Below are 144,179 nucleotides of genomic sequence, written 5' to 3' on the forward strand. Positions count from 1 at the left end.
GTTAATTTTCAATATATGTAGAGTGCTCATACAACTCAACAAAAAGAAGACAAAAAAAAAAACAATTAAAAAATGGGCAGAGGAACTAAATAGACACCTCTCCAAACAGGACAAACAAATTGCTAAGAGACACATGAAGAAATACTCAACATCACCAATCATCAGAGAGATGCAAATTTTTTTGTTTGTTTCTGTTTATTTGTTGTTGTTTTTTTACTTTCTTTCGTATTTTTTTTATTAATTAATTTTTGTTACAGATGTTTCTCCTTTTTCCCCCACTGATTTTCCCCCCTCCTTGCTCTTTCCCAAGTTTGTTGTCCATATCCACTGTTCATGCATACATGCATATAAGTTCTGTGGTTTATCTCTCCCCCACCACCCCCTCTTTAGGGGATTCTCAGTCTGTACCCCACTTCCATGTCTCTGGGACTACCCCATTCCTCAGACTGTTATGTTCATTATATTCCACAGATAAGTGAGATCATAGGAAACTTGTCTTTCTCTGTTTGGCTTGTTTCACTTAGAATGATTCTTTCCAGGTCCCTCCATGTAGTCTCCAAGGATAAGAAATCTACCTTCTTAGAGCTGCGTAGTACTCCATTGTGTATATGTACCACTGCATTTTTATCCATTCGTCTACTGATGGACACTTGGGCTGTTTCCAAATCTGAGCTATTGTAAATAGTGCTGCTACAAAAAAGGGTGTACATATATTCCTTCTGATTGGTGTTTCAGACTTCTTAGGGTATATTCCTAGAAGTGGGATCACTGGCTCAAATGAAAGTTCAATTTTTAATTTTTTGAGGTAACACCATATTGTTTTCCACAGTGGCTGCACCAGTCTGCATTCCCACCACCAGTGCACTAGAGTCCCCTTTTCTCCACACCCTCGCCAACACTTGTTGTTTGATGATTTGTTGATGGTGGCCATTCAAACAGGTGTGAGGTGATACCTCATTGTTGTTTTAATTTGCATCTCTCTGATGATTAGTGATGTTGAGCATTTCTTCATATGTCTCTTAGCCGTTTGTATGTCCTGTTTGAAGAGGTGCCTATTTAGTTCCTCTGCCCATTTTTTAATTGGATTCTTTGTCTTCCTTTTGTAGAGTTGTATGAGCACTCTATATGTATTGGAAATTAACCCCTTATCTGATATATCATTGGAAATTATGCTCTCCGATACAGTGGGTAGCCTTTCTGTTTTGATGATTGTATCTTTCACTGTGCAGAAGCTTTTGAGTTTGATGTAGTTCCATGTGTTCATTTTCTCCTTTGTTTCTATTTCCTTAGGTGATGTGTCAGTAAAAATTCTGCTATGTATGATGTCTGAAATTTTGTTGCCTATAGTTTCTTCTAGGATTTTTATGGATTCATAAGTTACATTTAATTCTTTTATCCATTTTGAGTTCATTCTCGTGTAGGGTGTAAGTTGATGGTCTAGTTTCATTTTTCTGCAATTAGCTGTGCAATTTTACCAACACCATTTATTAAAGAGGCAGTCCTTACCCCGCCTCTTGCAGCCTTTGTCAAATATTAACTGAGCATATTGCCTTGTCCATTTCTGGGTTCTCTGTTCTGTTCCACTCGTCTATATGCCTGTTCTTGTGCCAGTACCAGGCTGTTTTGATTACAGTAGCTTTGTAGTATAACCTGAAATCTGGTATTGTGATCCCATCAACTTTGTTCTTTCTTTTCAAGATTGCTGTTGCTATTCAAAGCCTTTTTTGGTTCCATATAAACTTTTGAAATAATTGTTCTAATTCTGTGAAGTATGCCATTGGTATTTTGATGGGGATTGCATTGAATCTATAGATTGCTTTGGGTAATATGGACATTTTAATGATGTTAATTCTCCCATTCTATGAACAGGGTATGTGCTTCCACTTTTTTACATCTTCCTCTATTTCTTTTTTCAATGACCTGTAGTTTTCTGCAAATAGGTCCTTTATTTCTTTGGTTAAGTTTATTCCTTGGTATCTTAATTTTTTTGCTGCAATGGTAAATGGGATTGTTTTCCTAGTTTCTTTTTCTGTGAGTTCATCATTGGTGCACAAGAATGCCATCGATTTTTTGACATTAATTTTGTATCCTGCTAATTTGCCAAATTCATTCATGAAGTCTAGAAAATTTTTGATGGAGTCTTTGGGGTTTTCTATGTATAGTATCATGTCATCTGCAAATAATGACAATTTCACTTCCTCCTTTCCAATTTGGATTCCTTTTATTTTTTCTTCCTGTTTGTTTGCTGTGGCTAAGACTTCCAGTACTATGTTAAATGGGAGTGGCGAAAGTGGGCATCCTTGCATTGTTCCTGTTCTTAAGGGAAATGCTTTTAATTTTTGCCCATTGAGTATGATGTTGGCTGTAGGTCTTTCATATATGGCCTTTATTATGTCTAGATATGATCCCTTTATTCCCACATTGCTGAGCGTTTTTATCAGAAATGGATGCTGAATTTTGTCAAAGGCTTTTTCGGCATCTATTGATATGATCATGTAGTTTTTATTCTTCATTTTATTTATGTGATGTATCACATTTATGGATTTGCGAATATTGTACCAGGCTTGCATCCCTGGGATGAATCCCACTTGGTCGTGGTGGAGAATTGGTTTGGTGTATTGCTGGATCTGATTTGCCAGTATTTTGTTCAGGATTTTGGCATCTATGTCCATCAGGGATATTGGCCTGTAGTTTTCTTTCTCAGTTCTGTCTTTTTCTGGTTTTGGAATTAGAATTATGTTGGCTTCATAAAACGAGTTTGGAAGTCTTCCTTCTTCTTGAATTTTTTGAAATAGTTTGAGGAGAATGGGTATTAGTTCTTCTTTGAATATTCGGTAAAACTCCTCCTGAAGCCATCCAGGCCTGGGCTTTTGTTTGCTGGGAGAGTCTTGATTACATCTTTAATTTCTTCTGTTGTTATTTGTCTGTTCAAGTTTTCTCTCTCTTCCTGATCCAGTTTTGGGAGACTGTGTTTCTATAAATTTGTCCATTTAGCTTAGATTGTCAAATTTGTTGTCATATAATTGTTCATAGTAGTTGTTCACAATCTTTTGTATTTCTGGGGTGTCAGTTGTTATGTCTCCTCTTTCATTTCTGATTTTGTGTATTTGGGTTCTCTCTCTTTGTTTCTTGGTGAGTCTAGATAAGGTTCATCAATCTTGCTTATCTTTATGAAAAAACAGATCTTTGTTTTATTGATCCTTTGAATTGTTTTTTTTTGTCTCTATGTCATTTATTTGTGCTCTGATCTTTACTATTTACTTTCTTCTACTTGCTCTGGGGTTTTCTTTTTGTTTGCTCTCTAGTTCTTTAAGTTCTTAGGTTAGATAGTCTATTAGAGATTTTTCTTCTTTTTTTAGGTAGGCCTGTAGTGCTATGCACTACCCTCTTAGAACTGCTTTCGCTGCATCTCATAGATTTTTTGTTGTTGTGTCTTCATTTTACTTGGTTTCCAGGAAGATTTTGATTTCTTCCTTGATCTCCTCGGTGACCCATTCTTTGTTTAATAACATGCTATTTAGCTTCCATGTGTTCAAATATCTTTGTATGTTCTTGTTGCAATTGATTACTAGTTTCATGCCATTGTGATCTGAGAAGATGCTTGATATAATTTCAATCTTCTTGAACTTGTAGAGACTTAGTTTGTGCCCTAACATGTGGTCTATCTTTGAGAATGTCCCATATGCACTTGAGAAGAATGTGTATTCTGTAGTTGTGGGGTGTATTTCTTTGTAGATATCTGTTAAATCCATTTGGTCTAATGCTTCATTTAGTGTCTCTGTTTCCTTGCTAATTTTTTTGTCTAGAGGATCTATCCAGTGAGGTCAGCGGGGTGTTGAAGTCCCCTGTTATGATTGCATTGGTATTGATTTCTCGTTTGAAGTCCTTCAGAAGTTTTTAAATATATGTTGGTACTCCTATATTGGGAGTATATATGTTTATCAAGGTTATATCTTTCTGTTGGATAGATCCATTCAATATTATGTAGTGGCCTTCTTTGTCTCTAACTATGGCCTTCATTCTGAAATCTATTATATCAGATATAAGTATTGCTACCCCAGCATTTTTCTTTTCCCTTTGCTTGGAAGATTTTTTTCCATCCCTTCACTTTCAATCCATGTGACTCTTTTGTTGTGAGGTGCTCTCTTGTAAACAACATATAGATGAGTCATGCTTTCTTATCTAATCAGCTACTATGTGTCTTTTTATGGGAGCATTCAGTCCATTCACATTTTAGGTGATTATTGATATGTACTTATTTATTGCCATTTTTGTTTAGTGTGGTTCTATATTTCTTCCCATTTCTCCTGCTAATTACAGCAGTCCTTTTAACATTTCTTGCAGTACTGGTTTGGTGCTAAGGTATTCCCTTAGCCTTTTTTTTTTTTTTTCCTCTGGGAAGCTCTTTATTTGACCTTCTATTTTGAATGATATCCTTGCTGGATAGAGTAGTCTTGGATTCAGATCCTTGTTTTTCATGACCTTGATTACTTCATGCCATTCCCTTGTGGCCTGTAGTGTTTCTTGTGAGAAGTCAGCTGAGAGCGTTATGGGGTTTCCTTTGTAGGTAACCTGTTGCTTATCTCTTGCTGCTTTTAGGATTCTCTCTTTGTCTTTAATTTTTGGCAGTTTGATTACTATGTGTCTTGGTGTGGGCCTGTTTGGGCTCTTCTTACTTGGAGCTCTCTGTGCTTCTTGAACTTGAATGCCTTCTTCCTTCACCAAATTAGGGAAGTTTTCTGTCACTATTTCTTTGAATATATTCTCTAACAGAGAATATATTTTCTTCTTCCGGGAGTCCTATCATGCGAATATTATTCCTTTTCCAGTTCTCCCACAGTTCTTTTAAGCTGTCTTTTTCTACCCTGTCTTCTAATTCATTGATCCGGTCCTCAGCCTCCCCTACTCTGCATTTTAGACCTTCCAATGTGTTTTTCATTTCTGATATGGCATTCTTTATTTCTTCCTGTTGGTTTTTAATTTCCAACTGGTTGATTTTCAACATTTCTATGACTTTACTCATGGTGCTCATATCCTTACACATGCTGTTGAGCTTCCTCAACATCATGGCTCTAAATTATAGTTCTGTTAACTTGCTTAACTGCACCTCATTTATCTCATCTTCCGTAGAGGTCTCTTGTTCTTTCATTTGGCTTTTGTTTCTGTTTTTTACCATTTTGGCTATCACAGTGGGCTTTGGAGTCTTCCAAATTTTCCCTGTGGGTGTTGGTGTTCTGCTGTTTGTCAATCCCTCTCCTGGTTTTGGATGAGCCAGGGAGGACCCCCTTTAAACACCACTGTCAAGTCTTACCTTTTCTGGTTTGTGTTGCTAGCCCTGGGAATGGTAGTTATCCTCTAGCTTTTTTTGCCTGGAGTCTATTAGTATAGGTCTCCTGAAGACCCTTTGTTTCTGAGTTGCCTGAAAATCTCCCTCAGGTGCTCAGTGTAAGATGATTTCCCGAGTTTGGGGTAGCTGCTGGTTGTTAATGGGCCTCAATTATCATTTCAGTGGCCACCAGGTGGGGTTAAATCTCTGAGGGAGGGGCCTCTGCCTCTCCCCAGGGTCCTGGGAAGAAGTAACATGACCACAGTCCTGCCTGGCTGCACTCAGCAAAAGCTCTTAGCACCCTCCAAAATCCGAGTGTCCCCACACAGTTCCAGTCCAGTCTGCCTTCCCTCTGCCAGAGTCCAAGGTGAGTGGCTGCTGCCAATATAGCCTGTCTAGACTCTGTGTCGTGGAACCACCTGGGACTTTTAACCCGAGGGCTCTGCTTCCAGCCAAGGGAGGTTGCGACTGTTGCACTAGCCAAGGGCGTTGCACTCAGCAGAAACCTCAGGACTAAGCCGTGGTAGCAGGACACTGCCAAGGTGGTAGCAGCTTCCTGCAGAGTCCCCTGGTCCTCGCGAGTCTGTGCGGCACCAGCCGAGGGCTTAGCACTCAGAGTTCGCAGGAGTCAGCCTGGGTAGCAGCGTCCCTCCGATTCCCCTGGTGCAGCCCGTCCATGCCAGTGTGTGCGGCACCAGCAGAGGGCTTAGCAGGCAGCAGAGTTCGCAGGACTCATGCAGGATTGCAGCGGAGGTACCAGCCGCAACTTCCCGCTGAGCCCCTTGGTCCCTGCCCAGGCTGCTGTGCACCGTGTGCTCCCAGCCCCCTCTTGCATCCTCACAAGCCTACCATGATTGAGTCGGTGTCCCTGGTTATGTGGTTCTCCAAGGTGTCTTTCAGTTGCCCCTTCCTGAAGATTTGCCTTTATTTTCGTTGTAAATCCATTTTGGTCCTGGGAGATGGTCTGTGTAGCTCCATTCACTCTGCCGCCATTTTTCCTTCTCTTGAGATGCAAATTAAAACAACAATGAGGTATTACCTTACTCCTATGAGAATGGCAACCATCAACAAATCATCAAACGACAAGTTTTGGCATGGGTGTGGTGACCAGAGGACTCTAGTACACTGTTGGTGGGATTGCAGACTGGTGTAACCAGTGTGGAAAACACTATGGTGTTACCTCAAAATCTAAAATTGGACTGCCATTTGACCCAGTGATTCCAATTTTAGGAATATACCCTTAGAAGCCTGAAAAACCAATCAGAATAAATATATGTACCCCCCTGTTCATAACAGCACTATTTACAATGGTTAAGATCTGGAAAGAGCCCAAATGTTCATCAGTAGACAAATAGATAAAAAAATTTGTTACGTATACACAATGGAGTACTATTTTTGTCCTTTGAGCTGACATGGAGGGACCTGGAAAGTATTATCCTAAGTGAAATAAGTCAAACAGAGATAAACAAACATCATATGATCTCACTTATTTGTGGAATGTAATGAACTTCACACTCTGATTAATGAGGTAGTCTCAGAGACGTGGAAGTGTGGTACAGACTGATAATCACCAGAAGAGGGGATATTGGGGAGAAATAAACCATAGAACTTATAAGCATGTATGTATGAACAATTGACCTGGACAAGAAAGCTGGGGACAGGTTGGTAGTAGGGGAGGGGAAGTCATTTTGGGGAAAAGGAGAAACATCAGTAACAAAATTAAATAAATAAATTAATTAAAAAATTAAAAAAATAAAACTTAATTTTCTTTTTTATAAAATGCCAGTTCATGACCTTTCATATTTATATGTAGCAATTCTCTATATTTTCTGGATACTATTTATTCATGTGATTTTAATAAGATTCACATATATTTTTTATTGTCCCACTTTTCTTATGTTTTTTTTTTTTTTTTCCTCACCCGAGGGCATTTTTGCATTCATCTTCAGATAGAGTGAGATGGAGAGAGGGAGGAAGAGAGAGAGAGAGAAACATTGATATGAGAGAAACACTTCGACTGGGCTGCCACCCACATGACTCCATCCGGGTCTGCAGACAAACTGCAACCGAGGTACATGCCCTTCTTGGGAACCAATCTCAGGTCTCTCTGGACCGAAGGCTGATGCTGTAACCGCTGAGCTGAACCACCCAGGGTTCTTATGATGTCCTTTAATGAACAGAAATTCTTTTTTACATATTTTTATTTATTTATTTGAGATAGTACGGTGAGTGAGAGAGAGAGAGAGATTGAGAGAGATTTGTTTCACTTCTTTATGCATTCACTGGTTGCTTCTTGTATATACACTAACTGTAGATCAAACACACAACCATGTCTCATTGTGATGACCTTATAACCAATTGAGCTACCTGTCCAGGGCTAAAGAGAAGTCTTAATTTTCATATAAAACAATTTATTATATTTTTCTTTTATAGATAGTACTTTTTGTGTTGTGAGATAACTTTTTTTCATTAATCCTTACCCAAGTATATTTGTTCCATTGAATTTTAGAGAGAGTGGAAGGGAGGGAAGGCAGGAGAGAGAGACATATCAATGTGAGAGAAACATATTGATTGGTTGCCTCCCACATGAACCCTACCTGGGCCAGGATGAAACCTGCAACCCAAGTATGTGCCCTTGACGAGAAATTGAACCCATGACATTGTTGTCCATGGGCTAGTGCTCTAACCTCTCACCCAAATCAGCCAGCACTGTAAGATACCTTTCTTTCCTTAATTTGAGCATGAACATATTTTTCTATATTTTATTATAATGGAACTGAATTTCTTCTATTGGAACTAATTTCTATGTCTGGTATACATTAGATTTAATGTCGTTTTCCTGTCCCCCGTCCCATAAGGACACTCAACTCTTCCAGAGCTATTTATTGAAGAGATGCTCTTTTCCTTAAATCTTCTTTTATTCCTCAGTGTTTCTCTTTGCCTGGGCTTATTTCTGAGGTCTTCAGTATTGACTTATTCAATTTTTTTATAACTTTATTATGTAAATATTACTTAACATTATATAATTATTTATTAGTATTTCATAATATTGATATTATTATATGAACATATTACATATTTATACTTTCTGTCAACATATGACTGTATTATTATATAGGTATATAAAATATTAATACAATAAAATTATTTATTATATTATAATATGAATATAATATTATTATATTAATGTCTTAGATTCAATATTTAAAATTCCACAGACACAAACACACCATATATACACACTCATACACACTCTCACATCCTCATGCAAACAGTGGATTTTTTTATTCAGATTATGTGAATTATAGTTTAATTTGAGGAGAAATGATCTATTCATGATATTGACTGTAAGATTTGTTCTTTAAAACATAAATACTTAAAATTTGTACTTCTGGTTAGGATTAAAAAGAACACAAGATCTCTGGACCTATACATCTGAATCTTATTTCTCTGTCAATAACTTTCTTTTTCTTAAATTATTTTATTTTTGTTACAAATGTTTCTTCTTTTTTCCCCATTGACACCCTTTTCCCCATCTCCCCCACCCTGTCTCCAACTTTGCTGTCCCTGTCCCTTGGTTATGTATACATGCATGTAAGTTCTGTGGTTTATTACTTCCCTCCCCACACTACCCCCTCTTCTCAGGGTTGTCAGTCTGTACCCTACTTCCACATCTCTGGGTCTATCCTATTCCTCAGACTGTTATGTTCATTACATTTCACAAATAAGTGAGATCATGGGTGTACATATATTCTTTCTGATTGGTGTTTCAGGCTTCTTAGGGTATACTTCTATAAGCGGGATCACTAGGTCAAATGGAAATTCTATTTTTAGATTTTTTGAGGTAACAACATAGTGTTTTCCACAGTGGCTGCACCAGTCTGCATACCCACCAGCAGTGTACTAGAGTCGCCTTTTCTCCACACCCTCACCAACATTTGTTCTTTGATGATTTGTTGATGGCAGCCATTCTGGCAGGTGTGAAGTGATACCCCATTGTTGTTTTAATTTGCATCTCTCTGATGATTAGGGATGGTAAGCATTTATTCATATGTCTCTTGGCCATTTGTTTGTCTTGTTTGGAGAAATGACTATTTAGCTCCTCTGCCCATTTTTCAACTGGGTTCTTTGTCTTCCTTTGGTTGAGTTGGATGAGTACTCTATATATTTTGGAAATTAACTCCTTATGGGATGTATCATTGGCAATGATGCTCTCCCATACAGTGAGTTGCCTTTCCATTTTGATGGTCGTTTCTTTTGCTGTGCAGAAGATTTTTAGTTTGATGTAGTCTCATGTGTTCATTTTTTCCTTTGTTTTTGTTGCCTTAGGTAATTATTAGTGAAAATTCTGCTATGTATGATGTCTGAAATGTTGTTGCCTACATTTTCTTCTAGGATATTAATGGATCCATGGGTTACATTTGTGTCTTTTATTCATTTTGAGTTTATTATTGTGTATGGTTTAAATTGATGGTCTAGTTTTATTTTTTTGCATGCAGCTGTCCAATTTTCCCAACACCATTTATTAAAGAGGCTGTCTTTACTCCATTGTGTGCTCTTGCCTTTTTTTTGTCAAATATTAATTGAGCATGATGTCTAGGATCCATTTCTGAGTGCTCTGTTCTGTTCCACTGGTCTATATGCCTGTTCTTGTGCCAGTACCAAGCTCTTTTGATTACAGTAGCTTTGTAGTATAACCTGATATCTGGTATTGTGATCCCACCTACTTTGACCTTTTTTTTTTTTTTTTTTTTTTTTTTTTTTTAAGATTACTGTGATTATTCAGAGTTATTTTTGGTTCCATATAAACTTTTGATGTAATTTTTCTAGTTCTGTAAAATATATCATTGGTATTTTGATGGGGATTACATTGAATCTATAGATAGCTTTGGGTAATATGGACATGTTAGTGATGTAATTTTTCCAACCCATGAACAAGTTATGTGCTTCCACTTTTTTATATCTTCCTTTATTTCTTTTTTTTAGTGACCTGTAGTTTTCTTCGAATAAGCCCTTTATTTGTTTGGTTAAGTTTATTCCTAGGTATTCTAATATTTTTGCTGCGATGTTAAATGAGATTGTGTTTTCAGATTTTCTTTCTGTGCCTTCATCATTGGTGTATAAGTATGCCATTAACTTCTTGACATTAATTTTGTATCCTACTACTTTTTCAAATTCATTTATTAAGTATAATAAATTTTTGATGGAGTCTTAGGGATTTTTATGTATAATATCATGTCATTTGCAAATAATGACAATTTCACTTTCTTCTTTCCAATTTGGATCCCTTTTATTTTTACTTCATATCTAATTGCTGTGGCTAAGACTTCCAGTACTATGCTAAATAAGAGTGGTGAAAGTGGGTGTCCCTGTCTTGTTCCTGTTATTAAAGGAAATGTTTTTATTTTCTGCCCATTGAGTATGATGTTGGCTGTAGGTCTTTCATATATGACCTTTATTAGGTTGAGATATGATCCCTCTATTTTCACATTGCTGAGTGTATTTATCAGCAATGAATGATGAATTTTGTCAAATGATTCTTCAGTGTCTATTGATATGATCATGTGGTTTTTATTCTTCATTTTATTTATGTGTTGTATCACATTTATTGATTTGCAAATATTGTACCAGCCTTGCATTCCTGGGATGAATCCCACTTGGTTGTGGTGAATAATTTTTTTGATGTATTGCTGGATCTAATTTGCTATTATGTTGTTCAAGATTTTGGCATCTATGTTCATCAGGGATATTTGTCTGTAGTTTTCTTTCTTTGTAGTGTCTTTTTCTGGTTTTGAAATTAGAATTATGCTTCATAAAACAAGTTTGGAAGTCTTCCTTCTTGGATTTTTTGAAATAGTTTGAGGAGAATGGATGTTATTTCTCCTTTGAATATTTGGTAAAATTCCCACATAAAGCCATCTGGGCCTGGGGTTTTGTTTGCTGGGAGAGCCTTGATTACCTCTTAAATTTCCTTAATTGTTATTGGTCTGTTTATGTTTTCTATCTCTTCCCAGTCCACGTTCAGAAGACTATGTGTTTCTAGAAATTTGTCCATTCTGCTTAGATTGTTGAAATTGTTGCCGTATAAGTTGTTATTGATCTTTTGTATTTATGTGGTGTCAGTTGTTACTTTTCCTCTTTTATTTCTGATTTTGTGTATTCGGGTTCTCTCTTTGTTTCTTGGTTAGTCTAGCTAAGAGTCCATCAGTCTTGTTTCTCTTTTGGAAAAACCAGCTCTTTGTTCCTTTGATCCTTTGAATTGGTTTTCTTTTTTTTTTTTATTTTTTTTTATTTTTCTCGTTTTTGGTTCTATGTCATTTATTTCCTCTCTGATATTCACTATTTCCTTCCTTTTACTTTCTCTGGTTTTTGTTTGTTAGTTGGTTGGTTGGTTTGCTTTCTAGTTCTTTAAGATGTGAGGTTAGATAGCCTATTAGAAATTTTTCTTGTTTCTTGAGGTAGGCCTGTCGTGCTATGAACTTCCCTGTCAGAACTGCTTTCAGTGCATCCCATAAATTTTGTGTTGTTGTGTGTTCATTTTGATTAGTTTCCAGATTTTTAATTTCTTTCTTGATCTCCATGGTAACCCATTCATTATTCAATAACATGCTATTTACCCTCCATTTGTTGCAATGTTTTTGCATGTTCTTGTTGCAACTGATTTCTATTTGCATGCCATTGTGATCTGAGAAGATGCTTGATATGATTTTAATCTTCTTGAACTTGTAGAGACTTAGTTTGTGCCCTAACATGTGGTCTATCTTTGATAATGTCCCATGTGTACTTGAGAAGAATGTGAATTCTTCAATTTTGGGGTGTAATTCTCTGTAGATATCTATTAAATCCATTTGTTGTAGCACTTTATTTAGAGTCTTTGTTTCATTGCTAATATTTTGTCTAAAGGATCTATCCAGTGATGTCAGCGGAGTGTTGAAGTCCTCTGCTGTTGATTTCTCTTTGGAAGTCCTCCAGAAGATTTTTAATACAATGTTGGTGCTCCTATATTGGGTTAATATATGTTTACCAAGGGTATATCTTTCTGTTGGATAGATCCTTTCAATATTATATAGGAGCCTTCTTTTTTTTCTACTTATGGCCTTCATTTTATTGATTGATTGATTGATTGATTATTATTATTATTTTAAATTTTCTTTTTGGTACAGATGTTTCTCATTTTTTACCCCATTGACACCCTCTTTGCCATTCCCCATCCCCCATCCCTGGCTATGTTGTCTATGTCCATTGGTCATGTATATATGCATATAAGTTTTATGGTTTGTCTCTTCCCTCACCCCACCACTCCCTCTTCTGAGGGTTGTCAGTATGTGCCCTACTTCCATGTTTCTGGGTCTACCCTATTCCTCAGACAGTTATGTTTATTATATTCCTCAAATAAGTGAGATCATGTGGTATTTATCTTTTTCTGCTTGGCTTGTTTTACTTCAGCATCTCTTTTCCTTTGAAATGACAAGGCCTTCATTTTGAAATGTACTTTATCAGATATGAGTATTGCTACCCCAGCTTTTTTATTCCTTTCTGTTTTCTTGAACGTTTTTTTCCATCTCTTCACTTTCAACCTATGTGAGTCTATTGTTGTGAGGTGGGTCTCTTGTAAACAACATATATGTGAGTTATGCTTTTTTATCCAGTCAGTTACTCTGTGTTTTTTATTGGAGCTCTCAAACCATTCACATTTAAGGTGATAATTGATTTATATATATATATATTTATTTATGGCCATTTTTGTGTAGTGTGGTTTTATTTTATTTTTTCTATGTCTTCTACTAAGTACAGAAGTCCTTTTAGCTTATCTTGCATGCTGGTTTGGTGTTAATTTATTTCCTTAGCCCGCCCTCCTTTTTTTTTTTTTTTTTTGTCTGGGATGCTTTTTATTTGACTTTCTATTTTGAATGATAGCCCTGCTAGGTAGAGTAGTCTTAGATTCAGATCTTTGTTTTTCATGACCTTGATTACTTCATGCCATTTTTTTTCTGGCCTGTAATATTTCTGTTGAGAATTCAGCTGACAGCCTTATATGAGTTCCTTTGTATGTAACCTGTTTCTTATCTTTTGCTGCCTTTAGAACTTTCTCTTTGTCGTTAATTTTCAGCATTTTAATTACTATGTGTTTTGGTGTGATTTTGTTTGGGTTCTTCTTACTTGGGGCTTTTTGTGCTTCTTGAACCTGAATGCCTTCTTTCTTCACCAAGTTAGGAAAATTTTCTGTCACTATTTCTTCAAATATATTCTCTAACACTTACCCATTTTCTTTCTCTTCAAGGACTTCTATTATGCAAATGTTATTGTTTCCAGTTGTGTCACAGTTCTCTTAAGGTGTCTTCCTGTTTTTTAATTGTTTTTTCCTCTTGGTTTTCTGATTGGTTGATTTTTTTCTACCCTGGCTTCTAATTCACTGATGTGATTTTCAGCTTCCTCCACTCTACTGGTTAGTTTTTCCAATGTGTTCTTTATTTGTGCTATGTCATTCTTCATTTCCACTGGGTTGTTTTTTAATGTTTCTCTATCTTTACTCATAGTGATAATGATTTTACTCATGCTGTTGAGCTTCCTCAAGATCATGGCTCGGAACTCTACCTCTGATAATTTGCTTAACTGCCTTTCATTTATATCATCTTTGATAGAATTTTCTTGTTCTTTCATTTGTGATTTGTTTCTTTTTTTCACCATTTTGTCTTTCTCAGTGGGTTTTTGAGCCTGCCAAATTTTGCCTGTGGTTGTTGGTGTTCTGCTGTTTGTGGCTCTCTCTACTGGGTTTGAATGAGCCTTGGTGGGCCCATGTTAAACACCACTGTCAAGTCTTACTTTCCTGGGTAGATTAGCAAGCCCAGAAAGGTACAGTTATCCTCTAACTTTTTTCTGTTGGCTATTAGTCTCAGTTACTCAGTGCCTTGGAATGTATTTCTGGTGTTCTGCATAAGAGGATTTCCAGAGGATGGGATAGATGCTGGTTGTTAGTGAGCCTCAATTTGCATTACTTTGCCTCACCTGAAAAACTCTGCATCTTGAAGAGGTGGGGCTGCTGCTTTTCTCCACAGCTCTGTGAAGGAGCACACTAGCCATCATTATTTGTGACCACAACTCATCAAAAAATTTAGTGCCCTCCAAATCCTGGGTGTCCCCACAGAGTTTCAACACAGTCTGCCCTCCATCTGTCATAGCCCCCAGGTGAGTGCCTTTGGTCATTTTAGCACTCTGTTTCATCTCTCTGAGCTGTGGAACAGGTTTTGTCTCTGTTCCTCAAGGGTGCTGCTCACAGCTAAGACTGCTGCTCTCTGTGGGCTCCCAGCCTGCCACCCTCTCAGGCCTCTGCAGATCCTACAGGTGTCCTTGATTATATGGTCCTGTCCTGCTGCTTTTCTGTTGTTTTTTTCTGATGATTTTTCTTTATTTTTGTTGTAATTCCTGTTTAGTCTTTGGAAATTGTCTGTGTAGCTTCTATTCACTCCTCCTCCTTTTTCACATTTTCTAAGCCTGTCTTGTGAGCAGCTTGGTCGCACAGGCCTCTCTAGTGCCTCTGTTCCCTGCAGATCCTGTGGGTAACTGGATTGCACAGTCCCTTTGGGAATCCAGCTCTATGCTTATGTTATGGGCTGCTGGTTCGCACAGGCCTCTCTGGTGCTTCAATACCCCACAGGTCCTGTGAGTAACTGGATAGCATAGTCCCCGCTGGGTCATGCAGGCCTCTCTGGTGTTTCAGCACCTCACAAGTCTTGCGGGTAACCAGATTGCACAGTCCCTGTTGGGTAGCACAGGCCTCTCTGGTGCTTCAGCACACCACAGGTCCAGAGGGTAACTAGAGCGCATTGTCTTTGCTGGGTTGCACAGGCCATTCTGGTGCCTTCACGCCCTGCAGGTCCTGTGGGCAGGCAGCTCGATTGCATCAGTCTCTCTCAGGCCCTGGTTTCTTACCGCTCTTGTGGGCTACTGGATCGCAGAGGCCTTTCTGGTGCCCCAGCACCCTGCAGGTCCCATCAGCGGGCACCTGGATGGCACCAGTCCTTTTTTGGCTCTGGCTTTCCATAGCTGTTGTACCACAGGTTTTTTAAAGTTATTTTTTTCTTTATTAATTTTAGAGAGAGAGGAAGGGAGAAGAGAAAGATAGAAACACTGATGAGAGAGAACATTGATTGGCTGCCTCCTTCATGCCCCCCACTGGGGATTTGGCCCACAACTTGGGCATGCACCCTGACCAGGAATTGAACTGGCGACCTCTTGGTGCTTGGGTCGATGCTCAACCACTGAGCCACACTGGCTGGGCATGTAAGACAGCTTTTAATGCATTCATCTACTGATGGGTACTTGGGTTATTTCCAGATCTTAGCTATTGTAAACAGCGCTGCTATGAACATAGGGGTGCATATATTCTTTCTGACTGGTATTTGAGGATTCTTAGGATATATTTCCAGCTGTGGGATCCCTGGGTCAAATGGAAGTTTTATTTTTAATATTTTGAGGAAACTCCATGCTGTTTTTTATAGTGGCTATAGCCTTCTGCATTCCTTCCAGTAGTGTACTAGGGGACCCTCTCTCCATATCCTCGCCAGCACTTGACATTTATTGATTTGCTGATCGCAACCATTCTGGCATGAGTGAGGTGATATTTCAGTGTTGTTTTAATTTGCATGTCTCTAATGAATAGTGACGTTAAGCATTGTTTCATATGTTTCCTGGCCAATTGTATGTCCTTTTTGGAGAAGTATTTATTCAGGTTCTCTGGCCATTTTTCAATTGATTGTTTGTCTTTCTTTAATTGAGTTTTGGAGTACTTTATATATTTTGGAAATTAACTCCTTATCTGATGTATCATTGACAAATATGTTCTCCTATACAGTGTGTTCACTCTTCCTGTCGATGCTGGTTTATTTTTCTATTCATAAGCTTTTCAACTAGATATACTCCTCTTTGTTTATTTTTTCCTTTATTTCTCTTGCCCTAGGAGATCTGTTGGTGAAAATTCTACACTGTGAGATATCTGATAGTTTGCTGCCTGTGGTTTCTTCTAGGATTTTTATGATTTCACGACTTACATTTAAGTCTCATCCATTTAGAGCTTATTTTTTAATATAATTTTTATTGAGTATTTTTTAGAGCATGGAAAGGAAAAAGAGTTAGAAACATCAATGTAAGAGAAACACATCGATCAGCTGCTTTTTGCACTCTCCTTACTGGGGTATGAGCCCGCAAATTAGGCATGTGCCCTTGAACCAGGACCTCTAAGTCCATGGTACAACACGTAATTCTCTGAGCCATACCGGCCAAGTTTAGAGCTGATTCTTGTGTATGGTGTAAGTTGGTGGTCTAGTTGTATTATTTGCATCTTCCTGTTCAATTTTCACAACACCATTTATTGAAGAGACTGTCTTTGCTCCATTGTATGCTCTTGCCTCCTTTGTCTAATATTAATTGAGAATAATTACTTGGTTCTATTTCTGGGTTCTCTATTCTGTTCCATTGTTCTATATGCCTATTCATGCTCCAATACCCAGCTGTTTTGATCACAATGGCTTTGTAGTATAATTTGATATTTAGTATTTGATCCCTCCTACTTTGTTCTTCATTCTCAAAATTGCTGTATCTTTTTGGATTACTCTTTGGTTCCATATAAAATTTTGTAGTGTTTGTTCTAGACCTGTGAAATATGCCATTGGTGGTTTAACAAAGATTACATTGAATCTATAGATTGCTTTGGGTAATATGTACATTTTTATGATATTAGTTCTTCTAATTCATGAACATGGTATATGCTTTCACCTGTTTATATCTTTTTCTATTTCTTTTTTCAATGTCCTGTAGTTTTGTGATAACTGTCTTTTTTCCCTCCTCTGTAAAGTTTATTCCTAGGTTTCTTAATTTTTTGTTGCAATGGTAAATTGAAGTTTTTTTGTTTTTTTTGTTTTCCTGAGCATTTATAATTGGTGTATAAAAAATACCATCCATTTCTGGATGTTAATTTTGTATCCTGCTGAATTGCCAAATTCATTTATTAAATTTAGTGGTTTATTGGTGGAGTCTTCAGGGTTTTCTTTTTCTTTTTTTTCAGTTTTCCAGGTTTTATTTTATTTTATTTATTTATTTTCAAATCTTTATTGTTGGGTGTAAAATGTATTACAGATGTTCCACATTTTCCCCCCATTGACCCCCTCCTCCCCACTCCACCCCACTCCCACCTTTTCCCACACTATTTTCTGTGTCCATTGGTTATGCATATAAGTTCTTTGGTTTATATTTTCCCACCCTCCCAACCCCTTTTCCTTTGAGGTTTGTCAGTCTATCAATGAATTTGTGCTTCTTAATCCCTTCACCTTTTTCACCCATTCCCCCAACCCTCCTCCCAACTGGCAACCAACAAAATGTTCTCTGTATCTATGAGAATGTTTCTGTTCTTCCTGTTCATTTTGTTTGTAGATTCCATTGTTGATAGATATGTATTCATTGCCATTTTGTTTGTTCATACATTTTATCTTTTTCTTCAAAAAGACCCTTCATCATTTCATATAATAATGGTTTGGTAGTGATGAACTCCTTTAACTTTTTCTTGTCTGGGAAAGTTTTTATATGTCCATTGATTCTAAATGACAGCTTTGCAGGATAGAGTAATTTTGGTTGTGGTTCTTGGTTTTCATCACTCTGAATATTTCTTGCCACTCCCTTCTGGCCTGCAAAGTTTCTTTTGAGAAATCAGCTGACAGCCTAATGGGAGCTCCCTTGTAGGTAACTAGCTGCCTTTCTCTTGCTGCTTTTAAGATTCTCTCTTTGTCTTGAACCTTTTGCATTTTGATGATGATGTGTCTTGGTGTGGGCCTCTTGGGGTTCATCTTGTTTGGGACTCCCTGTGCTTCCTGGACTTGTATGTCTGTTTACTTCACCAGGTTAGGGAAGTTTTCTGCCATTATTGTTTCAAACAGGTTTTCGATTTTTTGTTCTCTCTCTTCTCCTTCTGGCACCCCCAAGATGCGAATGTTGGCACGCTTGAAGTTGTCCCAGAGGCTCCTTACACTATCCTCCTTTTTTTGGATTCTTTTTGCTGTTCTGATTGGGCATTGTTTGCTTCCTTATATTCCAAATCGATGGTTTGCTCCTTGGATTTACGTACTCTATTTTTGAAGCTGTGTAAATTATTCTTTATTTCAGTTAATGCCTCCTTCAATTCTAACTGTGTATCCATGATTTCTAACTGGTCCTTTTTTATGCTCTTGAGGCCCTCCCTAAGTTCACTGAGGTTCTCACTAAGTTCATTGAGCATCCTTATAAGCAGTATTTTGAACTCAGTATCTGTTAGGTTGCTTATCTCCATTTCGCTTAGTTCTTTTATTGGGGTTTTGTTCTGTTCTTTCATTTGGGACCTGTTTCTTTGTCTCCTCATTTTGGCTGCCTCCCTGTGTTTGTTTCAGTGTATTACTTAATGAGGGGTATGGGGCTAGCTGAGACCAGATGCTGCTCGTTTGAAAGAATTTAGGAAAACCTGAAGCAGGATCCAAGACAGGCCAATCCTATGGTTAAGCAAGTGGCAACAGCTTGGGTGGGCCTGAAAGTTGGGTGGGGCTGGGCTTGGCCTCAGGGAGTCAGCAAGGTGGGGCTACCAGTGTGAGCCAGGTTGCTGGAGTCCCAGATATGGCTGCTGTCTGCCGCCCCCGGGAAGGGCTCACCAAAGGAACAAAGGCCTCTGACAGCACGTCTGTCCCGGAGAAAGCCCCATCTCCAGCCCTCACTCCAGTGCCTGTATGTCTCTGGCACCCCTGGAGCTGCCTCCCCTCCAAGCTTAGAGAAAGAGAGACCAAGTAAGTCTGTGCGCAGGCCCTTTAGGGAGCTGCCTGGGGCTCCAGCCGCTTCAGCTTCCCTGAGCCTCAGTTCCTGCTGGTTTTTCCAGCCAGAAGTTATGGGGAATTCTCTTCCTGGCTCTGGAACCCTGAGCGGGGCACCTGGTGTGAAACGGGGACCCCTCAGTCCTCAGGAAGGACCTTCCCAGCCATGGGAGCCTCCTGATTTTTATCCACCACAGGTGGGTGTGGGACCAGCCCGGTGCGCTGCCACTGCCCCTTATGCCGCCGCCCCTCCTACAAGCCTGGATGTGGCTGCTGCTTAATTTCATAGTAGTAGGACTTCCATTCAGCTTGATTTCAGGCAGTTTTGAATGATGGTTCTGTAGTTTAGTTGTAACTTTGATGTGCTTGTGGGAGGACGCGATACTGCATTTACCTACGCCGCCATCTTCACCGGAAGTCTGAGGGTTTTCTTTATATAATATCATGTCATCTGTGAGTAATGACAGTGTCTCTTTTTCCTTTTTAATTTGGATAGCTTTAATTTTTTTATGCTGACCTGACCTCTGTGGTAAGACTTCAAGTACTATGTTGAGTAAGAGTGATGAAAGTAAACATCCCTGTCTTTTGTCTTTTCTTAAGTGTATCAGTTTTAATCTTTGCCCCTTGAGTATGAGTTTCGTTGTATATTTGTCATATATGGCCTTTATTATATTGAGGTATGATCCCTGTATTCTGACTTTGCTGAGAGTTTTCATCAAAAATAGGTGTTTGATTTTGTTGAATCCTTTTTATGTAACTATTGATATAATCATATGGTTTTAATCTTTTGTTTATGTAGTATATAAAATTTATTGCCCTGGCCGGTTTGGCTCAGCAGTTAGAGCGTTGGCCTGCGGTCTGGAGAGACCCGGGTTCGGTTCCCGCTAAGGGCATGTACCTCGGTTGCAGTTTGTCCCCGGCCCTGGTTGGTCGTGCAGGTGGCGTCCACTCAATGTGTCCCTTTCATGTCGATGTTTCTCATTCTCTCTCTCCCTCCCTCCCACTCTATCTGAACAAAAATTTCGAAAAATGTCCTCGGGTGAGGATAAAAAATAAAATTAAAATTTATTGATTTGTAAATATTGTACCAGTGTGGCATTCCTGCAATACATTCAACTTGGTTATGGTTATGATCTCTTTAGTATATTGCTTAATATAATTTTCTAATGTTTTTGTGAGAAATTTGTTATCTATGTTCCAATGTTATTTATGATATTGGTCTGTAATTTTTTTTATTTTAAGAGTATTTATCTGGTTTGGAGTTTAGGACCATGCTGGCTTCATAAAGAGAGTTTTGATGTCTTTCTTCCTTTTAAATTTTTTGGACTAGTTTGAGAAGAATAGGTGTTAATTCTTTGCATGTTTCATAAAACACCCCTCTGAAGCCATCTGGACCAGGGCATTTGTTTACTGGGAGGTTACTGATTACTCCTTCAATATCATTATTTGTATTGTTCTGTTCAGGTTTTCTGAATCTTCCTTGTTGACTTTTGAACATTGCATAAATCTAGGCTTTTGTCTATTTTGCGTAGTTTGTCCAATATGTTGACGTATAATTTTTTCATAGTATTTTATTACAATCCTTTGTATCTCTTTGGTGTCAATTATTACTTTACTTTTTTAAATTTTATTTATTTGGGTACTGTCTCTTTGTTTGTTGATGAGTCTGGCTAAAGGTTCATCAGTCTTGTTTATCTTTTCTAACAATCGACTGTTAGTTTCATTGACCTTTTTTTTCTTAGTCTCTATTTTGTTTATTTCCACTCTTTATTATTTCCTTCTTCTTACTCTGGACTTTTCTTGTTGTTCTTCCTCTAATTCTGTAAGTTGTACAATCAGATATTTTAATAGAACATTTTCTTGTTTCTTGGGGTAACCCTGCAGTGCTATAAACTTCCCCCTCCAGGACTCCTTTTGCTGTATCTCATAGATTTGGTTTTGTGTGTGTGTGTGTTCATTTTTATTTGTTTTCAGAACCTTTGTTACTTCTTTATTGATGCCATTTGTAACCCATTTATTTTTTAAATAGCATTCTATTTAACCTTTATTGACTTTAATGTTTTTGAATGTTTTTATTGTACTTGATTTCTAGTTTTATGCCACTGCAATTTGAAGAGATGTTTGATATGATTTAAATCTTCTTGAATTTGCAGAAACTTTGTGTCCTAACATATGGTTTCTCTTTGATATTGTCTTATGTTCACTTGAGAAGAATATATATTCTGCCACTTTGGGGTGAAATGTTCTGTAATGTCAATTCAATCCATGTGATCTAGTGTGTCATGTAGGGTCACTGTTTTCGTGTTGATTTATTTTTCTAGAAGATTAATCCAGTGATGTCAGTGGGGTGTTAACTTCCTCTACTATGATTTTATTGCTGTTGAACTCTCCTTTAAAGTCCTCCAGAAAATTTACATATATTTTGGTGCTCCTACATTAGGTTTATACATTTTTACCAGGGTTATATGGTTTTAGTAGATCAATCCTTTTAATATTATATGATGGCCTTCTTTGTCTCCTGTTATAGACTTCATTTTAATTTCTATTTTTTTCAGATATGAGTATTGCTACTCTTGTTTTTTGTTTGTTTGTTTCCATTTGCATGGGAAAAATTTTTTCTATCTTTTCACTTTTATCCTGTGTGTCTTTTGTTCTGAGGTGGTGCCTTGTAGACAGCATATATATCGGTCATGTTTTCTTATCCATTCAGCTACTGTAGTTCTTTTGATTGCAACATTTAATCTATTTACATTTATGGTGATTATTATTTTTTTTATCCTCACCTGAGGACATTTTTGCATTCATCTTCAGATATAGCAGGAGGGAGACAGGGAGGAAGGAAGAGAAAGAAAAATAGATGAGCAAGAGACACATTGAGTGATTGCCACTCACACAATCCCAACCAGAGCCAGGGACAAACTGCATTCGAGGTACATGCCCTTAGCAGAAACAAAACCCAGGACTTTCTGGTTCATGGGCTGATGCTCTAACCTCTGAGCCAAACCAACAGGGCTTAAGGTTATTATTAATAGGTACTTGTTTATTGCCATTTTTGGTCTTTATGCCTATGTTTCTCTCTCAATTTCTTCTTCTAATTACAGCAGTCCCTTTAACATTTCTTGCAATGCTGTTTTGGTGATAATAAATTTATTGAGCCTATTTTTTGGGGGGGGTCTGAGAAATTTTTTATTTCACCTTCTATTTTGAATGATATCCTGCTGGATAGTGTAGTCTTATATCAGATCTTGCTTTTCACTACCTTTAATACTTTATGCCATACCCTTCTGGCCTGTAGTGTTTCTGCTGAGAAATCAGCTGACAGTTTTATCAGAGCTCTTTCATAAGTAACACATTGCTTTTTTCTTACCACCTTTAAAATTCTCTCTTTGTCTTTAATAGTTGGCACTTTAATTATGATGTGTCTTGGTGTGGACCTCTTTGGATTCTTCTTGCTTGTGACTCTCTGTGCTTCCTGAACTTTTGTGACATTTTTCTATACCAAGTTAGGGTAGTTTGCTGCCATCATTTCTTCAAACAAGTTCTGTATTCTTTGCTCTCTTTCTTCTTCTTCTGGTACTCCTATGATGCAGATATTGTTATGTTTTTTGTTGTCCCACAGCTACTTTTAACTGACCTGCTGTGTTTTAGCTGTTCGTTTTTTCTGTTTCTCTGTTTGAGTGATTTCTTCTACCCTGTCTTCTCATTTGGTGATTTGATCTTTGGTTTCTTCTAATATGCTGTTTATTTCTTCTAGTGTATTCTTTATTTCTGCAATGCTCATCTTCATTTCTGACTGGTTGCTTTTCATAGTTCTTATATTATTTTTTTTGCCTTTGAGCATCCTTATAATCATTATTCTGAACTCTATATCTGATAAATTACTTATTTTCATTTCATTTCTCTTCTGGAGAATTATGTTGAACTTTCATTTGGGCTTGTTTCTTTGTCTTCCCATTTTTGCTACTGTTTGGGTTTATATCTTTGTATTTTGTAGATCTACTATGACTCCCAGTCTGGGTAGGGTGGCCTTTTATTGTAGTTGACTTGCGAGACCCAGTTTCTCAGGCTCCCTGGTCCATATACCTGGGTGCTCGGATAATGTCATTTGTGCATGTCGTGTGGGTCCTCTTGTTGTAATTGAGTCTTGATTGCTATTGGCTCATCTATGGGTGGCTTTTCCCTCAGACTAGCTGACAGTAGGTCTCAACCTCTAACACAGCATGCAGGCTGTTATGCAGGTACTTATCATGCAAAGTGTAATTTGCCTCAGGAGAGTTTGAAGCCTGTGAAAATCTCCCTGGGAATTTACTGTTCATGGAACTTATTAGGTCCTGCTCTATTGTTGACTGAATCTGGCCACTGGGTTTATTGGTTTTGGGCCTCATCCAAAGGTCTCTAATATAGGCCCATGTCAGACGTCGTTTTTGACTGGCACTGAGCATTCTGTTTGGAGCTATCAGCATTCCACAGCTTGTAGCTTCCTCTGCTGGGCTGGGTGCATATGGAAAGAATGGAGCTGAATATCAAGGTCTGCTTTTACTAGCCCCAGGCAGAAGAGCTGTTCAGGCAAAGACTCAAAGCACCCAGAGATTCACCTTTGCCTGAGGGCTGACTGTTGGTCTCAGTCACTTAATAAGCACCAGGTTGTAGTCTTCAGCCAGGTGTGAACTCCACCTGGTGAGTTGAGATAATTTCAAATGGGAGTAGTAATTGTTTCCCCCCTGGGCAAAAGCTGCATTAATGTGAAAAATATTCCTGCAAAAATGGCGTCTGAAGCATGGGAGAATGACTCAGCACCATGGCATCATCCTTTCCAGCTCTCTCTCCCAAGCCACAAACCCCAGACTCTCGTCATATAGCTGTAGTTCACTCTGCCCTCCCTCTGCCAAAGCCCAAGGTGAATGGCTGCAAATAAAATTTAATGTGTTGGCCCTTTAAGAGGGTGCCTGTGTTTCTAGCCATCTCTCCCCGGTAGACATAACCACCATTCTTTTCACCACTGGGTGAAATGTATAGTCACATTTCCCCATTCTGTTACTCTGGGCTGGGGAGCTCAGCTTTGAATTTAGACCCCAGACTTCTCCAAGGGAACCCCCACAGCTGAGATATCTCTTCTGTACTTCAGTTGCTGCCTGTTGGAGCCCAGCAAGCCCTATCCTGCCTCTGCACTTCCTATCAGTCTTGATGTGGGCTCATCTTTACATTCTTGGTTATAAGGGTTTTCTCTACATAGTCTTCAGGTGATTATTCTGGATGGTTTTTCTATATATTTTTTTTGTAATTCCAGTTTGTTTCTGGTACAAGGTCAGTGTAGCTTCCAGTTAATCTGCTACCATCTATCTTAGAATCTCATATTATTTTATAACATTTTTATTTTTCTAAGGTTGGTTGAAAGGTTCATACTTGCATTTCTGATTTCAGTTGTTTGCATCTTATCTCTGTTTTTAAAATTAAATTTATTGAGGTGACATTGGTTAATAAAATTTTGTAGGTTTTAAGTATACAATTCTATTATACATCATCTGTGTATTGCATTGTGTGCTCACCACCCAAAGTCAAGTCTTTTTCTGTCACTATATATTTGAACCCCTTTACCCTTTATTCTAAGCTAGTCCATCTAAAGGTTTGTCAGTTGTTGACTTTTTCAGAGAATCAGGTATTTTTATTGTATTGTTTCTCTGTTTTCCATATCTTTTCTCTTTACTCTAAATTTTTTTTTCTACTCCTAGTCATAAATTTAGTTTGCTGTTTTTTATTGTTCTTTAAGTTATGAAATTAGATTACTGACCTTAGATCTTTCTTCTTCTTCTTCTTTTTTTTAATGTAGACCTTACAGCTCTAAATTTCCCTAAGTATTGTTTTTTATGCGTCCCATACATTTTGGCATGGTATACTTTTATTTTATTTTATTTTATTTTAATATTTTATTTTATTTTATTATTATTTTTCCCATCGCTCTTTGTCCTTTCTAAGCCCTCTTCCACCTCCAGCTTCCCCCTCTCCCCCAACATCACTATTCTCTTGTCCATGTCTATGAGTTCTCTGTCTGTTTTTTTTTTTTTTTTTTTACTCAGTTTCCCCTGCCCCATCACCAGAGCTGTGTGCCTGTGCTCTGAGTCTGTTTTTATATTGCTTGGTACTTCAGTTTGTTCATTAAATTCCACATGTAAATAAACTCATATGCTACCTTTCTTTCTCTCAATGGCCATTTTACTTAGAATTATGTTCTCTAGGTCCATACAGGCTTTCACAATGGGTAAAATGTTCATTCATTTAAAATATTTTGAAATTTTCCTTGTGATTTCTTATTTTACCCATTGGTGAAGTTTGTTTAAATTTTAAAAAATTTTTAGTTAGTTAGTTTGTTTGTTTTTTTTTTGTTTTGCTTTCTAGCTTCATTTCATTGTGATCAAAGAAGATACTTTGTATAATTTAAGTATTCTAAAAATTATTGAGAATTGTTTTGTGGCCCAACATGTTGTCTGTACTGGGAAAACATTCCATGTACACTTGTAAAGAGTGTGTGTTCAGCTCTTGCTGATGAAGTGTATTTTATATGATTACTATCTCTAGTTGTTTATTTTATTTTATTTTATTAATTTATTTTTCTTACAGATCTTTCTCCTTTTTACCCCACTGATTACCCCCTCCCACTCCCTCCCAGCCCTGTCCCCAGCTTTGTTGTCCATGTCCATTGTTCATGCATACATGCATACAAGTTCTGTGGTTTATCTCTCCCCCACCACCCACTCCACTGTGGATTGTCAGTCTGTACCCCACTTCCACATCTCTGGGAATATCCCATTCCTCAGACTCTTATGTTCATTATATTCCACAAATAAGTGAGATCACACGATACTTGTCTTTCTCTGTTTGACTTGTTTCCCTTAGGATAATACTTTCCAGGTCCCTCCATGTCGTCTCAAAGGATAAGAGATCTTTCTTTCTTACAGCTGCATAGTACTCCATTGTGTATATGTACCACTGCTTTTTTATCCATTTGTCTACTGATGGACATTTGGGCTGTTTCCAGATCTTAGCTATTGTAAATAGTGCTGCTACAAACATGGGGGTACATATATGCTTTCTGATTGGTATTTCAGGCTTCTTAGGGTATATTCCCAGAAGTAAGATCACTGGGTCAAATGGAAGTTCAATGTTTAATTTTTTGAGGTAACACCATATTGTTTTCTATAATGGCTGGACCAGTCTTCATTCCCACCAGCAGTGTACTAGAGTCCCCATTTTTTCACACCCTTGCCAACACTTGTTGCTTGATTATTTGTTGATGGCAGCCATTCTGACAGGTGTGAGGTGATACCTCATTGTTTTTTTTAATTTGCATCTCTCTGCTGATTAGCGATGTTGAGCTTTTCTTCATATGTCTCTCAGCCATTTTTGTGTCTTGTTTGGAGAGGTGTCTATTTAGTTCCTCTGTCCATTTTTTAATTGGGTTCTTTGTCTTCCTTTTGTTGAGTTGTATGAGCATTCTATATCTATTGGAAATTAACCCCTTATCTGATGTATCATTGGTAACTATGCTCTCCCATTCAATGGGTAGCCTTTCCATTTTGATGATTGTATATTTTGCTGTGCAGAAGCTTTTGAGTGTTGCCTACAGTTTCTTCTAGGATTTTTATGGATTCATGAGTCACATTTAAGTCTTTATCCATTTTCAGTTTATTCTTGTGTATGGTGTAAGTTGATGGTCTAGTTTTATTTTTTTGCATGTAGCTGTCCAATTTTTCCAACACCATTTATTAAAGAAGCTGTCTTTACTCCATTGTATGCTCTTGCCACCTTTTCAAATATTAATTAAGCATATTGCCTTGGGTTCATTTCTGTTCTGTTCCACTGGTCTATATGCCTGTTCTTGTGCCAGTACCAAGCTCTTTTTATTACAGTGTGTTTGTAGTATAACATGAAATCTGGTAATGTGATCCCTCCTACTTTGTTCTTTTTTTCAAGATTGCTGTGGCTATTCGAGGTCTTTTTTGGTTCCATATGAACTTTTGAAGTATTTGTTCTAGTTCTGTGAAGTATGTCATTGATATTTTGATGGGGATTGCATTTAATCTATAGATTGCTTGGGGTAATATGGACATTTTAATGATGTTAATTCTTCCAATACATGAACAAGGTATGTGCTTCCATTTTTTTTTATAACTTCCTCTATTTCTTTTTTCAATGACCTGTAGTTTTCTGGCAATAGGTCCTTTATTTCTTTAGTTAAGTTTATTCCTAGGTATCTTTATTTTCTTGTCGAGATGGTAAATGGGATTGTTTTTTAGTTTCTCTATCTGTGAGTTCGTCATTGCTGTATAAGAATGCCATTGATTGTTATGTTCATTATATTCCGTATATAAGTGAGATCATGTGGTATTTGTCTTTTTCTGCTCGGCTTATTTCACTTAGGATGATACTTTTCAGGTCCCTCCATGTAGTCTCAAAGGATAAGAGATCTTTCTTTCTTACAGCTACATAGTACTCCATTGTGTATATGTCCCACTGCTTTTTTATCCATTCATCTACTGATGGACACTTGGGCTGTTGCCAGATCTTAGCTATTGTAAATAGTGCTGCTTATTTATATATGGAATATAATGAACATAACAGTCTGAGGAATATGGTAGACCCAGAAACATGGAAGTAGGGCACAGGTTGACATCCCTCAGAAGATGGGTTGGGGGTGGGAAGAGATAAACCACAGAACTTATATGCATGTATGCTTAACCAATGGACATGGACAACAAAGCCGGGGATGGGGCAGGAGGGGGGTGGGGAGGGGGGTGACAATGGAGAAAAAAAGAGAAACATCTGTAACAAAAACAATTAAAAATTAAAAATTAAAAATAAATAAATAAATAAGAAAGCTCCAGCCCCAGTTGGTTTAAATAGCAAGTTCCAAAGTATATTTAAAAAAGAAATAATTCAAATCTTACAAGAACTCTTCCAGAGAAGATAAAAAATAGGTACACTCATCAGCTTATTTTATGTGTCTAGCTTAACCCTGATAAAACCACCAATCAAAGACATAATTAGAAAGTAAAATCATAATCAAAGCTCACTAATGAACACAGGTAAAATAATCTTAAATAATATGTTATCTTTTCATAAAAAAAAGAATGCCATTGATTTGTTGACATTAATTTTGTATTTTGCTACTTAGCCAAATTTATTTATTAAGTCTAGTAAATTTTTGAAGGAGTCTTTGGGGTTTTCTACATATAGTATTATGTCATCTGCAAATAATGAGAGTTTTACTTCCTCCTTTCTAATTTGGATTCCTTTTATTTTTTCTTCCTGTCTGATTGCTGTAGCTAAGACTTCCAGTACTATGTTAAATAAGAGTGGTCGAAGTGGGCATCTTTGTCTTGTTACTGTTCTTAAGGGAAATGCTTTTAATTTTTGCCCATTGAGTATGATGTTGGCTGTAGGTCTTTCATATATGGCCTTTATTATGTCAAAATATTATCCCTCTATTCTCAAGTTGCTGAGCGTTTTTTATCAGAAATGGATGCTGTATTTTGTCAAAGGCTTTTTTGGTATCTATTGATATAATCATGCGGTTTTTATTCTTTCATTTTATTTATGTGGTGTATCACATTTATTGATTTGTGAATACTGTACCAGCCTTGCACCCCTGAAATGAATCCCACTTGGTCATGGTGAATAATTTTTATGATGTATTGCTGGATCCGATTGGCTAGTATTTTGTTCAGGATTTTGGTGTCTATGTTCATCAGAGATATTGGCCTGCAGTTTTCTTTCTTTGCAGTGTCTTTTTCTGGCTTTGGAATTAGAATTATGCTGGCCTCATAAAACGAGTTTGGAAGTCTTTCTTCTTGAATTTTTTGAAATAGTTTGAGGAGAATGGTTGTTAGTTCTTCCTTGAATGTTTGGTAAAATTCCTACATAAAGCCATCCGGGCCTGGGCCTTTTTTTGGCTGGGAGAGCCTTGATTATGTCTTCAATTTCCGTAGTTGTTATTGTTCTGTTCAAGTTTTCTATTTTTTCTGGTTCAGTTTTGGGAGACTATGTGTTTCTAGAAATTTGTCCATTTTGCTTAGATTGTCAAATTTGTTTCCATATAATTGTCCATAGTAGTTGTTAGTGATCCTTTGTATTTGTGTAGTGTCAGTTGTTACTTCTCTTCTTTTATTTCTGATTTTGTATATTAGGGTTCTCTCTTTTTGTTTCTTGGTGACTCTAGCTTAGGGTTCATTAATGTTTACCTTTTCAAAATCCAGCTCTTATTTTCATTGATCCTTCGAATTGTTTTTTTGGACTCTATGTCATTAATTTCTGCTCTGATTTTTAGTATTTCCTTCCTTGTACTTACTCTGGGTTTGTTTTGTTATTGTTGTTGTTGGATCTCTAGTTCTTTAAGTTGTAGGTTAGATAGTCTATTATAAATTTTTCTTGTTTCTTGAGGTAGACCTGTAGTGCTATGAACTTCTCTCTCAGAAATGCTTTTGCTGCATCCCATAGATTTTTGTGTTGTTGTGTGTTCATTTTCATTGGTTTCCTGGAAGTGTCTAATTTCATTCTTGATCTCCATGATAACCCATTCTTTGTTCAATAGCATGCTATTTAGCCTCCATATGTTGAAATGTCTTTGCATGTTCTTGTTGCAATTGTTTTCTAGTTTCATGCCATTGTGATCTGAGAAGATGCTTGATATGATTTCAATCATTTTGAACTTGTAGAGACTTAATTTGTGCCATAACATGTGGTCTGTTTTTGAGAACGTCTCGTGTACACTTGAGCAGAATGTGAATTCTGCAGTTTTGAGGTGTAATAATCTGTAGATATTTATTAAATCCATTTGATCTAGAGCTTCAATTAGAGCCTGTGTTTCCTTGTTATTTTTTTGTCTACCCAGTGATGTTAGTGGTTTTTTTCATTCCCCTGCTATAATTGTATTGCTGTCGATTTCTCCTTTGAAGTCCTCCAGAAGATTTTTAATATATGTTGGTTCTCCTATAGTGGGTGCATATATGTTTATCAAGGTTTTATCTTCCTTTTGGATAGATCCTTTCAATATTATGTAGTGGCCCTCTTTGCCTCTATTTACGGCCTTCATTTTGAAATCTACTTTTTCAGATATGAATATTGCTACCACAGCTTTTGATTTTCCTTTTCATTTGCTTGAAAGATTTTTTTTCCATCCCTTCACTTTCAAAGTATGTGAGTCTATTGTTGTGAGGTGGGTCTCTTGTAAACAACATATATGTGAGTTATACTTGCTTATCCAGTGAACTGCTCTGTGTCTTTTTATCAGAGAATTCAAACCATTTACACTTAAGGTGATAATTGATATGTACTTATTTATTGCCATTTTTGTTTAGAGTTGTTCTCTTTTTCTTTCTATTTCTCTGGCTAATTACAGCAGTTTTTTTTTTTTTTTTTTTTTTTTTTTAAAATTTCTTGCAGTGCTGGTCTGGTGCTAATGTATTCTCTTAGCTTTTGTTTGTCTGGGAAACTCTTTATTTGACCTTCTAATTTGAATGATAGCCTTGCTGGGTAGCGTAGTCATGGATTCAGATCCTTATTTTTCATGACCTTAATTACCTCATGCTATTCCTTTATGGCCTGTAGTGTTTCTGTCTAGAAGTCCGCTGAGAGCCTTATGGGGGTTCCTTTGTAGGTAACTGGTTGCTTATCTTTTGCTGCTTTTAGAATTCTCTCTTCGTCTTTAATTTTTGGTATTTTAATTACTTTGTGTTTGGTGTGGGCCTGTTTGGGTTCTTCTTACTTGGGGCTCTCTGTGCTTCTTGAACTTGAATGCCTTCTTTCTTCACCAAGTTAGGAAAGTTTTCTGTCATTATTTCTTCAAATATATTCTCTAACCCTTGCCGATTTTCTTCCTCTTTGGGTACTCCTATTATGCGAATGTTATTACGTTTCCAGTTGTGCCACAGTTTTCTTAAGCTGTCTTCCTGTTTTTTAATTTTTTTTTTTTTTCCTTTCGGTTTTCTGATTGGTTGATTTTTTTCAACCCTGTCTTCTCATTCACTGGTTCGGTCTCAGCTTCCTGTACTTTGCTGTTTAGACCTTCCAATGTGTTCTTTATTTCTGATATGCCATTCTTCATTTTCTTCTTGGTGGTTTTTGATTTCCAACTGGTTGATTTTCAACCTTTCTGTGTCTTTACTCATGGTGCTCATGTCCTTACACATGCTGTTGAGCTTTCTCGAGATCATGGCTCTGAATTCTATTTCTGTTAACTTGCTTAACTGCACCTCACTTTTCTCATCTTTGGTAGAGTTTTCTTGTTCTTTAATTTGGCTTTTGTTTCTGTGTTTCACCATTTTGGCTATCACAGTGGGCTTTGAAGCCTGCCATATTTTCCCTGTGGGTTTTGGTGTTCTGCTGTTTGTGGCTCCCTCTACTGGGTTTGAATGAGCCAGGGAGGACCCACGTTCAACACCACTGTCAAGTCTTACTTTCCTGGTTAGAGTTGCTAGCCAAGGTGTGGTACAGTTATCTTCTTGCTTTTTGCCTGGAGGCTATGAGCCTTGGCTCCTAGTTGAATGAACAACTCCCTCAGGTGCTCTGTCTAAGTGGATTTCCTGAGGTTGGGGCACATGCTTGTTTTTAAGGGTTCTCAATTTTCATTTCAATGGCTACTGGGTGGGGTTGTATCTCTGAGGGAGGGGCCACTGCCTCTTCCCAGAGCCCTGGGAAGAAGTAAGATGACCACAGTCCTGTGTGGCCGCAACTCAGCAAAATTTCTGAATGCTCTCCAAATCCCATGTGTCCCCACACAGTTTTAGTCCAGTACATCCTCCCTCTGCCAGAGCACAAGGTGAGTGTTTGTGGTTGTTTTAGAGTCTATCCTGGTTCAGTGCTGTGGAGCCACTTGGGAGTTTACCCCGAAGGAGCTGCTCACAGCTAAGGCCGCTGCTGTCTGTGGGCTCCCAGTCCCCCTCTTGCGCCTTCACAATCCTACCAGGATAGATTGATGTCCCTGGTTATAGGGTCCTCCAAGGTGTTTTTCTGTTGCTTTTTCCTGACAATTTGTCTTTATTTTCGTGGTAATTCCAGTATGATCCCAGGAGATGGTCTGTGTAGCTTTCATTTACTCCACTGCCATTTTGGAATCTTGGCTTATATTTTTAAAATAATGTGTCATTTAATAGTTATCACTATATTTATATAAAGTTATGCTTCATAGAAGAAAGCATGTTCATATCTGAACACAGGTACTAGATGCGTAGAATCTCAGGTAACCACGTTTAAGGCCAAAGTAGTATTACAAAGCTAATAGGAGTTTAATCCAGTTCTCTCTAAACATACGTGATTATATACCCCTCAAAAAAGTGTATGCCTGCCCTGGCCGGTTTGGCTCAGCGGTTAGAGCATTGGCCTGCGGTACAGAGAGACCCGGGTTCGGTTCCCGCTGAGGGCACGTACCTCGGTTGCAGTTTGTCCCCGGCCCTGGTTGGTCGTGCGGGTGGCAACCACTCAATATGTCCCTTCACATCGATGTTTCTCTCTCTCTCTCTCTCTTCCTCTCTCTCACTCCCGCTCTGTCTGAACAAAAAATGCAAAAATATCCTCGGGTGAGGATTAAAAAAAAACAATTAAAAAAAAAAAAAACGTGTATGCCTAACAATATATATGTATTAATTTACAAAGTGTTACAAATAATACTGATTTGATGTACTTTGAGCATTCTAAAACATACAGAAATAGAAATTAAAATAAGTTATATATGTAGAAATTTTAATATTCTCTCCCCAAGCCACAGTGGATTGATTGTTACTGGTATTTATGGGTTATCTGCAAACTACTTTTGATACCACTATTTTTTTCCTGTTTAGTTCCAAATTTGGATTGAGCATTAGAATCACCTTCAGATATTCAAAAGGCAGTTGAATTCTTGTGCCCTACCTTAGGTTTATTGAGTTAGAATATCCATGGCTGGAACTTTAGAGCATATATTTTTAAAAATTTACCTCAGGTAATTCTGATGTCCAGTCAAGCTGGGGAAATATTGATCTAACACTAGAGGTCACCTAGTGGCATTTGCCCTCTAGGAAAATTATTCTCAACCATGGCTACTCATTGAACTACCTGTGACACTTTAAAATGCTGATATATGGGTCCTATCCCTGGAGACTTAAATTTGGTCTGAAGTGTCACCTGGGCATTGGGATTAAAGCTACCCAGGTGAATCTAATACGCAGCCAAGATTGAAAACCACTACTGCGGTGGAGAGAGTAAAACAGGTTCTGAGAAGCTGTATTAGGATTATTTTAGTTACAAGTTACACAAACCTAAGCTAGCTTAAGCAAAAAGGAATTTATTGGTTCACCTAAAATGTCCAGGAATTGTCTTATTTTAGATATACCTCGATTTAGGTGCTTAAACAATAGGTTCAAGAATATTACTCTATCTCTCTTTATACCTCTTGACTCTCCTTTCCTCTATATGGTTAAATTCATAGGTAAACTTTCTCCTTATGGCTGGAAATGTTGCCACAACAGCTCTAGGTTTATATAATCCTTACATCTTGCAGTCTTTGAAAAAGAAAAAAAAATGTTTACACTATAGTTTATATATTAACTCTTAGGGGAGACTCTGATTATTCTAACTTGCTTCAGGCACCTATCTCTGAAATAATCATAGTGGCCAGATAAATAATCTGGAAGGTGGGGATTATGAAGTGATGGTCTCACTTAAACCTCATGGAATGAGTTTCCCATGGGAAGGGAGGTTTGGTTATAAGAAAGGGGAAAGAAATATTATGCTTGGCAAATGATATCACAATCTGCTACAGATGTGTCTGTCTAAGGGTGAACACTATATAAAGCTAGTATTGCTGGAAATCAAGTTATAGATTTTTACATAAATTAACAGATTTTTTCCCATTCTAATGGTAGTATCAACTGAATCCTGCTTCATGAATTGGCTAATTGTTCTTCTGCTAAAATCTTGTGAGAAGTTGAATTCTTTTAGGTGAGTGACTGTGTTTGATGAAAATCTTGTCATTCAGTTGTTTAGCATTCAGTTTCATAGAAATATTTTTTAGACTGTTGGTTTACAGACTGCTAAGGCATTGCTCTTGCAATAGTGCTTAAGGTAGTGAACATTGTAGAGCTATTAAAATTCTGATATTGTCAGAGTTCTATAGGAGAACCCAGCTCACTCTCTTCTCTGAGACAGTGCAATATATTCATAGTTGAAGCCCTGGCCCTAAAAACCTGATTGTTAATTTGGAAAAGCACTTTTAGGGTCAGCCTCTTTTGTACCTGGTTAACACTCTTCTTTTCCCATGAAATCAAGTAATAAAAAATAAATGCAAACTAAATAGAATTTCATGCTTGTGCAAGTTATTGACAAAATCATCCTTGGGTTATCCAGGGAGAGATGTTTTGTTCAGAAGAAAACTATCTGGAAGTGAAACACTTCATTTCAATCGCCTTTCTCTTATTTACCTTATTTGAAAATTTTATTTTAAAATAATGATTATTTGCATAAAGATATACTGGGAAGAAAGGTATTTGCACCTGTTCTAGGGATCAGATGAGCTATTGCAGAATAAACAAATAAGTGCATTATTCAGGTAGATTTTGAATATTAGAAAACACCTCCAGGAGAATGTAAAAATGGCCATGGAGTGAATGGAAACTACACAGATGATCTCCAGGACCAAATGGGAATTACAACTAAAATAAAGACAAATCTTTGGAAAAAAGCAAGGGAAAAGCAGCGGGACAGGAACACATAACCAGGGACAATGGTATCATCTGTGGAGGCGCAAAAGGGTGGTGGGCTGGGAGACAAGGTACAGCAGTAGTCTTAGCTATGAGCAGAGCCCTTGGGGAATAAAGACCAAGCCCACTCCATAGCGCAGAGAGCTAGGACAGAGCGCTAAAATAGCCACAGCCACCCACCTGGGGGATATGGCAGAGGGAGAGCAGACTGGGCTGGAACTCTGTGGAAACACGCAGAATTTGGAGGGAACTCAGAGTTTTTGCTGAGTTGTGGCCACAAAGGATGGTAGCCAGTGTGCTCCTTTCCAGAGCTGTGGGGAAAAACAGCAGCCCCTCTCTCGAAGATTCAGCCTTTTCCAGGCAAGGCAAATAAATTCAAATTGAGGCTCATTAACAACCAGCCTCTATCCCACCCTCTGGGAATCCTCTTATGCAGAACACCAGGGCTACATTTCAAGTTCCTGAGTAACTGAGACTACTAGCCTTCAGGAACAAAGCAAGAGGATAACTGAACCTTTCCTGGGCTTAAAAATCTACGCAGGAAAGTAAGACTTGACAGTGGTGTTTAGCATGGGCCCACCCAGGCTCATCCAAACCCAGTAGAGGGAGCCACAAACAGCAGAACACCAACACCCATAGATAAAATTTGGCAGGCTCCAAAACCCACTGAGTTAGCCAAAATGATGAAACAAACAGACATATCTCAAATGAACAAACAAGAGAACTCTATCAAAGATGAGATCAATGAAATGTAGCTAAGCAAATTATCAGAGGCAGAGTTCAGAGCCATGATCTTCAGAAAGCTCAAAAGCATGAGTAAGAACATCAGCACCTTGAGTAATGATTTAGTAACATTAAAAAACAACCAAGTGTAAATAAAGAATGACATAGCAGAAATAAAGAACACATTGGAAGGACTAACCAGCAGAGTAGAGGAAGCTGAGGACTGAATCAGTGAATGAGAAGACAGGGTAGAAAAAATCAACGAATCAGAAAACCGAAAGGAAAAAAAAACAATTAAAAAACAGGAAGACAGCTTAAGAGAACTGTGGCACAACTGGAAACGTAATAACATTCGCATCATAGGAATCCCTGAAGAGGAAGAAAATAGGCAAAGGTTAGAGAATATATTTGAAGAAATAGTGACAGAAAACTTTCCTAACTTGGTGAAGGAAGAAGGCATTCAAGTTCAAGAAGCACAGAGAGCCCCAAGTAAGAAGAGCCCAAACAGGGCCACACCAAGACACCTAGTAATTAAAGTGCCAAAAATTAAAGACAAAGAAAGAATCCTAAAGGCAGCAAGAGATAAGCAACAGGTTACTTACAAAGGAAATCCCATAAGTCTCTCATCTGACTTCTCAACAGAAACACTACAAGCCAGAAGGGAGTGGCATGAAATAATCAAGGTCATAAAAAACAAGGATCTGAATCCAAGACTACTCTATCCAGCAACGCTATCATTCAAAATAGGAGGTCAAATTAAGAGCTTCCCAGACCAAAAAAAAACAAAAACAAAAACAAAAAACAAAAAAACAAGGCTAAGGGAATATATTAACTCCAAGCCAGCATTGCAAAATATGCTAAAAGGACTGCTGTAATTAATAGAAGAAATAGGAAGACAAATAAAACCACACTAAACAAAAACGGCAATAAATATGTACATATCAATTATCACCTTAAGTGTGAATGGTTTGAATGCTCCAATAAAAAGACACAGAGAAGCTGACTGGATAAGAAAGTATGACTCACATATATGTTGTTTACAGGAGACACACCTCACAACAAAAGACTCACATAGTTGAAAGTGAAGGGATGGAAAAAAATCTTTCAAGTGCCCTGGCCGGTTTGGCTCAGCAGTTAGAGCATCGGCCTGTGGTCCGGAGAAACCCAGGTTCAGTTCCCGCTAAGGGCATGTACCTCGGTTGCAGTTTGTCCCCAGCCCTGGTTGGTTGTGCGGGTGGCAGCCACTCGATGTGTCCCTTCACGTCGATGTTTCTCTCTCTCTCTCTCTTCCTCTCTCTCCCTCCCACTCTATCTGTACAAAAAAAATCTTTCAAGCAAAAGGAAAGCAAAAAAAAAAAAAGCTGATGTAGCAATACTCATATCTGATAAAGTAGATTTCAAAATGAAGGCCATAACAAGAGACAAAGAAGGCCACTACATAATATTGAAAGGATCTATCTAACAGGAAGATATAACCTTGGTAATCATATATAAATCCAATATAGGAGCACCAACATATATTAAAAATCTTCTGGAGCACTTCAAAAGAGAAATCAACAACAGTACAATCATAGTAGGGGACTTCAATACCCTGCTGACATCACTGGATAGATCTTCTAGACAAAAAATTACCAAGGAAACAGAGACTCTAAATGAAGCACTACACCAAATGGATTTAATAGGTATCTACAAAGAATTACACCACAAGACTGCAGCATTCACATTCTTCTCAAGTGCACATGGGACATTCTCAAAGATAGACCACATTTTAGGGCACACATGAAGTCTCTACAAGTTCAAGAAGATTGAAATCATATCAAGCATCTTCTCAGATCACAATGGCATGCAACTAGAAATCAATTGCAACAAGAACACGCAAAGACATTTGAAAACATGGAAGCTAAATGGTGTGTTATTGAACAATGAATGGGTTACCATGGAAATCAACGATGAAATTATAAACTTCATGGAAACCAATGAAAATGAATACACAAAAACACAAAATCTATGGGATGCAGCGAGAGCAGTTCTGAGAGGGAAGTTCATAGCAGTATAAGGAGTTCTTAACTATCCATTAGCTGCCACAGCCCTGTGGAGTTTAACTAGCCTTTCATGTGAACCCAATTTCTGGGTCAAATAACTTTCGCTAGTAAAAAGAAAATCCAGTACTTAAATTAAGGTCTGAGTGTTTATGTCACTTTCACTATATCACCACAGGCCTGTGAAACTGAAATCTTGGATCCAAAGTTCAGCTAACAGTTTGTGTTCCCTTGGAAAAGTCATGTTCACTTTCTGAGGTTTAGTTCCTCATCTTTAAAACAGGAAGGCTAGATTAGTTTTTAAAGGCCTTTTAACCTCAGTTAATATGACATTCTGTGACCTCTCCATACACTACTTGGCAAGTACAACTGGAAGTTGTAGTACGTCTTGCTTCTTTAAGACAGGACCTCATTAAGATCTGGACCTTGGTTTTTATTTTTTTTGTCCCTGAAGTTGATAACTTATGTGCAATTTATTTATTTATTTTTATTTTGGAGATTAACTAGGTTTTAGATCACATGGTTCACAATTTTTTTTTTTTTTTAGAAGTAGGATTCATTTACTTCCGATTCCATTTTATTTTCCGAGTTTTAAAATATTTTTTAACTTCAAGGATTTCCGGTCAAGATGGCAAATAGGTAAATGTGGTATCGTGTCCTCCCAAAACCACATAAAAGTTACAACTAAATTATAGAACAACCATCATTCAAAACCACCTGAAATCAAGCTGAATGGACATCCTACAACTACAAAATTGAAGAGGCAGCCACATCAAGACTGGTAGGAGGGGCAGAGGTAGGAGGGGCAGAGGTGCGATGGGCTGGTCCCACACCCATGTGTGGCAGATAAAAATCAGGAGGAGTCCTTGGCTGGAAAAGTCCTCCCTGAGGACTGAGGGGTCCCTGTCCCACACCAGGTGCCCAGCTCAGGGTTCCTGTGCCAGGAAGAGAAGTCCTCATAACTTCTTGCTGGGAAAACCAGTGGGAACTGAGGCTCAGGGGAGCTGACACCGCTGGAGCCCCAGGTAGATCCTTAAAGGGCCCATGCATGGACTTATCCTTATCGACTCACTCCCTCTAAGCTTGGAGGGAGCCAGTTCGAGGGCGCCAGAGACATACAGGGAAGAACTGAGATATTTGTCACTGGAGCGAGGGCTGGAGAGGGGCCTTTCTCGGGATAAACGTGCTGTCAGAGGTCTTTGTTCCTTTGGTGAACCCTTCTCTGGGGTGGCAGAGAGTCACCATATCTGGGACTCCAACAACCTGGCTCACACTGCTTGTCCCGCCCTGGTGATTTCCTGAGGCCCTGCTCCACCCAAATTTCTGGCCCACCCAAGCTGTTGCCAGTTGCTTAATCATAGGATTGGCCTGTCTTGGATCCTGCTTCAGGTTTTCCTAAATTCTTTCAAACAAGCAGCATCTGGTCTCAGCTAGCCCCATACCTCTCAATAAGTAATACACAAAAACAAACACAGGGAGGCAGCCAAAATGAGGAAACAAAGAAACAGGTCCCAAATGAAAGAACAGAACAAAATCCCAAGAAACGAACTAAGCGAAATGGAGAAAAGCAACCTAACAGATGCTGAGTTCAAAGTGTTGCTTATAAGGATGCTCAATGAACTTAGTGAGAACCTCAGTGAACTCAGTGAGGGCTTCCAGAGCATAAAAAGGACCAGTCAGAAATGATAGATGCACAGTCAGAAATGAAATAGGCATTAAAAGAAATAAAGAATAATTTACACAGATTCAATAGTAGAGTACGTAAATCCAAGAAGCAAACCATTGATTTGGAATATAAGGAAGCAGAAAATGTCCAATCAGAACAGCAAAAGAAAAAATAATTTAAAAAAATGAGGATAGTGTAAGGAGCCTCTGGGACAACTTCAAGCATGCCAACATTTGCATCTTGGTAGTGCCAGAAGGAGAAGAGAGAGAACAAGAAATTGAAAACCTGTTGGAAACAATAATGGCAGAAAACTTTCCTAATTTGGTGAAGGAAACAGACATACATGTCCAGGAAGCACAAAGAATCCCAAACAAGATGAACCCCAAGAGGTCCACACCAAGACACATCATCAAAATGCAAAAGGTTCAAGACAAACAGAGAATCTTAAAAGCAGCAAGAGGAAAGCAGTTAGTTACCTACAAGGGAGTTCCCATAAGGCTGTCAGCTGATTTCTCAAAAGAAACTTTGCAGGCCAGGAGGGAGGGGCAAGAAATATTCAGAGTGATGAAAAGCAAGAACCTACAACCAAGATTACTCTATCCTGCAAAGCTGTCATTTAGAATTGATGACCATATAAAGAATTTACCAGACAAGAAAAAGTTAAAGGAGTTCATCACCACCAAACCATTATTATATGAAATGATGAAGGATCTTTTTGAAGAAAAAGATAAAATATATGAACAAACAAAATGGCAATAAGTACATATCTATTGACAATGGAATCTACAAACAAAATGAACAGGCAAAACAGAAACACTCTCATAGAAACAGTGAACATTTTGTTGGTTGCCAGATGGGAGGGGGTTTGGAGGGATGGGTGAAAAAGGTGAAGGGATTAAGAAGTACAAATTCATTGCTAGACTGACAAACCTCAAAGAAAAAGGGGTTGGGGGGTGGGAAGAAATAAACCAAAGAACTTATATGCATAATCAATGGACACAGACAATAGTTTTTGAAAAGGTGGGAGGGTGACGGGTGTGGGGAGGAGGGGGTCAATGGGGGAAAAATGAGGAACATCTGTAATACATTCAACAATAAAGATTTAAAAAAATACCATAAAATTATATATATATTTTAAATTCACCTTGAAATGGGAAGTCTGGAGAGTCCTTGCAATGATAATGAGTTATATGGGAACCCTGCCTTTGGTTATAAGAAGAGTATAAGAGATGTTCAGATCAGCAAATCTTATTTCCTTGATCTTAGCTGATAGTCCAGAACTGTGAAGGCTGAACAATAATTGCCTAAAATGCTGCTATCTCTTCCAATGTCTGTGCTGATATGGTAGGGAAGGCCAAAGACAAAGATACCCATTGTCATGATAAATACTCAGACCAGGCTGCATAATCACTATGACCAATGGAAAGGTAATTGTGTAGCTTTAGGAAGCCTATATGTGGTAAAGAAATGTCACTATATAAGATGCTACTGAATCGTGGGTTTGGTGGCTAGTATTGGCTAAGTCCATATTCATTTGAAGAGGAGGAGGTAGGAGGAAAAGATACAGGGTTCTTATTTGGATTTGGTTGAAAAATAGAGGAAGAAAAAGAATTTTTCAGGGAAAGGTGCTAGGTCCTGTGCTTATTGTATACAATTCAGTTACTTGGGTTATGCTATCCCTGGCTGGCTAATCTTCCTTCAAAAAATAATGATAATAGATCCTACTTGAGTTTACAATGCTTAACTTAGGTTTATAGCGTATTATCTCTTTTCATCATCACAACAACCCTAGATAGATAGACATATAGATAATACATAGATAGATAGATGATAGGTAGATAGATAGATAGATAGATAGATAGATAGATAGATAGATAGATAGATATTATTGCCAAAATTGTACAGAGGAGGAAGAACCTGAGGCTCAGCAAGGTCAAATGACTTTTCCAAGGTCATACAGCTAGTAAGTATCTGAACCAGAATGTGAACTTAGCCCTTTTCTCTTCCTTTCCATTCCCTTCCCCTTTACCTACTCTGCTTATACCATCCCCTCTCAGCCTGAACGTTTATTTATTTATTCTTGTTTCAAATTGCTTTTATTTTTATTATTATTTTTAATCCTCACCTGAGCATATTTTTCTGTTTATCTTCAGATAGAGTAGGAGGGAAAGAGTGAGGGAGAGAGAGAGAAACATCAATGTGAGAGGGACACATCGATTGGTTCCTCCTGCATGACCCCAACCGGGGCTGGGGATGAACCGCAAGGGCACAAGGTACATGCCCTTGCCTGGAATCAAACCTGGGACTCTTTGGTCCACAGGCTGATGCTCTATTCACTGAGCCAAACTGACCAGGGCTCAGCCTGAATGTGTAGTGATCACCTTGTGGAACCATTTGTGAAATAGTTTTCAGGAGAGTGAATACCAGTGGGCTAAATAAATAAATAACAGTAGACTGCATAACAGATCACATAATTAAGTATTCATTGAATACTTACTATGTGCAGGCACTGGGGATACAGTGATACAAAAACACCAAAGTAATTCTTGCCCTCATGAATCACAGAATCTCATTACTGGTGCTGTTTACAATGATAGCCACTAGTCATGTGAAGAAATTTAAAATTAAATTAATTAAAATTAAATACAATAAAAAAACTCATTGTCTTGGTCACAGTAGCTACATTTCAAGTGCTCAATAACTACATTCAGCTAGTGGCCACTGTACTGGACAACACAGACATAGATCATTTCCATTATCACAGAAAGTTCTATTGCACAGTACCTAGACAATGACTGACAATAGTGTTGAGTGGAAAAGAGGACACACAAGGTGTTCAAAAATTATTTCATGGCTGATCTACTCTGGGAGGATTTCCTGAGGAAAGTAATATCTGAGCTGAGCTTTTGGTCAGAAATAACTAAGCCAATATTCCCAGCTATGACACTTCCATAGATACTCCCTGATATGAGGTAAAGTAACTCTCATAGAATGATAACAGTGAAGTGGCCTTGTTCAAATTGTCCAGGGTATAAAGGCACCTACCTTATTCTCTCAATAAACCCAATTTTTGCTAAGCAAGAGAGAACAAAATAGAGGAAGGTACAGAAATATATCACATTCGTGCCTGTTAAAGTCAGGCTGGTAGAACCAGGTGCTATGAATTATTGCAAGTAAGGACCTACATACATTTTTGATGCTTTATAAAGCATTTATATATCTTTTAAAAATATTTTGGAGAGTTCTAAGCCTAGGAATCAATATTAAGTTTGATAGAACAATGATATGATTCACAGCATCCTAAGCAAAGACAGAGAAAAAGGATGAACAGGGGAGAGGGTGTTTGTGTGCTTGGGCGCATGTGCTGTGTCAGGAGCTCCATGCTCCATGAGCCTCTCTAGCTTATACTGGAGAAATGAAGGTTATTTAGATACCCATGTATCTACAGGCAGGAAGTTCAGTTCAGGTTCACAAGCTAGACAAAATGAAATCTGTGTCACAATTTCCTGAGTCTTCAAATTAAGTAGAATGAATTGTGGTAGCAGTCCATTTCTCTCTATCCATCCTTTTTTCCCTCCCTCCCTCTTCTTTCTCTGTGTCTCGTTTTCTCCCTCCTCCTCTCTATATCATCTATTTCCAACTCATTATTTATATTGTCACTATCCCTATCACCTATCATTATTGTCTATCATCTATCTATATGTATACTCCAGAAGTCCTAGGCAGAATGTCCAATGCTATATATGCTACAAAACTCTTATTTCTGTGTGCTCCTCTAACACCATGGTTCTTTCTCTGACTAGGGCACCATGGAGTAAGATGTGGGAAGTCCAGCTTGTTACATCTCCAATGTCAACATAATGAACTAGAAATATTTTACATTTACTCTGCACAAAGAGAAAACAAAATCTCTGAAAAATGAACTGAACTAGACTGATAGGTTACATAATATCATTACAGCTGGTCATGTCAGTATACACTGCAATGGACATTACCTCTTGGTGTCATAGAAATAGGCAAAAATCATGTTGATTGCATGTACTTCTCAACTCTCAGACAGCTATATTAGTATCACTTAGATGTCATAATACTGAGAATTGGAATAACTTCAGTTCTCCACATGCTTCCTAGAAACAACTATGGCATTCTCTGTACATCTGCCTGTTGTTTGTCTCATTGCATATTTAAGTGCTTTTTCTGCATCCCAATGCTACTATTTTTTTTGTGGGGAGGAAAGGGGTTGTTTCTGGAGACAATAATCTCTTTACAAAGTACTGCTTCTTCCTCTTTGGTGTAGCATCCTCCTTGCAAGCTGCCCCTCAGAGACCTTGACTCACTAGTTATGGCTGGAATCCAGGTTCTGTCTCAGTTTTCATTGCATGTTCTGAGCTTTGTCTGAGCTATTCTACATTTAATTTGTCTTCTGCCAGGATGGTGGCTCAATATTCAATCTGTATACCAAGTGATTCTGAGGCAGGTTTTCCAAACCAGATAATTTAATTTCTCCATTTTCAGAAAGCAAAGAACAAGACACCTTATTAACTGGAAATATGCTTATTAGGTGTTGCATGGGGGCTGGCATTATCCTCCTGAAACTTTAGGAAGCTCATCTTTTTTGCAAAGTTTAATTCTTAAAATCTCTCCTCAATTCTTCCATCCCCATCCCCACACACATCCTCAGACACAGACACACATACATACTTACAACTTTTCAAGTTCTATCAGTTCTTTGAAACTCAGTTTAAGTCTCATCCTCCTCAAGACTCTTCCCCAGTTAGGGAAGCTTCATTGTTTTTAATCTTCTCCTATGGCACCTATTGGCTGTAACACACAATTTAACATTTGCTTATTTTACTGTCTGAGGGCTTAGCCCACAGCTTATAATTCTTCTCCTGGTAATTATTTATTTATTCATCTATTCAACAAATATTTATTGATTACTTACTATATTAAGTCCTGTGCTAGGCACTGGAGCTTCAAAGATAATGGCTAAGACATGATTCCTGCCTTTTAGGAGTGCCCAGTCTAGTAGGGGAGATAAATAAACAAACAAAAAATACAGTAATGTATTTAAGTGCTAGAACAAAAATCAAAATAGAGTGAAGGAAAAAACACAAAGGAAGGAGTAGGGGCTAGTTCTACTTGCAGGAAGCAGGAAAGCATAAATAAAGTGATTAGTGATTGAGTTCAGTTTTAAAAGCTTAGTCCATATTTACTTAGTAGAAAATAAGTGTATTACAAACAGTAAAAGCATAAAAAAAGTCACAGGGGATTAAAAAGTATGAAACATTAGACAGACTGTAAATGATTTGGCATGACTAAAAATTGAGTGGAGGTTGGTAGAGTTAACTAGTAAGAGATAGAACTGGAGATATATTAGGGACCAGATTATGGAGGGCCTTGTCAAGTTAAGGACATTTAATTTTAGGCTGCAGGCCATAGTGAACCATTGTAGACATTGGCATGGAGGAGTTACATAATCTGATTAGTGAGTGAAAAAGATTACTTTGGCAGATGGCATGGAGGCTGATTAGGAGGTTGAGATGGAGTGAGTACAATGGAATGCCATGGCAGTAGGAATTGAAAAAAAGCACTGATTTTAGATGTGTTAGGGAGTAAAACTGATAGGACTTAGTGATTGGTTGAATAAGAAGGTCCAGAGACAGGGAGAAGTCTAGAATGACTCTGAGGTTTGTGGTTTGGACCACTGGGTGCATGGTAGTGCTACTCACTGAGGCAGGAAAGACAGAATAAGAAGCAAACCCATTCCTGCATAGCTCTCCTACCCTCTTCCCTGCAATCCCATATAGGTACACAGTCAGTACTCAAAAGTGGATATTTATTTAATTTTTCTCTATTAAGGGAGAGGAGAAGGTCTTGCATTTCTTTGTGTCCTGCCTTAGCTTATATAAGATACAGTAAAAGTGATAACTTCTTGGCCACCTTATTTCTGCAACTTAATGACTCCTCTGTTGCTATGAACTATTTTTGTATTTCTTTATCTCTGATGCAGGTTATGGACTCACTACTCAGCTTGCCTTTCTATATAGTTCCACATACTTCTGTTCCTTGTCCATACACATAATTTAATAACAGTAATCTCTCACATTTGAATAGTGAGTTGGAGTTTACAAGGATGTTCAGATATATTTTATATCCTCTGATTCTTGTTACTCCTACTGTGAACTAGGTAATGAGGTAGGTTTAATTATCCCTGTTCCATAAATAAAGTAATTTACACAGTGGTGATGTGACCTGTGAAAGATCACAGATGTAATAAGTGGCATAACTGGAACTCTGATTGCCTCCCCATCCATTGTACTTTAATTGTGCAATCCTGATCCTTGCTTTGCCATCTGGTACCCATGTGCTTCTAGACTCCTCATGGTTTAATTTCTGCCCTCTGCCATCTTCTGAACTCCAGTGCTTATCTGTTCCTCAAGTCCATTGTGACCTCTGCTTACAGTTATCTACCTTGCTAAGGTCTACACCTTGCACTGTACATCCAACTCTGCTTTGGCTTACTCAGTCCAGGCATCTTGTTCTGTCTCTGTAATCCTTGTACCCACAGTCCTGGCAGTGACATGGAAGAACTTGCAGATGGATTTGTATCACTACAAATTTTCTTCTCAACAAGGTGGAGGAACACCCACTTTCAGCCTGTTGGGAGAAAATCTCACCTGAGGAAGTGCTGGCCTTTGGACTATATCACTTGCAAAATATTTAATTTGTGGATATGATGCAGTAAAAGAAGACATAATGAGCAAGGTAAGTTTTACAACCTATAGCCTGCCTTCTCTCTGATACAGATCTTATTTAAAGTTCTCAATGGGCTATACTGCTTTAGCCTCAGTTTCCCTGTGAGCACACAAATTTCCTGACTTAAATGTATGAGACTGAGCATTTTGAACCATGTTTTCATTTATATGGTAGCAAAAAACAGTTTTCAGGATCACACAAATTGTTGGTGCCTTCTTCTCAATACTGAAATGATTTAATTGGTGGCCCTGTGCATGTGAGTTTTTGGATCCAGTGAGATCCAGGATTGCTTAAACTTCCTTAGCATTTCAGCATTTTATCGTTAAGTGGCAAGGTCTTGTGAAACACCTACTGCATAACAGGGATACAAGCAGACTCCTTGCTCTTAACCCCACCATCTAGTTGCAAAGAGAAGCCTTGCTGTTTTTTACCATGACTGAGCAGCACACAACACAGTTATAAATTCATTCTAGGAAGTTTGGGACAAAAACGAGATATGGCTCCATTTACTTGAAGAAACTTTTTAAAAGATGACATTTGAACTGGGCTATAGCGAATGGTTAAGATTTGGATTACAGAGTGTGTGAAAGTCAGTGTTAGTGCTAATATTCTGAGATGGCAGAATGACAGGATATAAATCCGGTATTTAATTCTTTTTCAAAGAGTGTTTCTCAGGTGACAAGTTCAGGAGGGGACGTTTAAAGCAGGATTTTTTAACAGTGCCAAATCCTGCACTCTAAGTTCCTAAAAATCTAGACTTTGGTCATTTTGTTTTTGTTTTTTTTGTTGTTTATGGAGTTCTTATTTCATTTTTCATTGTTGAAAGTATTACAGATGTCCCACTTTTTTCCCCATTGACCCCTCCTCTCCACTCTCATCCCCCTCCTGCTTTTCCCAATCTAATGTCTATGCATTTGTTGTGCATATATGCATATAAGTTCTTTGGTTTATCTCTTCCCACTGCTCCCACCCCCCCATCCCTCTGAGGTTTGTGAGTCTCTTCCCTACTTCCATAATTCTAGATCTCTTTTGGTCTACAGCTTATTTTGTTCATGATGTTCCATAAACAAGTGAGATCATGTGGTTCTTGTCTTTCTCTGACTGGCTTATTTCACTCAGCATTATACTCTCCCGGTTATTTCATGTTGTCTCAAAAGGTAAGAGATTTTTTCTTTCTTACAGCTGCATAGTATTCCATTGTGTACATGTACCATAGCTTATTTATTCACTCCTCTACTAACGGGCACTTGAGCTGTTTCCAGATATTAGCTATTATAAATAGCACTGCTATGAACATAAAGGTTTATATATTCTTCCTGATTGGTGATTTAGGCTTCTTGGGATGTATTCCAAGAAGTGGGATCACTGGACCAAATGGCAGTTCCATTTTTTATTTTTTGAGGAAACACCATATTATTTTCCATAGTGGCTGCACAAGTCTGAATTCCCACCAGCAGTGTACTAGAGTCCCCTTTTCTCCACATCCTCACCAGGACTTGTTGTTTGAGGTTTTATTGATGGCCCCCATTCTAACAGGTGTGAGGTGATACCTCATGATTGTTTTAATTTGCATCTCTCTGATTATTAGATATGTTGAGAATTTTTTTATATGCTCTTGGCCGCTTGTATGTCATGTTTGGAGAAGTGTCTATTCATGTCATCTGCCCATTTTTCAATTGAATTGTTCATCTTACTTTTGTTGAGTTGTATGAGTACTCTATATTTAGGATATTAACCCCTTACCAGATGTATTATTGGCAAATATCGTCTCCCAGAGTGTGTGTTCACTTTTCATTTTGATGCTGGTTTCTTTTGCAATGAAGAAGCTTTGTAATTTGATGTAGTCCCATTTGTTAATTTTTTTTTTCATTGTTTCTCTTGCCCTAGAGAAAGTATCAGTGAAAATCCTGCTACATATGTCTGAGATTTATCTGCCTACATTTTCTTCTAGGATGTTTATGGTTTCATGAGTGACATTTAAGTCTTTTATCCCATTTTGAATTTATTCTTGTGTATGGTGTAAAATGGTGGTCTAGTTTTATTTTATTTTTTTGCCATGTAGCTGTCCAATTTTTCCAGTACCATTTATTGAAGAGACTATCTTTTTTCCTTTGTATGTTCTTGCCTCCTTTGTCAAATATTAATTGTGCATACTATCTTGGGTAGATTTCTGGGTTCTCTGTTCTCTTCTATTGATCTATATGCCTATTCTTATGCCAAATTAATTTATTAAATCTAGGAGATTATTGATGGAATCCTTAGGGTTTTATATGTACACTATCATGTCATCTGTGAATAATGACAGTTTCACTTATTTTTTTTCCAATTTGGATCACTTTTAATTTTTCTTCTTGTCTAATTCCTGTGGCTAAGAATTCCAGTACTATGTTAAATAAGAGTGGCAAAAGAGGGCATCCCTGTCTTGTTCTTGTCCTTTAAAGGAAGTGCTTGTAGTTTTTGTGCATTGAGTATGATGTTGGCTATAGGTTTTCTTACATGGCCTTTATTAAGTTGATATATGATGCTTCTATTCCCACTTTGCTGAGTGTTTTTTTTTTTTTTTTTTTTTTTTTTTAATCCTCACCCGAGGACATTTTTCCATTTTTTTTTTTTTTTTTTGTTCAGGTAGAGCGGGAGGGAGATAGAGGAACAGAGAGAGAGAGAGAGAAACATCGACGTGAAAGGGACACATCGAGTGGCTGCCACCCGCACGACCAACCAGGGCCGGGGACAAACTGCAACCGAGGCACGCGCCCTTAGCGGGAACCGAACCCGGGTCTCTCAGGACCGCAGGCCGACGCTCTAACCGCTGAGCCAAACCGGCCAGGGCTGCTGAGTGTTTTTATCAGATATGAGTGATGGATTTTGTCCAATGCTTTCAAGCATCTATTGGTATGATCATATTATTTTTATCTTCCATTTTATTTATGTGGTCTATCACCTTTATTGATTTGCTAATATTGTAGCATACTGGCATCCCTGGGATGAACCCCACTTAGTCAGGGTGAATAATGTTTAAATATATTGCTGGATCTGATCTGCTAATATTTTGGCGAAGATTTTGGCATCTATATTCATCATGGATATTGGCCTATAATTGTTGATTTTGGTTTTTTCTTTGCAGTGTTTTTATCTGGTTTTGGAATTAGGATTATGCTGGTCTCATAAAATGAGCTTGGCCTTATTCTTTCTTCTTGCATTTTTTGAAATAGTCTGAGAATGGGTGTTGGTTCTTCTTTTCATGTTTGGTAAAACTTTTCATGTGATGTCACCTGGACCAGAGTTTTGTTTAATGGGAGTTTATTGATTATACATCAATTTCCTTAGTTGTTATTGGGCTGTTCAAGTTTCCTGACTCTTCTTGATTCAGTTTTTTGAGACTGTGTGATTTCAGAAACATCTCCATTTTGCCTAGGCAGCCAAATTTTTGGGGTGTATAATTGTTCATAGTATTTTCTAACAGTTCTTTGTATTTCTGTGGTGTCCGTTGTTACTTCTCTTTCCTTTCTTATTTTGTTTATTTGGGTCCTCACTCTTAGTTTCTTGGTGAGTCTGACTAAAAGTTCATGAATCTTGTTTATCGTTTCAAAGAACCAGCTCTTTGTTTCATTGATTATTTGAATTATTATTATTATTTTTTAAATCTTCATGTTGTTTATTTCCATTCTGACCTTTACCATTTATTTCCTTCTACTTGCTCTGGATTTTTCTTTTTTGTTTGCTTTATAGTTCTTTAAGTTGTAGGGTTAGATAGTCTATTAAAATTTTTTATGTGCCATGGGATAAACTTGTAATTCTATGAACTTCCCTCTCAGGACTTCTTTTGCTGCATCCCATAGATTTTGTGTTGTTCTGTGTTCATCATAATTGATTTCCAGAAAGTTTTTATTTCTTTCTTGATCTCCTTAGTAACCCATTCATTATTTAGCCTCCAAGTGTTCAAATGCATTTACGTGTTTTTGTTGTAATTGATTTCTGATATTATGATATTGTGATCTGAGAAGATGTTTGACATGATTTCAATCTTCTTGAATTTTTAGAGACTAGTTTTTATCCTAACATGTGGTCTATCTTTGAGACTGTCCCATGTGCACTTGAGAAGAATGTGAATTCTGCAGTGTTTGGGTGTAATTCTCTGTAGATATGTGTTAAATCCATTTGATCTAGTGCATTATTTAGAGTCTCTTTTTTCTTGTTAATTTTTTGTCTACATGATCTATCCAGTGATGTCAGTTGTGTGTTGAAGTGCCTTGCTATTATTGTATTGCTATTGATTTCTTCTTTGAAGTCCTCCAGAAGTTTTAAAATATATTTTGATGCTTCTATATGAGGTTTATTTATTTAAATTTTTTTTTGCCAAGGTTATATCCTCCTGTTGGATATATCCTTTCAATATTATATGGCCTTTGTCTCTTGTTATGGCCTTCATTTTGAATTCTATTTTATAAGATACGAGTATTGGTTCCCCAGCTTTTTTTTTTTTTTTTCATTTGCTTGGAAAGTATTTTTCCATTCCTTCACTTTCAACCTTTGCGGGTCTTTTGTTTTGAGGTGGGTCTATAGTGATAAACATATATATGGGTCATGCTGTCTTATCCATTCAGCTATTATATCTTTTAATTGGAGTATTTAATTCATTTACATTTAAGGTTATTATTGATAACTACTTACTTATTGTTTTTTATTTATTATGGCCTTTTTTCCCCCTCTATTTCTTCTGCTTATTACAGCAGTCCTTTCAACATTTCTTGCAGTGCTGGTTTGTTACTAAAACCTTAACCTTTTTTTTTTGTCAGTGAAGCTCTTTATTTCACCTTCTATTTTTAATTATATCCTTGCTGGATAGAGATCTTGGATTCAGATCTTTTGTTTTTTATTACCTTGAATACTTTATGCCATTTCTTTCTGGCCTGTAGTGTTTTTGTTGAAAATCAGCTGAGATCCTTATGGGGGCTCCTTTGTATGTAACATACTGATTTTCTCTTGCTATCTTTAAGATTCTCTTTTTGTCTTTAATTTTTGGCATTTTAATTATGATGTGTCATGGCATGGGCCTCTTTGGGTTCTTATTTGGGGCTCTCTATGCTTCTCGAACTTGTATGCCTTTTTCCTTTACCAAGTTAAGGAATTTTTCTGCCATTATTTTTTGAGATATATTCTCTAACCCTTGCTTATTTTCTTCTTCTTCTGGAACTCCTATGACATGGATACTGTTATGGTTTCTGTTGTCCCAAGCTCTCTTAAACTGTCCTTCTGCTTTTAACTTGTTTTTTCCTTTTTGTTTCTCTGATTGAGTGATATATATATATATATATATATATATATATATATATATATTTTTTTTTTTTTTACCCTGTCTTCTAATTTGCTGATCTGATTTTTGGTTTCCTCTCATCTGCTGGTTATTCCTTCCAATGTGTTTCTTATTTCTGCTATGTCATTCTTTATTTGCACTTTGTGGTTTTTCATTTCCAATTGGTTTATTTTCTTTGTTTCTATATCTTTACTCATGCTGTCAAGCTCTTTACTCATACTATTGAGTTTCCTCATAATCATTACTCTGAACTCTACCTCTGATAACTTGCTTATCTCCATTTTGTTTAGCCTTTCTATAGAATTCTCTTGTTCTTCCATTTGGGATTTGTTTCTTTGTTTCACCATTTTGGCTGTCTCAGCAAGGTTTGGAGCCTTCCAAATTTTTCTTGTGAGTGTACGTATTCCACTGATTGTGGCTCCATTTGCTGGGTTTGGATGAGTATGGAAGGAACCACACTGCACACCAATGTCTAGTCCTTTTTTACTGGATAGAGTCACAGGCCAAGACAAAATTCAGTTATCCGAGAGCCTTTGCCTTCAGGCTGACTATTAGTCTCAGTTACATTATGAGCCTCTGGGTGTAGCCCTCAGTTGAATAAAAAATATCCCATGTGGGCAGGGTAGCAGAATTTCTAGCAGGTGAGTCAATTGCTTTCCCCTGGGCTAAAGTTGCTTTGAGAAGAAAATGGTTTCTGAAGTGTGTATTAATGGCTCAGCACCAGGGACCCAGGTTTTATTCTTCACAGTTCAGTCCCCAGAGTCATGACATCTCACACTGAGAGCTAGGTCCAAGGATCAAAGCTTTCAGAATCTTCTTTCTGATAACTGGCTTGCTTGTAGTCTCTCGCTGGTAGTGAGCCTAAACCTGCAGTTCTCTGGACTGGGTGGTGTTAAATTCCTGATCAAGCGACGTCTTCTCTCCCAAGTTAAACCACTCTTATGGGAAGAGGTTTCTTAACAGAGATTGCTACTGAAGCATGTAGGGGAAACTCAGCATAGAAACCCAGGCCTCAGCCTTTACAGCTCAGCCCTCAGAGCCATGGTACCCAATAGTGAGAACCAAGTCCAAAGCTCAAAGCTTTTTGAGGCTCTTCTGGGCTTATTGGCTGGCAGGTAGTCTCCAGCTCTTAATGAGCCTCAGGTTTCACTTCTCCAGGCCGGGTGGTATTAAATTCCTGAAAGAGGGGCAATTGCTTCTCCCACATGCTAAAATCACTGTGTTGGGAAAGGGCTTCTTGATTGAGATGGCTGCTGAATATGGAGGAGTGACTCAGCATAGATACCCAGGCCTCAGCATTCACAGCTCAGTCCCCAGAGCCAGGACATCCGACTGAGAGCCAGATCCAAAGCTCAAAGCCTTCGGAGGCTCTTCTCTGCCTACTAGTTGGCAGGTCATCTCTCTCTTTTTTAAAATTTTGATAGAATTTTCAGGTAAAATTTTCCAGGCCTGGGTGTCTCTTTTTTTTGACAAAGTCTACAACTAAATATTTAATTTCTTTAATAATTATAGGACTATTGAGGTTATTTTTTTTTTTCATTTTGAGTGAGCTTTGATAGTTTGTGTTTTTGAGAAATTGGTTTATTTTATTTAAGATATCAAATTTAGGTACATAGTGTTATTCATGTTATACTTTTAATGTTTGTGAGACTGTCAGAGACCAGAGGTTCCAGAAAAGGTTTCTGTAGTGAGATACTCAGAGTAAAGAAAGCACATAGAGGCAACATCAGGAGGTTCAACAAATGGCAGCACCATCTTTATTCTCAGGGGCAGTGGCAGTGGTGGCTGCTGCAGCAGCAACCCCCTTATTTAATACCTCTAATAGCTTCTGTAGACTCATGCAATGGGATGATCTACACAAGGCAGTGTGGGGCACATGTGTCCTACACCTTTTCTGTGTCAAACTGATGTAATAAAGCAGTGTCTGCACCTGTGCAGCCAGTTCAGGGTCATGCCTCGAACCACAGCCTCTATCAACTACAGGCCACGTTCCCAGGCTCCACCCCCTTGAGTCTGGGATGTCAGGACATGACTCAAAAAGCATTTCCCTGTGCACAGAGCCCACAACAGCAGTACAGGGTGCAACATATAACCAAGAGACCTGCAAGGGCTTATGCTCTGATACATGGTAAATCACCACTCCTTTTGGGTACCGTTTCCAAAGATCATGCTACATATCTTTCTCCTACAGGGGTTGGTGGCCTATAAGCCACTCCCAGGTGCCTAGTGAGGCAGTCATAGAGTTAGACCTCTGTACAACACCTAACCATTGTTGCACACATCATGTACACAGCCAGACTCTTTCATTAACACTATCCACATAGCTGTTAGTCTGGCCCATTGACTCAAACATCCAACTCCTGTATCATACCAAAAAGTATCCACAGCCATTTTCTGGGCTACTGCTGCCCACGTTGGCCATTGGGCTCAGCAAGAACCATCAGTATACCAGGTATCTGCCAGAGGAGGAGGCTTTTATTTTATTTATTTTTTTAATCCTCACCTGAGGACATTTTTGCATTCATCTTCAGATAGAGTGGGAGGGAGAAAGGGTGGAAGAGAGAGAGAAAAACATTGATGTGAGAGGCACACATTGACTGGTTGCCACCCACATAACCCCAACTGGGGCTGGGGACAAACTGTAATTGAGGCATGCGCCCTTAGCGAGAACTGAACCTGGGTCTCTCTGACCCACAGGCCGATGCTCTAACCACTGAGCAAAACTGACCAGGGCTAGAAGAGTAGGCTTTCCCTCCTCAAAATAGCTGGGGCTTTACTCTGTTTCTGCAGAGGGCTTCTCCCATTCTTATCTAAACTGTATAGGTTCTAGCAAGGAGTGCAGCTCCTGCATCAAAAGTGTGGTAGAGAACCAAACACTCTGCTCCAAGTAAGCTCCCCACTTTGTCAAAGTGGGAGTTTGTGCCACCCCTGTGCATGGTCGAGTAGCCCAAGACCGTAACCACCCCTTTACCAGGTAGGTGGTTTGCACTGTGACAGGACAAGTACCAGTGATACTTTCACTGGCCAATAAGGCTGTGTACATCGCTGCCAACTGCTTCTCAATAAGGGAGTGATACCTCTCATCTCCCTTCTATAATTGGGATCACAACCCAATAAGACTTTCCCTAGCTCCTTGTTTCTGCCAGAGACCCCAGCCAACTACCGAGTTGTCCACTTGTACATCAGGAGGAATGACAAAGCTGGATCCATGACTTGCAGCATCTGTGTCTTGGCTTCTGCTCATTTCATGGCCATCAACTCTTGCTCTACTTCAGGCGATCAGTCTAAGACCTCCCTTTTCCAGACCATGAAGTGGAGGGGTTTCATCAGCATGGCTAAATGGGGTATAAAGGATTGCCAGAACTCTAGCTGTACCAAATACGTCTGCAACTGTCTCACTGTTTCTGGTTGGGATAGGCCTGTATCTTATCTATAATTGTCTCTGGCATGATCTTTGTCTTACCTCACCAAACAACACCCAAGTGTGTTTGTTGACAGCCCCACCAGCCCACCAGGGCTTCCCAAAGGCAGCATGCTCTGGCTTCTAGCTCTGCAACAGAGTTAGAGGTTAATATTATATCATCAATATAACGGAACAAGTGTACATGTACATAGCCTTGAGGTAACACTTGTACCATCCATTGCCTTCCTTCCCAGGTACAGGCAATTTTCCTGGATCTCAGAGTCAATGTCTTATTCAGCTCCCCATAGTCCACAGTCCTCAGGGTCACTGAAGGAGGGCACGTGTGTGTTGCCATCTCAGAGTGCCATCTGTCCTTTTGGACCTGGCTTCTGGTACTGTGTCCTGGGTCTGCTTCACCAGGGACTCATTTGCAGCCCAGGTGGGGGTGATGCTCAGGCAGCGATGAGGATGTGCCAGGGGATACACAGGTTGCCTTCTCCTCCTGGGCTGTGGGCTCGGTGGGTGCTTCAGGCCCTGGCCCACCCCCCGCCTCCTCATTCTCACCTTCAGCAGAATTCCTGAGTGCCCAGCCCCCTGGGCCAAGTTAGGTCCTCCCCAGGAGGTGGTAGGCTTCTGGTTGCTGCTGTCTGGGCTTGGTCTGCTCCTTGGCTGTCTCAGGCTACTCTATGTTCTCCGCATCCTGCAGGGGCCTGCTGCTTCTATAGCACCAAGGACTGGACTTGTCATATGTACTAGTCGGGCCTGCAGGAAAGGGAAGTCATAGCTGACTCTGCCGGACCCTGGAGAATGTGCTCAGCTGCGGCCAGGCGCTGCTCCAAGTCTCCCTCATTCTGCTATAGTTGCACCACTTGGTTTGTGAGGTCCTGGATGTCTTGACTGGAATGATGCAAAACTGCCAAGAAGATCCAGGCAACTCAGCCCTGCAGCCTCCCAGTGCACCACGAGAATGTTCACTTCCAGCATTTCCAAAGCCTTCTGCACCTTATCCAGCCAGGGACATACAATATCCCAATCTTCTGGCAATGTCCAGGCCATTAGGTACACAACCACTGGATACTAGAGGGATGCTGGGTGCCACATCCCATCCACCCGGGCTGCTCCTCACTAGGTGCTGTTGGAGTACCCACCTCATCCTGCTAACTATGCCAAATGTCAGAGACAGGTGTTGCAGGGTAGGTTTCAGCGGTAAAATACGCAGTGTAAAGAAAGCATACAGCCCTGGCCGGTATGGCTCAGAAGTAACAACATTGCCCTTGGACCAAAGAGTCCTGTGTTTGATTCTGGCCAAGGGTGTGTACCTTGGTTGCAGCTGGTCCTCAGCCCCAGTTGGGGTGATGCAGGTGGCAACCAATCAATGTGTCTCTCTCACATCAGTGTTTCTCTCTCTCTCTCTTCCTCCCTCTCTCCCTCCAGCTCTATTTGAAGATTAAGGTAAAAAAAAAATGTCCTCAGGTGAGGATTAAAAAAAAAGCACACAGCCCTGGCCGGTTTGGCTCAGCGGTTAGAGCGTCAGCCTGCGGTCCTGAGAGACCCGGGTTCGGTTCCCGCTAAGGGCGCGTACCTCGGTTGCAGTTTGTCCCCGGCCCTGGTCGGTTGCGCGGGTGGCAGCCACTCAATGTGTTCCTTTCACATCGATGTTTCTCCCTCTCTCTCTGTTCCTCTCTCTCCCTCCCACTCTACTTGAACAAAAAATGGAAAAATGTCCTCGGGTGAGGATAAAAAAAAAAAAAAAAAAAGCACACAGAGTCAACATCAAGAAGGTTCAACAAACCGCAGCAGAATTTTTATTCTCAGTGGCAGCGGCAGTGGTGGCTGTTGCAGCAGCAGCAGCCCCCTTATTCAATACTTCTAACAGCTTTTATAGACTCTTACAATGGGGTGATCTACAAGAGGCAGTGTGTGTCGCATGCATCTTAAGCTTTTGCTATGTCATGCTTATGTAAGAAAGCAGGGTTTGTGCCTGCACAACCAGTTCTGAGTCATGTCCCAAGCCAAGCCTCTATCAAAAACAGGCCACTTTCCCAGGCCCCAACAGAGCCCTATTATAACATACTCTTTTAATTATTGATATTAGTATTTCTTTTCTCATGTTTTTATGTTATTCTTGCTAGAAATTTATCAATTTTATGGATCTTTACAGTAGCATAAAAAAACATCAAGATCTAGGAATTAATATAATAAAAGATGATCCAATAATCTAAAAAAAACTATAATTCTTGGAGAAATACTTAATAAATGAGGGCATAATATGTTCATGGTTTAGAATTCTCAATATTTTAAAAAGTTAGTTTTTCCTAGATTGAACTATAGATTGAATGAAAATCTAATCACTTTCTCAGATATTTCTAAAATCCATGAGCAAATACAGAAACCCTAAAAGTAGTTAGAAAAAAGTTCTTGCAGAACAGCTAGAGAATGTGTACTACCAAATATCAGGGTTATTAAGCCTTATGGGTTAAAGTAAAATATAGTGTGATATTGGTCAAGAATGGAGAAATAAACCTATAGAACAGAAAACAAAATTGAGAATAAACTCTCACATATATGGAATTTTGATATATGACAGAGCTGGGATGGAAGTTATAGGATAAATGAGAATTTATTAAATACATGAAGCAGGAAACATTGGTTATTCATTAAGGAAACAATATGGACTTCTACCTTTCATTATTGTATATGAATGCTAACTTCAGGAGAACTTATATATGTCAAAAATAAAACTAAAATTTTTAGAGAAAAACAATGAACACTCTTTTGTTTTTGAGGTAAAAAACTATTTTTTAAATAAGACACATAAATCAAAATCAGAAAAAAAACTAAGTTTGATAAAATAAATCACATTCAAATATAAATTTTTTTTTTATCCTCACCCGAGGACATTTTTCCATTTTTTGCACAGATAGAGTGGGAGGGAGAGAGGGGAAGAGAGAGAGAGAGAGAGAGAAACATCAACGTGAAAGGGACACATCGAGTGGCTGCCACCCGCACGACCAACCAGGGCCGGGGACAAACTGCAACCGAGGTACATGCCCTTAGCGGGAACTGAACCCGGGCCTCTCCGGACGGCAGGCCGATGCTCTAACCGCTGAGCCAAACCGGCCAGGGCCAAATATAAATTTTTGTTAATAAAAAGATTACTTTCCAAAAATAAAAAGACAAGCTACACTCAGAAGATATTTGTAACACATATAAAATAACCTCATAACTACATAATATTAAAAGGATCAATCCAACAAGAGACTATAACTCTGGTAAACATATACACACCAAATACGGGAGCACCAAAAATATATTAACAAAACTTCTGGAGGACTTCATCAGAGAGATCAATAGAAACATGATTATAGTGGGTGACTTTAACACACCACTGACATTACTGGATAGATATTCTAGAATAAAAATTAACAGGGAATTAAGTCCTTACAAGACAAACAAGATCACTTGGACTTCATTGACATTTACAGAACATTTCACCCCAAAGCTGCAGAATATACATTCCTCTCAAGTGCACATGGTCTATCTGAAAGATAGACCACATATTAGAACATAAAGCAAGTCCCTACAAATTCAAAAAAAATGAAATCATAACAAGCATCTTCTCAGATCACAGTGGCATGAAACAAGAAATCAATTTCAAAAACATTCAAATACTTTGAGGCTAAATAGCATGTTATTAAACAACAAATGGGTTACTAACGAGATCAAGAAAGATATTAAAACCTTCCAGGAAACCAATTAAATGAACACACAACAGCACAGAACCTATGGGACACAGGAAAAGCAGTTCAGAGAGGAAAGTTCATAACACTATAGGCTAACCTCAAGAAACAAGAAAAATTTCTGATTGACTTTCTAACTCTACAACTTAAAGAACTAGAAATAAGCAAAAAACAAAATCCCAGAGCTAGTAGGAAAAAAAAATAGTAAAGGTCAGAGCATAAATAAACAACATAGACACTAAAATAAAATTCAAAAGATCAATGAAACAAAAAGCTAGTTCTTTGAAAAGATAAACAAGATTGATCGACCTTTACCCAGACTCACCAAGAAACAAATAGAAAGAAACCAAGTAAACAAAATCATAAATGAAAGAGAAGTAACAACTGACACCACAGAAATACAAAGGATCATCAAAACATACTATAAACAATTATACACCAACAAATTGGAAAATCTAGGAGAAATGGACAAATTTCTAGAAACACACAGCCTCCCAAAACTGAACCAGGAAGAGAAAGAAAACTTGAACAGACCAATAACAACAACAGAAATTGAACATGTAATCAAGAAACTCCCAGCAAACAAAAGCCCAGGTCCAGATGGCTTCACAGGGGAGTTTTACCAAACATTCAAAAATCTAATATCCATTCTCCTAAAACTCTTCCAAAAAATTCAAGAAGATGCAACACTTCCAAACTCATTTTATGAGGCCAGCATAATTCTAATTCCAAAACTGGATAAAGACACAACAAAGAAAGAAAACTACGGGCCAATATCCCTGATGTACACAGATGCCAAAATCCTAAACAAAATATTAGCAAATAGGATCAAGCAATACATCAGAAAATTATTCAGCATGACCAAGTAGGTTTCATCTCAAGCATGCAAGGATGATACAATATTTGCAAATCAATAAATGTGATACACCACACAAAAAAAGCAAAGAAAAAGCCATATGATCATATCAATAGATCCTGAAAAAGCATTTGACAAAATCCAGCACCCATTTCTCATAAAAAGGCTCAGCAAGGTGGGAATAGAGGGATCATATCTTGACATAATAAAGGCCATATATGAAAGACCAACAGTCAACATCATACTCAATGGGCAAAAACTGAAAGCATTTTCTTTAAGAACGGGAACTGTAAGGTCTTATAGAGTTAAGCCTTGTTATTCTGCACACAGATAACTCGGAAGGAGCCCAGATGTCTTGCAAACAAGCTCTGGAATGTTCCCATAACCTTGGAGAGCACATACCTTGCAAACAAGTATGTTACAACATATGCCTGCAAATGGGATTGGGTTGACTCCCAAGGAACTCATTGACCTTACAGATTAAGGAATAGTTTGATTATAACAAGAGTGAAGTCAGTGAATTCTTGGGACCTAGCCTAATGTAGATAGAGAATATAAAAATAAAATGACACATTACTCGGCGTTGCATTCTTGTACCCTGTCTTTTGTGTTTGTCTGTTTCTTTGTTCATTCCCTTTCCCCCCATCCTGACATACGGGAGGCAACAAGTGGCATAGTTGGCAGGATCCGAGACGCAGGATTCCGTAAGTAAATTAAGGGGAAAGCGGAACCGAACAGGTTGCCCCTGGAAAATAAGGGGATTTTAGGAATCAATAATCATGGGAAATTCCTCATCGAAGGAACAAGAATATAAAAATATACTTAAAGGGTTGTTATACTCAATAGGAGTAAAAACAAAAGAAAAGACGCTAGATCAGTTGTTTCAGCATATAGGGACTCATTGCTATTGGTTTGCGTCTCAGCACAAGGTTCAGCTTAATCTTAGAGAATGGAAAGAACTCCTTAGGACTCTTCGTAAATGCCATCAGCAAGGCAAAACTATGGATTTGAAATTATGGACATTGTGTGGAGCTATGACTCAGGCTCTTAGGTTACTAGATAGTTCATCTGCAGATGCTGCTTCCTTGCTCCCTAATCAGGAAGAACAGGCTAATCAAGGGACTTTACCTGAAGAGCAGGGAGAAAAAGAGAGGGTATATGAGGCAATTCCTGAGTCATTGCCTGATCCCGATCCTCCAGATAGTGAAGAAGAGGAGGAAAATTTAAATCCAACAATTTCTGAATCATCAGAGGGAGAATATGAAACGGGTGCTATGGAAGAGTTAGTTTTGCTTTTTAAGAAACTGGTGAAACGAAAGTATAAACGCAAGGAGTCTAAATCTAAGACTGTTGTTCCCTCGGCTCCTGTTTTACCTGCACTCTCCTCTCCTCCTCCTTTTACTCCTGCTGCGTACCCTATAGATTCTCAAGTGGCAGCGAAAGCACAAGATAGTGAGAGACATCGGTTTCTCTTGGCAGCCTCAATGCTCGATAATGAGGCTTCGCCAGAGGATGGTTTATTAGCATTTCCTATAGTCCGTCAGCGCTTTGCTGCAAGGGAGGGGTATCCAGATGGAGGATACAATGTTAACTATCAGGCTATTGAATACAAAGTTTTGACAGAGTTAAAGAATGCTATTACTCAATATGGCCCTCAGTCTCCTTTTGTAATAGGATTGCTAGAAGCTTTTGCAACAGGGAATTTATTAATACCATTAGACTGGGAAACTGTGGGGAAGGCAGTACTAGAGGGATCTCAGTGGTTGCAGCTCCGAAGCTGGTGGTTAGAAGAGGCAAAAATTCAAGCCAGAAATAATGAGAGACAGAATCCTCCCGGGCCTGATTTTGATGAGTTAACTGGACAAGGGCGTTTTGCAGTGCTAGCACAACAAGCTGGCATGGTAGATGGCTCTTTGAATCAAGTAAAAAATATCGTACTCAGAGCATGGAGACACATTTAAGTTCCTGGACAGCATACTTTGCCTTTTGTTAAAACAATTCAGGGACCTAATGAGTCATATAGAGATATTTTGAGCAGACTGAAAAATGCGGTATTTAAAGGTGTAGGAGGTGGAGAAGCAGGAAGAATTATGCTTGATTCTCTTGCTTATGAAAATACCAATTTAGAGTTTAAAAAGATTCTTCGTCCATTGAGAGGCCAAGGTGCTGGAGTTGATGATTATATTAGGGCTTGTGCTGGTTTCGGAGGAGCAGAACCTAAAGCCAATGTTTGTCTGTTTCTTTGTTCATTCCCTTCCCCCCCTCCCGACATACGGGAGGCAACAGGGAACAATACAGGAATGCCCATTTTCATCACTGTTATTTAACATAGTACTGGGAATATTAGCCTCAACAATTAGACATGAAGAAAAAATAAAGGGGATCTAAATTGAAAAGGAGGAAATGAAACTTATTATTTGCAGATGACATGGTACTATACATAGAAAAATCCAAAGCCTCCATCAAAAATTTACTAGACTTAATAAATAAATTTGGCTAAGTAGCAGGATAGGAAATTAAGGTCAAGAAATTGATGGCATTTTTATATACCAATAATGAACTCACAGAAAGAGAAATTAAGAAAACAATCCCATTTACCATTGTGGCAAAAAAAAAAAAAATTTAAGATACCTAGGAATAAACTTAACCAAACAAAAAAAAGGACCTATTTGCAGAAAACTACAGGTCATTGAAAAAAAAATAGAGGAAGATATAAAAAATGGAAGCACATACCTTGGTCATGGATAGGAAGAACTAACATCATTAAAATGTCCATACTACCCAAAGTGATTTATAGCTTCAATGCAATCCCCATCAAAATACGAATGACATACTTCACAGAACTAGAACCAATACTTCAAAAGTTAATATGGAACCAAAAAAGACCTCAAATAGCTACAGCAATCTTGAAAAAAAAGAACAAAGATGGAGGAATCTCATTACCAGATTTTAGGATATACTGCAAAGCCACTGTAATTAAAAGAGTCTGGTATGGGCACAAGAACAACCATATAGACCAGTGGAACAGAACAGAGAACCCAGTAATTGTCCCAAGTCAATATGCTCAATTAATATTTGGCACTGAATGCAAGAGCATACAAAGGAGTACATACAGCCTCTTTAACAAATGGTGTTGGGAAACTTGGACAGCTACATGCAAAATAATGAAACTAGAACATCAATTTACACCATATACAAGAATAAACTCAAAATGGATAAAAGACTTAAATGTGACTCATGAATCCATAAAAATCCTGGAAGAAACTGTAGGCATCAAAATTTCATACATCATACACAGCAGAATTTTCACTGATCCATCACCTAAGGTAACAGAAACAAAGGAGAAAATGAACACATGGGACTCCATCAAACTCAAAAGCTTCTGCACAGCAAAAGATACAATCATCAAAATGGAAAGGCAACCCACTGTATAGATGAGCATAATTTCCAATCATATATTGGATAAGGGGTTAATTTCCAATATATATATAGAGTGCTCATACAACTCAACAAAAGGAAGACAAAGAACCCAATTAAAAAAATGGGCAGAGGAGCTGAATAGACAACTCTCCAAATAGGACATACAAATGACTAAGAGTCATATGAAGAAATGCTCAACATCACTAATCAAAAGAGAGATGCAAATTAAAACAACAGTGAGGTATCACCTCACACTTGTCAGTATGGCCGCCATCAACAAATCATCAAACAATAAGTGTTGGTGAGGGTGTGGAGAAAAGGGGAGTCTAGTATACTGCTGGTGGGAATGCAGACTGGTGCAGCCACTAAGAAAAACAATATAGTGTTACCTCAAAAAATTAAAAATTGTCCTTCCATTTGACCGAGTGATCCCACTTCTAGGAATATACCCTAAGAAGCCTGAAACACCAATCAGAAAGAATATATGTGTCCCCCATGTTCATAGCAGAACTATTTTCAATAGCTAAGATCTGGAAACAGCCCAAATGTTCATCAGTGGATGAATGGATAAAAAGCTGTGGTACGTGTACACAATGGAGTACTATGCAGCTGTAAAAAGAAAGATCTCTTATCCTTCGAAACAACTTGTAGAGACCTGGAAAGTATTATCCTAAGTGAAACAAGCCAAGTAGAAAAAGACCAGTATTATATGATGTCACTTATTTGTGAAATATAATGAACATAATAGTCTGAGGAAAGGGTTAGTCCCAGAGACGTGGAATTGGGGTACAGACTGACAATCCCCAGAAGAGGGGGTGGTGGGGGAGAGATTAACCACAGAACTTATATGCACATATGCATGAACAATGGACATGGACAACAAAGTTGGGGACAAGGCGGGGATAAATAGGGAGGGGGGAATTAGTGAGGGAAAAAGAGACACATCTGTAACAAAAATAAATTAATTTTAAAAAGGTGATAATTGATATGTACTTTTTTATTGCAATTTTTGTTTAGTGTGGTTCCATTTTTCTTTCTATTTCTTCTACTAATTATAGCAGTCCTTTTAGCATATCTTGTAGTGCTGGTTTGGTGTTAATATACAGTGATACCTCGGTTCTCGAACGCCTTGACTTTCGACCAAATCGGTATTCGACCAGGAGATTCGAGAAACTTTTGTCTTGGAATCCGAACAAATATTTGGAACTCGAACTTCCGAGATGAGCCGAGTTGAGCCGAATGCCGTTCATTCGGCCCAGCGCGCCTTGCTTGCGTCATCAGTGTGAGGGCAGAGAGAGAGTCACGCTTTGTGGAGAGAGTCACGCTTTGTGGAGAGAGTCACGCTTTGTGGAGAGAGTCACGCTTTACACTGAATTTAACCCTTAGACATACTGTACACTTTTATTTCTTGTTGAGACTTATGTTTTTCTACATATTATATACAAATTAGGCCAGTAAATAGGCATTTTCTGGGGCTTGGAACGAATTAATCCAGTTTCCATTATTTGCTATTGGGTTTCATTGCTTCGGTTCTCGAACAATTTGGTTCTCGACCGTCCTCCTGGAACGAATTATGTTCGAGAACCGAGGTATCACTGTACTTCCTTCACCATTTTTTGACTAGGAAGTGCTTTATTTGACCTTCTATTTTGAATGATAGTTTTGTTGTATAGAGTAGTCTTGGATTCAGATCCTTGTTTTTCATGACCTTCATTACTTCATGCCACTCCCTTCTGGCCTGTAGTGTTTCTGTTGAGAAGACAGCTGAGAGCCTTATGGGGTTTCCTTTGTAGATAACCTGTTGCTTACCTCTTGTTGCCTTTAGGATTATCTCCTTGTCTTTACATTTTGGCATTTCAATTACTCTATGTCTTGGTGTGGGCCTGTTTGGGTTTTTCTTACTTGGAGCTCTCTGTACTTCTTGATCTTGAATGCCTTCTTTCTTCACCAATTAGAAAAGCTTTCTCTCACTGTTTCTTCAAATATATTCCCTAACCCTTGCCCATTTTCTTTCTTTCCAGGGACTACTATGATTTGAATGTTACTACTTTTTGTGTTGTGCCGCAGTTTCCTTAAGCTATCTTTCTGTTTTTTAATTGTTTTTTCCTTTTGATTTTCTGATTTGTTGATTTTTTTTCTACCCTATCTTCTAATTCACTGGTCCAATCCCTCTACCCTGCTGTTTAGTCATTCCAATGTATTCTTAATTTCTAGCATGTCATTCTTCATTTCTACTTGGTTGGTTCTCAATGTTTCTATATCTTTACTCATGGTGCTGATGTCCTTACTCATGCTGTTGAGCTTCCTCAAGATCATGGCTCTGAACTGTACCTCTGATAATTTGCTTAACTGCATTTCATTTATCTCATTTTCAATAGAGTTCTCTTTTTTTTCATTTGGGATTTGTTTCTTTGTTTCACTATTTTGGCTATCTCAGTGGGTTTTGGAGCTTGCCAAATTTTCCCTATGGGTGTTTGTATTCTGCTGTTTGTGGCTACCTCTACTGGGTTTGGATGGGCTTGGGCGGTCTTAAGTTAAACACCACTGTCAAGTCTTCTTTTACTGGGTAGATTTGCAAGCCCAGAAAAGTTTATTTATTTTTTTTATTTTTATTTTTTCATTCTCTAGCTTTTTCCTGGAGGCTAATAGTTTCAGTAACTCAATACCTTGGAATGTAGCCCTGGTGTTCTGCATAAGAGGATTTCCAGAGGGTGGGATAGAGGTTGGATGTTAATGAGCCTCAATTTGCATTTCTTTGTCTCACTTGGGAAAGGCTGAATCTCCAAGGGGGGGGGGGGCTGATGGTTTTCCCCACAGCTCTGGGAAGGAGCACACTGGCCACTGTTCTTTGAGGCCACAACTCAGCACAAGCTCTGAGTGCCCTCTAAATCTCGGGTGTTTTCACAGAGTTTCAGCCCAGTCTTCCCTCCTTCTGCCGTAGCTCCCAGTTCAGTGGCTGTGGCTATTTTAGAGCTCTGTCTTTGCTCTCTGCACTGTGGAGCAGACTTGGTCTTTATTCCCCAAGGGTGCTGCTCACAGCTATGACATTTGCTGTCCTTGCGCTCCCATCCTGCCACACTCTCATGCCTCCACAGATCCTACCACTGTCCCTGGTTATGTGGTCCTGTCCTGCTGCTTTTCTGTTACTTTTTTTCCAAGGATTTGTCTTTCCTTTAGTTATAATTTCCATTTGGTCCTGAAAGATTCTTTGTGTAGCTTCTATTCACTCTGCCTCCATTTTCACATCCTCTATGCCTATCTTGTGTGCAGCTGGGTGGCACAGTCCTCTCTGGCGCCCTTGCACTCTGTAGGTCCTGCAGGTAACTGGATCGCACAGTTCCTGCTGGGTCATGCAGGCCTTTCTGGTGCTTCAGCACCCCACAAGTCCTGTGCGTATCTACATTGTGCAGTTCTGGCTGGATCGCACAGGCCTCTCTGGTGTTTCAGTACCCCATAGGTCCAGTGGGTAACTAGACCGCGCAGTCCCTGCTGGGTCACACAGGCTTCTCTGGTGCGTTAGCACCCTGCAGTTCCTGATGGTTACTTGATTGCACATCCCTGCTGGGTTGCACAGGCCTCTCTGGTGCCTCCATGCCCTGCAGGTCCAGTGGGTGGGCAGCTAGATTGCCTTAGTTTCTCTGGGGCTCCTGCTTCCCACTGCTCTTGTGGGCTACTGGACAGCACAGGCCTCTGTGGAGCTCCAGGTCCAGCCGCTTGCATCTGGGGAGTACTGCTGCCCTATGGGGCTCAACCCCTGCTTAGCTTTTTTTGTAGTTTTTGGCGATGGGTCTCAGCTGCTTGTCTGTGCTTCTGTTGCCTGGTGATGCATGTCTGCCTCCCAGCCTCTGTTGCTGGGGGTATATCTTGACTCTGATTGGGTTGCTGCTTTAGGGGATGGTGCTGGGCTCCTGGCTGTCCATGGCTTCCACAACAGGCACCTTGAGAGCTCCACTACTGTGCATCAGTCTGTGTTGACACAGAGTGTCCACTGGTCCGATGGTGCCAGGTGCGCTGGTGGGCTCATGTTTATGGGCCCTAGCCACTCCCACTGTCTCCTCCCAGGGAAGACCCGGGATCTTCCAAAATGGTGGTACCTCTCCAAGAAGCAGGGAGAAGGGTCCTGAAGAGCCTCTTACTGAGATAGCCATCTGCTCCTGTCCACATTACAGGAACCTTCTGCTCCATGTCTCTGCACTGCATGAGTTTGGTTGTCCACCTTCACATCCACTCACACTCTCTTACACACTAGCTCACTCTCTCACACACTCATCCTCCTTCTGGTCCTGCCTGAGGCCATCTTATGTTTCTAACTTTTTAAAATGCCATGAATGGCATTCATTAACTCATTAGTGTTCTCTTTTTTATCAAAGGCATATGTATTATCAGTAAGGTTTGTTTACCATTAGATAAATAGTATTTCCAAACTGCGTTAATATGAATGCTTTAAAGACAAAAACTGGATGTTTTTGTAAATTAAAAAAAAAATTGGGGGGGGAGTGTATAATGTTTGTTAGGGTGTTAGAATTAGTAAATCAGATCACAGGCTTTTATTACTACTGTTATCGACCCCTGGGTGTTAGTAGCCTTTACTCTGTGAACTACTGCCTTAAAATAATTATCCTAAATTCAGGAGATAAGTTACAATTTAAAATTCAACAATGGGTCAGGCATTAGGAGGTTTTCATTGTACATATAGTTGTGCCAGTAAAGAACTCTATGACCTAATTCAAGACAAACATATTTTTGGTGACCTGTATTTTCTCATTTTCAGTATGGGAATATTAATTTCTTTCACTTTATATGATTTTTATGAGAATTACATGATAAATACTGAGCACTTACTATGTGCTAAATACTTTTCATAGGTTTACAGTTGTGGGTATGTGAAACAGTTTAATCTTCTATTATTATTTATTGCATTATTTTCCATATGAATAACTATAAGCCTACTTTTCCCCCACCCTGCATTACTCATTTTTTAAAAAAAGTTTTTCTTTATTGATTTTAGAGAGAGAGAAAAGGAGGAGAGAGAGATAGAAACACTGATGAGAACAAACATTGATTCACTGCCTCTCACATGCTCCATACTGGAGATTAGGCCCACAATCTGGGCATGTACCCTGACTGGTAATTGAACTGGCAACCTCTTGGTTCATGATTTGATGCTCAACCACTGAACCACACCGGCCAGGCTCATTTAATTTTTTAAACAACCATATGAAGTAGGTATTGCTTTTGCTTACTTTTCAAATAAAAATATTAAGGTCAGTGAGGTTCCATAAATTACTTAAGATCGTACATCTAAAATAAAAATTAATCTCTTTGACTTCAGAGTCCAAATTTGAAACTATTATCTCTATATTATTTACTATGAGCAATTATGTTGCAGGAACAAACAACCCTAAATCTTATTGCTTAAGATAACAAAAAGTTCTGTCCTTATTCTTGCTCCATAGTTTTGGTTTCTTGTGGGTCTAATTCATGTCATTATCATTCCAGGACCCAGGCTGACAGAGTAACTTCCATGACTAGTATTGCTAGTTCCCTTGACAGAGGGAAAGAGTGTGTGTTGCATTATGCACTGACTCTTACAGCTTCCTCCTAGAAGTGACACATGTCACTTCACTTATGCATCATTGTCCAAAGTTAGTCACATGGCCATAATTCGTGTGTGTGTGTGTGTGTGTGTGTGTATAATACAATCCCACTATGTGCTGGGAAAGAGAAGAAATTCAAATACTTGGTAAGCAACACTAATGATTACCACACTTTTCAAATGTGTTTATTAATACAAAACTATAATTATGACTGTGAATATTGTTCTGACCTAAGAAGCAATGTGGCGGGTTTACATTTACAATTTTTGGAACAGTCTCTCTTTTTTTTAATCCTCGCCTGAGGACATTTTTTTATTTCTTGTTCAGATAGAGTGGGAGGGAGAGAGATAGATAGATAGAGAGAGAGAGAGAGAGAGAGAGAGAGAGAGAGAAACATCAACATGAAAGGGACACATAGAGTCGTTGCCACGTGCATGACCCAACCAGTGCTGGGGACAAACTGCAACCAAGGTATGTTCCCTTAGCAGGAACAAAACCTGGGTCTCTCTGGACCACAGGCTAATGCTCTAACTGCTGAGCCAAACCAGACAGGACTGGAACAGTCTCTTTTATAACTCATACCATAAAGTATTCTTATATGCTATAATTAAAAATAATCAAACAATAAGTAAGCAAGATAGTAAATAATTGAATTAATTAGTTATAATCTGAACTGTTTATACTGATATATTTTAATGAAGCTTTCTTCTCATAAAAGGGTATGTTTTTTACCTTTCTGAAATATATTAGAAGAAGAAAAAAATCACACTAGAAGGAATGACAGTACCACAAATAAGGTTATATATAAATTGGACCAAATGCTGCAAATATTTAAAGAGGTTTGCTATGTCTCCTTGGGCTTAGCTGATTTGAGAGCAATTTCATACATGTGATTGTCACAGTGCCTAATATAGTCATTTATAATTTTCAAAATGAACTAATACATATGAAAGAGCTTTCGATAAACTGTAAACACTTGTGAATGTAACTATTATTATTGTTGTCATTTCATGATCTCATTTGATCTTTATAATTACCCTGTGAGGTAGACCCAATACTATGTTTGTTATTCTCATTGTCTTTATTTATAGTGGAGGAAACTCAGGCATATTAAACTGTTCTCCATGGCTATGTGGTTAGTAAACAGAGGACTAAGAACTACAGCTCCAGTCTGTGATGCTTTGGTCAGCCCTATTCCCACTCTACAGTGCTACCTGTCCAGTAAATTGTTGGATATAACTTAAATGTAGCCTAGAGAAATTTAAAATGACCAAATTGTAAGAGGAAAACATAATTCTCATTTTCCCAAGACACAGCTGGCATCATGCCTGCAAACAAGTGAAGGGAACAGGATCTACTCTGATAAGGAACTCCAGAAAGGACTGAATCATTCTAAGTCTTAACATTAATGGCAAGAAAGTGGTCTTTCTAAGGGGCCAATTAGAGGCTTGGTAGCTTAAAGTATTTTATAGAATGTCATTGCTCAAGAAAACCAAGAAAAGGTAGGTATGCCTGTCTTGAAGAATTGTGCAAAGTAGGTTAGCACAGTTGCTTCTATTTTTTGTGAAAGAGAATGCCTTTCTAATTTTAGAGTCTTTCAAGAGGTAGGTAGGCTTTTGTGTGAAGGGAAGCTTTCCTCAGTGCTCATTTCAAGAGGTGCCTGTGAAATAATTTTATATCCTGTTTGGAAAAGGAAGACAGTGTGGTGGAAATGAAAAATGAGTTTGTGTAAAAAGTTATCTTTCCCAGAAGAGACGGCAGAAATAAGGCTCCACAGCCATACTTATTACCCTTTCCCCTAAGTTATAGAGATGTGTGTTATCAGTTCAATGCAGGTATTGGACTCCTTTAACTGTGATGTGTTTTCTGATGTTATAATAGGAACTGTTTATTTAGCAGATCACTTGAGAAATAACAAAGACTTTTTATTTTTAACTCCTGGAGGGTGTTGGGTTTTCGCTAGCTTCTCCATATCTCCATCGTAATTTATTTTGTAAATTCCAATTTTCAGAGCATTAAAATGTAATTTATAAAATGACCTTTTATTTTTTAACCCATTATTACCTCTGGTAAAACAGCAAGTATTCCAAATGCAAATGCCCCCTAGAAAGAAAAGAAGAATCCCACCAAGGATCTGAGGTCTCTTTACAGATTGACAATTGTGGATAGCTTTGTTTAAGTAACTGAGGTTAGATATTGTTCTGAGAAGCCATTTTTCAAATTTTGTTTTAACTGAAGAATTTACATGTATTTTAAATTTAGGAATTTTATCTCCAAAGGGGAAGAATTTAGAGAAACCTGGGATCTAAATTATAAAATTATCAAGTGTTCTGTTTGCCAAATTCTACAAGGCCAGGGTTAGATTAGAATTGAAGTTGGTCTTTTCAGGACAAATCAAATACAGTGAGCTTCTCCTGAATGAGGAGTGTGCTGAAGACGTCCATTACCTCCAGAAACATTGCAAATGTAAGGAGAGAAAGGAAGGATCCTAGTGATTGTTTAACATATATGGTTCCAAACTAGTATGGAAAGTCTGCATTTTATAGAAGAAATAATAAGGCTTGATAGAAGTTTGTTAATAGGGCTAAGACCACATGGCTAATAAGCAGCAAAACTAAAATTTATTTTTTGGCACTTATTATTATTATTTTTTCAATTACAGTTTATATTCAATATTATGTTGTATAAGTTTCAGGTGTACCGCATAGTGATTAGACAATCATATTCTTTACAAAGTGTTCCCCTTGATATTTCCAATACTCACCTGGCACCATATATAGTTATTAAAATATTATAGACTATATTTCCTATACTTTAATTTATATCCCCATGACTATTTTGTAACTACCAACCTGTACTTCTCAATCTCTTCATCTTTTTCATGCAGTCCTTTAACTCGCCCCAACTCCCCCACCCCGTTTCTGTATCTATAGTTCTGTTTCTGTGCAAAACTAGAATATAAATCCAAATCTGTGAGACTCTGAAACCTGTGCTCATCTCCGTTTATGTAGTAGGTTCAAGATGACCTGTAAAGTCTTAGTAAATACAGTTTTATAGAGTTATTAAGAGAAAACAAGAATATTAAACCTTTCCATAATATTTGAGACTTACAACTAGACCCTCCTACCTTAGGGCTCAGGCAAAGAACTTGAAGTTAAGTACATGATAAAGATGAGTTTGCAGAGAAGAAAAGATGGTGGCGGGCAGGACCCAAGGGAGGGTGAGTGCGTGAGAGAGTGAACTAGTGTCTGAGAGAGTGTGAGTGGACATGAAGGTGGACGACCAAACTCCAGCAGTGCAGAGATGTGGAGCAGAAGGTTCCTGTACTGTGGACAGGAGCAGCCAGTTACCACAGTAAGCAGCTGTTCAGAACGCTTCTCCCTGCACCGTGGGAAGGTCCCACCATTTTGGAAGATCCCCAGTCTTCCATGGGAGGAGGCAGTGGGAGTGGACAGGGCCCAGCAGCATGAGCCCACCAGTGCACCTGGCACCATCGGAGCAGTGGACACTCTGTGTCAACACAGAATAGTGCACAGTAGTAGAGTTCCCAAGGTGCCAGTTGCAGAAGCCCGAGATGGCCATGAACCCAGCATCATCCCCCACAGTAGCATCCCAATCAGAGTCAAGATATACCCCCAGCAACAGAGGCTGGGGAGAAGATACCACCCCAGGCAACAGAAGTACAGACCAGCAGCTGAGACCCATCCCCAAAAACTATAGCAAAAGCTGAGCAGGAGTTGAGCCCCATGGGGCAGCAGCACTCCCCAGCCACCAGCTGCAGGACCTGGGGCTCCACAGAGACCTGTGCTGTCCAGCAGCTCACAAGTGCAGTGGGAAGCCTGAGCCCAAGAGAGACTGGTGCTGTCCACCTGCCTGCCCACAGGAACTGCAGGGTGCGGGGACACCAGAGAGGCCTGTGAGACCCAGCTGCACACAAAATAGGTGTAGAGCCTAGTCTCCAAAGGTACTGTACAATCCAGTTATCCACAGGACCTACAGGGTGCTGAGGCACCAAAGAGGCCTGTGCCACTCAGCAACCCACAAGATAGGCATAGAGCAGGGTCTCCAAAGGGACTGTGCCATCTAGTTTCCCACAGGACCTGTGGGGTTCTGAAGCACCAGAGAGGCCTGTGTGACCAAGCTGCATACAAGTTAGGCGTAGAGCTGGGACTCCAAAAGGACTGTGCAATTCAGCTGCCCGTGGGAACTGTGGGGTGCCTAGGCACCAGAGAGGCTTGTGTGACTCAGATACCCACAAGATAGGTGTGGAGTTGGGTCTCCAAAGGGACTGTGTGATCCAGCTGCCCACTGTACAGGCATGTACCTCGGCTCCAACAGGGCCTGAGCTATACAGCTACAGGTGGTACCAGCGAACAGCTGGGAACACAGCTCGAAAGAGGCCCACTTGATCCAGCAGCAGCACCTACCAGGACACACCAATACCAGCCACCAGTAGTCAGTTCTCCAGGATCCACAGCAGGCAAGAGGTGACATACAACAAAACAGTCTGGGAGGCACAGTAGCCTTATTTGATATACAGTGAGCTGCATAAAAATCCAAACATCCCTCAGTGGGTATAGAGCTACCAGACAGCTAAAATGGGGAGACAAAGAAACAACACTCAAAGAAAAGAATAAGGGTAATCACCAAAAAAGAAACTACAGAAAATGAAGACAGCAACTTGTCAGATAAAGAATTCAAAGCAATTTTAAGGGTGCTCAAACAATTTGGTGAGAACTACAAGCAGCTTAATAAGAATTATGAAGAGCTCACTGTGAACTACTTCAGCTTAAAAAAAGAAGTAGAAGCTATGCCTAAAGAGGTAGAAGCTATGTATAAAAATCAAAAGAAAATAGTGACATAGCTGTTATGAAAAATACCTTAGAAGGACTTAATAGTAGATTAGAAGAAGCTGAAGACTGAGTCAGCAACTTAGAAGACAAGGTAGAGAAAAACACTCAAGTAGCGTAGCAAATGGAAAAAAAATTAAAAAGGAGGAGAAAAGTTTAAGGGAGTTGTGGGACAGTACAAAATGTAACAACATTCGCATTATAGGGATACAAGAAGGAAAAGAATCAGAGAAAAGTCACACAAGTCAAGGAAACTCAGAAAGTCCCAAGCAAGATGAACCCCAGAAGACCCACAGGTAGACACATCATAATAAAAATGGTGAACATTAAAGACAAAAAAAGAGCCCTGGACAGTTTGTCTCAGTGGTTAGAGCATTGGCCTGTGGTCCAGAGAGGCCTGCACCTCAGTTGCAGTTTGTCCCCGGCCCTGGTTGGGTCGTGTGGGTGGCAGCCACTCGATGTGTCCCTTTCACGTCGATGTTTCTCTCTCTCTCTCTCTCTCTCTCCCCCTCCCGCTCTATCTGAACAAAAATGGAAAAATGTCCCCGGGTGAGGATTTAAAAAAAAGACAAAGAAAGAATCTTAAAGGAAGCGAGAGAGAGACAGAAAGTTACCTACAAGGGAACTCCCATTAGACTGTCAGCTTATTTCTCAATAGAAACGATGCAGGCCAGAAGGGAGTGGCATGAAGTGTACAAAGTAATGCAAGGCAAGGGTTTTATTCCAAGACTACTCTATCCAGCAAGGCTATCATTCAAAATTAAAGGAGAAATAAAGAGCTTCAAAGAGAAAAAAAGGTAAAGAAATTTACCACCACAAAACCAGCACTGCAAGAAATTCTGAAAGGACTGTTGTAAGAAGAAGAAGAAATGAGAGAGAGAGAGATTGGGGGGGGGGGGGACAGGCATAAAATTAAAATGGCAACTAATAACTATCTATCAATAATTACCTTAAATGTAAATGGCTTAAATGCTTCAACCAAAAGACATAGGGTAGATGATTGGATAATAAAATATGACCCATATATATGCTGTCTACAAGAGACCCACCTCTAAACAAAAGACTCACACAGGATAAAAGTGAAAGGATGGAAAAAATTTTTTCAAGTAAATGGAAATGAAAAGAAAGCTGGTGTAGCATTCCTCATATCTGACAAGATAGATTTTAAAACAAGGGTCGTAATAAGAGACAGAGAAGGTCACTACATAATATTAAAAGGAGTAATCCAACAAGAGGATATAACCCTGGTAAACATATAAGCACCAAATACGGGAGCACCAAAATATATTAAAAAAACACTTCTGCTGACTTAGATTAATAAAACTTGTCCAATAATGTCTAGTGTTTGCAAATTGAAGGATGTGGAGGTCCTCAAAATTGAAACAAAAAATTGGAACATTTGTTGCTGAGAACAAGTTAATTGAGGCGCAGAGAAAGATTCCACAGAATGCTTACAAACATACATGTTGCTATTATAAATCTGGTCTTAAAGATTAGCTTTTTTGTTAGAGATGGATCGATATTGGAAAGTCATAATATTGCTAAAATAATGTTTAATTTGGAGGAGCAGTTCTTCTTTTGTACATATTCTCGCTCCTTGAAACATTGCTAATGCTAACTGTTGCTATTTTGCTTCAGATTGTGTGTATCTATTTATTTTTTCTCCAGGTGTCTTTCAGCTACATGAAAAATTATATTAAATATCATGAATCTTCAAGAGGAGCCTCTTAAATTCAGATTGTGATCACTGAATAAAATACTTTGTTCCTGAAAAAAAAAAATCTGGAGGACTTCAAGGGACAGATCAATTGCAACATGATCATTGTGGGTGACTTTAACATGCCACTGCATAGATCTTCTAGACAAAAAATTAATAAGGATGTAGTGTCCTTACAAGACAAACTAGATCAGTTGGATTGATATTTACAGAACATTCCACCCCAAAGCTTCAGAATATACATTCCTCTCAAGTGCACATGGGTCATTCTCAAAGATAGACCACATGTTAGGACACAAAGCAAGTCTCTACAAATTCAAGAAAGTTGAAATCATATCAAGCATCTTCTCAGATCACAGTGGCATGAAACTAGAACTCAATTGCCATAAAAACACACAAAAACATTCAAACACTTAAAGGCTAACTAGCATGTTATTAAACAACAAATGAGTTACTAACAAGATCAAGAAAGAAATTAAAAACTACCTGGAAATCAATGAAAACAAACACATAACAACACAAAATCTATGGGACACAGTGAAAGCAGTCCTGAGAGTGAAGTTCGTAGCACTACAGGCCTACCTGAAGAAACAAGAAAAGTTTCTAATTGACTTTCTAACCCTACAATTTAAAGAACTAGAAAGTAAACAAACAAACAAAAAAACTAACATAGTAGAAGGAAAACAATGGTAAAAGTCAGAGGAGAAATAAACCACATAGAGACTAAAAAAGAAATTCAAAATATCAATGAAACAAAAAGCTGGTTCTTTGAAAAGATAAACAAGATTGATGGACCTTTACCCAGACTCACCAAGAAACAAATAGAAAGAAACCAAGTAAACAAAATAAAAAATGAAAGAGAAGTAACAACTGACACCACAGAAATACAAAGGATCATCGAAATATACTAGGAACAGTTATATGCCCACAATCTGGAAAATCTAGGAGAAATGGACAAATTTCTAGAAACACACAGCCTCTCAAAACTGAACCAGGAAGAGAAAGAAAACTTGAACAGACCAATAGCAACAACAGAAATTGAACATGTAATCAAGAAACTCCCAGCAAACAAAGCCCAGTCCCAGATGGCTTCACGGGGGAGTTTTATCAAAGAAGAGCTAATGCCCATTCTCCTCAAACTATTCCCAAAAAACAAACAAACAAACAAACAAACAAACAAACAAAAACACAAGAAGACACAATACTTCGACACTCATTTTATGAGGCCAGCATAATCCTACTTCCAAAACCAGATAAAGACACTATAAAGAAAGAAAATTACAGGCCAATATCCCTGATGAACACAGATGCCAAAATGCTTAGCAAATCAGAACCAGCAATGCATCAAAAAAATTATTCAATGTGTCCCAAGTGGGATTCATCCCAGGCATGCAAGGATGGTACAATATTTCCAAATCAATAAATGTGATACACCACATAAACAAAAGAAAAGATAAAAATCATATGATCTTATCAATAGACGCTGAAAAAGCATTCGACAAAATCCAGCATCCGGTTTTTGTTTTTGTTTTTGTTTTTGATATGTGCACCTAGCAGGAACCAAACCAGGACTCTCTGGTCCACAGGCCTTGCTCCAACTGTTGAGCCAAACCGCCAGGGCTCAGCACCCATTTTTGATGAAAATGCTCAGCAATGTGGTAATAGAGGGTTCATATCACAACATAATAAAGGCCATATATGAAAAAACTATAGTCAACGTATACTCAATGGGCAAAAACTAAAAGCATTCCCCTTAATAACAGGACCAAGATGTCCACTTTGGTGGCTCTTATTTAACATAGTACTGGAAGTCTTAGACACAGCAATTAGAAATGAAGAAAAAATAAAGGGGATCCAAATTGGACAGGAGGAAGTGAAACGGTCATTATTTGCAGATGACATACTATTGTACATAGAAAACCCAAAGACTCCATAAAAAATCTACTAGACTTAATAAATGAATTTGGCAAAGTAGCAGGATACAAAATTAATGTCAAGAAATCAATGGCATTCTTATACACCAATGATGAAATCACTGAAAGAGAAACTAAAAAGACAATCGCAATTACCATAGCAACAAAAAATTAAGATACTTAGGAATAAGCTTAACCAAAGAAGTAAAGTACCTCTTCATAGAATACTACAGGTCACTGAAAAAAGAAATAGAGGAAGATCTAAAAAAGTGGAAGCATATACCTTGTTCATGGATTGGAAGAATTAACATCATTAAAATGTCCATACTACCCAAAGCAATCTATAGATTCAGTGCAATCCCCCATCAAAATACCAACAATATACTTCACAGAACTAGAACAAACACTCCAAAAGTTTATATGGAACCGAAAAAGACCCAGAATAGCCACAGCAATCTTGAAAAAGAAGAACAAAGTAGGAGGGATCACATTACCAAATTTCAGGTTATACTACAAAGCCACTGTAATCAAAATAGCCTAGAAATGGCACAAGAACAGGCAGATAGATCAATAGAACAGAATAGAGAACCCAGAAATGGACCCAAGATAATATGCTCAATTAATATTTGACAAAGTCGGCAAGAGCATACAGTGGAGTCAAGACAGTCTCTTCATAAATAGTGTTGGGAAAATTGGAGAGCTACTTGCAAAAAAAAAAAAAAAAAAAATAAGGCTAGAACACAAATTTGCACCATAAATGAGAATAAAATTAAAATGGATAAAAGACTTAAATGTGACTCATTAATCCATAAAAATTTCAGAAGAAAATGTAGGCAACAAAGTCTCAGATATCATACGCAGCAGAATTTTCACCGATACGACTCCTAAAGCAACATAAACAAAGGAAAAAATGAACACATGGGACTACATCAAACTAAAAACTTCCACACAGCAAAAGAAACAATCATCAAAACGGGAAGGGATTCAACTATATGGGAGACCATAATCACCAATGATGCATCAGATAAGGAGTTAGTTTCCAAAATACATAGAGTGCTCATACAACTCAAGAACAGGAAGAGAAAAAACCCAATTAAAAAATGGGCAGAGGAACTAAATAGACACCTCTCCAAACAGGACATACAAATGGCCAAGAAATATGAAGAAATGCTCAACATCACTAATCAGAAGAGAGATGCAAATTAAAACAACAATGAGGTATCACCTCATACCTGTCAGAATGGCCGCCATCAACAAATCATCAAAAAACAAGTGTTGGTGAGGGTGTGGAGAAAAGGGGACTCTAGTACACTGCTGGTGGGAATGCACACTGGTGCAGCCACTATGGAAAACGCTATGGTGTTACCTCAAAAAGTTAAAAATTGAACTTCCATGTGATCCAGTGATCCCACTTCTAGGAATATACCCTAAGAAACCTGAAACACCAATCAGAAAAGATATATGTTCCCCTATACATAGCAGCACTATTTACAATAGCTAAGATCTGGAAACAATTCAAGTGTCCATCAGTAGATGAGTGGATAAAAAAGCTGTGGTACATATACACAATGGAGTACTATGCATCTGTAAGAAAGAAAGATCTCTTATCCTTTGAGATGGCATGGAAGGACCTGGAGGGTATTTTGCTTAGTGAAACAAGCCAAGCAGAGAGAGACAAATATCACTTGATCTCACTTATTTGTGGAATATAATGAACTAAACAAACTGCTGAACAAAATTAACCCAGAGACATACAGGTTGGGTACAGACTGGCAAGCCTCAGAGGAGGGGGGTTTGTGGGGAAATAGATAAACCACAGAACTTATGTGCATGTATGCATAACCAATGAACATAGACAATGGGGTGAGGTGAAGGGGAGGAGGGTGTCAATGGGGATAAAATGAGAAACATCTGTAACAAAAACAAATGAATCAATAAAAAGTAAAATAAAAAAAAGTAAAGATGAGATTGCAGTAATACCAAGCTCCTTTTTAGACCAGTTAGCAAGAGCTGCCCTTAACTTAGATGCACATTTATTGTCAAGTCAGCTAATGCCATGGTGACATGGTGAAAATCAATTTAATCTTTGGGACATGTGTGACCTCTAAGAACACTCTGGTTACTTTGTTCATTGGAGATTTGTGATAGGCATGTAACAGCCATATCCTGTATAGGTAAATGTATGGAAGAGACCTATCTAGGACAGACTTGTCATTTACTAGTATTTGCCAAACTGCTTCTAGATTCAACAAAGATACGTGTCCATTAATATTTGGTTTATATGGAAGTCTTTCATTCAATAAATAATGGTATTGCATTCCTTTTTGTTTGTCTCTTGTTTCTCTTCATGCAAATGCATGCTTCATTAGAGCAAGGACCTTGTTTTTCTTGTTTCCTGTGATAATGCTAGCTCTTAGAACAGGTGTTTTGCATAGAGTAGGTCAGTCAGTAAATGTTGGTTCAGTGAAAATAAACATGATAGTCCTTTGATGATTCTTGCCAATATGTTTCCCTGCTGTTCTTTCTCTTGTTCACCACATGAGTTATTTGTTATTCTCTATTCCTTCACTCTCCTTGAACCTGCAATCTTTTCATATATATTCTCTCACTCTCCATAAAACACGCTCACTTCTACATTTTATAATAAATAGAAGTGAATTTCCTCAATCTCTCTCTAAGCCCACAAACTTGCATTTGCTTCATCACTCTGATCTGTGTGTGTGTGTGTGTGTTTTCTCATGATGTTCTCCCTGTGTCTGTCTGTCTTCACATTCCATTTTCTTCTTCTTATAAGGATACCTACCATGTTGGAATAAGGGCTGATCCTACTCCAGTATGACCTCATCTTAACTAATTACATCTGCAGTGACAATTTCCAAATAAGGTCACATTCTAAGGCACTGAGGATTACGACTTCAACATATCTTTTTAGGGGGCACGAGTCAACTCATATTGCCTTCTAAAAGTTGCCCTGTATCATTCTCCTCTTTTTAATCCTCACTTGCTGAATGAGTTATCTGTACTCACTCTCTATACTTACATTCTTCAATACAAGTAAATAAGTTCCTGTTATAATCACTCCTCTAAATCTACTTTACTAACCTCTTTGTCTAGTGGATAACTTTCTGTTATTATCTTACTTGCCCTCCTGGAAACATTTGACATCACTGGCTAATCCTTTCTTGAACCTTTTTTCCTGTGACTTTGGTGAAACCTCTCCTTGTTTACCTTCTACTTCTAGAAACTCTTTCTCATTGTTGACACCCCTTCTGTTCATCTCTTAAATGTAGGTGTTCTTTGGGATTCTGTTCTAGGTCCCCTTCTCACTCCACATAATTTCCTAGACTCATCTATCCTGATGGCTTAAGTTACTAAGGTGATTTTGAAATCTCTATCTTCAGCTCTTATCATATTCCTGAGTGTCACCCTCATCTCATGTACCTCCCCAACAGCTCCTCATGGATGACGCACAGGTACCTTGAGGTGAAATCATTCCACAACACCTGATCTTTCTTATTTTTAGTGCTTTAAATAGTTCAATCCACTTGATTTTATTTTGATTTAAGAAATGAGTTAAAGATGTGTCTTTCTTATATTTCAAATGATTAGCTAGTTGATGCAAACTCATTTATTAAATAATCTCTCTTTTTATTTACCCACTTGAACTGCCACTTTGACCTCAAACAATTTCTATATTTGGTTAGGACTATTTTCTTTTGTCTATTTTTGTTCAGTGGTCTGTATATATATTTCTTTTATTATGAAATATTTTTTCTTTAAGATTTTTAGTTGATTTTTAGAGAGAGAGGAAAGAAGAGAGAGGGAGAGAGAAATATCAATGAGAGAGAAACATCAATCAGCTTCTTCTTACCTATCTCCTACTAGGGATCGAGCCCGCAACCTAGGCATGTGCCCTGATTTGGATGAAGCCCAAACAACTGAACCACACCAGCCTGGGTTTATGAAGTAGTTTTAATTATTGAAGCTACATAATATGTTTTAATAGGCAATGATTGTGCTCTTAAACATTTAACCTATTTTTCCTGTATTCATTCAGTTCCTCAATGTCAATAAAAATCTCTTATTCTATATGGTTTCCATGAGTGCCACAGAGTGCCCACATTTTTTTCCCTGTTTATTGTGATTCTAGTACCTGGGTGGACATTGGAGTGTTAATACAAATGGGAATCTTGGGGAAACGAGAGAATGGCTTCTGCCAAAGCCTCAGTTCTTTCAGACTAATCAATTAGAAATGCTCTGTGGCTGCTCTCTGGAGGTGATAGAAATGAGCAAATATCACATTCCCAGCTCTGTAATCCAGTGTGCTATATCTTGGTCTCTCATCTTCAGGGATTTCTAAGATCATCAGAAACACAATTGTATCCTTTGTTCCTACTGAGAGTAGCACGCGGACTACTGTAATCTGACCTGTGAGCCTTGGGGAAACAGGTTGTGTGTATACAGGGCCACCATGGGGTGCTTCTTTTAAAATTTCCTGTATAGTTTACTTTCATGGCTGATTATTTGTTGGTATTTCTTATATATTTCCTATCTTTTGAAGGGAAATTAGTGGAATGACAACTCTTAATATATTTTTATGTATATCTAGGGTGTAGTACTTTTATCTTTCTGCTAACAAAAATCAAACAGATCTCTTTGGCCCCAGTCTTTGCACCCTCAAAGTCACCTTCTTTACTGCAGCCAGTGTGATTTGACTCCCTGTTTTTATCTGTAGCCTAGACTTTTGGGCTGAGCTACTGACCCATATATATAGTTACCTATGTGACATCTTTAGGATGTCTCAAAAATAACATCTAAACAAAACTCATAATCCTCCCTCTGAAATCTACTTTCTTTCCAGAATTTCTTATTTTGGTAAATAGACACTATCCCCAGAAATATACGAATCAGAGTCTCAGTCATTTCCTTAATTATTGTAACAGCCTCTTAACTGAACTTTCTTCCATTTATATTTCTCTCTAAACTATTTTCTACCTAGTAGTCAAGTGAATTTTCTAAAATGCAAATCTTATCACATCAAATTCTTCCTTAAATCTCTTTAATGACCTTCCATTGCTGTTAGAATAAATTTAAATCATTTCAACATGGCCCACAATCCCTGAATAGCCTGCCTAACTCTACATGTCCTCTCCATTTTCTTCTTTTCCCATGTTCTGTCCACTGACAGGGATATTTTGTCTTCTAGATGTATTGTGAATGTATCTGTATATTTCTGTCTTTAATGCAACACCCTATTTCCGGCCACCACTTTTTCTTTACCTCATGTTTGTTTACTTATTTTGTGACTAACTGGTTTTCCTGATTTACTCATTTCTCCCTTCAATTAACCTCCACACAGACGTCAGAATAATTTGTTAAACATGAGTATGCTCATGGAATTATTCTGCTTTTAAGTCCTCTTTCATATACAGCTTAATATGCCATGTATTTAGTATAGCACACAAGACCCTGATGATTGTGCTTTATTTCTATAATTTTCAACCACACCCCAATATTAATTCACCTTCTATTCCAGCTTTAGCAATAATTATAATAATCCAAAATATTACCAACAGTTACCAGTTATTAACCATCTTCAAGTCACCAACTCTATTAATAATTCAAATTTTTTAAACAATCTTTCTATATAGGTATTACAGAACCATTGCTCTAAATTCACTATTAATTTGGTTTGAAATAAAAATATTCTTTATTACATGAAGTGATTGTTCTTTCATTTCAAGTTTGCTAAGAGATTTTATGAGTTATACAACATGGAGTTCCATAAATATCTTTTGCTATCCATTAAGATACTTTATCATTACTCTGTTTATGTGAGATATATTATCATTGTAGATTGCTAATATAAAAGCAATTTGAGAAATTAATCCTACTTGGTGTCATGGTATTTTAATCTTTTAATATACTGATATATTAGATTAATTATTTTAGTTAGCATTTTTAGATCTATATTATAAACTGAGATGGTTCAAAACTTTTTGTATATGTGTAGGTGTGGGCTTGCATATTCATATATGTGCTGTCATTTTCAGAATTGTGATATCAGAGTTGTAATACCCTCAAATTTGATCAATATTCTTATAGTTGCTTGTTGTATATCTATCTCCCCCAGTATATTATAAGCTCCATAAGGGCAGGAACCATGTCTGGAGATTATCTTAGTACAATACATGGCACATTATAATCAAAATATAAATATTTGCTGAATTTTTTTTTCATTTTTTGTTCAGATAGAGCGGGAAAAAGAGAGAGAGAGAGAGAGAGAGAGAGAGAGAGAGAGAGAAACATTGACATGAAAGGGACACAGCGAGTGGCTGCCACCTGCACGACCCAATCAGGACTGGGGACAAACTGTAACTGAGGTACATGCCCTTAGCCGGAACCGAACCCGGGTCTCTGTGGACCGCAGGCCGACACTCTAACCACTGAGCCAAACCGGCCAGGGCTTTGCTGAATGTTTTTATTGTGGTTTTTGTTGTGGTTGTTGTTAATCACCTGAGGTTATTTTTTCCATCGATTTTTAGATAGAGTGGAAGAGAGGGAGGGAGGAGGAAGTCAGAGAGAGAGAGAGAAACCTTACTGTGAGAGAGACACATTAATTGGTTGCCTCCTGCACAGCACCTACTAGGGCCAGGGATCAAACCTACAACTCAGATATGTACCCTTTATCAGAATTCGAACCCATGACCCTTTGGTTCATGGCCCGACATTCTAACCGGTGAGCCAAATGGGCTAGGGCTGCTAAATGTTTTAATGAATCCTCATGTTATAGTTGGGAAGCTTAGGCTCAGAGTGTTTAAGCAACTGGTCCTAGGTTATACAGTTTGTAAATGGCAGAGTTGGTCTGATGAATGCATAAGTAGAATCTAATAGTCCAGACTTAGGTAGGACGATATTTGGCATAAACTAGAAAGCTGACACCTTGTGGTTAGAATTTCAAAAATGGAAAATAAAATATCAAATTAGTCCAATAACTATCTTCTCATGTCTTGGTTCAGACTTATGGGCTCCATTCTGACTCCCGAGTCTGTACAGCTTCTGCTTTATCATGCTGCCTCTCGAACTACTTGCAGTTCTTCATATATCCAGGATGCCTGCATAATGTATTGTCCAAATTGGGACAACTTTGAGAATGAAAGGGGCTGCTATTATTAATTATGCCTGGATAACAGAAATAAGTTGGAATTATCTTGGGTACCAACATGTATGATCTTCCTACCCATACATACACATATACATGTTGTCTCTCATATCCGTATCATTGGCCATGCTGTGCTCTCTATCTGAAACACCATTTCTCCTTCTTTGTGTAGCCCACTCTTACTATCATTTCAAATGCTTCCTACTCTGGGAATACTTGTCAGGCTCTTCCTCCCCTATCCCCTGAGTCAAATCAAGTGTTTTTATTGTTTGTTTGTTTTTTTAACCTTTGTGTATTTTCAGCACTGTGATTATTTCATTCAAGGATTTATCATACTTTACTGTAACTATGTATATTTAGTGGTCCACCTTCCTGATAGACTATGAGCTCCCTGAGGACAAACACCATGTCTTTAATTTCCCCTGATGCCTGGTATCACTTGACACATTATAATCACTCATTATTTGTTGAATATATGAATGCATAAGTGAATGAATGGACAGCAAAATAATATTGTTCTCCCCATAACAGGGAACTGCTATCGTTTGTGAAGGGAACAGTGAAAGAATATATTTTTATGCTTTCCACTTGACATGCATGACTGAGATCTCTCTACTTTCAACAATTTAGAAAACATTAGGACAGGAACAGATGGTCTCACTACGCTGTGAGATATGCTAAAAGAGGGACTAAATAATACAACTTCTACTGTTATGCCACACTGCCTGAAATTCCACCATTACAGCCACCTCTTTAAGTAAATACTGTCTCCAGATAGCTACTCCTAAAATATTGTCTGATAGAAGTAGCCCTCTAAATGATCACCCTCTTAGATTTTTCTGGGAATAAGATATAATATATGGAATACATGAATTTGGATGGCAGTGAGGGAAATCTGGTGGATGGATTTTTGTCTTGGACAGTAATAGCTACCATTTATTGTTTGACAATCTGTTCCAAACCTTATGACAAGCATTTTAAGGACATTTTTCTAATTGGCATAATGATGTTATGAAGCAGGCAGTATTCTCTTCATTTTACAGATTACTAAAGTGAGGCTCAAAGAGGTGAGCAACATGACTAAGATCATATAGTAAATGGTAGAACAAACCCATGTAGTTGATTCCAGAGACCCCATACTTTCCATTTTATTATATGAGAGAGTACTTGCAAAGGTGGAAGTGGAGTGGCAATTTGGAGGCACAGGTGGGTCAAGGAGGTGGTATGGGTACTAAAGAAGGACTCTATTGCCCGACATATTTGCCAAGTGTCAACTCTGTTGCCCTTTAAATATGAAGTTGGTCTACAACCAGAAGAGTCAGGCTGTTCATCTCTAAGAAGTCTATGGCTCAATAAGCACTGAGGACAGAGAGGACACTAAAGTGAGCAGGCATCAATTGTCTGGTCTGGAAGGTGGTTCTGTGTTGCTCACTACTGCTCTGTGTAGGCTGGTCAGGGTGCTGGGAGTTAGTGCTTACATAAGGTTTTAACTGAGGGAAATAGTTTAATTAATTTTGTATTCTCTGCTTGGTTTCCCAAGAGAAAACCTCAGATTAATTCATATATAAAATTTTATTTATTTTTTCTCTCTCTCCTCCTTCCTTCATTCTCCTTCTCCCTTTTCCTCTCAGCAATAAACATAATGACAATCTTTGGAGTAATTTGTTCTATTGGGTGGAATTTGAATGGAAAATGAACCAAGATGCAAAAGTAATTGTGTTATAATGATTAAAAAATCATTGAAACTCAAAGGAAATGTTGAATTATGGGGATGTTAACTCACATACTTGGGTTGTGCAAGATTTGGCTGATTTGATGTGGTAGACATTATGAAGCAGCTGCCAGTTTATAAAATTCTAGCCTTTTGCTCTTTGTGCATGATTCTGGGGACCTCATCTGCCTGTAAATGTATTTCAAGGAAGATTGGGTCAATCTAAAGTGAGTGGAAATTGCAGGTAGTGCTTTTTTTTTTTAAACTTTTCATTTTAAAATAATCATAGATTTAGAAAACCTTGCAAAAATGATGCAGAGAATTCCCTTGTACCCTTCCCCCAGTTTCCTCCAATGGTAACATCTAATATAATTCTAGTATAATATAAAAACCATGAAATTGACATTGGTATAATTTATAGACTTTATTAAGGTTTTATCAGTTTTTACATGTACTCATTTGTATATGTGTGTGTGTATAATTTTATACAATTTTATTACATGTATAGTTTTGAGTTACCACTACCATAATGACCCTATGTATAACTATGTATATTAGAATATTATTGACTATATTTCCTATGCTGTACTTTACATTCCCATGACTATTCTGTAACAACCAATTTGTACTTCTTAATCTTTTCACACTTTTCACCTAACCCCCCAACCGCCTTCTATCTGGCATCTGTCAAAATGTTCTCTGTATCTGTGAGTATGTTTCTGCTCTTCTTATTTATTTTGTTTCTTTTTTTAGATTCAATTGTTGATTGATATGTATTTATTGCCATTTTGTTTATATATTTTATATTTTATTTCTTCTTTTTTTTATTTTTATTTATTTATTTTTTTAATTTTATTTTTGTTACAGATGTTTCTCCTTTTTTTCCCCATTGGCATCCTACTCCCCATCCCCCGTGCCCCATCACCAGCTTTGTTGTCTATGTCCATTTGTTATGCATACATGCATATAAGTTCTGTGATTTATCTCTTCCCACCCCCCAACACCCCCTCTTCTGAAGCTTGTCAGTCTGTACCCTACTTTCATGTTGGGTCTACCCTATTCCTCAGACTGTTATGTTCATTATATTCCGTATATAAGTGAGATCATGTGGTATTTGTCTTTTTCTGCTTGGCTTGGCTTGTTTCACTTAGGATAATACTTTCCAGGTTCCTCCATGTAGTCTCAAAGGATAAGAGATCTTTTTTCCTTACAGCTACATAGTAATCCATTGTGTATATGTACCACAATTTTTATTTATTTATTTATTTATTTATTTATTTATTTATTTATTTATTTATATTATTAATTAATTTTTGTTACAGATGTTTCTCCTTTTTCCCCCCACTGATTACCCTCTCCCCCTCCCTCCCTGCCCTTTCCCCAGATTGTTGTCCATGTCCACTGTTCATGCATACATGCATATAAGTTCTGTGGTTTATCTCTCCCCCACCACCCACTTCTTTAGGGGATTGTCAGTATGTACCCCGCTTCCGTGTCTCTGGGACTACCCCATTTCTGAGATAGTAAGGTATGTACCACAGCTTTTTGATCCATTCGTCTACTGATGGACACTTGGGCTGTTTCCAGATCTTAGCGATTATAAATAGTGCTGCTACAAAGATGGGGGTACATATATTCTTTCTGATTGGTGTTTTATGCTTCTTAGGGTATATTCATAGAAGTGGGATCACTGGGTCAAATGGAAGTTAAATGTTTAATTTTTTGAGGTAACACCATGTTGTTTTCCATAGTGGCTGCACCGGTCTGCATTCCCACCAGCAGTGCACTAGAGTCCCCTTTTCTCCACACCCTCGCCAATACTTGTTGTTTGATGATTTGTTGATGGTGGCCATTCTGATATGTGTGAGGTGATACCTCATTGTTGTTTTACTTTGCATCTCTCTGATGATTAGTGATGATGAGCAGTTCTTCATATGTTTCTTAGCCACTTGTATGTCCTGTTTGGAGAGGTGTCTATTTAGTTCCTCTGCCCATTTTTTAATTGGATTCTTTGTCTTCCTTTTGTGGAGTTGTATGAGCACTCTACATGTATTGGAAAATAACCCCTTATCTGATATATCATTGGCAATTATGCTCTCCCATACAGTGGGTAGCCTTTCTGTTTTGATGATTGTATCTTTTGCTGGGCAGAAGCTTTTGAGTTTGATGTAGTCCCATGTGATAATTTTCTCCTTTGTTTCTATTGCCTTAGGTGATGTGTCAGTAAAAATTCTGCTGCGCATGATGTCTGAAATGTTGTTGCCTACAGTCTCTTCTAGGATTTTTATGGATTAATGAATTACATTTAAGTCTTTTATCCATTTTGAGTTTATTCCCATGTAGGATGTAAGCTGATGGTCTAGTTTCATTTTTCTGCAAGTAGCTGTCCAATTTTCCCAGCACCATTTATTAAAGAGGCTGTCCTTAATCCACTGTATGCTTTTGCCAACTTTGTCAAATATTAATTGAGCATATTGCCTCAGGCCCATTTCTGGGTTCTCTGTTCTGTTCCACTGGTCTATATACCTGTTCTTGTGCCAGTACCAGGCTGTTTTGATTATAGTGGCTTTGTAGTATAACCTGAAATCTGGTATTGTGATCCCTCCAACTTTGTTTTTCATTTTCAAGATTGTTCTGGCTATTCGAGGCCTTTTTTGGTTCCATATGAACTTTTGAAGTAATTGTTCTAATTCTGTGATGCATGCCGTTGGTATTTTGATGGGGATTGCTTTGAATCTATATATAGCTTTGGATAATATGGATATTTTAATGATGGTAATTCTCCCAATCCATGAACAGGGTATGTGCTTCCACTTTTTCATATCTTCCTCTATTTGTTTTTTCAATGACCTGTAGTTTTCTGCGAATAGGTCCTTTATTTCTTTGTTTAAGTTTATTCCTATGTATCTTAAATTTTTTGCCGCAATGGTAAATGGGATTGTTTTCTTAGTTTCTCCTTCTGTGACTTCATCATTGGTGTATAAGAGTGCCATCAATTTCTTGACATTAATTTTGTATCCTGCTACTTTGCCAAATTCATTTATTAAGTGTAGTAAACTTTTGATGGAGCCTTTGGGGTTTTCTATGTACAGTATCATGTCATCTGCAAATAATGACAATTTCACTTCCTCCTTTCCAATTTGGATCCCTTTTATTTTTTCTTCCTGTCTGATTGCTGTGGCTAAGACTTCCAGTACTATGTTAAATAGGAGTGGAGAAAGTGGGCATCCTTGCTTTGTTCCTGTTCTTAAGGGAAATGCTTTTAGTTTTTGCCCATTGAGTATGATGTTGGCTGTAGGTCTTTCATATATGGCCTTTATTATGTCTAGATATGATCCCTCTATTCCCACACTGCTGAGCATTTTTATCAGAAATGGATGCTGGATTTTGTCGAAGTCTTTTTCAGCATCTATTGATATTATCATGTGGTTTTTATTCTTCATTTTATTTATGTGGTGTATCACAATTATGGATTTGTGAATATTGTACCAGCCTTGCATCCCTGGGATGAATCCCACTTGGTCATGGTGAATAATTTTTTTGGTGTATTGCTAGATTCGATTTGCTAGTATTTTGTTCAGGATTTTGGCATCTATGTTCATCAGGGATATTGGCCTGTAGTTTTCTTTCTCAGTTCTGTCTTTTTCTGGTTTTGGAATTAGAAGTATGTTGGCCTCATAAAACGAGTTTGGAAGTCTTCCTTCTTCTTGAATTTTTTGAAATAGTTTGAGAAGAATGGGTATTAGTTCTTTGAATGTTCGGTAAAACTCTCCTGTTAAGCCATCTGGGCCTGGGCTTTTGTTTGCTGGGAGAGTCTTGATTACATCTTCAAATTTCTTCTGTTTTTATTGGTCTGTTCAAGATTTCTTTCTCTTCCTCATCCAGTTTTGGGAGACTATGTGTTTCTAGAAATTTGACCATTTCGCTTAGATTGTCGAATTTGTTGCCATATAATTGTTCATAGTAGTTTTTAACGATCTTTTGTATTTCTGTGGTGTCAGTTGTTTTCTCTCCTGTTTCATTTCTGATTTTGTGTATTTGGGTTCTCTCTCTTTGTTTCTTGGTGAGTCTAGCTAAGGGTCCATCAATCTTGTTTATCTTTTCGAAAAACCAGCTCTTTGTTTTATTGATCCTTTGAATTGTTTTTTTGGTCTCTATGTCATTTATTTCTGTTCTGATCCTTACTATTTCCTTCCTTCTACGTGCTCTGAGATTTTCTTTTTGTTTGCTCTCTAGTTCTTGAAGTTGTGAGGTTAGATAGTCTATAAGAGTTTTTTTCTTCTTTTTTGAGGTAGGCCTGTAGTGCTATGAACTTCCCTCTCAGAACTGCTCTCGCTGCATCCCATAGATTTTGTGTTGTTGTGTCTTCATTTTCATTGGTTTCCAGTAAGTTTTTGATTTCTTCCTTGATCTCCTCGGTGACCCATTCATTGTTTAATACCATGCTATTTAGCTTCCATGTGTTCAAATGTCTTTGTATGTTCTTCTTGCAATTGATTTCTAGTTTCATGCCATTGTGATCTGAGAAGGTGCTTGATATAATTTCAATCTTCTTGAACTTATAGAGACTTATTTTGTGCCCTAACATGTGGTCTATCTTTGAGAATGTTCCATGTGCACTTGAGAAGAATGTGAATTCTGTAGTTTTGGGGTGTAGTTCTGTAGATATCTATTAAATCCATTTGATCTAGCACTTCATTTAGAGTCCGTGTTTCCTTGTTAATTTTTTGTCTAGAGGATCTATCCAGTGATGTCAGCAGAGTGTTTAAGTCCCCTGCTATGATTGTATTGCTATTATTTCTCTTTTGAAGTCTTCCAGAAGTTTTTAAATATATTTTGGTGCTCCTGCATTGGGTGCATATATGTTTATCAAGGTTATATCTTCCGGTTGGATAGATCCTTTCAATATTAAGTAGTGGCCTTATTTGTCTCTAATTATGGCCTTCATTCTGAAATCTATTTTATCAGATATAAGTATAGCTACCCCAGCTTTTTTTTTCTTTTCCGTTTGCTTGAAAGATGTTCTTCCATCCTTTCACCTTCAATCTATGTGAGTTTTTTGTTGTGAGGTGGGTCTCTTGTAATCTACATTTAGATGAGTCATGCTTTCTTATCCAATTAGCTACTCTCTGTCTTTTTATGGGAGCTTTCAGTCCATTTACATTTAAGGTGATTATTGATATGTACTTATTTATTGCCATTTTTGATTAGTGTAGTTCTATTTTCCTTCCCATTTCTCCTGGTAATTACAACAGTCCTTTTAACATTTCTTGCAGTGCTGGTTTGGTGCTAATGTATTCCCTTAGCCTTTTTGTTTGTCTGGGAAGTTCTTTATTTGATCTTCTATTTTGAATGATAGCCTTGCTGGGTAGAGTAGTCTTGGATTCAGATCCTTGTTTTTCATGACCTTGATTACTTGATGCCATTCCCTTGTGGCCTGTAGTGTTTCTTGTGAGAAGTCCACTGAGAGCCTTATGGGGTTTCCTTTGTAGGTTACCTATTGCTTATCTCTTGCTGCTTTTAGGATTCTCTCTTTGTCTTTAATTTTTGGCAGTTTGATTACTATGTGTCTTGGTGTGGGCCTGTTTGGCTTCTTCTTACTTGGGGCTCTCTGTGCTTCTTGAACTTGAATGCCTTCCTCCTTCACCAAATGTGGGAAGTTTTCTGTCAGTATTTCTTTGCATATATTCTCTAACCCTTGCTTATTTTCTTCTTCTTCAGGGACTCCTATGATGCGAATATTATTCTGTTTCCAGGTTTCCCACCATTCTCTTAAGCTGTCTTCCTGTTTTTTAATCATTTTTTTCTTTTGGTTTTCAGATTGGTTGATTTCTTTTAGCCTGTCTTCTAATTCACTGATCCGGTCCTCAACTTCCCCTACTCTGCTTTTTAGACCTTCCAATGTGTTTTTCATTTCTGATATGTCATTCTTCATTTCTTCCTGTTGGTTTTTAATTTACAGTTGGTTGATTTTCAACATTTCTATGTCTTTACTCGTGGTGCTCATGTCCTTACACATGCTGTTGAGCTTCTTCAAGATCATGGCTCTAAATTCTAGTTCTGTCAACTTGCTTAACTGCACCTCATTTATCTCATCTTTCATAGAGGTCTCTTGTTCTTTCATTTGGCTTTTGTTTCTGTTTCTCACCATTTGGCTATCACAGTGGGCTTTGGAATCTGCCAAATTTTCCCTGTGGGTTTTCGGGTTCTGCTCTTTGTGGCTCCCTCTCCTGGGTTTGGATGCGCCAGGGAGGACCCACTTTAAACACCACTGTCAAGTCTTAGCTTATCTGGTTAGTGTTACTAGCCCAGGGAATGGTAGTTATCTTCTAGCTTTTTTTGCCTGGAGGCTATTAGTAGAGGTCACCTGCATACCCTTGGTTTCTGAGTTGCCTGAAAAACTCCCTCAGGTGCTCAGTGTAAGAGGATTTCCTGAGAGTGAGGCAGCTATTGTTTGTTAATGGGTCTCAATTAGCATTTCAATGGCCACCAGGTTGGATTGAATCTCTGAGGGAGGGGCCGCCGCCTCTCCCCAGGGTCCTGCAATGGTGTAAGATGACCACAGTCCTGTGTGGCTGCACTCAGCAGAAGTTCTGAGCACCCTCCAAAACCCGAGTGTCCCCACACAGTTCTAGTCCAGTCTGCCTTCCCTCTGCCGGAGCCCAAGGTGAGTGGCTGCTGCCAATTTAGCCTCTGTCCGGACTCTGCATGGTGGAGCCTCCTGGGACTTTTAACCCGAGGGCGTTGCTTCCAGCCAAGGGAAGCCCAGCTGAGGCTCAAGCCAAGGGCGTTGCACTCAGCAGAAACCCCAGGACTGAGCCGCGGTAGCGGGACATTGCGGAGATGGCAGTAGCGTCCAGCACAGTCCCTTGTTCCCCGCGAGTCCATGCGACACCAGCGGAGGGCTTAGCACTCAGAGTTCATGGGACTCAGCCTTGGTGGTAGCATCCCACTGAGTGCCCTGGTCCCCACTAGTCTGTGCAGCACCAGCCAAGTGCTTAGCAGGCAACAGAGTTCCCAGGACCCACACAGGGTCGCAAGGGAGGCAGTAGCAGTAATTCCCGCCGTGTTCCTTGGTCCATGCCCAGTCCGCTGCAGACCGTGGGCTCCTGGCCCCCTCTCCCATCCTTGCAAGCCTACCAGAACTGAGTTTGTGTCCCTGGTTATGTGGTCCTCCAAGGTGTCTTTCGTTGCCCCTTCCTGACTATTTGCTTTTATTTTCGTTGGAAATCCAGTTTGGTCCTGGGAGATGGTCTGTGTCGCTCCATCCACTTTGCCGCCATTTTGGTTCCCCCTGTACCACAATTTTTTGATCCATTTGTCCACTGATGGACCCTTGGGCTGTTTCCACATGTCTGCTATTGTAAATAGTGCTGCTATGAACATGGAGGTACATATATTCTTGCTGATTGGTGTTTCGGGCTTCTTAGGGTATATTCCTAGAAGTGGAATCACTGGGTCAAATGGAAATTCAATTTTTAATTTTTTGAGGAAACACTATAGGGTTTTCCATACTGGCGGCACCCGTCTGCATTCCGAACAAGCAGTGTACTAGAGTCCCCTTTTCTCCACACCCTCCCCAGCACTTGTTTGATGATTTGTTGATTGCGGCCATTCTGACAGGTGTGAGGTGATACCTCATTGTTGTTCTAATTTGCATCTCTCTGATGATTATTGATATTGAGCATTTCTTCATATGTCTCTTAGCCATTTTTATGTCCTGTTTGGAGAGGTGTTTATTTAGCTCTTCTGCCCATTTTTTAATTGGGTTTTCTGTCATCCTTTTGTTGAGTTGTATGAGTACTTCATATATTTTGGAAATTAACCCTTATCTATTGTATCATTGACCATTATGTTCTCCCATACAGTGGGCTGCCTTTCCATTTTGATGGTTATTTCTTTTGCTGTGCAGAAGCTTTTTAGTTTGATATAGTCCCATGTGTTCAGTTTTTCCTTTGTTTCTGTTGCCTTAGGTGATGTATCAGTGAAAATTCTGCTACAAATAATGTTCAAATTTTTGTCGCCTACATGTTTTTCTGGATTTTTTATTGATTCACTGGTCACATTTATGTCTTTTATCCATTTTGAGTTTATTCTTGTGTATAGTGTAAGTTGATGGTCTAGTTTCATATTTTTGCCTGTAGCTGTCCCATTTTCCCAACACCATTTATTGGAGAGGCTGTCTTTACTCCACTGTATGCTCTTGCCACCTTTGTCAAATATTAATTGAGCATATTGCCTTGAGTCCATTACTGGGTTCTCTATTGTGTTCCACTGGTCTATCTGCCCGTTCTTGTGCCAATACCAGGCTGTTTTGATTACAGTCACTTTGTAGTATAACCTAATATCTGGTATTGTGATCTCACCTACTGTGTCCTTCTTTTTCAAAATTGCTCTGGCTATATGGGGTGTTCATTGGTTTCGTATTAACTTTTGAAGTATTTCTTCTAGTTCTATGAAATATTTTGTTGGAATTTTGATGGGAATTGCATTGAATCTATAGATAGTTTTGGGTAATATGGACATTTTAATGATGTTAATTCTTCCAATCCATGAATAGGGTATGTGCTTCCACTTTTTTATATCTTCCTCTATTTCTTTTTTCAATGTCCTGTAGTTTTCTGCAAATAGGTCCTTTACTTCTTTAGTTAAGTTTATTCCTAGGTATCTTAATTTTTTTGCTGCTATGGTAAATGGTTTTGTTTTTTTCAGTTTTTCTTTCTGTGAGTTCATCATTGGTATATATGAATGCTGTCGATTTCTTGACGTTAATTTTGTATTCTGCTACTTTGACAAATTCATTTATTACATCTAGGAGATTTTTGATGGAGTCTTTAGGGTTTTCTATGTATAATATCATGTCATCTGCAAATAATGACAGTTTTACTTCCTCCTTTCCAATTTGAATCCCTTTTGGTTTTTTCTTCATGTCTGATTGCTGTGGTTAATACTTCCAGTGCTATGTTAAATAAGAGTGGCAAAAGTGGACATCCCTGTCTCATTCCTGTTCTTAAGGGAAATGTTTTTAGTTTGTGCCCATTGAGTATGATGTTGGCTCTAGATCTTTCATATATGGCCTTTATTATGTCTAGATATGATCCCTCTATTCACACATTGCTGAGAAATGGATGCTGGATTTTGTCGAATGCTTTTTCAGCATCTATTGATATGATCATGTGGTTTTTATTCTTCATTTTGTTTATGCAGTGTATCACATTTATTGATTTGTGAATATTATACCAGCCTTGCATCCCCGGGATAATCCCACTTAGTCATGGTGAATAATTTTTTTGATGTATTGCTGGATCCAATTTGCTAGTATTTTGTTCAGGATTTTGGTGTCTATGTTCATTAGGGATATTGGGCTCTAGTTTTCTTTCTTTGTAGTGTCTTTTTCTGGTTTCGGGATTAGAATTATGCTGGCCTCATTAAAACGACTTTCGAAGTCTTCCTTCTTAAATTTTTTGAAATAGTTTGAGGAGAATGGATATTTGTTCTTTTTTGAATGTTCGGTAAAACTCTCCTCTGAAGCCATCTGGGCCTTGGCTTTTGTTTGCTGGGAGAGTCTTGATTACCTCTTCAATTTCCTTAGTTGTTATTGGTCTGTTCAAGTTTTCTATCTCTTCCCGGTCCACTTTTGGGAGTCTGTTTTTCTAGAAATTTGTCCATTTCGCTTAGATTGTCAAATTTGTTGCCATATAATTGTTTATAGTAGCTGTTAATGATCTTTTGTATTTTTGTGTTGTCAGTTGTCACTTCTCCTCTTTCATTAGTGATTGTGTGGATTTTGGTTCTTTCTTCTTCTTCTTAGAAAAGACCATTTAACATTTCATATAATGCTGTTTTGGTTGTGATGACCTATAGTTTTTTCCTTTTCTGGGAAGCTCTTTATCTGTCCTTTGATTCTAAATGATAACTTTGTTGGATAGAGTAATCGTGGTTGTAAGTCCTTGATTTTCATCACTTTAAATGTGTCTTGCCAATCCATTCTGGCCTGTAAAGTTTCTGTTGAGAAATCAGCTGACAGTCTTATGTGAACTCCCTTATAGATAACTAACTGCTTTTCACAAGTTGCTTTCAAGATGATCTCTTTGTCCTTAATCTTTTGCATTTTTATTATGATGTTTCTTTGTGTGAGCCTTTTTGGGTTCATATTATTTGAGATTCTCTGTGGTTATTGGAGTTGTATGTCAATTTCCTTCACCAGATTAAGAATGTTTTCTGTCATTTTTTTTTTCACATTTTTAAAAATAATGTGCTCTCTCTCTTCTCCTTCCCCCACCCTCATTATATGAATGTTGGTATGCTTAGAATTCTCCCAGAGGCTCCGTAAGCTAAGTGCATTTTCTTTGGAAGGGATTTTTTTTTTTCTTTTTGCTGTACTAATTTGGAGTTTTTTTACTTTCTTATATTCCTCAACACTGATTTGATATTCTGCTTCATCTACTGCACTGTTTATTTCCTGTAATGTATTCTTCATTTTGTTAGTGTATTCTTCTCTCTGACTGGTTATTTTTTATATTTTCTATTTCTGTTTTTATGTTTCCTATCTCTTTGCTGAAGTTCTCACTAAGTTCATGTACTCTTCCCCTAACTTCATTGAGCATCCTTATAACCAGTGTTTTGAACTTTTTACCTAGTAGATTTCTTGTCTCTATTTTGTTTAGTTCTTTTTCTGGAGTTTTGTTCTTTCATTTGGGACATGTTTCTTTGTCTCTTCATTTTGACAGCCTCCCTATGTTTGTTTCTATATATTAGGTAGAATTGCTACTTCTCCTTGGATTGATAAAGTTTCCTACTATAGTAGGTGTCCCTTAGAGTCCAGTGGCACAGCCTCCTGGATCACCTAAGTTGGGCATTCAAGGTATGCCTACAATGTGGGCTGTGTACACCCTACTGTTGTAGTTGAGCCTTGATTACTGTTGGCATGTCAATGGAAGAGATTTACCCACCAGGCCAATTAACTGTAAAGACTGACTGCAACCATTGACCACCAACCCCCAACCACTGTGGAGGATCAGCTGTTCAGGAATCCAACCCACAAAGAAGGACTTACTCCAGTGAGGCTTTGGTGCCCACTAAGTATGCCCCTGAGTGTGTCATTTGTGGAAGTGGTTGGGAGGTGCTTCTATATGGTCTCAAGCTGTCCACTGGGTGTGCTGGCTCTCGGACCTTCCAAGGGGGGTGCAAGCCAAGGTCAACCACAGCCTGTGTTCTTCCCAGGGCCACCCGGCATGAGCTACAAGTTGATCTTCAAATGGCTGCTACTTGTCCTGGGCTTAGAGGTACCCAGGCAAGGCCAAGATGCAAACCAAGGCTGGCTGCTGCTAGTGCCAGACCTGGGGCTACTTAGCAAGATGTATAGGGTATGCAGAGGCCAGAAGCCATGTGTTTGAGAGATTTTAGGAAAATCTGAAGCATGATCCAAGGCAGGATATTAATATAAGAAAGCCACTGGAAATAGCTTGGGAGTGACCAAAAGTTAAGTGGGACAGAGCCTCAGAAAATAACCAGGGTCGGGCAACAGTGTGTGCCAGGTTGATGGAGCCTCAGATATGGTGCCTGCCTACCAGCTCTGTGTGGGAAGGGCTCATAAAAAATACAATGTCCTCTGCCATCACTTCTGTCTGGGAGAAAGCTGCCCCCCAAGCTCTTCCCTGATGTTAGAGAATTCAGATTTTCCTCATTTGTCTCTGGTGACTTGCAAGCTGTTGTCCTAGCACTGAAGCTCAGAGGGAGTGAGTCTGAGTAAGTCCATGCATAAACCCTTTAAGAGGAACTTCCTGGGACTGCAGAAAGACTATGTCTCCCTTAGCCTCCATCCTGCTGGCTTTTACAGCCAGAAGTTTGGGGGACTTTACTTTTGGGCATTGGAACCCTGGGCTTGGGAGCCTAGTGTGGGGCTGGGACCCTTGGCTTCTCAGAGGGGTTCTGTGCAGCCAAGATATCCCTCCCAATTTTATTTGCCACAGAGAGGTGTGAGACCAGTCCAGTCCACATTTCTGTCCCTCCTACAAGTCTTGATGTGGGTTTGTCTTTAATTCTCTAGTTGTAGGACTTGCATTCAGCAAGATTCATGATGGTTCTGAATGATGATTATTGTGTACTTTAGTTGTAATATTTGATGTTGGCGTAGGAGAAGGTGAGTACTGCAACATTTAATGTTTAGAGCAGTAGAAATCCAATGACCTCTACTCTATGGAGTTCACTGGGCAGGACTGGTGATGAGCCTGTCAGATCTTGAATGAGTTTTCCAAAATCAATGGACATTTGCCTTTCTCAAACACTCCAGGAAAGTAAACAGTTGTAATACAGAAGAACAGACATGTGATATTTCAAAAATTTGACTCCCGAAAGTGAAGTAGTTACTTGGTCAGCAAGTAACTATTGCCATTCTCTGTGAGCACCAAAAGATGCCCATTGTACCCAACACATTCCTTGTGATCCAATCAAACTGTTCAGCTTACACTCAATCTGCTCATACTTGCCTTTGTGTGTTTATCCTGTATTATTCACTCTAATTATCTTTCCTATTCGTTTCTCTCTATGTAAGTCTTCATCTTTCTTCACTTCCTCATTTTTTTCCTCCACCTCCTTTTCCTCTTTTCTCTTTTCTTTCTACCTCCTTTTCTGAATAACCTTAGAACAACAATGATTATAAAAAACAATGGCTTTTAAAAATTATTTTATTTATTTTTGTTACAGATGTTTCTCCTTTTCCCCTCACTGATACCCTGCTCCCCCACCCTCCCGGCACTGTCTCCAGCTTTGTTGTTCGTGTCCATTGTCCATGCATACATGCAATTAGTTCTGTGGTTTATCTCTCCCCCCAACCCACTCTACTGGGGATTGTCAGTCTGTACCCCACTTCCACATCTCAGGGACTACCCCATTTCTCAGACTGTTATATTCATTATATTACACAAGTAAGTGAGATCATGTGATATTTGTCTTTCTCTGCTTGGCATGTTTCGTTTACAATAATACTCTCCAGGTCCCTCCATGTCGTCTCCAAGGATACAAAATCTTTCTTTCTTACAGCTGCATAGTACTCCATTGTGTATATGTACCACAGCTTTTTTATTCATTCGTCTACTGATGGACACTTGGGCTGTTTCCAGATCTTAGCTATTGTAAATAGAGCAGCCACAAACATGGGGGTACATATATTCTTTCTGATTAGTGTTTCAACTTCTAAGGGTATATTCCTGGAAGTGGAATCACTGGGTCAAATAGCAATTCAATATTTAATTTTTTGAGGTAACACCATATTGTTTTCTCTAGTGGATTTCCAGTCTGCATACCCACCAGCAGTGTGCTAGTGTCCCCTTTTTCTCCACACCCTCTCCAACACTTGTTGTTTGATGATTTGTTGATTGTGGCCATTCTGACAGGTGTGAGGTGATACCTCATTGTAGTTTGAATTTTCACCTCTATGATGATTAGTAATTTTGAGAATTTCTTCATATATCTCTCGGCCATTTGTATGTCCTCCATGGAGAGGTGTCTATTTAGTTACTCTGCCCATTTTTTAATTGGGTTCTTTGTCTTCCTTTTGTTGAGTTGTATGAGCACTATATATGTATTGAAAATTAACCCCTTATCTTATGTATCATTGGCAATTATGCTGTCCCATAGAGAGGGTTGCCTTTCCATTTTGGTGGTTGTTTCTTTTACCATGCAGAAACTTTTGAGTTTGATGTAGTCTCATGTGTTCATTTACTCCTTTGTTTCTGTTGCCTTAGGTGATGTATCAGTGAAAATTCTGCTACGTATGATATCTGAAATTTTGTTGCCTCCATTTTCTTCTAGGATTTTTATGGATTCATGAGTCACATTTAAGTATGTATTTTATCCATTTTGAGTTTATTTGTTTGTATGGTGTAAGTTGATGGTCTAGTTTCATTTTTTTTTTTTTTTTTTGGCATGTAGCTGTCCAATTTTCCCAACACCATTTATTAAAGAGGCTGTCTTTACTGCACTGTATTCTATTGCCCCCTTTGTCAAATATTAATTAAGTATATTGTCTTTGATCCATTTCTGGTTTCTCTATTCTGTTCCGTTGATCTATCTACCTGTTCTTGTGCCAGTACTAGGCTGTTTTGATTAGGGTGGCTTTGTAATATATCCTGAAATCTGGTAATGTGATTCATCCAACTTTGTTCTTCTTCTTCAAGATTGTTGTGGCTATTTGGGCTCTTTTTGGTTCCATATGAAATTTTGAAATATTTGTTTTACTTCTGTGAAGTATGTCATTGGAATTTTGATGAGGATTGCATTGAATCTATAGATTGCTTTGTGTAGTATGGACAATTTAATTATGTTAATTCTTCCAATTCATAAACAAGGTATATTCTTCCACATTTTTATATCTTTCTCTATTTCTTTTTTCAATGACTTGTAGATTTCTGCGAATAGATCTTTTATTTCTTTGGTTAAGTTTATTTTTAGTTATCTCAGTTTTTTAGCCTCATTGGTAAAAGGGATTGTTTTTTTAGTTTCTCTTTCTGTGACTTCATCATTGGTGTAAAAAAATGCTGTCAATTCCTTGACGTTAATTTTGTATCCTGCTACTTTGTCAAATTCTTTCATTAAGTCTGGTAAATTTTTGATGGAGTCTTTGGGGTTTTCTATGAATAGTATCATATCATCTGCGAATAATGACAATTTCACTTCCTCCTTTCCAATTTGGATCCCTTTTATTTTTTTCTTCCTGTCTGATTATTGTGGCTAAGTCTTCCAGTACTATGTTAAATAAGAGTGGCAAAGAGGGGATCCTTGTTTTGTTCCTGTTCTTAAGGAAAAAACTTTTAATTTTTGCCCATTGAGTATGATGTTGGCTGTAGGTCTTTCATATATGGTTTTTATTATGTCAAGATATAATCCTTATATTCCCAGATTGCTGAACTTTTTATAAAAATGGGTGCCAAGTTTTTTTGAATGTTTTTTTTCAGCATCTATTGATATGATCATATGATTTTTATCTTTCATTTTGTTTATGTGGTATATCACATTTATTGATTTGTGAATATTGTACCAGCCTTGCATCCCTGGGATAAACCCCACTTGGTCATGGTGAATAATTTCTTTGATGTATTGCTGGATTCAATTTTCTAGTATTTTGTTCAGTATTTTGGCATCTATATTCATCAGTGATATTAGCCTGTAGTTTTCTATCTTTGTACTGTCTTTTTCTGGTTTAGGAATTAGAATTATGCTGGACAAGTTTGGTAGTCTTCCTTCTTGTTGAAATTTTTAAAATAGTTTGAGGAGAATGGGTATTAGTTCTTTGAATGTTCAGTAAAATTCCCCTGTGAATCCGTCCGGGCCTGGGCTTTTCTTTCCTGGGAGAGTCTTGTTTACATCTTCAACTTCTTTTGTTGTTATTGGTCTGTTCAAGTTTTATATTTCTTCCTGGTTCAGTTTTTGGAGGGTATGTGTACCTAGGAATGTGTCCATTTTGCTTAGATTGTCAAATTTGTTGCTGTATAATTGTTCATAATATTTGTTAATGATCCTTTGTATTTCTGTGGTGTTAGTTATTACTTCTCCTCTTTCATTTCTGATTTTGTGTATTTGGGTTCACTCTTTGTTTCTTGTTGAGTCTTGCTAAGGGTCCATCAATCTTGTTTATCTTTTCAAAGAACTAGCTCTTTGTTTTATTGATCCTTTGAATTGTTTTTAGGTCCCCATGTCATTTAATTTTGCTATGATCTTTCCTATTTCCTTCCTTGTACTTGCTCTGGAGTTTTCTTTTTTCTTTCTTTTTTTTTTTTTTTTGCTTTCTTGTTCTTTAAGTTGTGAGGTAAGATAGTCTATTAGAATTCTTTCTTGCTTCTTGAGGTAGGCCTGTAGTGCTATTATGAACTTTGCTCTCAGAACTGCTTTCACTGCATCCCATAGATTTTGGGTTGTTGTATGTTAATTTTCATTGGTTTCCAGGAAGTTTTTAATGTCTTCCTTGATTTCCAAGGTAACCCATTCATTGTTCAATAACATGCTATTTAGCCTCCGTGTTTCCAAATGTCTTTGCATGTTCTTGTTGCAATTGATTTCTAGTTGCATGCCATTGTGATCTGAGAAGATGCTTGATATGATTTCAATCTTCTTGAACTTGTAGAGACTTAGTTTGTGCCCTAACATGTGGTCTATCTTTGAGAATGTTCCATGTGCACTTGAGAAGAATGTGAATTCTGTAGTTTTGGGGTGTAATTCTCTGTAGATATCTATTAAATCCATTTGATCTAGCGCTTCATTTAGAGTCTGTGGTTCCTTGTCAATTTTTTTTTGTGTAGATGATCAGTGATGTCAGTAGGGTGTTGAAGTTCCCTGCTATCATTGTAGTGCTGTAAATTTCTCCTGTGAAGTCTTCCAAAAAATTTTAATATATGTTGTTGCTCCTGTATTGGGTGAATATATGTTTACCCAGGTTATATCTTCCTGTTGGATAGATCCTTTCAATATTACCTAGTGGCCATCTTTGTCTCTAGTTATGGTCTCCATTTTGAAATACTTTATCAGATATGAGTATTGGTACCCCAACTTTTTTTTTTTCTTTTCCATTTGCTTGAAAGATTTTTTCTATCCCTTCACTTTCAACCTATGTGAATTTTTTGTTGTGAGGTGGGTCTCTTGTAAAGAACATATATGTGATTTATGCTTTCTTATCCAGTCTGCTACTCTGTGTCTCTTTATTGAAGCATTCAAACTGTTCACATTTAAGGTGATAATTGATATGTACTTATTCATTGCCATTTTTGCTTAGTGTGGTTCTATTTTTCTTCCTATTTCTTCTACTAATTAAAGCAGACCTTTTAGCATATCTTGCAGTGGTTGTTTGGTGCTAATATATTCCCTTAGCCTTTTTTTTTTTTTTTTTTTGGTCTGGAAAGCTCTTTATTTAACCTTCTATTTTGAATGATAGCCTTGCTGGATAGAGTAGTCTTGGATTCAGATCCTTGTTTTTCATGACCTTGATTACTTCATGCCACTCCCTTCTGGCCTGTAGTGTATCTGTTGAGAAGTCAGCTGAGAGCCTTATGGTTTTTCCTTTGTAGGTAACTTGTTGCTTACCTCTTGCTGCCTTTAGGATTCTCTCTTTGTCTTTAATTTTTGGCATTTTAATTACTATGTGTCTTGGTGTGGGCCTGTTAGGGTTCTTCTTTCTTGGGGCTCTCTACTTCTTGAACTTGAATGCCTTCTTCCTTCACCAAATTAGGAATGTTTTCTGTCATTATTTCCTCAAATATGTTCTCTAACCCTTGCCCATTTTCTTCCTCTTCAGGACTCCTATGATGTGAATGTTATTATGCTTCCACTTGTGCCACAGTTCTCTGAACCTATCTTCCTGTTTTTTAATTATTTTTTTCTTTTCGGTTTTCTGATTGTTTGATTTTTCTACCCTGTCTTCTAATTCACAGATCTGGTCCTCAGCTTCCTCTACTCTGCTGGTTATTCCTTCCAATGTGTTCTTTATTTCTATTATGTCATTCTTCATTTCCACTTGGTTGGTTTTCAATTATTCTATATCGTTATTCATGGTGCTGATATCCTTACTCATCCTGTTGAGCTTCCTCAAGATCATGGCTCTGAACTCTACCTCTGATTATTTGCTTAGCTGCATTTCATATATCTCATCTTCGATAGAGTTCTCTTGTTAATTCATCTGTGATTTGTTTCTTTGTTTCACTATTTTGGCTATCTGAGTGGATTTTTGAGCCTGACAAATTTTCCCTGTGGGTGTTGGTATTTTGCTGTTTGTGGCTCCCTCTACTGTGTTTTGATGGGCCTGGTTGGGCCCACGTTAAATTCCACTGTCAAGTCTTTTTATCCTAGGTATATTTTCGAACCCACAACAGGTCGATTAACCTCTAGCTTTTTCCTGGTGGCTAGAAGTCTCAGTTATTCAGTGCCTTGAAATGTAGCATAAGAGGATTTACAGAGGGTGGGACAGATGCTGGTTGTTCATGAACCTCAATTTCTCTTTCTTTGCCTCACCCGAGAAAGGCTGAATCTCTGAGGGGTTGGCTGCTGCTTCTCCCCACAACTCTGGGAAGGAGCACACTGGCCACTGTCCTTTGTGACCGCAACTCAGCAAAACTTTGAGTGCCCTCCAAATTCCAGTTGTCCTCACAGAGTTCCTGCACAGTCTTTACTCTCTCTGACATAGCTCCCAGGTTAGTGGCTATGGCTATTTTAGAGCTCTGTCATGGCTCTTTGTGGTGTGGAGGGGACTTGGTCTTTATTCCCCAAGGGCTCTGCTCACAGCTAAAACTGCTGTTGTCCTTGGGCTCCCAGCCTGCCACCCACTCATACCTCCTCAGGTCCTACCAGCATTCCTGGTTATATGATCCTGTCCTGCAGCTTTTCTGTTGCTTTTTTCTGAGGATTTGTCTTTATTTTAGTAGTAATTCTTATTTGGTCCTGGAAAATCATCTGCATAGCTTCTAGTCACTCCACCTCCATTTTCACATCCTCTATGCCTATCTTGTGTGCAGCTGTGTGGCACAGGCCTCTCTCGTGCCCCAGCACCCTGAAGGACCCACAGATAGCTAGATTGCACAGTCCCTTTTGGGACCCGGCTCTATGACTATCTTATGGGATGCTAGGTGGCACAGTCCTCTCTGGTGCTTCAGCAGCCCGCAGGTTCCATGGGTAAATGGATGGCACAGTCCCTGATGGGTCATGAAGGCCTCTCTGGTGCTTCAATACGCAGCAGGTCCCTTGGGTAACTGGATGGCACTGTCCCTGCTGGGTCTCATAGGCCTCTCTGGTGCCCTTGGACTCTGCAATCCCCATGTGCAGGCAGCTGGATAGCACCAGTCTCTCTCGGGCTTCCCACTGCTCTTGTGGACTACTGGATTGCACAGGCCACTGTGGAGCCCCAGGTCCTGCTGCTGGTGGGTGGGGAGTGCTGCTGCCCCATGGGGCTCAACTCCTGCTCAGTTTTTGCTATAGATTTTGGGGATGTGTCTCAGTTGCTGGTCTGTGCTTCTGTTGCCTAGGGATGGATGTCTGCTCTCCAGCCTTTAATGCTGGGGGTATATCTCAACTCTTATTGGGCTGCTGCTGTGAGGGATGGTGCTGGGCTCCCAGCTGTTTGCAGCTTCAGAGACCAGCACGTTGGCACATCCACTACTGTTCACAGGTCTGTGTTAATACAGAGTGTCCACTGTGCCGACGATGCCAGGTGCACTGTTGGACTCAGGTTGCTGGGCCTTATCTGCTCCCACTGCTTTCTCCCAGGGAAGACCTGCAATCTTCCAAATGGGTGGGACCTCCCAGTGGCGCAGGGAGAAGGGCCCTGAAGGGCCTCTTACTGTAGTTGCCGGCTGCTCCAATCCACAGCACAGGAAACTTCTGCTCCACGTCTCTGCACTGCCTGAGTTTGGTCGTTCACCTTCACGTTCACTCACAGTCTCTCACAACCAGCTCACTCTGTCACACACTCACCATACCTCTGGTCCTGCCCGCCACCTTCTTCAAAACCAATGGCTTTTATTTGATGATTAAAGAATTGTCACAAAGCTCCTTTTTATAGGCAAAAAATGCAAGTTACCTGAATTATTTCTCTTTTGAAAAAAATTTATTTTACAATCTCATCCATAAGGAGTCTGTATGACAACAGTTGAAGACCAAAAATAGCTTTCAGGTACTGCTTAAAGAATTTAATTCATTAATAGGTATAAATATTCCAGAAGAATAAAGAAAAAATTAAATTTGTGGAATGGAGGGGGACATATAGAAAAATATATAACTGCTATGCACAGAGACTGTGGCCATCCTATAGAATGTGACAGGCATTGTGCTATGTCCTTTAATCTTCAAGGTTTTGATTAATCATCACAAGCCAATGAGGAAGATACTATCTTTATTTTAAAATAAGTGGGGCCCACGCCAAGACACATCATCATCAAAATCCAAAAGGTTCAAGACAAAGAGAGAATCTTAAAAGCAGCAAGAGAAAGGCAGCTAGTTACCTACAAGGGAGTTCCCATTAGGCTGTCAGCATTTTCACAAAAGAAACTTTGCAGGCCAGAAGGGAGTGGCAAGAAATATTCAGAGTGATGAAAAATAAGAACCTACAACCAAAATTACTCTATCCTGCAAAGCTGTCATTTAGAATCAATGGACATATAAAAACTTTCCCAGACAAGAAAAAGTTAAAGGAGTTCATCACTACCAAACCGTTATTATATGAAATGATGAAGGGTCTTTTTGAAGAAAAAGATAAAATGTATGAACAAACAAAATGGCAATGAATACATATCTATCAACAATGGAATCTACAAACAAAATGAACAGGTAGAACAGAAACATTCTCATAGATACAGAGAACATTTTGTTGGTTGCCAGTTGGGAGGGGGGTTGGGGGAATGGGTGAAAAAGGTGAAGGGATTAAGAAGCACAAATTCATTGCTAGACTGACAAACCTCAAAGGGAAAGGGGTTGAGGGGTGGGAAGAAATAAACCAAAGAACTTATATGCATAACCAATGGACACAGACAATAATGTGGGAAAAGGTGGGAGGGGGGCGGTAGTGGGGAGGAGGGGGTCAATGGGGGAAAATGTGGAACATCTATAATACATTTTACATCCAACAATAAAGATTTGGAAAAAAATAAAAAATAAAAAAAATAAAATAAGTGGGGCACTGAGGTTCAGAAAGTTTAAGTACCTTGCACAAAATCAAGTAGCTAAGAAACAGTGGAGTTTGGATTTGAACCCATGTCAGTATTATTCCAAAGACCACTTTACATACTGCCTTCTAGCCCTCAAGATCCAGTTTATAAGATTGACCTTGAGAACTCTAACTCAGTAAATTGGTTAATAATGTGAACTCATATAAGCACAGTCTGAACTACTAAATCTAAAACTTTAATATACATTCTCACAAGTTATCCCTTGATTTTTTCATGTAAATAAACTTTATTTTTTATATCTAGACTTAAGGTTTCTTTTATTTACAGTGTTGAGCATATAGTAGGTAGTTATAACATAATTTTTTTTTTCTTGAAGAAGAGGAAAGCCAAGCTGTGGTTCTAAAAGTAGAAATTCCAGGAGCAAGGGATCTTTGTTTAATTAAAGCCAAAACAACTAGATAAAATCTAAAAATAATCTAAATAACTGTTGTATATAGATTTGTGTGGGAAGAGTTGAGGTGAGGGGAAGGAACTAGACAGTACAAGAATGATAATTTGGTTGATTTTTCTCTTCATTAATTGATTGTCCAGTTGATGTAGTGACAGATCACCCACACACAAGCACATTGATTATGTTGGCTGAATCATGCAGTTAATAAGCAATCATAGAGTAAATAAAACAATATCTAGGTAATTAAAGTTAGCATTATAGATGGACCACATTGTATAAGTTGATCAATTCCTGAGAAGTAGATATTGATGCAAATCTTCTCTTTCCTCTTTAATTTGAGTTATTATTTCAGATCTGCTTTGCTTTCAGCTGAAAGTGATATATAAGATCCTTAGCTTTAAGTTTTTTATCTTCGCCACTTTCTTGTCAATTACAGGTGACTTCTTTAAAGAGATTTAAATCTAGAAATTATTAAAATTAAGGGTAACTATTGCAGTATAAAATTATTGACAAGATTTCTACTCATAATTTGCCTTAAATATATTAACTAGGGTTGGATTTATACAATTTCCACTGAGATATATGTATAAATATGTAAAACATATTTATAGAGAAATATATTAAGTGAAGGAAGCTATAATTAATCTTTATGCCACCCATAAATCTATTAAGTTCTGGTATTGAAATAACTCTTTGATGAAAGCTTTTGAAATAAAATTATCACCTATTATTTATTCACATTTGTCTCTTGGAGTTTTGCTCCATTGAGTTTTCATAAAGTGGTGATTGCCTCTATACCAAGTTTTTTCAAACTTAGCAATATTATATTTTGGGATAGATAATTCTTTATTGTAGAGGTCTGTATTGTTCATTGTAGGCTGTTTAGCATTTTCCATAGACTCTATCCACTGGAGGCCAATAGTATCTCCTCCTTTTGGGGGGCAACAACTAAAATATCTTTAGATAGTGTTAAATGTCCCCCAAGAAGCACAATTGTCTTTGGTTGAGAACTATTGCACTATACAGATTGTGAGTGTTAAACATATATATCTTAGAATAATAATAGAAATACTTACACATAAGACTTATTTGTAGCCAGGAATAAATGTTTTGCACATATAACTCATTTATTCCTTACAATTCTGTAAAGTAGGTTCTATTACCCCAATTTAGAGATTGTGAAATGGAAGCACAGGTAGTTAAGTAATTTCTTCAACATAGTTGTAATGCCAGGGTTTGAATTAAGGCTTGCTGGCATTAGAATCTGTCCTGTGAAACACTGTACTACACTACCTGTAAATGGAATGGGCAGATAACAGAATTTTTTAGCAAAAAAAATATCTGTGTTTGTTTCCTAGTTATCCACATTGACTGACTAAAACGATATTGTACATGGCCAGCTGTGGGCCTACCACTGTGAAGAATTTTAGATGAAGGCTAAAAGACTTATAGTTAAAAACTTTTTCAATCAACTTCTTAAAATATGTTTTTTATTGATTCTTCTAGAGAGAAAGGAAGGGAGAGAGAGATGGAAACATAGATGTGAGAGAGAAACATTGATCGGCTGCCTCCTGCATGTCTCCTTCCAGGGATAAGTCTGCCACCTGGGTATGTGTCCTGACCGGGATTTGAATCTGGATCTCTTCATCCATGGACAACACTTAATCTACTGAGCCACACCAGCCAGGCATCAATCAACATTTTTTATACCAAATATTTATAAACCTAGTCTTGGTCACTAACCACTTTTGATTGAGTCTATGAAAATGCTGCTATTATACAAACTGAGTGTAGCATATTGACTCTAGGAATAAACACTGATGGTGCATACTAATTCAGTAGTTTCATGAAAAATAATGCCATTTTATCTGAGGTTGGTAGGCTCATATTGCCCAGAACTTGATCACCAGCCTAAAGTGTGAGGGTAATTTCAAAATTTCAGTATATTCTTAATGGTCAATTATGCAAAATTTTCAGGTATGAACTTTGAGTAGTTTGAAGATCAAGGAGACACTAAATACATAAATCAGGACTCTTTTTTTTTTAAGATAAATAACGGGTGATAATGAAAGTCTATAATTTATTTATTTTTTGGTTTTGACATTAGGTCTCATTATTCTTTTACAAATAGGCAATATCAGGCCCTTGATCAATCATAGCCTAGAGGAGTACAGATGGTTGGAAAGCCTGTATTGTTTAAGACAGTTCTATGTTTTAATTCATGACATTCCTTCCTTCCTATGTGTGGAATCTAATAAATATAATAAACTAATAAACAAAATTGGTCTAAAAGCATGGATGCATGGAACATCCTGACAGATCTCAGAGGGGAAGGGGTGGGGAGATGGGAATAGATTAACCAAAGAATTTATATACATATATGCATAACCCATAGACACAGACAATAGTGTTGTGAAAGCTTGGGGTGGGGCAGAAGCTGGGTGGAAGGGAACAAATGGGGAGGGGAAATAAGAGACATCTGTAATACTGTCAACAATACAATATATTTTAAAAAGAGTCATTCTAGCCCTGGCCAGTTTGGCTCAGTGGTTGAGCGTCAGCCTGCAGACCAGAGATTCCTGGGTTTGGTTCCTGCTAGGAGCATGTACCACAAAAAAAAAAAAAGAAAAGAAAAGAAAAGAAAAGAAAAAGAAAAAGAATCATTCTAGCATAGTAATTAAGACTACTGACTCTCATATCAGATTCTGTCTATAACACTTATTGGCTGCATGATACTGGATAAATTACTTAATATTTCAAAGCCTCAGTTTCCCATTAGTAAAACTGATATGAATAGAATTTATCATAAAACAATTGCTTTGAGGATTAAATCAAATAATGTGCATAAAGCACTTAGTATATGCTCACTAGGTATTAGCTATTACTGGTATTATATACTCATTATATCACTATGGGAGAGAAAACAATGACATGACTGCAATATAGGGTAGAAGGTAATACAGACAGTCCTTGCATAATGTTGTTTTATTCCCTGTTATTTTATTATAATGTTGATGAGATGTCATAGGAACTTAACTCTTGTTTATATCAATTAGTCTATAGTAAAGTTGATTTTGTTATACATCTTTTAGCTTAAAGTCACAGAACCTATCAAAAATGTTAAGCGAGGACTTATTGTGTAATTATCATGAAAGGAGGAAACACAAAATGGTCCTGAAATTCAAAAGAGTATGGGAGTCATTCTGGATGAAGAAGCATAAGGAAAAAATCATGGAGGAAGTAACTGCTAAGCTGAGCCTTGAAAGGATAGAATTAAGGCATGCAGTTGTGAGATCATTATTTCTAGAAATACTTACTGGAACTGGACTGTAAACAATGACTTATACTCTTCTTTATTATCCTAGCAATATGCAGATAAGAAATCTACAATGGTAGCAAATTTCTGCCCATTGGAGCATCCCCCACCCTTGTTTTTCAAGGAAAATGTAGAATGGCAGTATTACTTCCTGTTTTAATACTAGAGACACTAAATTCAAGGTCCTGTAGTCAGCCTTAAATTATACACAGATTCCTGAACCCTCCTCCAAGTAATAAAACATGATGTACAATTTTTATTAGGCATCTACTCTAACCCAATATTGTGTAGTACTTCAACGATACAGTAGGGTGATCTTGAAAAAATTGTGGTCACATTGGGAAATATGACATAAATACACTAACTAGTATTATAAAATAATATAAATTCCAATGCTCATCTATGTGATATGGACATTTTATTTAATAGTAGTTCTGAAAAAAGATTGATCAGTGGAACCTGAGATGATTTGGGAAAGAAGACTACATAGAGGGATAGGAACTTAAGTTGATTTTCGCATTGATGTAGGGGAGGTGAGGGGAAAGGAGAGCATTAGAGATAAAGGAATTTACTTAACAAAACTTGTAATTCATGAATGAAGATACTTTCTTTTAATTTATGGATTAAAATATCAGCGATGTTTGCATCTCCTCAACTGAGTGATATTTGCAGAAATGTGTTTGCCTCTGTCCTGTCCTGATGCCCCCTCCCCACTCCGACTCTAGTTGAGTTATAAACCATGCATATAATTGGGGTGCTTTCTCAAGCTCCTGCTCTTGCTGATGCTTTCCACAATCCAGAATCTATGCATGCATGAGCTAAACAAATGTCATGTCATTGACAGGAATAATACTCCATCTCTGGATATTTTGAAAAAAATGAATAATATTGACTTATTTCAAAAGGGGATCTTTCAAAGTCAGCAGATTCTTGACATTCTTCTCCCTTCTCCCTCTTCAGTGTGTGAAACCCACTGAAGTCTCAGGAAGAAGCACTGGTTGTCATGGTAAAACTATGCTAATTAACTTCTAGTTGATGTTCTGTCAAGATCACTGTCCCACTGAGGATTTTGAATAGAGTACTTAACTTTTTACTCCTCAAAGAACATGTTCCCAGCAAGTAAGCTGCCTCAGTAAAAAATAGAAGATAGTTAAAATGTCCAATATGTTATCCAAATATTTCACCCTTCATGGGGCCAGATACACACAGTTCTACTTTCATTTGGTATCTTCTTTCAATGGAGAGAGCTGATAGAAACTCAGCTGGAGATTTTTAACTGCATTAACTGGATCTGGGTAATTTGTAAAGAATGAAAGCATGTGGACAGACCATTAATTTGAGAAAGGAAACCTTAGTCCAGGACAGGGCTTGTCTGAAACCAACTGTGAAGTAGTCTTCTCTTTTGTTTTCATTTTACCCTGTTTTCTCCACTGCTACAAGGAATAAATGAGGAAGAAAAAACAAAAGCAAGCAAGCCTGGTACTTCCCTCACAAGGTGTGGTCTTATCTTCAGACTGTTCCTGAGTTCCCTTCTCTTCCAGTCTTTCAAATCAAAATGTAGCTATGTGGTAAATCATATTACCAGGGCATTTCCTTAGCTTGATAACTTATAGGAAAACCTGAACTATGATTTACATGGTTCTGAATGATTTACCATATCACTTATATAAATTATTTGTAATTTCCCTTGATGACCATTGGGATAGAAAATTTGGTTTTCCTTACATGACATCAGGTAAACAAGTACCATCATCTGCATATTGGTTTAGTTTTGTCCTGAACCCTCTGGGTAGTAGTGACTCCTTGAGAAATTCTGAGTATCCTGTGCATCTTTATGCTTTAGTTTTCCCACAGGAAGAATTGAGTTTATGAAGCTGGTTCCTCTTACTTTGGAGGAATGCATGCCTAGGTGGTATGTTTCTGGAGGTCTTTTTACATCTCTTGGAACACTTTTAGTATCGTCGCAAACTCATCTGAAGACTCTCCATCTCATCGATTTCTCTCTCTCTCTCTTTTTTTTAATCCTCACCCGAGAATATTTTTCCATTTATCTTCAGATAGAACAAGAGGAAGGGAGAGAGGGAGAAAGTGAGAGAGAAACATTGATGTGAGAGAGACACATCGATTGGTTGCCTCTCACATGACCCCAACCAGGGCCGGGGATGAACCACAACCAAGCTATGTGATCTTGACCAGAATCAAACCTGTGACTCTTTGTTCTGCAGGCTGATGCTCTAACCACTGAGCAAAACCAGCCAGGGCCACCCCATCTATCTCTTTAAATCCACTTTTATCTGTTAATGGTGTTCTATACCTCTGTAAATGGGTATGAGAGAAGGTTTGGGGCACTGGCCACCTGAAAGAACAAGGAGGGAAAACACTAGGACAGGAGTGTCCAGTGGATGTTTGAGACTGGAAAACTACAGTGATACCTCGGTTCTCGAACATAATTCGTTCAAGGAGGACGGTCGAGAACTGAATTGTTTGAGAACCGAAGCAATGAAACCAATAGGAAAGCGTGACTCCACAAAGCGTGACTCTCTCTCTGCACTCACACTGATGACGCAAGCAAGGCGCGCTGGGCCGAATGAACGCCATTCGGCTCAACTCGGCTCATCTCGGAAGTTCGAGTTCCAAATATTTGTTCGGATTCCGAGACAAAAGTTTCTCGAATCTCCATTTGGTCGAAAACCGAGGTGTTCGAGAACCGAGGTATCACTGTACTTGCCTTTTGAACAATTTTGCTTCAGGCTTGTAGTAAAAATAATAACGATAATTACCATCATTAGGAATTGGTGCCAAAATAAGTGCCTAATTGGGCATGATGATGTACTTAGAGAAAATCATAGACCTATCTGTTTCTGCATTGAGCCAAAGCAAACAAACAAATAAACACAGTCATAGAGACCGTATTATTCAATGGAACTCTTAAGTCAGATAGGTTCATTTGGGAGAAATAAAGAGCAGTGAGATTAAAAGTGTGAAGGAAAATGGAACCTGAATGTTGTTTTGGCTTCACTTCTTTCCAGGTATTTAGAAATCTTTCAGTTGTCATTCATGCTTCAGAAAGTAATATCAGATTTTTTTTTTTTTTTTTTTGATGATCAAGTCCTTACTAAGCACTAGGAACACTGTTCACACTAACAGAGATCACTCTCTATTCTTGGAAATCGGAGTAGAAAAGGTGGGGTGGAGTGGGGACTCACATCCAAACATCCTCTAGAAGATGCTTTTGGGTGACCTTATGGACTGAAGGAGTATAAATATATGCTAAGATTTATTGAGTTCTTAATAAGTTTCAAGTGCTGTGTGAAATGCCCAACATTAGTTATTTCATTCAGTCCTGCTAACAACCACCACATAGATGAATAAATAGAGAAACAAGGTTAAGAAGTCATCCAAAGTCACAGAGCTATACCACCCATATGCCCATATGGTACTAAATTTCTGTTGTACATTTTTTTTTTCTTAACATTGGAAACTCTCTCTCTGTAAAAAGTGGATGCAGTTAGTTCAGGATTCTAATCAGATTCTGGTAATTGAGGGTTGGCGCTTTCATAGGGAAGTTGCAGATGACTCAGCTCAGGTACAATCAGTCCCTTACTATCCACCAAATAATCATATCTCATGGTAATTTTTTTATAGAGGAGATTATATTTTATTTTATTTATTTTAATTTATTTATTATTGTTACAGATGATACTCCTTTTTCCCCGACTGATTCCCCTATCCACCTCCCTCCTCACCCTGTCCTCAGCTTTGTTGTCCATGTCCATTGTTCATGCATACATGCATACAAGTTCTGTGGTTTATCTCTCCCCCAGCACCCCCTCTTCAGGGGGTTGTCAGTCTGTACCACACTTCCACATCTCTGGGACTACCCCGTTCCTCAGACTGTTATGTTCATTATATTCCACAAATAAGTGAGATCATATGATACTTCTCTTTCTCTGTTTGGCTTGTTTCACTTAAGATAATACTTTCTAGGTCCATCCATGTCGTCTCAAAGGATAAGAGATCTTTCTTTCTTACAGCTACATAGTTTTCCATTGTGTACATGTACCACACTTTTTTATCTACTCGTCTACTGATGGACACTTGGATTGTATGCAGATCTTAGCTATTGTAAATAGTGCTACTATGAACATGGGGATACATATATTCTTCCTGATTGGTGTTTCAGGCTTCTTAGGGTGTGTTCCTAGAAGTGGGATCACTGGGTCAAAAGGCAATTCAATTTTTAATTTTTTGAGGTAACACCATATTGTTTTCAATAGTGGCTGCACCAGTCCACATTCCCTCCAGCAGTGTACTAGAGTCCCCTTTCCTCCACATCCTCGCCAACACTTGTTGTTTGATGATTTATTGATGGCGACCATTCTGACAGGTGTGAGGTGATATCTCATTGTTGTATTAATTCGCATCTCTCTGATGATTAGTGATGTTGAGAATTTCTTCATATGTCTCTTAGCCATTTGTATGTCCTGTTTGGAGAGTTGTCTACATAGTTCTTCTGCCCATTTTTTAATTGTGTTCTTTGCCTTCCTTTTGTTGAGTTGTATGAGGACTCTATATAAATTGGAATTAACCCCTTATCTGATGTATCATTGGCAATTATGATCTCCCATATAGCGTGTTGCCTTACCATTTTGATGATTGTATCTTTTGCTGTACAGAAGCTTTTTAGTTTGATGTAGTCCCATATGTACATTTTCTACTTTGTTTCTATTGCCGTAGGTGAAGTATCAGTGAAAATTCTGCTTTGTATGATATCTAAAATTTTGTTACCTACATTTTTTTCTAGGATTTTGATGGATTCATGCATAACATTTAAGTCTTTTATCCATTTTGAGTTTATTCTCGTGTATGGTATAAGTTGATGGTCTAGTTTCATTTTGTTGCATATAGCTGTCCAATTTTCCCAACAACATTTATTAAAGAGGTTATCTTTTCTCCATTGTATGCTCTTGCCCCCTTTCTCAAATGTTAATTGAGCATATTGTTTTGGGTACATTTCTGGGTTCTCTATTCTGTTCCATTAATTTATCTGCCTGTTCTTGTGCCAGTACCAGGCTGTTTTGATTACAGTGGCTTTGTAGTATAACCTGAAATCTGATAATGTGATCCCTCCAACTTTGTTCTTCTTTTTCAAGATTGCTGTGGATATTCGGGTTCTTTTCTGGTTCCATATGAACTTTTGAAGTATTTGTTCTAGTTCTGTAAAGTAAGTCATTGGTATTTTGATGGAGGTTGCATTGAATCTATAGATTGCTTTGGTTAGTATGGACATTTTAATGATGTTAATTCTTCCAATCCATGAACAAGCTATGAGCTTCCACTTTTTTATATCTTCTTCTATTTTTCTTTTTCATTGACATTTAGCTTTCTGCGAAGTGATCCTTTATTTCTTTGGTTAAGTTTATTCCTAGGTATTTTAATTTTTTTGCTGCAAAGGTAAATGGGATTGTTTATTTTAGTTTTTCTTTCTGTGATTTCATCATTGGTCTATAAGAATGCCATCAGTTTTTTTTTTTTTTTTTTTTTTACGTTAATTTTCTATCCTGCTACTTTGCCAACTTCATTTGTTAAGTCTAGTAAATATTTGATGGAGTCTTAGGGTTTTTTTTATGTATAGTATCATGACATCTGCAAATAATTACAGTTTCACTTCCTCCTTTCCTATTTGAATCCTTTTCAGTTTTTCTTTCTGTCTGATTGCTGTGGCTAAGAATTCCAGTAATGTGTTAAATAAGAGTGGTGAAAGTGGGCATCCTTGTCTTGTTTCTGTTCTTAAGGGAAATGGTTTTAGTTTTTGCCCATTGAGTATGATGTTGGCTGTAGGTCTTTCATGTGCGGGTTTTATTATTTCAAGATATGATGCCTCTATTCCCAGATTGCTGAGCCATTTTATCAGAAATGGGTGCTGGATTTTGTCAAATGCTTTTTCATTGTCTATTGATATAATCATATGATTTTTATCTTTCATTTTGTTTGTGTGTTGTATCACATTTATTGATTTCTGAATATTGTACCAGCCTTACATCCCTGGGATGAATCCCACTTGGTGATGGTGAATAATTTTTTTGATGTATTGCTGGATTTGATTTGCTAGTATTTTTTTATCAGGATTTTGGCATCTATGTTCATCAGGGATATTGGCCTGTAGTTTTCTTTATTCATAGTGTCTTTTTCTGGTTTTGGAATTAGAATTATGTTGGCCTCATAAAACGAGTTTGGAATTTTTCCTTCTTGTTGAATTTTTTGAAATAGTTTGAGGAGAATGGATATTAGTTCTTCTTTGAATGATCAGTAAAATTCCCCCATGAAGCGGTATAGGCCTGGACTTTTGTTTGTTGGGCGATTCTCGATACATCTTCAATTTCTTTTGTTGTTATGGGTCTGTTTTAGTTTTCTATCTCTTCCTGGTCCAGTATTTGGAGACTACGTTTTTCTAGAAATTTATCCATTTCGCTTAGATTGTCGAAATTCTTGCCGTATTATTATTCATAAAATTTGTTAACAATCCTTTCTATTTCTGTGGTATAAGTTATTATTGTTCTTCTTTCATTTTTGATTTTGTGTACTTGGGTTCTCTTTCTTTGTTTCATGGTGAGTCTAGCTAAGGATTCATCAATCTTGTTTATCTTTTCAAAGAAATAGCTCTTTGCTCATTGATCCTTTGAATTGGGTTTTTGGTCTCTATGTCATTTATTTCTGCTCTGATCTTTACTATTTCCTTCTTTCTACTTACTCTGGTGTTTTCTTTTTGTTTGCTTTATAGTTCTTTAAGTTGTGAGGTTAGATAGTCAATTAAAATTTGTTCTTATTTCTTGAGGTAGGTCTATAGTGCTATGAACTTCCCTCTCAGAACTGCTTTCGCTGCATCCCATAGATTTTGTGTTGTTCTGTGTTCATTTTCATTGGTTTTCAGGAAGTTTTGAATTTTTTTTTTACCCTCACCTGAGGACATTTTTTAATTTTTTTTTTTTTCAGATGGAGTTGGGGAGGGGGGGGAGAGTGAGAGAAAGATGGAAACATTGATGTGAAAGGGACACATCGAGTGGCTGCTGCCCACTAGACCAACCATGCCCAGGGACAGACTGCAACCAAGGTTCATGCCCTTAGCAGTAACTGAAACCGTGTCTCTCTGAACCACAGGCCGATGCTCTAACCATTGAACCAAACTGGCCAGGGTCAGTTTTTAAATGTTTCCTTGATCTCCAAGGTAACCCATTTATTGTTCAATAACATGCTATTTAGCCCCCATGTTTTCAAATGTCTTTGCATGTTCTTGTTGCAATTGATTTCTAGTTGCATGGCATTATGATCTGAGAAGATGCTTGATATGATTTCAATGTCTTGAATTTGTAGAGACTAGTTTGTGCCCTATTCTGTGGTCTATTATTGAGAATGTCCCATGTGCACTTGAGAACAATGTGACTTCTGGAGTTTTGGTGTGTAATTCTCTGTAGATATCTGTTAAATCCATTTGATCTAGTGCTTCATTTAGAGTCTGTGTTTCCTTGTTAATTTTTTGTCTAGATGATCTATCCAGCGATGTCAGCAAGGTATTGACATCTCCTGCTATGATTGTATTGCTGTTGATTTCTCCTTTGAAGTCCTTCAGAAGATTTTTAATATATGTTGGTGCTCCTAAATTGGGTGCATATATGTTTACCAAGGTTATATCTTCCTGATGGATAGATCCTTTCAATATTATGTAGTGGACTTCTTTGTCTCTATTTATGGCCTTCATTTTGAAATCTACTTTATCAGATATGAGTATTGCTACTGCAGCTTCTTTTTTTTTTTTTGCTTTCCGTTTGCTTGAAAGTTTTTTTTTATCCCTTCACTTTCAAACTATGTGAGTCTTTTGTTTTGAGGTGGGTCTCTTGTAAACAACATATATGTGAGCCATGCTTTCTTATCCAGTCATCTAGTCTGTGTCTTTTTATCAGGGCATTCAAACCATTCACGTTTAAGGTGATAATTAATATGTACTTATTTATTGCCGTTTTTGTTTAGTGTGGTTATATTTTTCTTCCCATTTCTTCTACTAATTACAGCTGTCCTTTCAGCATATCTTGAAGTGCTGGTTTAGTGTTAATATATTCCCTTAGCCTTTTTTTTTCTTTTTTCTTTTGGGCTAGGAAGCTCTTTATTTGATCTTCTATTTTGAATGATAGCCTTGCTGGATAGAGTATTCTTGGATTCAGATCCATGTTTTTCAAGACCTTGATTACTTCACTCTACTCCCTTCTGGCCTGTAGTGTTTCTGTTGAGAAGTCAGCTGAGAGCCTTATGGGGTTTCTTTTGTAAGTTTCTTATCTCCTGCTACCTTTGAGATTCTTTCTTTGTCTTATTTTTTTGCATTTTAATTACCATGTGTCTTGGTGTGGGCCTGTTAGGGTTCTTTTTACTTGGGGCTCTCTGTGCTTCTTAAACCTGAATGCCTTCTTCCTTCACTAAGTTAGGGAAGTTTTCTGTCACTGTTTTTTCAAATATATTCTCCTAGCCTTGCCTATTTTCTTTCTCTTTGGGGACTCCTATGATGTGAATGTTATTACATTTCCAGTTGTGCCGCCACAATTCTCTTAAGCTATCTTCCTGCTTTTTAATTGTTTTTTTCCATTTGGTTTTTTGATTGGTGGATTTTTTCTACCTTCTCGTCTAATTCACTGATCCAGTCCTCAGATTCCTCTACTCTGCTGGGTAGTCCTTCCAATTTGTACTTAATTTCTGCTATATCATTCTTCATTTCCACTTGGTTGGTTTTCAATGTTTCTATATCTTTTCTCATGGTGCTGATGTCCTTACTCATGCTGTTGAGCATCCTCAAGATAATGGCTCTGAACTCTACCTCTGATATTTTGATTAGCTGCATTTCATTGATCTCATCTTTGATAGAGTTCTCTTGTTCTTTCATTTGTTCTTTGTTTCACCATTTTGGCTATCTCAGTGGGTTTTGGAGCCTGCCAATTTTTAACTCTGGGTGTTGGTGTTTTGCTGTTTGTGGCCCCCTCTACTGGGTTTGGATGAGCCTGAATGGGCCCACGTTAAACACCACTGTCAAGTCTTACTTTCCCAGGTAGATTTGCAAACCTAGGAAAGGTTCAATTATCCTCTTCCTTTTTCCTGGATGCTAGTAGTCTCAGTTACTCAGTGCCTTCGAATTTAGCCCTGTTGTTCTGCATAAGAGTATTTCCAGAGGGTGGGATAAATGCTGGTTGTTAATGAGCCTCACTTTTGAAAGGCTGAATCTCTCAGGGGGTAGCTGCTGATTTTCCCCACAGCTCTGGGAAGGATCACACTGGCCACAGTCCTTTGTGGACGCAACTCAGCAAAAACTCTGAGTGCCCTCCAAATCCCGGGTGTCCCCACAGAGGTTCAGCCTAGTCTGCTCTTCTTCTGCTGTAGCCCCCAGGTGAGGGGCTGTAGCTATTTTAGCACTCTGTCCCAGCTCTTGAACTGTGGAGCGGGCTTGTTATTTATTCCCCAAGGCTGTTGCTCAGAGCTGAGACTGCTGCTGTTTTTGGGCTTCCAGTCCAACACCCTCTCGCTCCTTCACAGATCCTACCAGTGTCCCTGGTTATGTGGTCCTGTCCTGCTGCTTTACTGTTGCTTTTTTTTTTTTTGAGGATTTGTCTTTATAAACTTTTGGAGTGTTTGTTCTTGTTCTGTGAAGTATGTCATTTGTATTTTGATGGGAATTGCATTGAATCCATAGATTGCTTTGGGTAGCATAGACATTTTATTTTATTTATTTATTTTTTTCATCCTCACCTGAGGACATTTTTCCATTTTTTGCACAGATAGAGTGGGAGGGAGAGAGAGAGAGGAAGAGAGAGGAGAGAGAGAGAAACATTGATGTGAAAGGGACATATCGAGTGGCTGCGACCCGCACGACCAACCAGGGCAGGGGACAAACTGCAACCGAGGTACATGCCCTTAGCGGGAACCGAACCCGGGTCTCTCTGGACCGCAGGCCGACGCTCTAACTGCTGAGCCAAACCAGCCAGGGTTAGCATAGACATTTTAATGATGTTAATTCTTCCAATTAATGAAGAAGGTATATGCTTCTACTTTTTTAGATCTTCCTGTATTTTTTTTTTTTTTTAATGACCTGTAGTTTTCTGTGAATAGGTCCTTTACTTCTTTGGTTAAGTTTTCTTCTAGGTATCTTAAATTTTTTTGCCACAATGGTAAATGGGATTGTTTTTTCAGTTTTTCTTTCTGTGATTTCATCATTGGTGTATAAAAATGCTGTCAATTTCTTGACGTTAATTTTGCATCCTGCTACTTTGACAAATTCATTTATTAAGTCTAGTAGATTTTTGATGGAGTCTTTGGGTTTTCTATGTACAATATCATTGTCATCTGCCAATAATGACAGTTAAACTTTCCCCTTTCCAATTTGGATCATCTTTATCTTTTCTTCATTGCTGTGTCTAATTGCTGTGGCTAATACTTCCAGTACTATGTTAAATAATGGTGGTGAAATTGATCATCCGTGTCTTGTTCTCGTTCTTAAGGGGAATGCTTTTAGTTTTTGCCCATTGAGTATGTTGTTTGCTGTATGTATTTTATATATGGCATTTATTATGTTTTAATATGATACCTCTAGTCCCACATTGCTGAGCGTTTTTTCAAAAGTAGGTGCTTGATTTTGTCAAATGCTTTTTCAGCATCTATTGATATGATCATATGGTTTTTATCTTTCCTTTTGTTTATGTGGTGTATCACATTTATTGATTTGGAAATATTGTACCATCCTTGCATGCCTGGGATGAATCCCACTTGGTCATGGTGAATAATTTTTTTGATGTATTACTGGATCCGATTTGCTAATATTTTGTTAAGGTTTTTTGCATCTGTGTTCATGAGGGATATTGACCTGTAGTTTTCTTTCTTTGTAGTGTCTTTTTCTGGTTTTGGAATTAGAATTATGCTGGCTTAATAAAACAAGTTTGGAAGTCTTCCTTCTTGATTTTTTGAAATAGTTTGAGGAGAATGGGTATTAGGTCTTCTTTGAATGTTTGGTAAAAACTCCCCTGTGAAGCCATCTTGGCCTGGGCTTTTGTTTGCTGGGAGTTTCTTGATTACATGTCCAATTTCCTTTGTTGTTATTGGTGTGTTCAAATTTTCTAACTCCTCCGGTTCAGTTTTAGGAGGCTGTGTGTTTCTAGAAATTTGTCCATTTCTCCTAGATTGTCCAATTTGTTGTCGTATAAGTGTTCATAGTATTTTTTTTTTTTTTTTTTTTTATCCTCACCAGAGGACATTTTTCCATTTTTTATTCAGGTAGAGTGGGAGGAACAGAGAGAGAGAGAGAAACATCGATGTGAAAGGAACACATCGAGTGGCTGCCACCCGCACAACCGACCAGGGCCGGGGACAAACTGCAACCGAGGTATGCGCCCTTAGCGGGAACTGAACCCTGGTCTCTCAGGACCGCAGGCCGATGCTCTAACCACTGAGCCAAACCGGCCAGGGCAATTTTGATGATCCTTTGTATTTCTGCGGTGTCAGTTGTTACTTCTCCTCTTTCATTTTTTATTTTGTTTATTGGTTTCTCTCTTTTTGTTTCTTGGTGAGTCTGGCTAAAGGTCCATTGATTTTGTTTATCATTTCAAAAAAAAAACAAAACAGCTTTTTGTTTTATTGATCTTTTGAATTGTTTTTTTAGTCTCTATGTCATTTATTTTTGCTCTGATTTTTACTATTTCCTTCCTCCTACTAGGTCTGGGGGTTTCTTTTTGTTTACTTTCTAGTTCTCTAAGTTGTAGGCTTATAAAGTCAATTAGGAATTTTTCTTGTTTCTTGAGGTAGGCCTGTAGTGCTATGATCTTCCTTATCAGGACTGCTTTTTCATGTCCCATAGATTTTGTCTTCATGTGTGTTTGTTTTCTTTGTTTGTTTGGAAGTTTTTAATTTCTTCCTTGATCTTGTTAGTAACTCATTCTTTGTTTAACATGCTATTTAGCCTCCAAATGTTTGAATGTTTTTTATGTGTTTTTATTGTAATTGAGTTCTTGTTTTATGCTACTATGGTCCGAGAAGATGCTTGATATGATTTTATTTTTTTTGGAATTTTTAAAGACTTGCTTTGTGTCCTAACATGTGGTCTATCTTTGAGAATGATCCATGTGCACTTGAGAAGAATATATATTTTGCAGCTTTGGTGTGAATTTTTCTGTTAATATAGATGAAATCCAGCTGATCTAGTTTGCTTGTAAGAGCTCTATGTCCTTATTAGTTTTTTATCTAGAAGATATATCCAGTGGTGTCATTGGCATGTTAAAGTCACGCACTATGATTGTGTTGCTACTGATCTCTCCCTTGAAGTCCTCCAGAAGTTGTTTAATAGATTTTGGTGCTCACATATTTGGTGCATATATGTTTACCAGGGTTATATCTCCTTGTTGGATTTCTCCTTTTAATATTATGTAGTGACCTTCTCTGTCTCTTATTATGGCCCTTGTTTTGAAGTCTACCTTGTCAGAAATGAGTATTATTACATCAGCATTTTTTCACTTCCATTTGCTTGGAAAAATTTTTTTCATCCCTTCACCTTTATCCTATGTGAGTCTTTTGTTGTGAGGTGGGTGTCTTGTAGACAGCATATATATGGGTTATGTTTTCTTCTTTTTTATCCTCATCTGAGGACACTTTTTCATTTTTTGTTCAGATAGAGTGAGAGGAAGAGAGAGGAAGAGGGAGAGAGAGAGAAACATTGACATAAAAGGGACACAACGAATGGCTGCCACCCACACGACCAACCAGGGCCTGGGACAAACTGCAACCGAGGTACATGCCCTTAGCGGGAATCAAACCCATGTCTCTCTGGACCACAGGCCTATGTTCTAATTGCTGAGCCAAACCGGCCAGGGCTGGGTTGTGTTTTCAGCTACCCTATGTCTTTTATTGAAGCGTTTAAGCCATTTACATTTAAGGTAATTATTGATCGATAGTTATTAGTTGCCATTTTAATTTTATGCCTGTGTTTCTCTCTCTCTCTGTCTCTTCTTCTACTTACTTCAGCATTTCTTGCAGTGCTGATTTGGTGGTGGTAAATTCTTGTAGATTTTTTTTTTTTTAATCCGTAAAGCTCTTTATTTATCCTTCACTTTTGAATGATAGCATTGCTGAATAGAGTAGTATTGGATTCAGACCCTTGCTTTGCATTACTTTGTACACTTCATGCCACTCCCTTCTGGCTTACATCATTTCTATTGAGAAATCAGCTGACAGTCTAATGGGAGCTCCCTTTTAGGTAACTTTTTTTCTCTCTCTCTTGCTTCCTTTAAGATTCTTTTTTTTTTTTTTGTCTTTAATGTTTGTCATTTTTATTATGATATGTCTAGCTGTGGGTCTTCTGGGGTTCATCTTGCTTGGGACTCTCTGCATTTCCTGGACTTGTGTGACTTTTTCCTTCACCTGTTTAGGGCAGTTTTCTGTCATTATTTCTTCAAAGAGGTTCTATATTCCTTTCTCTGATTCTTCTCCTTCAGATATCCCTATAATGTGAATTTTGTTACATTTTGTATTGTCCCACAGCTCCCTTAAACTTTCCTCCTGCTTTTTAAATTTTTTTTTGCATTTGCTGCTCTATTTGTGTGTTTTTCTCTACCTTCTCTTCTAAGTTGCTTATTTGGCCTTCAGCTTCTTCTAATCTACTATTAAACCTTTTTAAGGTAATTTTCATAACAGCTATGTCATTCTTTATTTCCTCTTGATTTTTATGCATAGCTTCTACCTCTTTTTTTTTTTTTTAAGTTGAAGTAGTTCCCAGTGAGCTCTTCATAATTCTTATTAAGTTGCTTATAGTTCTCATGAAGTTGTTTGAGCACCCTTAAAATCATTGCTTTGAATTATTTATCTGACAAGTTGCTGTCTTCCATTTTCTGTAGTTCCTTTTCTGGTGATTCCTCTTTTTCTTTCCTTTGGGTTTTGTTTCTTTGTCTCCCCATTTTAGGTGTCTGGTAGCTCTATACCTACTGAGGAATGTTTGGATGTGTATGCAGGTCACTGTATATCAAATAAGGCTACTGTGCCTCCCAAACTGTTTTGTTGTGTGTCACCTCTTGCCTGCTGTGAATCCTGGAGGACTGACTACTGGGGGCTGGTATTGGTGTGTCCTAATAGCTGTTGCTGTTGGATCATGTGGGCCCCTCTGGAGCTGTGTTTCCAGCTGGTAGCTGGTGCCACCTGTAGCTGTATAGCTCAGGCCCTGTTGGAACTGCACTCCCTGCCCATACTGTGGGCAGCTGGATCACACAGTCCCTTAGGAGACTAGGCTCTACACCTATCTTGTGGGCTGCTGGGTTGGACAGGCCTCTCTGGTGCCTCAGCACCCCACAGGTCCTGCAGGTAACTGGATCACACAGTGCCTTTGGAGACCCGGCTCTATGCCAATCTTGTATGCAGCTGGGTCGCACAGGCCTCTCTGGTGCTCTAGCACCGTGCAGGTCCTGCAGGCAGGCAGCTGGATCGCATCAGTCCCTCTCAGGCTCAAGCTTCCCACCACTCTGCATGTTCCACTGGCAGTCAGCTGGATTGCACCAGTCTCTCTCAGGCTCAGGCTTCCCACAGCTCTTGAGGGCTGCTGGGTTGCACAGGCCTCTGTGGAGCCCTAGGTTCTGTAGCTGGTGGCTGGGGTGTGTTGCTGCTCCATGGGGCTCAATTCCTGTTCAGCCTTTGTGGTAGTTTTTATTTTTTTGAGGATGGGTCTCAGCTGCTGATCTGTGCTTCTGTTGCCTGGGGTTGGATCTCTGCTCCCCAGCCTCTGTTGCTGGGGGTATATCTGGACTCTGATTGTTTTGCTGCTCTGGGGGATGGTGCTGGGCTTCCGGCCATCGGTGGCTTCCACAACCAGCACCTTGACAGCTCCACTACTGTGCACTGGTCTATGTTGACACAGGGTGTCCACTGGTTCGATGGTGCCAAGTGCACTGGTGGGCTCAGGTTGCTGGGCCCTAGCCGCTCCCACAGTCTCCTCTCAGGGAAGACCTGGTATCTTCCAAAATGGTGGGACCTCCCGGTGGCACAGGGAGAAGTGCTCTGAAGAGCTGCTTATAGTAGTTGCAGGCTGCTCCCATCAACAGCACAGGAACCTTCTGCAACGTGTCTCTGCACTGCTCAAGTTTGGTTGTCCACCTTCACATCCTCTCACACTCTCTCACACACTCGCCCTCCTTCTGGTCATGCCCGCTGCCATCTTTTAGAACTAAAAATTCTTAGATTTGTTTTCTTTTTTACATTGTTTGAAACTTTTGCTAACTTTGTGAAAATTGAGGGAGAGATTTGTGGCTTTCCATTTTACCATCAATTAGTAGAGCCTGTGTTCTCAGAGGAGAAAGAGGCAATTTAGGAATTTTAGAGTCAGATTTATATTAACCCTTGATATCAGTGAAGGTATATATATATATATGAATCTCTTTTCAATAGTCTTTTCTAAATTCAATCTTTTCATTCAGTTTAGCCATCTTGCCCCAGATTATAGGATCATTTTGGAGCAAGAATGTAGTTAAGAGCATGGGTTCTAGAGTCAGGCTTGACTTGTGGCCTTGCTAAATATCACTTTATGTGAGCTTGGGTAAGTAATTTAAGCATTTCAATGCTCAGATCCTCATCTGTAAAATGGGGAATGATACTGATACATGCTTAGCAGGAATAATGTGAAGGCATAGTGCCTGAAACATACTAAACATTCAATAAATGATAAGGTTTTTTTTTTTTTTTTAAGTTACTTGTCCTTCCCCTGAAACTTCACCAGTCTCTCCTAGTCCATCATACCTTTGAAGGCCTTTTCTTGAACCCCATCTCATGTTGCCTGCTTTGATGTTACATTGCTTGGCACTTTTCAGTTGGTTGACAATTGAGTTCTAGTTATTTTATTATAGATGGGCATTGTCTCTTAGATCACCTAGATTGTAATCACCTAAGGTCTCTTGCCTGAGCATGCAGGAAATATTAATTAAATATTCATGGCAATAAAGACTGGGCTCTGAACTTTACCATCTTGTCCAGAGACTCTTTGGAGTTGACTTTTTTGTCTCACAGGAGTTCAGGTACCCATTCTTTTTCCTACCTTTTACTGCCTCACTAATGCAATTTGGTAATACATGTCCAATGTGCCCAATAAAATAGATTCCATTTGTAAGGACCTATGAAGAGAAAATAAAACTATCATACAATCTGAGTCTTCTTTGCCTGGAGTGCCTTTGTGCCTGTGACTCATTTTATTTGGGAAAACACTATATTATGTTTGGTCAGACTCAAGGACAGCCACTGAAGCCTCTTATTGGATGTGAATTGGCAATGCCTCCATCCAAGCTGAGATAGGACCAAGTTCAACTTCATTTTAAAATTCTGCTATCAATTACCATTGGGTGTCATTGTTACTGAGACTGAAGATGTCACCCTTCAGCCTGAGCTATTTTTCTCAAATATTTTGCAGTTAAAAATGATATCTAAGGTGAAAATCGATTATGAGAAAGTGCCCAAGTTAAACAGTGAGCTGCTTTGCAGGCAGCTTACTGAAGCACGAAGGGGGATAGTAAGGAATTATTAAGAAAAAAAAAAACAATCAAATGTTTACCAGGGTTTTGTAAAATAGAAGGGTAAATGAAAATAGGGCTTCTGTGATGAATGAACAAAGAACATAGATTTGCTTCTGTTCTAAACTCTTGTTTCTCTTTTTAAATAGTAGAGGTTATTTGAACTCAAATTATTTTTGTCACACTGAATAGAGGAGGCAACTAAGGAGGGTCTTTAGGAGATTTTCAGTTAATGGCATCATCCTAGTGAGTGGGTCATTTTTGCTGTTCCCTCTGTAACCCTCCCCATAGATATCACTGGATGGCATCTAGGTGTGAAATTGGTTGAATATTTACCATGAAGAGAAAGACCCAGCCTTGGGAACTTTTTCCCTCCATCCTAGAGAGCCACCTGCAGTTAATCAGGGACCAAGGGTAGGCCTGGGTCACTGACTTGTGTGAAGGCAGGAGAGAGGAAAGAAAGAAGGGAAGTGTGCAGAAGTGAGGGGAAAGGCAAAAGGGATAGTATCTGGGCTTATTAAACTAGCCTGTTAATGGTGCTCCCTACCTCTGGTCTTGCCTCTCTTCAATCCATTCTCCACATAGCTACCATTGATTTTCCTAAACATAAATCTGATTGTCTCATTCCCCTCTCTAAAACTTTTCAATCTTTTCTTTTAAGTTGAACATCAAGTCCAAGCTCCTTGACATGATGTACAAGACCCTTCACGATCTGTCTCATCTATTCCTACTCTATGTCTTACACTTGATGCTGCAGTAATATTGAATGGATTATACATTATTCTGCTTCTACTCCCCTACTATACACTTATGCACATAAAAGGCTACCCTATGTCCTTGTTCATGTAAATCATTCTGCCTGGGAAATCGTTTCCACCATTCCTATTTTAAGACACAGCTCTGATACCACCTCCTCTAAGAAGCATTCTCCAACTCCTTCAGATGGGGCTGTGTTCCTTTATTTTTTTTATTTTTTTTTCTAGTTTTATTGATGTATAATTGACTTATATATCAATTATATTGATTTAAAGTGTACAACATAATTTAGCATGTATATATTGCAAAATTATTAGCATAATAAGTTTAATTAGTTTTTTCTTGTGATGAGAATTTATTTAAATATTTATTGAATTTATTGATTAATAAAATTATATATATTTCAGGTGTACGATTCTATAATTATGGTGAGAATTTTTAATATCTACTCATTTAGCAACTTTTCAAATGTATAATACAAAATCGTTAACTATCATCACCATGTTGTACCTTATATTCCTAGAACATATATATAAGGGCATGTGTTTCTTATCTGAGTTTCATGACACCTGTGTATACTTCTGTCCTGTCCCTTACCCTATTATATTGAAATTACTTATTTACATATCTGTCTTCCCCATTAAACTGAGATCTTCTTGAGGATGGGGCTAAAGGCACTAAAAATATTTCAGGTGTTGGTGAGTTGTATAGAGAGGGCCAAGGCAGTGGTCTTAAGTGCCTGTAATAAGCAGCCATGGTTTGGGCTTCCTTTCTCTTCAGTAGATGCCTGCTTTCTCACTGGCTTACATATTTGTGAAGTTTTTGTATAATCATTCATCAAATTTCTGGCTCTGGGAAAGTTTGTGTTTTAAATGAGTATTCTCAGTGCCTTAACTTTAGGAAATAAAGGAATTCTAGGTTCCAAGGCAAGTTGATGTAGAGACATTTTCCTTGGCTCTTGTACCACATGGTTTAGGCAGCTGTCTATTAAACCTGTGTTTAGGGTCCACTCTGAACCTAGTGTCCACTTATCACTGTAATGATCTGTTAATACTCAGTTGATTTTTTTTTTTTAATTTAAAAAATGTGGGCATGTTGATTCTGGGGTACTTGCTGGAGTGTGAGCTCCCTGAAAGAGATGATCTCCAACTTACCTAGGGTTTTTCAGAAGGCTCGAAACATTGTAGAGGCTTTGAGAGGGTTCTGGACAATCTTGTTGATTTATGGGGTGTTTCTCTTTTTACATTATGCCTAAACCAGAGTGGAAGTCAACACTGATACAATTCAACCAAGATTGGTTGTCCTGTCCTCAGATCCCAGAGTGCTATCTTAACTAAATGTAAGACTTAATAAAAGTTAGTGCAAATAAAGTGAAGAATGAATGAAAAACAGCTTGGACCATCAAACTTGTATGCTCTCACCACACTATTATTTCTCAGAAATTTAAAATAATTCTTATTATAAAAAAAAAATGTAAAAAAACAAACAAAACATATCCATGGAAAAATATGCTTTATTAGCAAGATCCAGTATGTTCTTATTGGAGATTTGCCAGTTCTACTGATGAAAAATTTTTCTCAGACCATCCTTCAGTTATTATAGCAGTCTGTGTTTACTTCTATACCAGCACAGAAGAATTTAATAATCTAGTAAATTGCAGCATGGGGTGTTGTGGGATAAAACATGGCATCTGCCTTCATGGGGCTTAGAATTTAATAGGAGAGACAAGAGATATACACAATCATATATAAAGCAGGAAGAATGTACTGAGTACCATGATAGATATACCAAATGTAGTAGAAGCACCAATGAGAGGGTTTTTACTTCTGAGTAGGGGCTGGGGAAGTCTCCATGGAGGCATCTGGAAGCAGGGAGAAAGGGTAGAAATTGTGGGTAGAGGAATTAGCATGTTCTATGGCAACAGAGGTATAAAAGTCCAGCATAGGTCTGTACAATGGGAATAGCTTGATGTTATAGGAATATGGGATGTGGAAATAACAGTAGGAAATATTTTATAGATTGTTTTGGAGGGTCAGATAAAGGAGGCATTTGACTGTCAGATTAAGAGGTTGACATTTTATTCTATAGAATGGACAGTGGGTTGCCAGTGGCATGGTTTGGAATGGTCAGTGCCTTGCTCAGAGCTGAGATTTAGAAAGATTATTTGGACAGCCTAGGAAGTATACGTTAAGTACTAAGCTATTTTCTCTAACTTCAGGGGAGGTAGAAATAGGTTTGTGGCTTCTGCTATTCCAGAGTTGATGCATTGGGTTTTGGAGACTTAAAGGTATATTTTTATTTTATTAGTTGTTACTAGATTGATAACTCTGAGGTCGCTCGCTGCTCAGGCCAAGACAGCTAGCCAGCTGTAGTGAGAGGCTACATTTTTATGTTGGACTTTGAACCCACATGAACTTTGTGTGTTTTGAGCTGAATCTTGGCCAACATTTCAATATCAGTTTGATGTTCTTCTTCATTTTGTGAGTGAGTATGTATGTGTGTACATTGTTTTTGATATCCGCCCCCCCCTTTAGTTTTTATGATTATGTTTTTTTTTCTGCTGAAGTTTGGGGGTAGTGGGAAGAATATGGGATCACATCTGAAATGTCTGTATTTTTATTCTCCAATTTTTTTCTGGCTTAGTGCTATTAAGAGGCTTATATTATGGGTACAATTTTGGTTAGAGTAGCACTAGTGTTTCTCCAAGTGTGGCTCTCTTTGACCACCTGGGGAATTCACCTGGGGAGGAATCTGATTTAAGGCTCTGACCTAGATGAGATGAATCAGAGTCCAGGGATCTGCCTGTATAATAAGGTCCCTAGGTGATTCAGATACGTGCTCAGGTTGGAGGACTACTTAAGTAGAAAAAGATTAAAAGCCATGAAATGGAGTTTTGAATTTAAAACACAAAAAGGTAGATCCTAAGACTATTTAAAGGTGTTTTGAAGTGTGGAAAACTTGGCCTTTTTGATTTTTTCTTTTAGTTTGTCAAGCTAGAAATTTCGGGATAAAAGAAGAGAAACTTGTGGTAGAAGGATATTCCCATTCTGGAGTGTTTTTCTCCTTTCTCCCTCCCTGTACAAAGCTTACCTATGACATAAGTCTTGTGTCCTCTCACATGTGTTTCAGGATCACTCCAGCCAGTGAAGATTTTCTTGGATTTCAGTGCTGCCTTCACTTTCGGGTTGTCCCTTTCATTAGCCATCTAGCCTTGTATATTATCACTTACCTTAGAATTGGTGATGGCTTCACCTTCAATTGGGATTTACCTGCTTCATGCCTATTGATGTTGTCTCCCTAAATATTCTCTAGAATTCCTTGAAGACAAGGACTCTATTTTATTCTTCTTTCTATATTCTCTAATCCTGTAGCATGTGACATCATGCTTGCCACCCAGAAGGAGTGTGATAAACACTTGTAGAGCAATGAAAGAATTTCAGAGAACATGATGTAGCTTTGCTTGAGGAACACAAATACCAAAAGTAAATTGAGGGATAAAGGGGAAGTGAACCTGAAACATAAGCTATTATTCACTAAAATAGTCAAGTACCTAAAAATGAAGTGTGCAGAGGTCTCTGTCTTCCCAGTAGCTTTTAGAGAATTTCAGTGAGCCAAAAATTCTTTATTTTAATTTATGAGAAACAAACTCATTTCCATAACTCAGCTTCCACTTTCAACACTTAAAAAAAAAATCCCAACTAAGACTCAGACTCGCTTTATTTTCAGTAGCACATTGTCTTTTTACTGGGGAGTGAAAATAACTTGGAACATGACTTTCAAATTTCTCTAGTCCTTCAGTAATAGTCCCTCTTAAGTGCTGAAAGATAACAGGTTGTGTACTCACTGATTACATCATCCATCATACTGGCCATGCCATGGGATCCTTTTTATTCTTTTGATAACTCACACTGTTTAATTTCATTTGTCAAAATTCATCTTACCCATTTCTCCCTTTCCCCTCCTTATTCCTTTGAAGCCATAGCTTCCCTGATTTTACAATGTCGGGAGCTGAAAATGCCTCAGCCCACATGTAACTAGATCTCATTCTATTCCTGTTACCCCAACGACAACATCCTCCAGCTCCCAGTCAAACACCTGGCCCCTTCTCAGAGGCCACTTTTCTTCACACTTCTGGAATGGTTTCATTCATCATTGTCACAGTCCCTGTCAATGGTATACTTTTACATCTTATCTGTGGTCACCAGTAAATGAGTTTGCATTTAATATTTTAAAGAGTTTTCTTTGTTTCTGACATTTCCTCATCCACTGATACTTGCACTTATATGGCTTGCTGTCACCTTTTTCTCTGTCAGTTGGTTGGCAGGAATCAATCTCCCCCAGAAAATGCAAGAGGATCATCCTGTCACTCAGGAAATCTGTCTAATTTTCATGACATTGGTTATAAATGCTCACTTTCTCCTTTGGGTGAGAAAGGCAGACTTAAGAAGAAGAGGAACAATTTGAAAAAATGGCAGAAGAGGTTGAAAGTTGCAAATGAATGGCTTGGATACTGGGAAATTTTGTATTTGAGTTCCTGTCCTGGGCTAACCTGCTGTCAGTTCTGTGTAAATTGCTTAATCAATCTGTGTCCTCTTCTGTGCTATGGGAATAATGTAAACTTCTAAATTGGGATGGGGAGTTAGAAGTAATAAATACCATATTTCACAAATATACAGAGCATAGACAATAATGATATAATTTCCTATAATCTTGCTATGTACAAGGATGGTAAGTGATTTGCACACATGATCTCTATTCCTCCAGACAACATTCAATAGTTTGAGGCTCAGAGACATTCAGTGTGTTGCTCAAGAACACACAGCTTGTAAAGGATGAAGTGGGATTTGAACATAGATCTGTCTGGTTCCAGAGTTCAGACTCATCTGATGATTTTGTTGCATAAGATCTGGTGGTAATACTGGGCACAATGGATATTCTCAATGATTTGTGTCTCCTCTTACCTTGCTTTACTTTAGGACAGCCACTAATACTGAGCTAATGCATTATTACAAATGTTTGGGTTTGAATTTCAGCTCAGCTATTTACTAACCATATAACTTTGAGCCAGTTATTTAACCTCTCAGTGCCTGTTATCTACATCTGTAAAACAGGGATGATAACAGCCTCTACCCTGTGAACTGAAATATCTAAAACAAAATCACTAATATAAGTCGGCCCTAAAATGGAGTCAGGAGGTTATTAGGGAAGTCAGACTTACCCACATCTGCACCCAGATGATGTTTGGACTTTTTTACTTTCATGCTTGCTGTAGAAGCATATCCTGGAACTTGCTCACTCCCCAACTAGCAAACTCTCTGTTTTTATGTAGATGCTTACAACGGAGTTACATCACCCGGACTTGAACAGTCCTTTTTGTTTTGATTTTTAATATTTTTTTCTGTATTGATCATAGAGTAAAGGACGAGAGAGAGAGAGAGAGAGAGAGAGAGAGAGAGAGAGAGAGAGAGAGATAGGAATATCAATGAGAGAGAACATTGATTGGCCACCTCCTGCATATCCCTGACTAGGGATTGGCCCACAACCTGGGCATGTGCCCTGACTGGGAATTGAACTGGCAACCTCTTGGTACATGGGTTGATGCTCAACCACTGAGCAACACACAGTCCTTTTTGAATTAGCCATCACATCATGTTAAGTAGACAGTAGGAAAGATTGTCTTTGCTCTAGCTTGGGTGTTTGCCTTTATAAGCTCCAGCTTTCTTTGTTTTCTTCAAGCGCAGTTTGGGTTGCTACTTGAATCTCTGTCTTTGGGGTTGCTATTCTTTTTGCTCAAATAAATGCTTTTTATTTTATTTATTTTTACTCAGAGTTAAAGTTTATTAATTGAAATGATATAGATTAAAATCAGCTAAGGGAACAAGAGCATGGGCAATATCCAGAGAAACCACGTGGAAACTTCCATTTGTTGCTTAATTCTCCCAGCAATGATGTATGGCGATACATGCAAAGTGTTGCCAGCCAGAGAAGCTCAACCAAGCCTTGATGTCTAAGATTTGTGTTGGGGGAAGGCACACACAAAGGCATGAAGTGTCTTCATGAATGACTACAGTTACTCAGGCTCTAGCCCCTCAGAGAAGAACAGGATTTTACCACAAATTACATTTATTAGCATAAATTATCTCATCAAACTGGTACCAGGTGACCCAGGGCCTTATGAATACCAAAGCAAGTACTCACCATAAATCACATTTATTAGCCAAAGGTCAGTCCAAAAGACAAGCCTTTCTTGAGGATATAAAGTGTTTGAGCAATCCATGCCAGCTAAGTTAACCCATTCCTACACAGTCCAACCCCTTGCCCTTTGGCATAGCCTCTCTTAAAGCAAAATTATCATATTTTTCTAGGGATCAGCATTTGACATAGCACTTATATGTCGGATACAATATTAGTATCTGCACAAGTATGCCTAACATTTGGAAGAGTCAGTGTGGAGATAGACTTAAGGAAATTAATAATCCATCCTCTTAACCCATTACATATGTTTTCATTTTGTTGTACAAATTTGATATTTATCTCTCCCTTGATTAACTGTTATTTATTCCATATGATAAACTTGTGAAGAACTATTCAAAATAGAAACTAGTGCCTAGCTGGTGTGGCTCAGTGGTTGAGCGTTGATCCATGTACAAAGAGGTCGCTGGTTCAGTTTCTGGTCAGGGCACATGCCCAGGTTGTGGGCCCAGTCCCCATTGGGGGGCATGCAGGAAGCGGCCAATTGATGTTCTCTCTCATCCATGTTTCTATCTTCCTCTCCTTTCCTTTATCTCGAAAATCAATACAGAAATTTTTTTTTTTAAACAAAATAAAATAGAAACTAGTTGGTGGTTAGCTAAATCCCATTCTTTAGGTGATTTAGTTTCCATTGGCATTACATCTGAGGAGGTTTTATCTCAGTCACTCAATAAATTTGATAATCAGGATTATCATATGACTTATGTATACAAGTTGAATTCATCAAAATACCAGTGTTATACCATATTGCAATATGGTTGTGGTACAATTAAGATATTTTATTGAATTTATGGGGAGTGACATTGGTTAATAAAAGTATATAGACTTCAGGTGTACAATCAATAATACATCATCTATATATTATACTATGTGTTCATCATAGAAACTTAAATCTCCCTCCATCACCATTTATTCTGCCTTTACCAACTTCTACCTTCTCTCACCCCTCTTTGCTTCTGGTAATCACTATACTGTTGTCTGTGATTATGAAGTTTTTGTTTGCTTGTTTGTTTGTTTTGCTTAATCCTTTCACCTTTTTCATCCAGCTCTCCTACCTACTCCTCCCTGACAGCTGTCAGTCTGTTGTGTCCATGAGTCTTTATATTTTTTTTTTGTCAGTTTATTTTGTTCATTAGCTTCCGCATATAAGTGAAATCATATGGTACTTGTGTTTCTCTGATTGGCTCACCTCTCACTTAGCATAATACTCTCCAGGTCCATCCATTCTGTCTCAAAATGGAAGATTCCCTTATTATTTATGATTTATGGCCAAGTAATATTCCATTGTGTAAATGTAGCACAGGTTTTTAATCCATTCATCTACCAATAGACACTAGGGCTATTGTGAATGATTTTGCAATGAACATAGGGATGCATATGTTCTTTGGAATCAGTGTTTCAGGTTTCTTTAGCTATATTCCCAGAAGTGGAATCACTGGGTCATAGGTAGTTCCATTTTTATGTTTTGGAGGTAACTCCATACTGCATTCTACAGTGGCTGCACCAATCTGCATTCCCACCAACAGTGCATAAGGGTTCCTTTTTTCTGCATCCTCACCAACACTTGTTGTTTGTTGATTGATTGGTGATGGCCATTTCTGACAGGTGTGAGGTGATATCTCATTGTGATTTTAATTTGCATCTCTCTGATGATTAGTGATGTTGAGCATTTTTTGATACGTCTCTTGCCATCTGTATGTGCACTTTGGAGAAGTGTCTATTCAGGTCTTTGCCCATTTTATAATTTGGTTGTTTGATTTTTTGTGTTGTTTTTTATAAATTTTGGATATTAAGCCATCATCAGATGTATCAGCAAATATATTCTCCCATTCAGTAGGTTGTCTTTTCATTTTGTTGATGGTTTCCTTTGATGTGCAAAAACTTTTTAGTTTGATGTGATCCCATTTGTTTATTTGTTTCCATTGTTTCCCTTGCTGGATGCAATGTATCAGAAAAAGTATTGCTATGAGAAATGTCCAATATTTTACTGCCTATGGTTTCTTTTATAATTTTTATAATTTCAAGTCTAACATTTAAATCTTTAATTTATTATGATTTTATTCTTAAATATGGCATAAGAAGGTAGTCTAGTTTTATTTTTTTTGCCTGGCTGTGTCCAATTTTTCCAACACCGTTTATTGAATAGACTATCTTTTCCCCAATGTATATTCTTGCTTCCTTTGTCAAATATTAATTGACCAAAAAGGCATGGATTTATTTCTGAGCTCTATTCTGTTTTATTGATCTATACATCTATTTTTAAGCCAGTAACATGCTGTATTGATTACTATGGCCTTGTTATATAGTTTGATATCAGAGAGCATGATTCCTCCAACTTTGTTCTTCTTTCTCAAGATCTCTGTGGCTATTCACCTTTTTTTTTTTTTTTTTTCTTTGTGGTTCCATATATATTTTTGAAATATTTGTTCTAGTTCTGTGAAATACACAGTTGATATCTTGATAGAAATTGCATTATGTATATAGATTGCTTTCAGTAGTATGGGTATTTTAAAGATATTAGTTCTTCCTATCCATGAACTCTATATATGCCTATATTTATTTGTATCTTCTCCACTTTCTTTCTTCAGTATCTTATAATTTTCTGAGTACAGATATTTTATATCCTTGATTAAATTTATTCCTAGGTACATTTTTTGATGCAATTGTAAATGGAATTGTTTTCTTACTTTCCCTTTCTGTAGTTTCTTATTGGTGTATAAAATACAATTGTTTTCTGGATATTTATTTTGTATCCTGCTATTTTCTTGAATTCATTTGTCACTACTAATAGTTTTTTGGTGGAATCTTTAGGGTTCTCCATATACAGTATGATCTCATCTTCAGATAATGACCGTTTCTTATCTTCCTTTTCAATTTGGATGCCTTTTATTTTTTCTTCCTGTCTGATTGCTGTAGTTAGTATTTCCAGTATCATGTTTAATATAAGTGGTGAAAGCAGACATCCTTGTCTTGTTTCAGATCTTAATGGCAGTGCTTGTAATTTTTGCCCACTGTGTATGATGTTGGTTGTGGTTTTGTCATATATAGCCTTTATTATGTTGTGGTATGTTCCCTGTATTCCCACTTTGCTGAAAGTTTTTATCATAAATGGGTGCTGGATTTTATTGAATGCTTTTTCTGAATCTATTCATATGCTCATCTGGTTTTTATCCTTCATTTTGTTTATGTAGTATGTCACATATATTGATTTGTGGGTATTCTACCAACCCTGCATCCCCAGAATAAATCCCACTGATTATGGTGTATAATATTTTTAATTTATTTCTGGATATAGTTTGCTAATATTTCATTGAGGATTTTAGCATCTATGTTCATCAAGGATATTGGTCTATCATTTTCTTTTTGTGTGTGTGTGGTGTCTCTGTCTACTTTTGGAATTAGGATAATGCTGGCCCTGTACAATTAGCTTCGGACACTTCCTTCCTTTTGAATTTTTGGAAATAGTTTCAGAAGGATAGGTGTTAGTCCTTCCTTGAATGTTTGGTAAAATTCACCTGTGCAGCTTTTCGGACCAGGACTTTTCTTTGTTGGTATATTTTTATTATTACTTTAATTTAATTAATTGCAATCTGTCTATTCAGATTATCTAATTCTTCCTGATTCAGTTTTGGAAGATTGCATATTGCTAGGAATTTATCCATTTTGTTCACGTTGTCCAATATGTTTGCATATAGTTGTCATAGTATTATTTTATAACCCTTTGTGTTTTTTGGTCACAATAGTTACTTCTTTCATTTCTGATTTTATTTATTTGGGTCCTCTCTGTTTTTTTCTTGATGAGTCCAGTTAAAGGTTTGTCAATCTTGTTTATATTTTTTTAAAAGTAGCTCTTAGTTTCATTGATTATTTGTATTATTTTCTTAGATTCTATTTTATTTCTGATCTTTATTATTTTCTTTTTTATGCTCACTTTGGGCTTTGTTTGCTTAGCTCTTTTATATTCTTTTAAGAGTAAAGTTAGATTGTTTATTTGAGATTTTTCTTGTTTCTTGAGGTAGGCCTGTAATGCTATAAATTTCCCTCTTAAGACTGCTTTCACTGTGTCCCATAGATTTGGGGTTGTTGTGTTCTCATTTTCATTTGTTTTAAGGTATCTTTTTATTTCTTCCTTAATCTCATTGTTAATCCATTCATTATTTAGAATCATGTTATTTAGCCTCCATGTCTTTGTGTGTTTGTTTTTTCTTGTGATTGATTTCTAATTTTATAACATTATGGTCAGAGAAGATGCTTGATATTATTTCAGTCTCTTTAAATTTATTCAGACTTGTTTTGTGTCCTAACATGTGATATATCCTATAAACTGTTCTATGTACACTTCAAAAGAATGTATATTCTGCTGCTCTGGGGTAAAATGCTCTGAAAATATCAATTATACACATCTGGTCTAGTGTGTCATTGGGGCCATTTTTTTTTCTTGTTGATTTTTTTATCTGAAAGATCTATTCGTTAATGTCAATTACATGTTAAAATCCCCTGCTACAACTGTATTGCTATAGATCTCTCTCTTTATATCCATCAAGATTTGCTTTACATATCAGGTGCTTCTATGAGAGGTGCATAGATGTTTAGAGGGTTTAGATCCTCTTGTTTTCTCCCTTTATCATTATGCACTGCCCTTTATTCTTTTATTATAGCCTTTGTTTTAAAGTCCATTTTGCATGATATAAATATTTATATCCTAGTTTTTTAAAATGTCCATTTGCATAAAATATCTTTTTCCATCCATTTACTTTTAATCTGTATGTATCTTTTTCTCTGAAGTAGGCCTCTTTAGACAGCATATATATGGGTCTTTTTATTATCTATCAATCTACCCAATGTCTTTTGATGGGAACATTTAAGCCATTTACAGTTAAAGTAATTTTTTTTTCCAAATCTTTATTGTTGGATGTAAAATGTATTACAGTTGTTCCACATTTTCCCCCCATTGACCCCCTCCTCCCCACTCCCGCCCCCTCCCACCTTTTCCCACACTATTGTCTGTGTCCATTGGTTATGCATATAAGTTCTTTGGTTTATTTCTTCCCACCCCCCAACCCCTTTCCCTTTGAGGTTTGTCAGTCTAGCAATAAATTTGTGCTTCTTAATCCCTTCCCCTTTTTCACCCATTCCCCCAATCCCCTTCCCAACTGGCAACCAACAAAATGTTCTCTGTATCTATGAGAATGTTTCTGTTCTTCCTGTTCATTTTGTTTGTAGATTCCATTGTTGATAGATATGTATTCATTGCCATTTTGTTTGTTCATACATTTTATATTTTTCTTCAAAAAGACCCTTCATCATTTCATATAATAACGGTTTGGTAGTGATGAACTCCTTTAACTTTTTCTTGTCTGGGAAAGTTTTTATATGTCCATCGATTCTAAATGACAGCTTTGCAGGGTAGAGTAATTTTGGTTGTAGGTTCTTGGTTTTCATCACTCTGAATATTTCTTGCCACTCCCTTGTGGCCTGCAAAGTTTCTTTTGAGAAATCAGCTGACAGCCTAATGGGTACTCCCTTGTAGGTAACTTGCTGCCTTTCTCTTGCTGCTTTTAAGATTCTCTCTTTGTCTTGAACCTTCTGCATTTTGATGATGATGTGTCTTGGTGTGTGCCTCTTGGGGTTCATCTTGTTTGGGACTCTCTGTGCTTCCTGGACTTGTATGTCTGTTTCCTTCACCAAGTTAGGGAAGTTTTCTGCCACTACTGTTTCAAACAGGTTTTCGATTTCTTGTTCTCTCTCTTCTCCTTCAGGCATCTCCAAGATGCGAATGTTGGCACGCTTGAAGTTGTCCCAGAGGCTCCTTACACTATCCTCATTTTTTTGGATTCTTTTTTCTTTTTGCTGTTCTGATTGGGCATTTTTTGCTTCCTTATGTTCCAAATCGATGGTTTGCTCCTTGGATTTACGTACTCTATTATTGAAGCTGTGTAAATTATTCTTTATTTCAGTTAATGCCTCCTTCAATTCTAACTGTGTATCCATGATTTCTAACTGGTCCTTTTTTATGCTCTTGAGGCCCTCCCTAAGTTCACTGAGGTTCTCACTAAGTTCATTGAGCATCCTTATAAGCAGTATTTTGAACTCAGTACCTGTTAGGTTGCTTATCTCCCTTTTGCTTAGTTCTTTTATTGGGGTTTTGTTCTTTTCTTTCATTTGGGACCTGTTTCTTTGTCTCCTCAGTTTGGCTGCCTCCCTGTGTTTGTTTCTGTGTATTACTTAATGAGAGGTATGGGGCTCGCAGAGACCCGATGCTGCTCGTTTGAAAGAATTTAGGAAAAACCTGAAGCAGGATCCAAGACAGGCCAATCCTATGGTTAAGCAAGTGGCAACAGCTTGGGTGGGCTTGAAAGTTGTGTGGGGCGGGGCCTCAGGGAGTCACCAGGGCGGGGCTACCAGTGTGAGCCAGGTTGCTGGGGTCCCAGATATGGCTTCTGTCTGCCGCCCCCGGGAAGGGCTCACCAAAGGATCAAAGGCCTCTTACAGCACGTTTGTCCCGGAGAAAGCCCCCTCTCCAGCCCTCGCTCCAGTGCCAAACAGCTCAGTTCTTCCCTATATGTCTCTGACGCCCCTCGAGCTGCCTCCCCTCCGAGCTTAGAGGGAGAGAGTCTGATAAGTCCGGCGCCGGCCCTTTAGGGAGCTGCCTGGGGCTCCAGCCGCTTCAGCTTCCCTGAGCCTCAGTTTTTGCTGGTTTTTCCAGCCAGAAGTTATGGGGACTTCTCTTCCTGGCACTGGAACCCTGAACGGGGCACCTGGTGTGGGACGGGGACCCCTCAGTCCTCAGGAAGGACCTTCCCAGCCGCGGGAGCCTCCTGATTTTTATCCGCCAGGCTTGGGTGTGGGACCAGTCAGTCACGCAGTCACGCTGCCACGCTGCCGCCTCCGCAGTGTCGCCGCCACCCCTCGCACAGCTGCCCCTCCTACCAGTGTGGATGTGGCTGCTTTTTTTTTTTTTTAATTCCATAGTTGTAGGACTTCCATTCAGCTTGATTTCAGGCGGTTTTGAATGATGGTTGTTCTGTAGTTTAGTTGTAACTTTGATGTGGTTGTGGGAGGACGCGATACTGCATTTACCTACGCCGCCATCTTGACTGGAAGTCTACAGCAATCATTTCTGGGTTTCCCGGGTCTCCCTAAATCCTGCCTACAACTCCCAGGAACAGTGCAGGTCACAGCAGGTAAAGTAATTATTAACAGGTATATATTTGTGGCCATTTTATCCTTTTAACTACGTTCTTCTGTTTATACTTCCTCTCCCTCTCCTCCTCCTCCTTATCCTTTTGCTTCTTAATAAAGACCCTTCAACAATTTTTGTAATACTGTTTTGGTGGTAACAAACTCCTTTTTTTTTTTTTTCCCTTATCTATGAAGTTCTTTATTTCTCCTTCAATTGTAAATGATAGCCTTGCTGGGTAAATTAGTCTTGATTTTAGGTGCTTGCTTTTCATCATTTTGAATATTTTATGCCAATCTCTCCTGGCTTAAAATGTTTCTGATGATAAATCAGCTATTAGTATTATGGGAGCTTCTTTTTAGGTAACTTTCTTTTGCTGCTTTTAAGATTTTCTCTTTGTCTTTAGCCTTTGCCATTTTAATTTTAGTGTGTTTTAGTGTGGCCCTCTTTGAGTTCATCTTGTTTGGGATTTTCTGCATCTCTTAGATTTGTGTGTCTTCCCCCCACCCCCACCAGGTTCAGGAAGTTTTCAGGCATTATTTCTTTAAACCCAGTCTCAATCCCTTGCTGGTACCTCTATGATGCAGTTATTGTTATGCTTCATGTTATCCTAAAGGTCCCTTAAACTATCCTCATTTTTTAAAATTATATTTTGTTTTTTGATGCTCTGATTGGGTGTTTTTTGCAACTTTGTTTTTCACAATGCTGATTCAATCCTCTGTTTCATCCAATCTACTATTTATTGCTTCCAGTGTATTCTCCATTTCAGATATTGTATTCTTCATTTCTGACTGATATTTTTATGGTTTTTATGTAATTTTTTCATGCTGCTATTGTTCTTACTAAGTTTCTGTAGTTCTCACTAAGTTTCTAAAGCATCCTTATTACCATTTTTGAACTCTATATCTGATAAACTGCTTGTGTCCATTTTATTTAGTTATTTTACTGAAGATTTTTTCTTGGGGCGTGTTTTATTTGGGGCATGTTTCTTTGTCTTCCCATTTTGGCTGTTTCTCTGTGTTTGTTTATATGTATCAGGTCATTCTGCTATGACTTCTAGTCTTGGTAGGTTAGCTTTATGTAGTAGGTATCCTGTGGGACCCAGTGTTGCAGTCTCCTTGTTCACCTGATCTGGGTGCTCCAGGAATGTCCCTTGTGTTGTTTATGTGAGCCCTACTCTTGTAATTGAGTCTTGATTACTCTTGGCTTGATCATGCATTGTGTCTACCCCCAGGGTAGATGACTATGAGGAACAACCCCAACCACAGTGTATAAGCTATGGTGTAGGTGCTAACCATACAAAATGGAATTTGCCTCAGCATGGTCTTGTGCCTGCCAAAATCTCCTTTGGATGTGCAGCTTAGAAAGCTTATTTCATCCTGCACTGATCTTGTTTTAAGCTGGTCACTGGGTGTATAAATTCTTGGACATAGTGGAAGGGACTCTGTTTCAGGCCAATACAGTCAAACCTTGGTTCTTGAATGTCTCCCTTCTCAAATAATTTGGTTCTTGACCAAGTTGTTCATGGAAAAAAAAAGTCTCGGTTGTTGAAGAAAACTTCAGTTCTCAATCCAACACCTTTTCATGCTGAGACCTGCATGATCAGTCACGCATCTCTCAGGTGACAAACAAAAAAGAGAATATGTGAGTATGAATTATTTTAACATGAAACATCATGTTGTTAACATCTCAGGAAATTGTGTTGGGAAAAAAAAAATGATTCGGTTTTTGAACAAATCACTCTCAAACAGCCTTCCAAAATGAATTAAGTTCAAGAAACAAAGTACTACTGTATCAGATGCTGCCTGTGACTGGCCCTGGGTAACCTGTTTGGCACTGCAAAATGATCCACAGTTGGTGGCTGTTTCTGCTGGGCCTGGGTATCTGTGGGAAGGACCAAGCTTTGCACCTAGGCTGGCTTTTACCAGTACTGGGTCCTGGGCTAGGTCAGCAAAATTCCAGTGCACCCTGAGATTTGTCTCCACCTGCCTCTGCCTGCCAACTCTCTCTTAGGCTCAGAAAAAGCCTCTGGCAGTACTTGATTTTCATGAGATAGGTTCTTAGCAAGTCAGCAGGTAAGGGTGAATGTTGTTCACCAGATCTATACAGATTCAAACTCAGTGCCAGTGCTGGGCCTGAGGCCACTCTGAAAATGTCCCTGGGTATAGCAAGTGTAGCTGGAACCCACTGTGTGTTCACACACCTTTGTGGTGGGGTGAGGTGTCAGGGATTTATTAGGGTGAGGCTAGCAGAGTTTATCAGGCCCAAATGGACCAAGATTTGGCCATGTGAAGGGAGTGTTCTGCACTGCTTTTGCATGGGAGGAAAAAATGACCCCTGTCCTAGATTCTACAAAGAGAAAATTCTCAGTAGTGCAGGGCCACTAGGAATTGGGAGGGTGGGGATAGTGCATCTCCTGTGAAGGGGAGGTACTGGTCAATCCTGGGGGAAAGTGGGGAGAATGGCTCCTGCCCCAGAGCCACACAACTCAGTCTTTTCTGATTTCTGCCCAGATTTTGATAGGGCAGAGCCACCAGCATCAGGAGTGTGGGGCTGCCAGGAGTCCAGAGAGTGTGGCTACTGAATCTCTCCTGAGGAGAAGGCACCAGGAAATTTCACAGGAAAGTAGGTAGAATGACTCCTGCCCAAAAACCTCACAACTCAGTCACTGGCATCCCCTGAGTCTTCCCAGACTTCTATACTCTGGCCTAGATATCTGATTCTATAGCAGGAAACAAACTGTAGTGTGGGGTGACAGGGAGTCCAGAGGGATGGTCTATTGCATTCCCCCAGGCTGATGTCATAAGGAAGGAAGTGCTCCACCCAAGAAAGATAAATCTACAGTGTGGGAGAGGAACTCAACACAGGGATTCTTGCAATGTTCCCTTCAGCTCATTCCTCAGAGCCCCAAACACCAGTGTCTCCTCATTCGACCCTACTCTATTCTGCCCTCCCTCTGCCAGAGTCCAGTATGAGTGGCTGTGAATGAGATTTTGTGTGTTGGCCTTTTAAAAGAGGACCTTTGTTTATAGTGGACTCCTATATCTCCCTGGCACACAGAATACCTGCTGTTTTTCACAGTGCAATGTTATGTGGGTGCCTCTTCCTGACTCTGGTGCTCTGGGCTGGGGATCCTGGAGTAAGGTTGAGACCCTACACTCCTTAGGGAAAACTTTTGCAGCTGAGATATCCCTGAAGAATCTCCACTACAGTCTAGGGGTTTGGGGCCAGCCCTGTTCATGTCTCTGTCCTTCGTACAAGTCTTGATGTGCCTTCTGT

The sequence above is a fragment of the Molossus molossus genome, unplaced genomic scaffold (genome assembly GCF_014108415.1).
Source record: "Molossus molossus isolate mMolMol1 unplaced genomic scaffold, mMolMol1.p scaffold_m16_p_2, whole genome shotgun sequence".
Lineage (NCBI taxonomy): Eukaryota > Metazoa > Chordata > Mammalia > Chiroptera > Molossidae > Molossus > Molossus molossus.